This window comes from Moschus berezovskii, chromosome 11, assembly GCF_049115385.1.
Source record: "Moschus berezovskii isolate FMDL1 chromosome 11, NW_MosBer_1.0, whole genome shotgun sequence".
Classification (NCBI taxonomy): domain Eukaryota; kingdom Metazoa; phylum Chordata; class Mammalia; order Artiodactyla; family Moschidae; genus Moschus; species Moschus berezovskii.
Genome location: NC_142470.1, coordinates 43,707,812 through 43,844,446, shown reverse-complemented (window position 1 = coordinate 43,844,446; position 136,635 = coordinate 43,707,812). Strand labels below are relative to the sequence as shown.

Here is a 136,635-nt window from a genome sequence, read left to right as displayed (position 1 = left end):
CTTGCTGTATGACCCCAGGCATGATAATATCTCTGTGCCTCAGTCTATTCGTCTTTAAAATGGGGATAATAATCCTGCCAGTGGCATAGGCTTGTGAAGAGTAGAGGAGCTGATACATGTAAGAGGCTCAAAAGAGTGCCTGGCCCAGGAAAGTTCCTCTGTCATGCTGGCTCTCAGATCAGACACACTGGCAGGATAGCTTCCCAACCAGCCTGTGGCCCTTTGCCTCAGGCCCAATAAGTGGCATTTCCTTGTGTGGCTTGGAAAGACAGAAAGGATGATCTAGTTCAACTCGTGGGCCTTTCTGCAGATCTGTGCCTGTGTGGTATAAGAGCATGCCCATTTTGAACATTTGTCCTAGAAATATTTGGATAATTACCTGAAAGAAACCAGGCTTTATAAATGATTGTCAGAATGCATGTGAATGTCCCTTATTCATAACAGAAGCCCACATCTAGAAAACTCAGGCTTTCCTTCCTTCAACTATTATCCTCCCAAGTTGCAACTCTGAATTCAGACAGTTGCTTCCATCAGGGTCCTGCCTTCTACACAGGAAGTTGCTCTCCTGGCCTAAGCTCAACCCCTTTTCCCCATGTTCAGGGGACATAAAGGCAGGCTTCTGGTCTACCTCCCAATTGTAGGGCCCTGACTGTGGCTCAGATCATGAACTCCTTATTGCCAAATTCAGACTGAAATTGAAGAAAGTAGGGAAAACCACTAGACCATTCAGGTATGACCTAAATCAAATCCTTTATGATTATACAGTGGAAGTGAGAAATATATTTAAGGGACTAGATCTGATAGAGTGCCTGATGAACCCTGGACGGAGGTTCACGACATTGTACAGGAGACAGGGACCAAGACCATCCCCATGGAAAAGAAATGCAAAAAAGCAAAATGGCTGTCTGAGGAGGCCTTACAAATAGCTGTGAAAAGAAGAGAAGTGAAAAGCAAAGGAGAAAAGGAAAGATATAAGCATCTGAATGCAGAGTTCCAACGAATAGCAAAGAGAGATAAGAAAGCCTCAGTGATCAATGCAAAGAAATAGAGGAAAACAACAGAATAGGAAAAACAAGAGACCTCTTCAAGAAAATTAGAGATTCCAAGGGAACATTTCATGCAAAGATGGGCTCGATAAACGACAGAAATGGTATGGACCTAACAAGCAGAAGATATTAAGAAGAGGTGGCAAGAATACACAGAAGAACTGTACAAAAAAGATCTTCACGACCAAGATAGTCACGATAACATGATCACTGACCTAGAGCCAGACATCTTGGAATGTGAAGTCAAGTGGGCCTTAGAAAGCATCACTACGAACAAAGCTAGTGGAAGTGATGGAATTCCAGTTGAGCTATTTCAAATCTTGAAAGATGATGCTGTGAAAGTGCTGCACTCAATATGCCAGCAAATTTGGAAAACTCAGCAGTGGCCACAGGACTGGAAAAGGTCAGTCTTCATTCCAATCCCAAAGAAAGGCAATGCCAAAGAACACTCAAACTACTGCACAATTGCACTCATCTCACACGCTAGTAAAGTCATCCTCAAAATTCTCCAAGCCAGGCTTCAGCAATATGTGAACCGTGAACTCCCAGATGTTCAAGCAGGTTTTAGAAAAGGCAGAGGCACCAGAGATCAAATTGCCAACATCCGCTGGATCATGGAAAAAGCAAGAGAATTCCAGAAAAACATCTATTTCTGCTTCATTGACTATGCCAAAGCCTTTGCCTGTATGGATCACAATAAACTGTGGAACATTCTGAAGGAGATGGGAATCCCAGACCACCTGACCTGCCTCTTGAGAAACCTGTATGCAGGTCAGGAAGCAACAGTCAGAACTGTACATGGAACAACAGACTGGTTCCAAATAGAAAAAGGAGTACGTCAAGGCTGTATCTTGTCACCTTGCTTATTTAACTTCTATGCAGAGTACATCATGAGGAACGCTTGGCTGGAAGAAGCACAAGCTGGAATCAAGATTGCGGGAGAAATATCAATAACCTCAGATATGCAGATGACACCACCCTTATGGCAGAAAGTAAAGAGGAACTCAAAAGCCTCTTGATGAAAGTGAAAGAGGAGAGTGAAAAGGTTGACTTGAAGCTCAACATTCAGAAAACAAAGATCATGGCATCTGGTCCCATCACTTCATGGGAAATAGATGGAAAAACAGTGGAAACAGTGTCAGACTTTACTTTTTTGGGCTCCAAAAGCACTGCAGATGCTGATTGCAGCCATGAAATTAAAAGACGCTTACTCCTTGGAAGGAAAGTTATGACCAACCTTGATAGTGTATTAAAAAGCAGAGACGTTACTTTGCCAACAAAGGTCCATCTAGTCAAGGCTATGGTTTTTCCAGTGGTCATATATGGATGTGAGTTGGACTGTGAAGAAAGCTGAGCGCCAAAGAATTGATGCTTTTGAACTGTGGTGTTGGAGAAGACTCTTGAGAGTCCCTTGTACTGCAAGGAGATCCAACCAGTCCTTTCTAAAGGAGATCAATCCTGGGTGTTCATTGGAAGGACTGATGCTGAAGCTGAAACTCCAATACTTTGGCCATCTCATGCGAAGAGTTGACTCACTGGAAAAGACTCTGATGCTGGGAAAGGTTGCGGGCAGGAGGAGAAGGGGACGACAGAGAATGAGATGGCTGGATGGCATCACCGACTCGATGGACATGAGTTTGAGTGAACACTGGGGGTTGGTGATGGACAGGTAGGCCTGGCGTGCTGTGATTCACGGGGTCGCGGAGAATTGGACACGACTGAGTGACTGAACTGAACTGAACTGAACTGGGCCCCCTTCTTGAGGCTAAGTGAATGAGAATGAGGGAGCGTATAACAAGAGGGAAATCTTGAGTCATTTGGAAGAAAACTTTCCCATCTCAAGGGAAGAAAGAGCACTGTGATCACCACTGTTTTCCATCTTTTCAAAGAGTTGGAACTGAGTATCCTAAATTTTCTCTTATCAGAGTCTCAAACCTACATTATTTTCTACAAACAATATACAGAAGAGTGTTGAGCTAGATTTTTAGCAGATTTAGGATTATTTGGAGTGACACACAAGACTGAGATGATAGTTTGGGGATTCTTAGTGTGGTCTTCCGGAGAAGGCAATGGCAAGCCACTCCAGTACTCTTGCCTAGAAGATCCCATGGATGGAGGAGCCTGGTAGGCTGCAGTCCATGGGGTCGCTAAGGGTCGGACACGACTGAGCCACTTCACTTTCACTTTTCACTTTCACACATTGGAGAAGGAAATGGCAACCCACTCCAGTGTTTGGAGGAGCCTGGTGGGCTTCCGTCTATGGGGTCATTCAGAGTCGGACACGACTGAAGTGGCTTAGCAGCAGCAGCAGTGTGGTCTTCATGACTGTCCCCTAGCTCTGCCTTTAGGGGAAAAAAAAATCATGCATTAAGCTCAGACATGATCCATCTTTGTTAAAAAAAAAAAAAAAAAAACAGTTTCAGCTAATGTCCTGAGGTCAATGAAGACTCAGTGTCTCTTCATTTAGAAAAAAAAAAAAAATAGAATTAAAAAAATTTTTTTTAATAATCCACACACCATAAAATTCACTTCTTTAAAGATTCAGTAGTTTTTAATACATTCAGAGAGTTGTGCAGCCATCACCACCATCGGAGAAAGCAATGGCAAGCCACTCCAGTACTCTTGCCTAGAAAATCCCATGGATGGAGGAGCCTGGTAGGCTGCAGTCCATGGGGTCTCTACGAGTCAGACATGACTGAGCGACTTCACTTTCATTTTTCACCTTCACACATTGGAGAAGGAAATGGCAACCCACTCCAGTGTTCTTGCCTAGAGAACCCCAGGGACGGTGGAGCCTGGCGGGCTGCTGTCTATGGGGTCACACAGTCGGACACGACTGAAGTGACTTAGCAGTAGCAGCAGCACCACAATCTGATTCCAGAAGATTTTCATCAGCTCAAAAAGAAACCCAGAATCTCTGACAACCACTAATTTATTTTCTATCTCTATGGATTTGCCTATTCTGGATATTTTGTATTTGTAGATACAGATATTTTCTTTTATAGACACATCCCAGATAAAAAGAACTGATGTTTAAAATCACTAGGACTTCCCTGGTGGTCCAGTAATTAAGTCTCCACACTTCCGACGCAGGGGGTGTGGGTTTGATCCCTAGCCCATAAACCAAGATCTTACATGCTGATGGGCATGGCAAAAAAAAAAAAATTACCTTTGGAAAAAAAAGTGTAATCATTGCCCACCTTCCCCCGTACACCCACAGGACAGCCTATAAGATATTTTCTCTCCTTTTTTTTTTTTTAACATTGATTTATTTATCTGGCTGCTTTGTTGGTCTTAGTTGTGGCGTGCAGGCTCAGTTACTCTGCAGTATGTGGGATCTTGGCTCCCCAATCAGGGATTGAACCCACATACCCTGCACTGCAAGTCATATTCTTAACCACTGGACTACCAGGGACGTCCCATGTAAGATCTTCTTTATCATCAGATACAGATCCAGTCATTTTAGCCTATTGGGGAAAGAAAAAGACGGGATTGAATTTCTAGGTTAAGAGTGGATAACCAGAACACTTAACTAATTTGAAGAACTTTCCCCACACAGGTGTAGCTGATGAAGGTTTAGGTATCTAGACCACATGCTAAGTTATAGTGTGGCCTGGATCCAGGCAACTGAGTCTGCTAACATTCTGTTCTCTGCACTGTGCGGTTCCATGCCTGATACAGTGCACATTGTGTTCTGTGTAAGCGATGTTCCCTGGAGTTGTGTATTGTGCAGCCTGACCTCAGAAGGTGGAAGAATTTATGCTTTTGAACTATGGAGCTGGTGAAGACTGTCCCTTGGACAGCAAAGAGATCCAACCAGTCAATTCTAAAGGAAATCAATGCTGAATATTCATTGGAAGGACTGATGGTGAAGCTGAAGATCCAATACTTTGGCCACCTGATGCAAAGAGCCGACTCATTGGAAAAGACCCTGTTGCTGGGGAAGATTGAAGGCAGGAGGAGAAGGGGATGACAGAGGATGAGATGGTTGGATGGCAAAACTGACTCAATGAACATGAGTTTGAGCAAACTCCAGGAGATAGTGAAGGACAAGAAAGCCTGGCATGCTGCAGTCCATGGGGTGGCAAAGAGTTGGACACAATTGAGCAACTGAACAATAACAAATAAAAAGTATGTTGAAAATGTCTGCCCTGTATATTTTGGAGATTAATCCTTTGTCAGTTGCTTCATTTGCTATTATTTTCTCCCATTCTGCAGGCTGTCTTTTCACCTTGCTTAGAGTTTCCTTTGCTGTGCAGAAGCTTTTGATTTTAATTAGGTCCCATTTGTTTATTTTTGCTTTTATTTCCAGTATTCTGAGAGGTGGGTCTTGGAGGATCCGGCTGTGATTTATGTCAGAGAGTGTTTTGCCTAAGTTCTCCTCTAGGAGTTTTATAGTATCTGGTCTTACATTTAGCTCTCTAATCCATTTTGAGTTTATTTTGGTGTATGGTGTTAGGAAGTGTTCTAGTTTTATTCTTTTACAAGTGGCGGACCAGTTTTCCCAGCACCACTTGTTAAAGAGACTGTCTTTTGTCCATTTTATATTCTTGCCTCCTTTGTCGAAGATAAGGTGTCCATAGGTGTATGGGTTTATCTCTGGGCTTTCTATTTTGTTCCATTGATCTGTATTTCTGTCTTTATGCCAGTACCATACTGTCTTGATGACTGTGGCTTTGTAGTAGAGCCTGAAGTCTGGCAGGTTAATTCCTCCAATTCCATTTTTATTCTTCAAGATTGCTTTGGCTATTCGATGTTTTTTGTATTTCCACACAAATTGTGAGATTATTTGTTCTAGTTCTGTGAAAAATATCGTTGGTAGCTTGATAGGGATTGCATTGAATGTATAAATTACTTTGGGTAGTGTACTCATTTTCACAATATTTATTCTTCCAATCCACAAACACGGTGTATTTCTCCATCTATTAGTGTCCTCTTTGATTACTTTCACTAGTGTTTTATAGTTTTCTTTGTACAAGTCTTTTGTTTCCTTAGGTAGATATATTCCTAAGTATTTAATTCTTTTCGTTGCAACAGTGAATGGTATAGTTTCCTTAATTTCTCTTTCTATTTTCTCATTATTAGTGTATAGGAATGCAAGGGATTTCTGTGTGTTGATTTTATATCCTGCAACTTTACTGTATTCATTGATTAGCTCTAGTAGTTTTCTGGTAGAGTCTTTAGGGTTTTCTGTGTAGAGGATCATGTCATCAGCGAACAGTGAAAGTTTTACTTCTTCTTTTCCAATTTGTATTCCTTTTATGCCTTTTTCTACTCTGATTGCTGTAGCCAAAACTTCCAGAACTATGTTGAATAGTAGTGGTGAGAGTGGGCACCCTTGTCTTGTTCCTGACTTTAGGGGAAATGCTTTCCGTTTTTCACCATTGAGGATAATGTTTGCTGTGGGTTTGTCATATATAGCTTTTATTATGTTGAGATATGTCCCTTCTATTCCCACTTTCTGGAGAGTTTTTATCATAAATGGATGTTGTATTTTGTCAAAGGATTAATCTCCAAAATATGCAAGCAGCTCCTGCAGCTCAATTCCAGAAAACTAAGTGACCCAATCAAAAAATGGGCCAAAGAACTAAACAGACATTTCTCCAAAGAAGACATAAAGATGGCTAACAAACACATGAAAAAATGCTCAACATCCCTCATAATCAGAGAAATGCAAATCAAAACCACAATGAGATACCATTTCACACCAGTCAGAACGGCTGCTATCCAAAAGTCTACATGCAATAAATGCTGGAGAGGGTGTGGAGAAAAGGGAACCCTCTTACACTGTTGGTGGGAATGCAAACTAGTACAGCCACTATGGAGAACAGTGTGGAGATTCCTCAAAAAACTGGAAATAGAACTGCCATATGATCCAGCAATTGCACTCCTGGGCATACACACCGAGGAAACCAGAATTGAAAGAGACACATGTACTCCAATGTTCATTGCAGCACTGTTTATAATAGCCAGGACATGGAAGCAACCTAGATGTCCATCTGCAGATGAATGGATAAGAAAGCTTTGGTACATATACACAATGGAGTATTTTTCAGCCATCAAAAAGAATGCATTTGAATCAGTTTTAATGAGGTGGATGAAATTGGAGCCAATTATACAGAGTGAAGTAAGCCAGAAAGAAGAACATCAATACAGTATACTAACGCATATATATGGAATTTAGAAAGATGATAACCTGAACCCTGTATACGAGACTGCAAAAGAGACATAGGCATATAGAACAGTCTTTGGGACTCTGTGGAAGAGGGTGAAGGTGGGATGATTGGGGAGAACGGCATTGTAGCATGTATATTATCAAAAGTGACCAGTCCAGGTTCGATGCATGATATAGGATGCTTGGGGCTGGTGCACGGGAATGACATGGAGGGAGGATATGGGGAAGAGGGAGGTGGGAGGGGGGGTTCAAGAAAGAGAACACATGTACACCCGGGGCGGATTCATGTCAATGTATGGCAAAACCAACCAATATATTAATGTAAGGTAATTTGCCTCCAATAAAATAAATTAAAAAAAAAGAAAATGTCTGCCCTGTAAAAAAATTTTTTTTTTCTTTTTAATAAGTGGTGACACAACTGAGCGACTGAACTGAACTGACCTGAACGAGTCTCAGAGGCAATGAGGTTGAGGTTAAGAGGAACCTCCTTAATTAACTTCCTTGATCAGGTCGGCTTTCCTGTTGGTGTGTCTTTCACAGGGTCTGTTGCCAGGCACTTTGTGGCATCAATGTCCCCTTTATCTCTCTAGGCCACAGAGCACCCTGGGCTGCCTTTTTGGGTTGCTCCCGGACCCCCTTCACCTCCAGCTGTGTCCATTAAGAGAAGCAATCTGACAACAAACAGATCTTGTGAGTGGTGATCTGCTCCATTCAGTCCTTCCAGAAACAAGAGCAACAATGGCCAGGACTGAAAGCATCCAGACACTAAAAAGTGCAGTGCTCTGTGTGGCATTATTCCATTTATATCAACAAAAGTGACCAGGGTTACAAGTCAGTTGAGTAGCCATGATCAGGTGGAGAGAGGGGCAATGATTGGAAGGGAACTAGAGGGGCCTCCAGAAATGCTGGCTGTATTCTGCTTCTTGATCTGAATGGGTGTTACTTTGTGACAGTGCATTAAGTTGACCGAATATGTTTTATACATTTTCCATTAGTCAGGAATACTTTATTAAGAAAAATAACAGGGTTGGTGGCATGACATGGCAGGAGATCCAGCTCTCTGTAGGTTCCCAGTCTCTCTGGGTGACCATGTCTTTTCTGAGGTGTCCTGTGGCCTATGGGAAATGCTCTCAGCTAATTGCATCCTGACCATCTAGAGCAGCAGGTCAGCCAACTGTGGCCCCCAGGTCAAAGCCAGCCTGCTTCTTGCTTTTGTATGGCCTCGGGCACTGCTCCAACAGACAAAGAGCAGCCAAGGAAACTAAGCATCGGTGGCCCCGTCCACCCAGGTCAGGGCCAGCTCACCCATTAGTCTCAGTACACACAGGGCCTAGGGTCCACAGTACATTTAGGAGCCCACAAAAATATTTTATTTTGAAAGCAGGAGGAAAGCATATAGTTCAGCCTGAATTCCATTTGTCTTTATAAGACCACAGTTACAAGATGTAATCTTGAATATGTGTCTCTGATTCAGGGGCCCATGTGGTGGAAAGTCATACATGGCCCTGTCCCTGTTCCCCACTCCACTCCCAGCACCAGCTTCTCTGGCTGGAGGCTACATCTTATCCCTGCCCAGGGCCTACACTGTCACCATCTATATGCTGGGGACTTTGCTGTTGGCAAATGCTGGGGATCAGGGAGCAGAAGCCCAGTCCACATGTTGACAATGTGGCAAATGTGGCCAGCGGCCCAAGTTGAGATGACTGGACTTATACTCCAGGCTCTAGGTGACACTGGCAGCCAACCCTCCACCTACTGTCTATCAGGCCCCTCCCCAGACAGGCCAATGGCTGTCTGTCCTGAAAATATCTCTAAGCTGATGGCACCTGGGCATCAAGATGTCCACTCCTGGGAATGGTCCATCCCAGGCAAAGAGGAGGTAGGATGGGGCAGGAGTTTTCTGTTATATTAATAGAAGAACCCACACGATATCCTCAATTTGGCCTTGTCCCAGAAAATCTAGATAACTTACCAGCTGGGCCTTTATGGAAAAAGGTTGCCAACCCCTGCTGTAAAGAAAATATGTCTCATCTCTCCTGATCCATTTGCCACTGGTATGGTTTGCTGGAAACTGCAAAGCTAAGTAAACTAGGCTGTGATGTTCAGCCCATGAAAGATAGCGCAGCCATCCCAACCCTAGGACAATGGCCTGAGGTTTGTGGGTTGACTGGCTGGCAGTTTATCAGTGGCAAGGGAAACTAAGGCACATACCTCAGGGAGACTCTGTGGTGACCCCTAGAGATCCTGGCCTGCGAGTGTTCATTCCCTCGTGGAGATGGGAACTACAACACCAAGTAGACCTCATCTGTGTAAGAGTCTTTGAACTGGAAGCTGGCCTCCAGTCACAGATGCTACTTACTAGAAAAATCTATGCTGTTACTTCATCTTAAATCCTCAGACACCCCAGAGAGAGAAGTAAAGCCACATTCATGAGAATAAATGAGGCAAAGTAGAAAGTCCTACCCAGTGGTTCTCATTAGAATCACCTGAGCATAAAAATGCTTAAGCCCCACCCTAGAGAGGCTAATTCAATGGGTCTAGGTTTGGACCTGGATTACTTACATTTTTTAAGTCCCAGGTGAGCCAAGAATGTGAGCCAAGGATGAGAACTGCTGTGCTAGTGATTTGTTGTTGTTTAGTTGCCGAGTCGTGGCCAACTCTTTTGCAACACCATGGGCTGCAGTCGGCTAGGCTCCTCTGTCCATGGGATTTCCCAGGCAAGAATTCTGGAGTGGGTTGCCATTTTCTTCTTCAAGGGATTTTCCCGCAAACCCGAGTCTCCTGCACTGGCAGGGGGATTCTTTACCACTGAGCCACCAGGGAAGCACAGCGATTTGTAAGAAATATATATCTGGTCATTCAGGTGGCCAAAATATACTTCTTATACACAGTTGGTCTTCATCCACAGTTCCTAGCCCACAACTCCCATGTGCTTGGAATTCCCTGAGTGCTAGGAATAGCAGCAGCATCTTTGGTCATAATATTTGGTCTCTTGTGGCCAGTTCCTGAAATTGCTTCAGAGCCATAAAGGGGAAGTGAGTGTCCTGTTGTTCCTAAGCAGTCCCTTTCCACTGCAACTTGGTTTATGTTAATGAGGTGACTTTTGAAAGCACTTAAGGATGGGAGCTGGTGTCCAGTGGAACCGACCACATGACTAGAAGTTGACACTTTCAATCCTACCCCCTGATTTGGGGTAAGGGAGAGGAGCTGGAGGTTGAATGGATCACCAGTGGCCAATGATTTAAACAACCATGTCTATGTAATTAAGCCTCTTTAAATACCAAAAGGACAGGGTTCAGAGAGTTCTGGATTGGGAAGCACATGGAGGTCTCGGGGGAGAAGGGCACACTCCAGGCACAAATCTCCTCACCACTTCCTACAGTATCTTGCCCTATGCATCTCTTCTGTCTGGCTATTCTTGAATTATATCCTGTTATAATAAACCTGTAATCTAGTAAGTATTTTCTGTGAGCCTTAGCAAATTAATCAAAACCAAGGAGGGGAAAATGGGAAACCCTGATTTATAGCCCATCAGTCAGAAGCACACATGATAACCTGGACTTGTGATTGGCATCTGAAGTGGGGGGCAGTCTTGTGGGACCGAGGTCTTAACCTATAGACTCTGATGTTCCCTCCTGGGGAACACTGTCCAAATTGAGTTGAATTTTAGGACACCCAGAGGGTGTTGAAGAACTGATTAGCAGTGCAAGAAAACCAACTCCATCCCACCCACGCATTGGGATCTGGTGATAGTCAGAGCTAGCCACTTTTCTTTCTTAGCACAAGTGCCTTCTCAGTGTCTGCTGCTGCTGCGTCGCTTCAGTCGTGTCCGACTCTGTGCGACCCCATAGACGGAAGCCCACCAGGCTCCCCCGTCCCTGGGATTCTCCAGGCAAGAACACTGGAGTGGGCTGCCATTTCCTTCTCCAATGCATGAAAGTGAAAAGTGAAAGTGAAGTCGCTCAGTTGTGTCCGACTAGTAGCAACCCCATGGACTGCAGCCCACCAGGCTCCTCTGTCCATGGGATTTTCTAGGCAAGAGTACTGGAGTGGGGTGCCATTGCCTTCTCCGTTCTCAGTGTCTAGCCAGTGCTATTGACATGAAACATCTCTAGGCAGCTTTCAGTCCCTATATTCAATTTTCCTGCTGCGTCTCTTTATGAACATAGAAGTATACTACATTTAGCATTGTTCTATGCAAAGCTGATTAATGCCATTCATATGAGGAATTACACTATTATAGAATAGGGTTAGCATAGATATTTCCTAACAATACCCATTAGCAAGTAGATGAAGTATTAACACCCTCAGCTGAGAGCTCTCATGGCATCTGTAAGCCCTGATCAACAAGCACTTGTGCTTTGTTTTCTCATCCTGAGTCACAAAAGTCAATGCATTCACTTCTCGGTGGTGTTCATGTTCTCATGGTAAAAGCTGTCAAAAAAACATCCAAGTGACAGCACTGGAGGTGCCACAAAAGTGCCGAGGAAGAGTATCAGCTGGCTTTCAAAATGAACTCCTTCAAGACACTGGATGATGAAACAGGGCAGAACAGGCAGTCTGATAGGGAGTGCTAGAGCCCCCTCTGACTGGTAAGCATCAGAGCATGAGATCAAAACTGAGAACAATAACTAGAAGAAAGGGCAGCATCAGATCCATCACAACTGCAGGGGTTTCGAGAGTGCCGTCACAACACACCGCCATGAGCCCAGTCTTAATAAGAGCTTTGATTAGAGTAACCTATTGATAAGAGTTCCAAGTTACACACAACAGAATCCATTCTAGATCCGAAAAGCATTGATTACAGGGTATTAGTAAAAGCAGCACTTCTGAGAACGATAGGGGAAACAGATTGCTAAAAGCCAGTAGGCAGGAGCAATGTGGCTAAGAGTTCTGAGTTCTAGAAGAACTGTTCTAACAGAAGTTCTGTTGCTGGCACTGCCCACCACCCCACACCTGGGACACAAGGAACCAGGCAGCGGAACCCCGTCCCCAGCTACTGCATCCGACTTCCCAATACAGCGCTACCCTGTATTCCTCACTTGCACCTTCCCAGGCACACTCGCTAAGTTTCACACAAGTGCCTCTGCTGGGCAGACCTTGGAAGAAGTCTGAAAAGTGGTTTCTGTTTTTTCAGGCTTTACACCTGACGGAGTTAGAATGAGCTTCAAGGGGCCAATGGGCAGGCTCCGCTACAGCTCCCACTTACGGGACACATCCCCCTACTCCAGACAAGGCCTGGATTCCCCTAAATGCCTGCATTATGATACATGTAGATTTTCGCAAATGAACAAATACTTCAAACAGTCTTGCAGTTCTGTTCCCTACTGGCTGATGGATCAGTTTCTGTGGTGTCACCATCTCTGTTCAGCAATACCTGTTTTACGTCTACTCGAAATTGTACTTCCCCTTGCTCTTTTTTTCTCTCAAAGGAGTACAAAATAGAGGCACGAGACTTATTTGTGATAAGAGACATGGTTCTCATAAATTTAATAAAAATGAAACAAAAGCTAAAAACTACTGCTACTGCTGCTGCTGCTAAGTCGCTTCAGTCGTGTCCGACTCTGTGCGACCCCATAGACGGCAGCCCACCAGGCTCCTCCATCCCTGGGATTCTCCAGGCAAGAACACTGGATTGGGTTGCCATTTCCTTCTCTAAACTACTAGCAGTCCCCAAAGATGTCAACCTATAGCCTCAGTAAGGCCCTTACTGGGACAAAAGATCAGCTGCCTAATCGCACATAAAGAACTCATTTAAATCGCTGAAACTATATTACTGAAGAATAAGTCTGATGAACAAAGAGCCCTTGGCAATTTTACTGTCTTGTTTACCTTTCTGGGAATGAAAACCATCTTGTCATGCGGAAGGCTGTTTTTTAACTTTTGCACATTATCACTTGTTGCATTTTCCAGACCCCATGCATATAGGAAATGCGTGTGTAACTCAGTAGTCAGAGAGAAATAAGCAAGAGAATAGGTGTGCGGCGAAGAGGGAGGAGCCATTCGCAGAGCCTGTGCACGCGGCCCCGCCCAGCACGGCCCACACTTTGGTCCAACCGCTGCCAGCCCAGCCGCTGCGGAGGTATCCACACTGCACCCGGGAAGACGAGGAGCTTCGGCTCTCAATCCTTAGTCCTTTTTCTCCGACTCTTGCTAGTCCTGGGCCCTTGGCTGGCCTAGAGTGAGGTGAAGACGCCATGGAAGATCAGGCAGCCGCTGAAGGGCAGGCCCCCTCCGCAGCACAGTGAGGATGGGGTTGGGGGGTGAGGTCGGGTGTGAGAGGAGTGAGGCTGGTCACCCTGTGTGGTGTCTACTGTGTCCCGGGAGCCGTGGGCTACGCAGAGCTCGACCTCTGTGCTCAATGGGCTCCCTTCCTTGTCGGCTACAACGCAATCTCCTTTCCTGATAGCGAGCCTTCTCACACTTACACACCTACCTCCCCGTATCATTTCCTTGTGAAGAACAGCATAGACGCTCACATTGTTAAGGAATCCGCCAGCGTGTCCCACGAGACAGCCTTTTGTGAACAGCAAGCTACTCGTCCTATCGCTGAATTCACTTTTTAAAAAAAGAAATAGGAACTTCTCCAAAAAAACAAAAGCTATTTTAAATGGGGGCCCATCCAGAAAAACATCTATTTCTGCTTCATTGACTATGCCAAAGCCTTTGACTGTGTGGATCACAATAAACTGTGGAAAATTCTGAAAGAGATGGGAATACCAGACCACCTGATCTGCCTCTTGAGAAACCTGTACGCAGGTCAGGAAGCAACAGTTAGAACTGGACATGGAACAACAGACTGGTTCCAAATAGGAAAAGGAGTACATCAAAGTTGTATATTGTCACCTTGCTTATTTAACTTATATACAGAGTACATCATGAGGAATGCTGTGCTGGAAGAAGCACAAGCTGGAATCAAGATTGCTGGGAGAAATATAAACAACCTCAGATATGCAGATGACACCACCCTTATGGCAGAAAGTGAAGAGGAACTAAAAAGCCTCTTGATGAAAGTGAAAGAGGAGAGTGAAAATGTTGGCTTGAAGCTCAACATTCAGAAAACAAAGATCATGGCATCTGGTCCCATCGCTTCATGGGAAGTAGATGGGGAAACAGTGGAAACAGTGTCAGATTTTATTTTTGGGGGCTCCAAAATCACTGCAGATGCTGATTGCAGCCATGAAATTAAAAGACGCTTACTCCTTGGAAGGAAAGTTATGACCAACCTAGATAGTATATTAAAAAGCAGAGACATTACTTTGCCAACCAAGGTCCGTCTAGTCAAGGCTATGGTTTTCCCAGTGGTCATGTATGGATGTGAGAATTGGACTGTGAAGAAAGCTGAGCGCCGAAGAATTGATGCTTTTGAACTGTGGTGTTGGAGAAGACTCTTGAGAGTCCCTTGGACTGCAAGGAGATCCAACCAGTCCATTCTAAAGGAGCTCAGTCCTGGGTGTTCATTGGAGGGACTGATATTAAAGCTGAAACTCCAATGCTTTGGCCACCTCATGTGACGAGTTGACTCACTGGGAAATACTCTGATGCTGGGAGGGATTGGGGGCGGGAGGAGAAGGGGACGACCGAGAATGAGATGGCTGGATGGCATCACCGACTCTATGGACATGAGTTTGAGTGAACTCTGGGAGTTGGTGATGGACAGGGAGGCCTGGCATGCTGTGATTCATGGGGTCACAAAGAGTCGGTCACGACTGAACGACTGAACTGACTGAACTGAACTGATGGAGTCATGACTGGAACTCGGGGGCCACCGTGTGGTTAAGTGTCAAAAAGTGAGGTCCAGAGTTTTTTTTTTCTTTCCCCTCACATGTTTGTCCAATTAATCTTTTCATACAAAAAACAGGAACACCAGAACAAAATTTGCCAAAGTTCTGTTCAGAATGTTCAGTTTGCCTTCCACACTGGAATATTTAAGCCAAAGTATATGCCTGAACCACTATCACCAGCATCACCTGAGAATGTATTAAAAATGTAGGTTTTTAGACCCACCCTAGATCTACTGATTCTGGAACGCTAAGCTTTGGGACAACCATCTGAGTTTTAACAAGCTCCCCAGGTGATTCTGTTACCAGGTAATGTCTGAGAGCCACCAGTTTAGACCAGGTAGGTAGAAGAACCGGAGAAGGCAATGGCAAGCCACTCCAGTACTATTGCCTAGAAAATCCCATGGATGGAGGAGCCTGGTAGGCTGTAGTCCATGGGTCGCTAAGGGTCGGACATGACTGAGCGACTTCACTTTCACTTTTCACTTTCACACATTGGAGAAGGAAATGGCAACCCACTCCAGTGTTCTTGCCTGGAGAATCCTAGGGACAGGGGAGCCTGGTGGGCTTCCATCTGTGGGGTCGCACAGAGTCGGACACGACTGAAGTGACTTAGCAGCAGCAGCAGCAGGTAGAAGAACATATCCTTTGGCTGGGCTAGCATCACAGCTACCTGTTTTATTGTTTGCAATTATTGTAGAATTCACTAATTCAATCATTCAGAAACTGTTGTATTTCATTCATTTAACACAGATTTATTGCATATAAAGAGCAGCAAGAAAGTTCATGTGATTGAAGCAGAGCAACCAAAGGAAAGAATGAAAGGAATGAGCTCAGAGAGGCAGGCAGAGGCTGGCTGTGTAAACAGTAGACCATAAGGAGATGCAGTGTGTCATAGGAGCCACTGGAGAATACAGAGCTGGGAACAGATATGTTAAGATTGTCTTCTTATCAACAGTAACTCCAGCTACAGATAAAGAACTGACAGTGGTTGAAGGAGGGGACAGATAAGGAGCTAAAACAAAGCTCAGGAAAGGGAGAATGGTGACTTGGACTGGGGTGTGGTGGTGGAGATGTTGGCTCTGGATGGATTTTACAGGTAGTGTCAACAGGATTTACAGATGAATTGGATATGAGATGAGACCAAGGAACATCTAGGATTACCGCAAAGTTTTGTGCCTGAACAAAACTGTATTTAGTGAGAAATAATTAAGTGCCTACTCTTACTCCTTGGAAGGAAAGTTATGACCAACCTAGATAGCATATTAAAAAGAAGAGACATTACTTTGCCAACAAAGGTCCGTCTAGTCAAGGCTATGGTTTTTCCAGTGGTCATGTATGGATGTGAGAGTTGGATTGTGAAGAAAGCTGACCGCCGAAGAATTGATGCTTTTGAACTGTGGTGCTGGAGAAGACTCTTGAGAGTCCCTTGTACTGCAAGGAGATCCAACCAGTCCATTCTAAAGGAGATCGATCCTGGGTGTTCATTGGAAGGACTGATGCTGAAGCTGAAACTCCAATACTTTGGCCATCTCATGCGAAGAGTTGACTCACTGGAAAAGACTCTGATGCTGGGAAGGATTGGGGTCAGGAGGAGAAGGGGACGACAGAGAATGAGATGGCTGGATGGCATCACCGACTTGATGGACATGAGTTTGAGTGAACTCCAGGAGTTGGTGATGGACAGGGAGGCCTGGCATGCTGTGATTCATGGGATCGCAAAGAGTCGGACGTGACTGAGCGACTGAACTGAACTGAAAGATATACTTTGTCTTCAAGTTAGAAAGATCAAATGTTTTAGTAAAAAAGACCAATTAAATGAAGATTATGGGTTGTTTCTCCTTCCACACACTTTACCTAATTCTTTGTTTGAATCAAAATATTTTGTCATCTTTTATAAAAATGTGTTTTAATTTCAGCAAATAGCCTGGAATTTCAGGTAATACTTTTGTACACTGATGTTTACAATGAAAGTAGGGATCCTACTTGGGTAATCAAGGGCTATTCTTCATATTAGAAGTAGAACTCCTTTATCAATTTGCTACTTTTGTTCTTCCTGCTGTACATTAGCAACAATTATGTGTGCCTGCAAACATACATATTGATATAGAGTCATCAGTTCAGTTCAGTCACTCAGTCATGTCCAACTCTTTGTGACCCCATGAACCGCAGCACGCCAGGCCTCCCTGTCCATCACCCACTCCTGGAGTCCACTCAAATCCATGTCCATTGAGTCAGTGATGCCATCCAACCATCTCATCCTCTGTCATCCCCTTATCCTCCTGCCCTCAGTCTTTCCCAGCATCAGGGTCTTTTACAATTAGTCAGCTCTTCGTATCAGGGGGCCAAAGTATTGGAGTTTCAACTTCAACATCAGTCCTTTCAATGAACACCCAGGACTGATCTCCTTTAGGATGGACTGGTTGGATCTCCTTGCAGTACAAGGGACTCTCAAGAGTCTTCTCCAATACCACAATTCAAAAGCATCAATTCTTTGGCGCTCAGCTTTCTTTATAGTCCAATTCTCGCATCCATACATGAGTACTGGAAAAACCATAGCCTTGACTAGATGAACCTTTGTTGGCAAAGAAATGTCTCTGCTTTTTAATATACTATCTAGGTTGGTCATAATTTTCCTTCCAAGGAGTAAGCGTCTTTTAATTTCATGGCTGCAATCAGCATCTGCAGTGCTTTTGGAGCCCAAAAAAGTAAAGTCTGACACTGTTTCCACTGTTTCTCCATCTATTTCCCATGAAGTGATGGGACCGGATGCCATGATCTTAGTTTTCTGAATGTTGAGCTTTAAGCCAACTTTTTCACTCTCCTCTTTCACTTTCATCAAGAGGCTCTTTAGTTCTTCACTTTCTGCCATAAGGGTGGTGTCACCTGCATATCTGAGGTTATTGATATTTCTCCCGGCAATCTTGATTCCAGCTTGTGCTTCTTCCAGCCAAGCATTTCTCATGATGTACTCTGCATATAAGTTAAATAAGCAGGGATACAACCTTGACGTACTTCTTTTCCTATTTGGAACCAGTCTGTTGTTCCATGTCCAGTTCTAACTGTTGCTTCCTGACCTGCATACGGGTTTCTCAAGAGGCAGATCAGGTGGTCTGGTATGCCCATCTCTTTCAAATTTTCCATAGTTTATTGTGATCCACACAGTCAAAGGCTTTGGCATAGTCAATGAAGCAGAAACAGATGTTTTTCTGGAACTCTTTTCCTTTTTTCACGATCCAGCAGATGTTGGCAATTTGATCTCTGGTTCCTCTGCCTCTTCTAAAACCAGCTTGAACATCTGAAAATTCACAGTACATGTATTGCTGAAGCCCGGATAAGAGAATTTTGAGCATGACTTTACTAGAGTGTGAAATGAGTGCAATTGTGTGGTCATTTTAGCATTCTTTGGCATTGCCTTTCTTTGGGACTGAAATGAAAACTGACCTTTTCCAGTCCTGTGGCCACTGCTGAGTTTTCCAAATTTGCTGGCATATTCAGTGCAGCACTTTCACAGCATCATCTTTTAGGATCTGAAATAGCTCAACTGGAATTCCATCACCTCCACTAGCTTTGTTCATAGTGGTGCTTCCTAAGGCCTACTTGACTTCACATTCCAAGATGTCTGGCTCTAGGTAAGTGATCACAACATCGTGGTTATCTGGATCATGAAGATCTTTTTTGCGTAGTTCTTCTGTGTATTCTTGCCACCACTTCTTAACATCTTCTGCCTCTGTTAGGTCCATACCATTTTCTGTCCTTTATCGTGCCCATCTTTGCATGAAATGTTCCCTTGGTATCTCTAATTTTCTTGAAACTATCTCTAGTCTTTCCCATTCTATTGTTTTCCTCTATTTCTTTGCATTGATCGCTGAGGAAGGCTTTCTTATCTCTCCTTGCTATTCTTTGGAACACTGAATTCAGATGCTTATATCTTTCCTTTTCTCCTTTGCTTTTTGCTTCCCTTCTTTTCACAGCTATTTGTAAAGCCTCCTCAGACAGCCATTTTGCTTTTTTGCATTTCTTTTTCTTGGGGATGGTCTTGATTCCTGTCTCCTGTACAATGTCACGAACCTCCATCCATAGTTCATCAGGCACTCTATCAGATCTAGTCCCTTAAACCTATTTCTCGCTTCCACTGTATAGTCATATTTGATTTACCCCCCATATAATTCAGCAGCCAGACTCCTGGCAACCTCAACCATTTGGAACTCAGGTATGAATTCCCAAACTGCACTCAGCAGCTTAAGTGATGTGTCTACAGTTAAAGTTAATGATTTAATAAGCTTAATTATTTGATTCCTTCTGGCAACCTTCTATTTGTCCCAGGCTTAATCCAATTCAGTAAATGGTTATTGGGTGCTTACTGCGAACAGGGCACTCTATTAGGCTGCGTGCGATGAGGAGCACAAAAGGTTTAGGGGACAGACTACAATTCCAAGGTTGGGGCATGAGGAGCAGACATGCTGACTGCAGCAAGAAAGAGGAGATGGGAAGAGCAACATCTCGAAAAGAATCAGAATCTCAGGGCTTTTGAATTAACACTAATAACAGCAGATAATTAAATGGCCCCCTAGGCTAGATTACAGCCAGCTAAATGCCTGAGGTTTCCTAATAATGGCTCTTTGAGGCATAAATTTTTTTTTAAGTTGTTAGTAAATAATTTCCTAAGACAGGGACTGATATAGGGCATTTAAAAAAATTTAATCAAAATGATTAGCATTTAACATAAAAGGGTCATTTTTTAGTTGTCTGAATGATTGATTCATTCTATCTCATTTTCATAAGAATTAATAGAATGTTATTACAAATGTGCCTGGAAAGTTCTTTTAAGGAACAATTTGAAAACTGAAATCTTGACTCGCCAAGTACATGGCTAGTCTTTGGATCTTTTCACATGGATGGGCTACAGGCTAGCCAGAGGTGTAGGTCTGGAAATAGAGAGGGTAATTGCTGATTTTTGGTTGTTGTAGTCACCTTGTATTCTTTCCTTTGAAACCTTTTCATTATGGGAAATTTTAAATACACACAGAAGTAACAGAATAGCATAAGGAACCTTTATGTACTCATCACCCACTGACCAATCCCATTTCATCTGTACTCACCAGTATCCCCCCTCCTGCATTGTGTGTGCATGCTGTTGCTTCAGTCCTGTCCAACTCTGTGCAACCCCTTGGACTGTAGCCCACCAGGCTCCTCTGTCCATGGGCTTTTCCAGGCAAGAATACCGGAGTGGGTTGCCATGCCTTCCTCTGGGGGATCTTCCTGACCCAGGGATAGAACCCGCATTGGGAGGGTTGCATTGGCAGGCAAGTTCTTTACCATGAGCGCCACCTGGGAAACCCCACTCCTGCATTATTTTGAAGCAAACCCCAGACATCACATTATATCAGTTCAGTTCAGTTGCTCAGTTGTGTCCAGCTCTTTGCAACCCCATGGACTGCAGCACGCCAGGCTTCCCTGTCCATCACCAACTCCCAGAGTTTACTCAAAATTATGTCCATTGAGTCGGTGATGCCATTCAACCATCTCACCCTCTGTTGTCCACTTCTCTTGCCTTCAATCTTTCCCAGCATCAGGGTCTTTTCAAATGAGTCAGCTCTGTGCATCAGGTAGCCAAAGTATTGGAGTTTCAGCTTCAGTATCAGTCCTTCTAATGAACACCCAGGACTGATCTCCTTTAGGATGGACTGATCTCCTTTAGGATGGACTGATAGGATCTCCATGCAGTCCAAGGAACTCTCAAGGGTCTTCTCCAACACCACAGTTCAAAAGCATCAATTCTTCAGGGCTCAGCTTTCTTTATAGTCCAACTCTCACATCCATACATGACTACTGGAAAAATCATAGCTCTGACTAGACGGACCTTTGTTGGCAGAGTAATGTCTCTGCTTTTTAATATGCTCTCTAGGTTGGTCATAACTTTTCTTTCAAGGGACAAGTGTCTTTTAATTTCATGGCTGCAGTCACCATCTGCAATGATTTTGGAGCCCAAAAACAGTGTCACTGTTTCCACTGTTTCCCCATCTATTTGCCATGAAGTGATGGGACCGGATGCCATGATCTTAGTTTTCTGAATGTTGAGTTTTAAGCCAGCTTTTTCACTCTCCTCTTTCACTTTCATCAAGAGGCTCTTTAGTTCTTCTTCTCTTTCTGCCATAAGTGTGGTGTCATATGCGTATCCGAGGTTATTGATATTTCTCCCGGCAATCTTGATTCCAGCTTGTGCTTCATCCAGTCCAGCATTTCTCATGATGTACTCTGCATATATGTTAAATAAGCAGGGTGACAGTATACAGCCTTGACGTACTCCTTTCCCTATTTGGAACCAGTCTGTTGTTCCATGTCCAGTTCTAACTGTTGCTTCTTGACCTGCATACAGATTTCTCAGGAGGCAGGTCAGGTGGTCTGGTATGCCCATCTCTTTCAGAATTTTCCACAGTTTTTTGATCCACACAGTCAAAGGCTTGGGCATAGTCAATAAAGCAGAATTAGAGGTTTTTCTGGAACTCTCTTGCTTTTTTGATGATCCAGTAGATGTTGGCAATTTGATCTCTGGTTCCTCTGCCTTGAAGTTCACAGTTCACAGATTGTTGAAGCCTGGCTTGGAGAATTTTGAGCATTACTTTGCTAGCGTGTGAGATGATTACAATTGTGTGGTCATTTTAGCATTCTTTGGCATCGCATTTCTTTGGAATTGGAATGAAAACTGACCTTTTCCAGTCCTGTGGCCATGCTGAGTTTTCCAAATTTGCTGGCATATTCAGTGCAGCACTTTCACAGCATCATCTTTTAGGATCTGAAATAGCTCAACTGGAATTCCATCACCTCCACTAGCTTTGTTCGTAGTGGTGCTTCCTAAGGCCTACTTGACTTCACATTCCAGGATGTCTGGCTCTAGGTGAGTGATCACAACATTGTGGTTATCTGGGTCATGAAGATCTTTTTTGCATAGTTCTTCTGTGTATTCTTGCCACCTCTTCTTAACATCTTCTGCTTCTGTTAGGTCCATACCATTTTCTGTCCTTTATCGTGCCCATCTTTGCATGAAATGTTCCCTTGGTATCTCTAATTTTCTTAAAGCTATCTCTAGTCTCCCATTCTATTGTTTTCCTCTGTTTCTTTGCATTGATCTCTGAGGAAGGTTTTCTTATCTTTCCTTGTTATTCTTTGGATCTCTGCATTCAAATGGGTATATCTTTCCTTTTCTCCTTTGCCTTTCACTTCTCTTGTTTTTACAGCTATTTGTAAGGCCTCCTCAGACAAACATTTTGCCTTTTTGCATTTCTTTTTTCTTGGGGATGGTCTTGATCCCTGTCTCCTGTACAGTGTCATGAACCTCTGTCCATAGTTCTTCGGGCACTCTGTGTATCATATCTAATCCCTTGAATCTATTTGTTACTTCCACTGTATAATCATAAGGGGTTTGATTTATGTCATACCTGAATGGTCTTGTGGTTTTCCCTACTTTCTTCAATTTAAGTCTGAATTTGACAATAAGGAGTTCATGATCTGAGCCACAGTCAGCTCCCAGTCTTGTTTTTGCTGTTTGTATAGAGCTTTTCCATCTTTGGCTGCAAAGAATATAATCAGTCTGATTTCTGTATTGACCATCTGGTGATGTCCATGTGTAGAGTCTTCTCTTGTGTTGTTGAAAGAGGATGTTTGCTATGACCAGTGCGTTCTCTTGGCAAAACTCTATTAGCCTTTGCCTTGCTTCATTCTGTACTCCAAGGCCAAATTTGCCTGTTATTCTATGTATTTCTTGACTCCCTACTTTTGCATTCCAGTCCCCTATAATGAAAAGAATATCTTTTCGGGGTGTTAGTTCTAGAACGTCTTGTAGGTCTTCATAGAACTGTTCAATTTCAGTATCTTCAGCATTACTGGTCAGGGCATAGACTTGGATTACTGTGATATTGAATGGTTTGCCTTGGAAACGAACAGAGATCGTTCTGTCGTTTTTGAGAGTGCATCCAAGTACTGCGTTTCAGACTCTTTTGTTGACCATGACGGCTACTCCATTTCTTCTAAGGGATTCCTGCCCACAGTAGTAGATATAATGGTCATCTGAGTTAAATTCACCCATTCCAGTCCATCTTAGTTCACTGATTCCTAAAATGTCAATGTTTAATCTTGACATTGCCTGTTTGACCACTTCCAATTTGCCTTGATTCATGGACCTAACATTTCAGGTTCCTGTGTAATACTGCTCTTTACGGTATCGGACTTTACTTCCATCACCAGTCACATCCACAACTGGGTGTTGTTTTTGCTTTGGCTCTGTCTCTTCAGTCTTTCTGGAGTTATTTCTCCACTGATCTCCAGTAGCATATTGGGGCAACTATCAACCTGGGGAGTTCAATTTTCAGTGTCCTATCTTTTTGCCTTTTCATTTTGTTCATGGGATTCTCAAGGCAAGAATACTGAAGTAGTTTGCCATTCCCTTCTCCAGTGGACTGTGTTTTGTCAGAGCTCTCCACCACGACCTGTCCATCTTGGGTGGCCCTACATGGCATGGCTCATAGTTTCACTGTTAGACAAGGCTGTGGTCCATGTGATCTGGTTGGTTAGTTTTCTGTAATTGTGGTTTTCAGTCTGTCTGCCCTCTGGTGGAGAAGAATAAGAGGCTTATGGAACCTTCCTGATGGGAGAGACTGACTGAGGGGGATCCTGAGTCTTGTTCTGAAGGGCGGGGCCATTCTCAGTAAATCTTTAATCCAATTTTCTGTTGATGGGCGGGATGTTCCCTCCCTGTTATTTACCTGAGGCCAAACTATGGTGGAGGTAATGAATATAATGGACCTTCAAAAGGTCCCATGCAGGCACTGCTGAATTCAGTGCCCCCAGCCCTGCAGCAGGCCATCACCAACCCATGCCTCCACCAGAGACTCCTGGACACTCACGAGCAAGTCTGGGTCAGTCTCTTGTGGGATCACTGCTCCTTTCTCCTGGGTCCTGGTGCAGACAAGGTTTTATTTGTGCCCTCCAAGAGTTGATTTCCCAGTCCTGTGTAAGTTCTGATGGCTCCATGGTGGGGTTAATGGCGACCTCCTCCATGAGGGCTTATGCCATACCCAGGTGTACTGCACCCAGAGCCCTGCCCCTGCAGCAGTCCACTGCTGACCCATACCTCCGCAGGAGACACTCAAACACAGTTCTGTCCCAGAGCCAAGGATTGAGAGACAAGTAATACCTTGCCCCTTTTCTTTATTCACCATCTTCAGAAACCAAACTCTTCCCAAGTAGTGGCCTGGGGGTTCCTGCAGACCTGTTTCCCGGTTACTTCCCAGTGGAGACAAAGGCTGAACTGAAGACTAGGAGCTCTGGAAGCAGACTGACCGGCCAAAGCCCGGTTTTCCCTCACTGCTGTGTGACGCTGAGCAGGATTATCATCTCACCCAGGAGAGCAGCACTTCCAAATGGCAGGCCGCCAGCAGGTCCAGAGCCTCACTTCTCACAGTGTTCATCCTCGGATGGACACATTCCCTGCCGTAAATGTTTCAGTATCTATTTCTAACAGGTAAGAACTCTTTTAAAAAATCCCCCCATTTCCATTATTATATCTTAAAATTTTTTTTAAAAATATTTCTCTGACTTCTAATCAGAGTTTAATTTTCCAGTCACTTCATAAAATTATAACTTTTATTTATTCATTTATTTATTTGGCCACTTGGCATGCAAGATCTTTGTTCCCCATCAAGGCATCAAACCTGTGCCCCCTACAGTGGAAGCACAGAGTGAATCCTAACCAATGAGCCACGAGGGAATCCCCAAACTACAACGTTTCAGAGGCTTATTTGATTTAGGATCTATCTCGGGTCTACACGGATACTGATTGATCCGTCCACAAGTGCCCCATCCCCCTCACCTCTGCCCCGTATAATACTTTTTCACCGAAATAAATGTGTTGAATACAACAGGGATTTTGGCCTGGAGAGTTTCCCACAGTCTGGATTTTGCCGGTTACAGCCCTATGGTGGCATAATAGATCATATTTCTCTTGCCTCACCTTTGAACTTCTTATAAATTGTTTGTTGGACCTATAGGTGTATTCAGATTCAGGTTCAATGTTTTTGCAAGATAACTTCCTAAATACTGTAGTAGCAGGAGGTTCTTCATGTCTGGCAGTGTCTCTTTGTTATGACAAGGGGTGTTGACACTCAATGCCTAGATCCTTTAATGTATAAGGGCTTATCAAATGGTGATAGTCTAATCCCCCTGTTCCTTACACAGCACTGAAACACCTTGCATTTACTATCTGGTTACCCAGTGGTACAGTTCAGAAAAATGAGATAAATACTTGATACCTTCTCTTTATTTACTGGTTTTCAAAACACAAAGTTGACTTCTGAGCATCCTCTAATCAGGAACAATAAACATTTTAGTAACATTGTTAACCTGTCACTAAATATAATATATTTTAATCCATTGCAGTTTTTATCTTTTTTGCCAGAGGGAAGCTTCTCAAGTTGGCTCTTGGGTCCTTTGGGGATGGCCCAAGTCCATCTTTGAAAAAAAACCTCCTTACTCCCTGGAGAATTCCATGGACAGCGGAGCCTGGTGGGCTACAGTCCATGGGGTTGCAAAGAGTCGGATATGACTAAGGAACTAACACTTTCACTTTACTCCCTGGTATGATAAGCCAGAATACACAGAAGAACTGTACAAAAAAAGATCTTCACGAACAAGATAGTCACGATAACGTGATCACTGACCTAGAGCCAGACATCTTGGAATGTAAAGTCAAGTGGGCCTTAGAAAGCATCACTACGAACAAAGCTAGTGGAGGTGATGGAATTCCAGTTGAGCTATTTCAAATCCTGAAAGATGATGCTGTGAAAGTGCTGCACTCAATATGCCAGCAAATTTGGAAAACTCAGCAGTGCCCACAGGACTGGAAAAGGTCAGTCTTCATTAAATCCCAAAGAAAGGCAATGCCAAAGAATGCTCAAACTACCACACAATTGTAATCATCTCACACGCTAGTAAAGTCATGCTCAAAATTCTCCAAGCCAGGCTTCAGCAATATGTGAACCGTGAACTCCCAGATGTTCAAGCAGGTTTTAGAAAAGGCAGAGGCACCAGAGATCAAATTGCCAACATCCGCTGGATCATGGAGAAAGCAAGAGAGTTCCAGAAAACCATCTATTTCTGCTTCATTGACTATGCCAAAGCCTTTGACTGTGTGGATCACAATAAACTGTGGAACATTCTGAAAGAGATGGGAATCCCAGACCACCTGACCTGCCTCTTGAGAAACCTGTATGCAGGTCAGGAAGCAACAGTCAGAACTGTACATGGAACAACAGACTGGTTCCAAATAGGAAAAGGAGTATGTCAAGGCTGTATCTTGTCACCTTGCTTATTTAACTTCTGTGCAGAGTACATCATGAGGAACGCTTGGCTGGAAGAAGCACAAGCTGGAATCAAGATTGCGGGAGAAATATCAATAACCTCAGATATGCAGATGACACTACCCTTATGGCAGAAAGTGAAGAGAAACTCAAAAGCCTCTTGATGAAAGTGAAAGAGGAGAGTGAAAAGGTTGGCTTGAAGCTCAACATTCAGAAAACAAAGATCATTGCACCTGGTCCCATCACTTCATGGGAAATAGATGGAAAAACAGTGGAAACAATGTCAGACTTTATTTTTTTGGGCTCCAAAATCACTGCAGATGCTGATTGCAGCCATGAAATTAAAAGACGCTTGCTCCTTGGAAGGAAAGTTATGACCAACCTAGATAGCTTATTAAAAAGCAGAGACATTACTTTGCCAACCAAGGTCCATCTAGTCAAGGCTATGGTTTTTCCCGTGGTCATGTATGGATGTGAGAGCTGGACTGTGAAGAAAGCTGAGCGCCGAAGAATTGATGCTTTTGAACTGTGGTGTTGGAGAAGACTCTTGAGAGTCCCTTGGACTGCAAGGAGATCCAACCAGTCCATTCTAAAGGAGATCAATCCCGGGTGTTCATTGGAAGGACTGATGCTAAAGCTGAAACTGCAATACTTTGGCCACCTCATGCGACGAGTTGACTCACTGGAACAGACTCTGATGCTGGGAAAGGTTGGGGGCGGGAGGAGAAGGGGACGACAAAGAATGAGATGGCTGGATGGCATCACCGACTCTGTGGACATGAATTTGAGTGAACTCTGGGAGTTGGTGATGGACAGGGAGGCCTGGCGTGCTGTGATTCATGGGGTCGTGGAGAGTTGGACACGACTGAGCGACTGAACTGAACTGATGATAAGCCCTTCCAGGCCCATCTTATATTTCCCAGAGCCAACGATTTCTCCCAGGACTACTGGTTCCTTTCAGTAGGAAATGGTATTTTGAGATGTATTAATCATGCTTCAATTTTATGATATTTTGACATCTTGGGGAGCCTTAGTGACTGGGAGAAGACTGCCTCTCCCAGGGCTAGCTAATTCCAAAAATAACAGACAACTCCCCTGCAAGTGTACCTTTCACATGCAAAGCAAGCAACCCTAAGTCCAAAGCCCCAGCCACCTCCTTTATCTAATTGTCACACACCAGACCAGTATTTCCCCTGCCCAAAATCAACCCAGGGCCAGGGCCAGAGAGCTAGAGACCATCTTAGAACCCAGAGACCACCAACATTGTTCAAACTATTCAGTCCTAAGCTGTTTATCCTTCTCTGCCTTGCCTTTCCCACAGAAAACACTACAAAGACTCTGAACCATGCTCTCTCCTCACTCCTCGTGCCTTCTGACAAAACCTGGTGTTTCCGCACGTGGCCCAGCATGGTGTGGCATGCCCTGCTCTTGGAAAATGTGAGTAATAAATTCTTCTAATGGCATTACCTCTCTAAGTCATCACTCAGTCACCTCCATAAATTAATATCCTATGGGTATGTTTTAACACAAGGCCGCAATCTGGAGGCTAGGAATGCTCATTACTGGTACAGGGTTGGTCATTATTTCTAGGTCTTTTCCATGGACAGAGCTAAGAAACACATTCTGAATTCATCCCAACAGTTCCTGTTCAAAATCAGGACCTTAGGGATGTTACCCTTCTGTCTTATACCCATATGCTCTTTCTCCCACACTGGGAAATCTGTCTCCCATTTACACTGGGAGTGACGGAATTCCAATTTCCCATATTATGTTGGTTTATTATACTACAGCAAATGTACAGCAATCTCAAAATAACACTTCTGCTAGCAAAAATATGATGATACAGCTTAATATTTATTTATTTTCGGCTACACTAGGTCTTTGATACTGCACGCAGGTTTTCTCTAGTTGTGGCAAGTAGGGGCTGCTGTCTAGCTGCAGTGCATGGGCTTCTCATTGCGGTGACTTGTTGCATAGCATGGGCTTAGTCACTGTGGTGCACGGGCTCAGTTGCTCCATAGCATGTGGAATCTTCCCAGACCAGGGATCAAATCCATGTCCCCTGCATCGGCAGGTGAATTCTCCACCACTGGACTACCAGGAAAGTCCACACAGCTTAATAATTTTATTTTTGCCATTCTTTTTTGTCCTCAGAGTATATCCAATCAGGAATGTACCCTTAAATTACTGTTTTTCAGTCATTTAGAAGAGTTCCTTCTCTGGGGAGTTATCCAGGTTGCGTTATCTATCCCCACAATTGATTTGTTTTACTTCATTCTTTATTTTATGGTTGACTTTACAATTTTGGATTCTTTGGGATTGCAAAGAATCGGACACAACTGAGCAACTAAAACACACACACACACACACACACTTCATAATTACACATATTATTCACATGGCTCCAAAGTCAAATCTACATATGAAGTTATGTTCAGAGAAGTCCGACTTCTCTCTTTCTCCTCCCAGAGGACCCTGTTCCCTCTGTCCCATAGGTGCATGCATGCTCAGTCACTCAGTCATGTCTGACTCTTTGAGACCTCATGGACAGGAGCCCACTAGGCTCCTTTGTCCATGGGATTTTCCAGGCAAGAATACTGGACTGGGTTACATGCCCTCCTCCATGGGATCTTCCTGACCCAGGGATCAAACCCGTACCTCCTGCATCAGCAGACAGATTCTTTACTGCTAAGCCACTAGGAAGCCCCATCCCCATAGGTAACCATTTTTAAATTTTATTGGTTATTTTTCCATCACTTGACTTTTAAATATAAGTGTGTGTGTGTGTATGTGTAATCTACATTTATGTATTCAATATTTTATACATTTTTTATGGTTGTACACCTTTCTCTACCTTGCTTTTTTCTCACTTTACCATAAATGCTGGAGACCACACCACAGCAGCATTTAGACATATTCTTTATTTCTTTCAGGTGGATAGCTGCCAACTGTAATTGAGTATTTGGTTTACCATGTGCCAGGTACTGTGCTGAGTGGCTTACACAGATTATCCCATTTAATCCTCAGAACAACCCAGTGAGGTTGGCACTATTACAGTTGCCATTTACAAATGAGAAATTAAAGGTTAAGAGATTGGTCATTCAGCTGAAAAGCAGTGAATAATTTTTTAGGATAGAAACCGGAAATGGGTAAACTTTAGGCCAATATTATCCATGTATTTCTTTCTCTCTTGTGCTCAGTCGCTCAGTCATGTTTGACTCTTTTCGACCCCATGGCCTATAGTCCGCCAGGCTGCTCTGTCCATGGGGATTCTCCAGGCAAGAATACTAGAGTGGATTGCCATACTCTCCTCCAGGGGTTCTTTCTAATCCAGGGATCGAACCCAGGTCTCCAGCATCGCAGGCAGATTCTTTACTGTCTGAGCCACCAGGGAAGCCCATCTTTCTCTCTAGTTATACATAAAGATAGAGAGACCATTTATACAGTGAATTTATAGACATCAGTGCTCCAAAATACTCAGAGGTCCTGAATGACTTGTAAACAAGGATTCATGAAGAAGTTTCCATGGATTCAGATGGCCTATCAGGCAGGCACAAAATTTAGATAGACATAGATCCATAAAGTAACTTAAAATCATTTTAAAATCTTTTCTGGCATGTGAAAAAAAGTGACCACTCTATTGTGTGGATTGATGATATATATAAATGAGGTAACTTGGAATCAATGAGAAAGTAGACAAAAGTCATCGTGGAATTGTCAGATCTTCAGACACAGAATGCGAGGTGTGTCTACGGACATGCTCCACCTTGTTCTCCACTGCGCTGTTGTTGTTCTTTGTTTTCTCACAGGAGAGTCTCTGCCATCAGCTGTAGCTGGCCCCCACCCAGGGCAGGTGGGCCAACTGCAGAGAAAGGGTGCAGCGAATGGCTGGTGAGGCTGAGAAGATACCGCCAAATGGTATATGTCCCAGGCCTTGTAATGCTTTGTCTCCTCGTTATTTGTACGGTTATTCCCACCTTAAAAGATTGTTGGGAAATTTAGGCAGGCCCTCATACACTCGCTTCTGTATACCTTCCCCCATCTCAGTGTAGCTAGTGGATCAGGGAGGGCACTTAACCCAAAGGAAGCCAAATACTCTTGTTAGAATTTGCAGTTAGGACCTGAGATGTGTTGAGGCCTCTGCTGGATACTCCAGATTCCCACCTCCATCAGCGCGACTCTGTTCAGGCCAGCCACTGAGGAGTTCCTCTGCTTTCCTCTTTCACCTCATACCCACCCATTAGTAAGTCACTCCTGCTGATTTACCTCTAAACTAGATCTCAGATTCACTTGGTTCCTCCACCCCACTGTTGGCACCTATCTCTCTGCCATCTCCCACCTGGACAGTTGCAGCAGGTTCCAGATTCGTGTCCCCTTTTTCTTGCGTGATCTTCAGATGTGAATTGGAGTAAGGCTCACTTCTGCTTAAAGTCCTTCAGTGGCTCCTCTCTGCACCCAGAACGGAATCCACACCCTTAACCAGGAACCCTCGCCACCTCTCCTGCCTCATCCCTGCGGCTGTGCCCTTTGCCCACCTCACTCCAGCCACGGGCCTCATATAGGTTCCCCATGCACCTGGCGCTTACCCACTCACAAGCCTGTGCCCATCTGGATGCCTGGAGCTCATGTTCTCCCTGCCCTTGTTGGCTCTTCATCTCTCTAGCCTCACCTAATGTCACCTCCTCCGAGGAGCTTTCCCTGACCACACATTCTGAAGTAGGCCATCAGCATTTTTCTTCTCTCAACACCCCATTTGTCTTTTTTCTGGCAATTAGCATAATGTTTAGTTATTTTTTATTTGTGTATTTAATTGTCTCCCTGGCTCACTGGTAAAGAATCTGCCTGCCGATGCAGGAGACTTGGGTTTGATGCCTGGATCAGGAAGATCCCCTGGAAAAGAAAGTGTTAACCCACTCCACTGTTCTTGCCTAGGAAATCCCATGGACCAGGGAGCCAGGCAGGCTACAGTCCACAGGGTCTCAAAAAGTCAGACACAACTTCACAACACCACTTTTGAAAGGGATAATGGGATTTAAAACTAAAGTTGTTGTTTGGATTATAACTCATAAATCCATCTTTTTTCAATTTACAGTTGGATTAATAATGCTGATAACAGTTTACTTCCTATTAATAAGGCATTTTCTTTTCTCCAGATAATAGAGGTTTACTGTCCATCAACACTTTACAGGGAAGATCTGTGCCTTCAGTCAGATTTTCCCTTTTCAAATGGGTCAGTGTTCTCATTTTTTTGGTTTTGTTTTTGTTTATTTGTTTTGTTTTAAAGAAATGAAGGGTAGGGAAGAGCTTTGGTAGAAAGCTCCAGGAAATAGCTTGAGTTCTGTTAAATGTTCTCTGTTTCCTAAGTGCATTTTCAGAAACAAAAAGTAATTCAAGCCCTCAGGGAACTGAGTTTTGCAGCTGACTCTGCACCTGGTCAGACAGATCAGTCACCATCCTGGAAGGAAAACTTCCCTTGATTAGGTCAAGGCCTAAACCCCTACAGTGGTACACCTGTATCCTCCCACCAAGCTGAATCCCCCACTATACAAGTCAGGATGCTTCTAAAAGGCAGAGTCCAGTACAGGGAAGATCCTCCATAGATGTTTGGCAGATCAATACTACACTCCCACCCCATTAGTAGGGGCTTCCCTGGTGGCTCAGTGGTAAAGAATCCACTTTTAATGCAGGAGATGTGAGTTCGAGCCCTGGGTTGGGAAGATCCCCTGGAGAAGGAAATGGCAACCCACTCCAGTATTCTTGCCTGGAAAATCCCATGAACAGAGGAGTGTGGCGGGGTACGGTCCATGGGGTCGCAAAAGAGTCCCATACTACTGACAGACTTCACTCACTCGGGAAGGTTTTTGCACTGAACAGACTCCACCTTGTGACCATACTTGAGAACTGCACCACTGCCCAAGGGCAGCAGAATCATCACCCCTTCTTTTGTAGTTCTCATACCTCTTGATGTTGTTTAGTCGCTGAGTCCTGTCTGACTCTTTTGTGACTCCATGGACTGTAGCCGTGAAGATCCTCTGTCCATGGGATTTCCCAGGCAAGAAAACTGGAGGTGGGTTGCCATTTCCTTGTCTAGAGTATCTTTCCCACTCAGGGATTGAACCCACATCTCCTGCATTGCAGGCAAATTCTTTACTGATGAGTCATCAGGGAAGCCCTCACAAAGTTCTAGGTCTCTTTAAAAAGTACACCAAGATAGGGACTTCTCTGGTGGTCCAGTGGTTAAGATTCTGTGTGTGCTTCCACTGCAGGGGACTCGGGCTTGATCTCTGGTCAGGGAACTAAGATCCTATATTCTGCACAGCTCCTCCCCCGACCAAAAGTTCACCCAGTCGACTGCATGGAATCTCATGCAGACATCTTAAACACAATTTCTCTCAAACCACGTGTAGTCTTTATTCTCCAAGTCTCTACATCTTCTTCTATCTATATAATTGGTTTTCTTTAATTTCCTCAAAGCCACAGTAGGACAGGTGCTTTAAAAACACTTTCACATTTAATCCTTTCAGTAGTCCGGGAGACTGATGTATATTACTATGACCATTTCACAAGTGAGGAAATCTAGATATGTGGGCTCAGAGTTTCAGTAACTTGCCCAAGACCACACAGCTAATTAGGGATGTGGTGAGGGGTGGGATTTGAACTATGTCAATTAAATACATAACCCAGACTTTCCAGCAAACCTCACTGCCCCCTGATTAATAGGACTTTCATCTACCCACGTTTTGAAATTGGAAAATAGTAAGATGCTCTTGGTCACTCTATCTCTCCTTCACAGATAGGCAGAGAAGGTTCACTGATATCACCTTCTAAATGACACTAGAATTTGTCCCTTCCTTGTTCCCCACTGCCATAATCTTACTTTGGCCCTTCCTCACATCTCATGTAAAATACTGCAATAGCCTCCTAACATGTTTCCATTCCCTGCTCCTCCATCCCACCCCACTGAGGAAAGGTTCTAGTTGTTTTTTTTTTTTTTAATTTGGCTGCCCTGCGTCTTAGTTATGGCATGTGAACTCTTAGTTGCAACATTTGGAATCTAGTTTCCTGACCAGGAATTGAACCCGCACTGCTGTGGCTCAGATGATAAAGAATCTGCCTGCAATGCAGGAGACCCAGGTTCAGGAAGATCCCCTGGAGAAGGGAATGTCTACCCACTCCAGTATTCTTGGCTGGAGAATTCCATGGACAGAGGAGCCTGGCAGGCTATAGCCCGTGGGGTTGCAAAAGAGTCGGACTCGACTGGGCAACTATACACTAACCCCTGCGCTGGGAACGTGCAGTTTTAGCCACCGGACTGCCAGGGAAGTCCCGGTCCTAGTTTTAAACTCTAAATCTGAAAAGTCACAGACCATCCAGAGGACATTTAAGCCATATATACCAAGAGCCTTAAAAATAACTGTACCCTTTCAATCAGTAATTCTTCTACTTCTGTGAATCTACCTTTCACAAAGAATCCCATAGGTGGAGAAAGCTTAAGTGCACAAAGATGATCAGGGCAGTATTACTGATGTAGTACATTCATCCCCTCCAAGTTTTTAAAAACTCCATTATGGAATAAATTATCTATATATCAAGTTACTTTCAACTCCCAACAATAAGAAAATCTGTCTCATGCCATCTTCGGGAGGTCCTTGGAAGACTGTGGTTATAAGTCCTCCCTGGTCACTGCCAAGGCCCCCAGTCTCCATTTACCTGGTTCCCTCAGGTCTGTTGTTTGTTAAGTCTCTCACTGTGTCCAACTCTTTGTGACCCCATGGACTACAGCCTGCCAGGCTTCCCTGTCCTTCACTATCTCCCAGAGTTTGCTCAAACTCATGTCCATTGAGTCGGTGATGCCATCCAACCGTCTCAACCTCTGTCACCCCCTTCTCCTCCTGCTCTCAATCTTTCCCAGCATCAGGATCTTTTCCAGTGAGTTGGCTCTTCTCATCAGGTGGCCAAAGTACTGGAGCTTCAGCATCAGTCCTTCCAAGGAATATTCAGGACTGATTTCCTTTAGGATTGACTGGTTTTATCTCCTTGCAATCCAAAGGACTCTCAAGAGTCTTCTCCAGCACCACAGTTCAAAAGCATCAGTTCTTCGGCGCTCAGCGTTCTTTATGGTGTAACTATCACATCTGTACATGACTACTGGAAAAACCATAGCTTTGACAATCCGGACCTTTGTCAGCAAAGTGATGTCTCTGTTTTTTAATATGTATAGGTTTGTCATAGCTTTTCTTTCAAGGAGCGTCTTTTAATTTCACAGTCACTGTCCTCAGTGACTTTCGAGCCCAAGAAAATAAAGTCTGTCACTGTTTCCACTGTTTCCCCATCTATTTCCCATGAAGTGATGGGACTGGATGCCGTGATCTTAATTTTTTGAATGTTGAGTTTTAAGCCAGCTTTTTCACTCTCCTAGATTGCTGGGAGAAATATCAATAATCTCAGATATGCAGATGACACTACCCTTATGGCAGAAAGTGAAGAGGAACTCAAAAGCCTCTTGATGAAAGTGAAAGAGGAGAGTGAAAAGGTTGGCTTGAAGCTCAACATTCAGAAAACAAAGATCATGGCATCTGGTCCCATCACTTCATGGGAAATAGATGGGGAAACAGTGGAAACAGTGTCAGACTTTATTTTTTTGGGCTCCAGAATCACTGCAGATGCTGATTGCAGCCATGAAATTAAAAGACGCTTACTCCTTGGAAGGAAAGTTATGACCAACCTTGATAGTATATTAAAAAGCAGAGACATTACTTTGCCAACCAAGGTCCGTCTAGTCAAGGCAATGGTTTTTCCCGTGGTCATGTATGGATGTGAGAGTTGGACTGTGAAGAAAGCTGATCGCCGAAGAATCGATGCTTTTGAACTGTGGTGTTGGAGAAGACTCTTGAGAGTCCCTTATACTGCAAGGAGATCCAACCAGTCCATTCTAAAGGAGATCAATCCTGGATGTTCATTGGAGGGACTGATGCTAAAGCTGAAACTGCAATACTCTGGCCACCTCATGCGACGAGTTGACTCACTGGAAAAGACTCTGATGCTGGGAAAGGTTGGGGGCGGGAGGAGAAGGGGACGATGGAGAATGAGATGGCTGGATGGCATCACCGACTCTGTGGACATGAGTTTGAGTGTACTCTGGGAGTTGGTGATGGACAGGGAGGCCTGGCGTGCTGTGATTCATGGGGTCGCAGAGAGTCGGACACGACTGAGCGACTGAACTGAACTGAACTTTCACCCTCATCAAGAGGCTCTTTAGTTCTTCGGGTCTAACAGCCACTAGCTTCCATGTCACTCTCAGGGCATGTGGAAGTTTGGTGAGGTTGGGGACACCTCACTGTTCCCTCTGAGGTCTGGCCAGCCCCTGGCAGGAGCGGGTGGGGAGTTGTCAAGGAGGAGAGCATAGGTTCTGGCTGTCGCAGGAGCCTGGACCTGTCCCCTGGCCAGAGGACATCTTTTATTTTGGAGAAAATCACAAGTGCCTCTGCTCAGGTTTCCCTCAGAGCCATTTCCTGTCTCTTTCCCCCACTGTACACTAAATCACCTCAGTGGGGTAGACTTTGAAAACAAAGCCAGGAAGGGAATGTTTTTCAGCTTCTTCTTTCATGTCACCACAGACCTCCCCTGAGGAAAGTAAACACAGGCCTGCTACCTGCTTGAGGAAGGGGAAGAGGGGGAAATGGTTGAAAAAATAGATATATTACAGCAATAACCCTCTGCTTTTCCAGTCTCTTCCATGCCTGTGGAAATCTCTTTCCTGTCTGTAGCTTTTGTTATTTCACATTTGTTGATCTAAAACAAATAGACTGGGACTTCCTTGGCAGTCCAGTATAGTGCTTAGGACTTTGCCTTCCAATGCAGGGGGTATGTATTCAACCCCTGGTGGGGGAACTAAGATCCCACATGCCTCCTGGCCATAAAACCAAAACATAAAAAGGAGACAATATTGTAACAAATTAAATAAAGATTTTTCAAAACAGTCCATATCAGAAAAAATATTCTTAAAAACTAGACTGTCAGATATTTCTCCAGTAAAGATAGGTTTATTTGGGATCAGCTGAAATTTGCAAGGCGGGGGTCTTCAACTCTGCCGTACAAGTTCCCCACAGTAAGGGAAGGAGGCTGCTTTTTTAGAGGGGCAACGGCACGGGAGAGTGCCGTAGTAAAACAGAGTTCTTGACTTTTCCTTGCCAGGAGAGAAGAGGTGTCTATTCTTCTTTCTGTTGGGCTCTGCTCTGGTTGCAGGGCATGAGTGAGCCCCCATTCTGGTCTCTAAACTTTATTTACTTGAGGTTTCTGCTTAATAATCTTAACATATCTATACCTCATTTTCACCTCCAGCTCTGACTTCTGAACTTCAGCTCTATACGTCTCCAACGTTACAGCACCACTGGACATCTCACTTTCACTTTATGTCCAAAGTTAACCATTACCCCCAAGTCAGCTTTCTCTGTGCATGTCTTCTTTCAGTGAGATGGAGTATACAGGCCAAGTGAAGTTCCTTCCTTGACGCTACACCCTCCTAGAAGCCTCAAGATGCCTGCTGGCACCCCCAGTTTAGCAGCTTTTTTGTAGAAGTTGTTCTATCTGGTACCACTTCAGAGGCTAATGAATGGACTGTTACCGCCAAATAAAAATTGTCACTCGCTCTCTGGTTCTACAAGAATGAAGTCATTGGCCACTGCAGTCTCTGACTTTCAGCACATCCTTCAAGTTCGGGGTGGACGTTAGGAATGAGGCACTCTGTGCTCTGGGAAAAACTGGCAGGACAGGCCTTCAGTTAGATATTTTCAGAAGGAGTTTTCATGAGCCCAATTTCTGACATCTCATCCCTAGAAAAGCACTAAAATCGTTACCAGAGGCATCTGTCCCTCATGACTGAAGCAACCTTCTGCCAAAATGTGTGCTTAAGTACAAGTGACCCCTTCCCTAAGCTCACATATGTCCTGACTTCCTTCTCTACCTCTTTAGATCAGTGCCTCGGAGCTCTCTGAGAGGCTGTTTCCCGGGCTATTGTCTCATTTTGCCCTAAATAAAACTGAACTCACAGTTCTCACATTGTGCAGGCTTCCCCAGTGGCTCAGTGGCAAAGAATCTGCCTGAGATGTAGGAGATATGGGTTCCATTCCTGGGTCAGGAAGATCCCCTGGAAAGGGAATGGCAACCCACTCCAGTATGCTTGCCTGGGAAATCCCATGGACAGAGGAGCCTAGTGGGCTGTAGTCCGTGGGGTTCAAAGAGTCAGACACAACTGAGCATGCACACAAGCAAGCATATATCAGTTTAAAAAATGAGGAGTATAGACTCTATTCGTATCTCCCTTCTTGCTGTATTTACAAATGTTAAGTTTTCAGTGATTTTTAAGCGATTTTCATCCTCTTTCTCATCATTATTGCATTTAAAGTATATCAGTGATAGTTAACTCCAAAATTTAGTCTACGTATTACACTGAGATAGGATACTGATGAAGATTTAGAAGATGAATGTGTTACCAACCTGGATTCTAATCAATAGACCCTGATAAGAGGACAGAGGAGGAATTTAGGCAAGGCTTTATTGAGACTAGTGCTGTACCATGTGGGAGTAAAAACAAGTAAGAAGTTCCCTTGCTCACTCCCCAAAGGGGGTGAGCTGGTTCCTTAGGTGGGGTGAGGGGAGGGGTGGATCTCTGGGGGCCAGAAGGGGTTTGAGTGGTCTGCCCACCCCCTTTGTGGTGCTATCTGCAGGCATCAGGCATGGCACCCTGTTTTTGCTCCCCAAACCTCAGAAGTGGCAGTTGGGATTTGGCCTTTTTGTATCTTTTTTTTCATAGTTTGCACCAGGCCACCTGCTCACACATGCAGTTATTTTTAGTCTCTTATAGTTTCTTTGTATTTTGTTGCTTGAGGAGATGTCCAGGTGCAAGCACTGCAGTAAAGGGTCCCAGGTCCCAGCCTGTCTCAAATGGACCATCACCTGCATACTTGGCCCTAGGTCCAGATACAGTGACTGCTGAGACTTCTAACTGTTCTCCTTTGGAGCAGGCCTGAGGACATTTTTGTTGCTGTAGGAGACATGGTTGCATTGTGCAGCCTCAGAGATGGGACTATAGTAGAGGTCCTTTTGGCCACCAGGACCTGAATATCCTTCTGATTTGCAGTGAGCCCCCCTACTCTGAGTCTTAGATTGAGGTTGGGCCCCTCTCCCACACTAGAAGCCAACTGATCCAGTGCAAACCACGACAGAAACCAGAACTCTCCTTGCCTAATGATAGTTAGAACACAGGAATATGACCTACAGTTAGACAAGTCAATCAGTTCAGTTCAGTTCAGTTCAGTCGCTCAGTCGTGTCCGACTCTGCGACCCCATGAACCACAGCACGCCAGGCCTCCCTGTCCATCACCAACTCCTGGAGTTCACTCAAACTCATGTCCATCGAGTCGGTGATGCCATCCAGCCACCTCATTCTCTGTCGTCCCCGACTCCTCCTACCCCCAATCCCTCCTAGCATCAGACTCTTTTCCAGTGAGTCAACTCGTCACATGAGGTGGCCAAAGTATTGGAGTTTCAGACAAGTCAATAGTTCTCCCCAAAACTTGAATCTTGAATGAATACCTAACATCACAGAAGAGTTGGAAACTAATTCATGGTGGCACTGAAAGTGCAGACATATATCCTAAACAGAGCTGCTGGAGCAGTGTGGCTCGGGCTGAGTATCTTGCTCTCCAATCTTCCTGGATTTTTACCATTTCCAGACCTGGTCTCCCAGCTTTTCTGACATAAGCAATATAACCATATACATTTCTAGATTTATTTTGCTTAAGCTTAGAGGCACCATAGGTAAGAAACTCTGTCTCGCAGCCTCATTCTTTAAAACCTCAGACAGGGATTCAGGCCATCTCAGGTGGGGTCACACCTTTGTGGAGAAGAGGAAGGAGATTATAGTTGGCCTGCCCTGGGCTCCATGCCTTCTTGTTCTCTATCCTTCCTGCCTTGGGAGGCAAGAAATGTGATGCCCCTAAAGACTCATCTGATCCAAAGAATTTCAGACAGTTCCTCAAAGGAAAGATCAGTTCTCAGGCAAAAGCAAAAGATGCTCACAACACATAATTACAGAAAGTCATAGCTAAAAGGTGGCGCAGTGGTAAAGAATCCAGCTGCCAATGCAGGAGATACAGGAGACATGGGTTCGATCCCTGGATGGGGAAGATCCTCTGGAGAAGGAAACGGCAACCCACTCCAGGATGCTTGCCTGAAAAATCCGAGGACCCTGGCAGGCTACAGTCCATGGGGTTACAAAGAGTCGGACACAACTGAGTGACTGAGCATGGATGTGAACATCGCTAAAAGGAACCTCAGGAGTCATCCGTCCTATGCCCTCTTACAGACAAGGAAACCAAACAGAGTTGAAAATTATAAAGGCTAGGCACAAGGTACACACAGTGCTGCAGAGTCGAAGAGGGCACATCTGGTTGAGGAGATCAAGGTGGGATTTGATCTGGGACCTGACATAAAACAGGGGGACTGGGCTGGTGTTTTGCTAACTTCAGAATTACTTTTCCACTCATAGTCTGCTTATTTCAAATTCCACCTCCCATGACTTCCTTGGCTTTTTGAGAGCTTACTCATTTGCCCTTGATTTTGTTTTCAAATTCCCTTCACTTGTATTTGGTACCCTGATTCTATCCTCGACTTGGTTACCTGTTTGGACTTGGTTCATTCTCTGTCCAGCTGGTTGTCTTGGCTAGGAAAGCCCCAAGTCTCAACCAGTGGGACTGGATGACAGCCCCAGAGGTCTTCTCTGTATTCAGGGGAGACCAAGGGCCACAAACAAAAACATCTTCCAGTGTCAGGCAGGTAATAATGTGTGAAGTGGCTGGCTGTTACTTAGTACAGAAGTGGTGCTTATGGAACTTAAATTTCTTATCTAAAAAGCAAATAAAATCAATGTGTTGCCCAAGTAAAACCAAGAAACCATGTGGGCTAGTTTCTTCTCTGTCAAAGTTTATGACTCTTGGATTAGACAGAACCCCCAGCTATCATTGCAGGTTGTGGAAAACCCAACAAGTTTTTATCTGGTAACCTGTCTGAGGCCAAAGAGCTTAATGGTAAAGAATGTGTGCTCTGGAATTCAAGTTGCCCACAGCAGGGGTTCAGACATTTACAGATCTGTTTGATGAACTGGTGAGACATTCAAGGTAAGCCAGATTGCTCAAGTGCTGCTGGGTAAACTTGTCAGAACGCAGGACGGGTCTGACAGAGATTACCAGGTGATCCCTTCCCCATTCCAGGCCGGTGGTAGTTCTTTGACACCCCAGGATTCGCTCAGCAGTACAAGCTGTGCAATTAAGTTCCCAGGCCTCATGCTAGCTGGAGGAGAGGAGTGGTGTAAGAGGATGTGCATCGTGGCCTCCCACGAGCTGGATCCCACTTCCCCTCAAATTCCATCACCGATTTCCCATCGGAACGGGCTGCTGGGAGAGCCGCTAGGCAGCTCCTGGTTCATTTGTTCACAAGCCTCCCATCCTTTCCGAGCCTGCCTAAAGTTCCACCTAAAGCTGTCCCCAACCACCAGGCCGGAGGGACCTCGCCCTCCTCCAGCGCTCGAGCGCTGTGGCACCTGTTCAGGCCTCGGTCACACGCCTAATTGTTTAGATGCGAATGTAAACAGACGCACGAAGTCTGGGTCCGCCTCTCTGGCAGTGGCGCGCCAGGAACACTGCCAGGCGCTTTGCCCAAAATGAATGCAAATGAACGGGTGCAGGACTTGGGCTGCGGCCTATTAGCTAAAACAGGGAGCCCGAGGGCACCCACCCTTCCTCGCGGCCGGGGACTATGCACCCTCTCACTACCCCTTTCATCCAGAACACTAGGACGTGAGCCGCCAGCGCGGAAGGCGAGGAAGGACAGCCGACCGAAGTAGCGCCGGCCTCCCATTGGCCAAGGCGGTACCAGGGGTGGGCTGTTCTTGCAGGAGCGGGCCGTGCATTGGTCGAGCCTCCGGCCTGAGGGCTGGAATTGGTCGCGCCTCTGCAGAGGCGCCCTCCGCGCGGAGGCGGGGCGGAGGAGGGCGTGGCCGGCGCTCGGCCCCGCCCCGGGCGTTCAGGACTCGGGCGGGCGGGCCGCGGGGTCCACCTGGGAGTCCGGCTTCGCAGCTGCACACGCGCCTGGTGACGCCGCCGGCTCGTTCGGGGAGTCCGAAGGGCTCCGGACGCGGTAGGTAGCGACCGGCTGGTGCACAGGCGCGGAGCCCGGGGGGCTGCGGCCCGGCCCCCTCGCCCTGCGGGGGCGGGCCGCAGGGCCTGCGTCCCCTTGCCCTAAGGGCGCCGAGGCTTCAAGGGGCCGGGGGCGCCTCGTGCCTGAGCCTCCTCGTTACAGGCGGAGCGGCGGGTGAGGGGAGCTGCCGGGAGTAGGGGCGCGGAGGCGGGAGGCCGTCGTTGGAAAAGCCTGAGCGCGGCGAAATCGGGCCGCGGGAGCGAGCGTGTCCGGGCATCCTCCCGTCCGAGCAGCTGCGCCGCGTTGCTTCCCCGGCCTCAGAGGACTCTTTCTCCTTCGCGGCCTCGCCTCGGGCGTGTCTTGTTTATTACCCTGCGCGCTCGCCTTGCCCAGGTGCTCCGGGAGTTAGGGGCTCGAGCTGCTCCTGGATCCGGGCTGCCTTCGAGACCCTGTCTCACCCGCTCAGGGTCATTCCGGCTGTTAAGATGGAGACGAACGATGCCTTCTGGTCGCTTTGAATGCGGCAGCCCCCGCTGCCGAGGAGAAAATGCGGTTCGTCTCACGTGTTTTGCCTGGAAAGGCCACTCTTCCCAACTGTCATCACTAGAATGGTTCTCAGCCCAGGGGCACAAGTCCAAAACCTGTTTCAGGCCCTTTATAATTATTGGGTTGGGTTCGATGTATTGTTTTTAATAAAAATGAACGGAAATCAGCCAGTGCCACAGCAGATTTGGACCTCACTGGGAGTTTACTGGAGGGGGGTGGGGAGGGCGGACACGAAGATAGATGACATTCATAAATACTCTTCTGTTCCTAGACCTAGGATGTGAAGGTTGTTAAAATACATGATACAGTGTTTTGGGTCAAGAAGTCAGCGGTACCAGGCTTGATTAAAAGAGGTGGAAGTAACAACAAAATTCTGTAAAGCAATTATCCTTCAATAAAAAAAAGGAAAAGGAAAAAAAGAGGTAGAGGTCATCTCTTCTCATTCTTGTTCCTTCCACCACCTGCGTCAATCAGTTCTGGGTCTCCTCCTACAGAAAAGGGCAAATAACTCAGGTTTCACCTCTTCTGGAAAGCTTATTACAGTTATTTCCCTACCTCTCAACTAATAATCACTTTGGTCTGCCTTCTGTAGCTTCTGTTCTTATACATCACACTGTATTGTGGTTTCCCCAGCCCCTAGGACGGTGCTTGGAACACAGAAGACACTCAGTGGTTGAAGGAAGCCAAAAGAAAGCAAAAAATCAGTAGTGTAGCCAAAAGTCGACAAAATAAAAACTTTAATTCCATTACCATGTTGGGCCAGTTATTCGTACAGGTGAGGAAAGCATTTGAGCTGTGGCTCTCAAGTCAAATCCCATGACTTTAGCTCAACCATGTTACTAACTTTGGATAAGTTAGGTAACTTCCTCATGCCTCAGTTTCCTCAGTAAAATGGAAGTGACAATAGTACCTACTTCATGATTTTTGAGGATTAAATAAAACATTGACATAAAGTGTTTGGCATAGTTCCCTGGCACAAGGGAAATGTTCCTTAGCTGTTAACACTTGTTAGGATAAAAATAAATGTAATTGAGCAGATTCAGTAACACTAAACATCTGTATAGTATTTAACCCTCAGGTTCTGTCTGCCTTTTGGTCCTTATCTGTTCCTTGATTTTAAAAACATTTCTTAAGCCAGTCCAGATTTTTCCCCTCACTGCAAAAGTGTTCCATGGAAGATTACCTGTTTATGTATTTAAAGTACCATCACCCACTGGAGATTGATGGAGTGCCAAATAACAATTTGGCCAAGTATTGCAGTAATATTTGATGCCCTCTTCATGTGGTCTGTTACTGAAAATGGTCATGTAAAAGCAGAGGAGAGGGAGGTTGATGTGGCTGACAAAAAAGTTGGTTCAGATGGAAGTGGACTTGAGATGGTGTCTCTCCTTTTAACTTAAATCTGTTTTCATGAAAAAACTGTCTCCTGTCTTTAAAGCTGTTCACAAACATTGTGAACAGTGGAAGAAGTCTTCTAGTAGCTCTGAATCTATTTGCTAGACCTTGAGGTGGCAGATGCACCCCTTAGGGGGAGGTTGCCTCACTTCCAGGTTTTCCTGTACCACTTTCTGGTCACAGGAAACAGGCTAAGTTGTCTATTTCCTGCCAGCTGTAGGTCCCCTTGGCATGTCAGTTTCTCTTAAATTACTCAGAGTCTCCAAAACAGACCCTGTCTCTTCTCACTTGTAACTATCACAGGAGAATTCCAGTCTCTGATTGTGCTTTTAGTGTAGCTACATGAATCTGGAATCCTTTCTAGGAAATACTGTTCTTTCTGAAGATGCCCTTCCAGTTGTGACATCCTGTCATTAACCATTAAGAAACCTGCCACAAGGTGTGAGCTTTTCCTAGTGTCCTGTTGGAAAGACCTTAAGGACTGCTGCTGCTGCGGCTAAGTCGCTTCAGTCGTGTCCGACTCTACGCGACCCCATAGACAGCAGCCCACCAGGCTCCTCTGTCCATGGGATTTTCCAGGCAAGAGTACTGGAGTGGGGTGCCATTGCCTTCTCCGGAACTTAAGGACAGGGACCATAAATTTCTTTCTTTTGTCTACCTTGCATAAGGTGGGCGCTTGATGAATGGTTGGAAAGCCATTGTATTTCCCTTTCAGGATGCTGAAACAGGCTTACTAACTTGGTGGTTCTGAAACATTACTGTGCCTACCAACCACCTGGAGAGCTTGCTAAGATGTAGATCCTGATTCCAGAGCTCTGGGGTGGTGCCTGAGAATCTGCATTCCCAGCAAGCTCGGAGGTGATGCAGATGCTGCTTTGCCGTGGACAACACTTTAAGTAGAAAGATACTAACATAAGGATCTACATTTGATTTTTAGATGTACTGGTAAACAGGCTTTGTTTTCTTCTGGCATTTGATGAAGTGTTGGATTTAGAGCTTTTTTTAAAAAAAAAATTCTGTTTTTAACACTTCCTCTATTTTGTTTCGAAAATTGTTTGAGTAATCTTTCCAAAATCATTTCAGTGTAATAAGATTTTTAATAAGTGATTGAGACAGATCAGGTGAAAAAGAAATACCAAAGTTGAATGCCTCTCTGGCCTCTGCATTTTACTTGCGTGAGACTATTGATTTGGTTCTGAGCTTCCAAACAGCAAGAGCAAAGAGGAGAATTTTTTTTAAATCAGTTTTGTCAGTGCCTATATAAAGAGTAAACTGGCTATTAAGTGAAATCGCAGTGTCTTGTTACAGAGACCTGAGAATTCTTCTCCAAAGAGAAATGTTGTTAATGGCATCTCCAGAATATCAGTAGGTTTCTTATCAGTCTTCACATTGTGTGGCCCGACGGACTTACAGAGAACTGTCAGTGGCCTGTGGAACTGCAGCCATGTGGTCCAGGGCCAGCCTCTTTAGACAGTAGGAATGATTTGTGTTATGGAGCAGATGGTTTTGTGACCTTGCTCTTTGGTGGGAACAGAGTAGTGTTAGTTACTCGTTGATATCCAATTCTTTGCAAACCCAGGCTGTATCCGCCAGGCTCCTCTCTCCATGGGATTCTCCTGGTAAGAGTACTGTACTGGGTTGCAATTCCCTTCTCCAGAGAATCTTCCCGACCCCGGGATCGAACCCAGGTCTCTGGCGTTGCAGGCAGATTCTTTACCATTTGAGCTACAGGGAAGACCTAGGTGGGAACAGAGAGTCCACTTAATGGACACATTCAATCCCCATCATCCTCATACTTTGAGCTTCGTTGGATGGCAATAATCTACTGCCAAGGAGGCCAGAGAGCTTGGGGTGGGGGGAGGGGTGGCTGGAAGCTCAGTTAAGATCTTTGTAGATGCGGCAGTGCATCTCCTTAAAGGCCATCTAAAGACCTCTTGTGACAAGTTAAAAGATTGGCCTTGCTGTGAGGTTCTCTGTGGCCCCAATCACAGGGAACACAGTTTTGGTTGATTTTTTAAAAAACTTCTTTATTAAGCTGGTTGCATAAAAGATATTATACATTCTCATCTTAACAGTTCTTGTCATGAACAAAAGCAGCAAAAATATTGCAGTAGTAAGATGTGCTTCACATACAATCACATGGTAATAGGAGCTCAGGCCCCGAAGTGGCTGCAGGGCTTGCGCAGCCAGGGAAGGAGCAGGTGGAAGGGGGGTGGCTTTGAGCCATGGGCCACCCAGTCTCAAACCTCCGGCACAGCGTTCCTGGCAGCCACCCAACTCTGAGGCCGGCCTGGGCCTCTTGTGACTGCCCCTTTTGTTGGCCTCCCCACATACATCTTCACCTGCTTTCATACTGTCTCCCATGCCTGGACTGGCTTCTGCCTTTGAGCCCCTTTCTGCCATCCATCTAGTCCCCCAGAAGCCTTCCAGCAAAACTGACAGTGCTGGGTCCACCCCACCGCCCCCCTTTCTCCCTTGTGTGAAGATTCATGTTCCTAGAGAAAGGGCAGCACGGAGAGCCTCTTTGTCTTCTTCTCCGGCCTGATTCTGCCACCGCGTGTGCATGGAATTCATTGACTGCTTATACCTATGGCCTCCTACTTAAACAGCTCGAAGCTTAAGGGCTTTAGCCCCTGAGCTGGCAGGGCTGGCTCAGGCAGCACCTGGCCTCCGTGGCTGTTACAGGTGCTCTCTGCGCACACAGGTGCAGAGATGGGTCCCGGGCAGAACCTGGCTTCCTGGGGCAGAGTTACTGTAAATCAGATGGTTTGTGAGCTTGTGATTTAGGAAATCCTGATCAGAGGAGGATTGTCCCCTCAGTTGAGCATTTGTACATTTGAATGGTTTAGTTAAGAGAAGAACATAGCCAGCCCCCCTCAACCTCCTCTCCTTTCCACCCACATATGGACTTCCAGGTTCTCTGTTCTCCATCCTGGACAGGAGTGAGTGGGAGGAAGTCCTGGCAGCTGTGACAGGCCTGCACAAGGAGTGTGCGGCCAGTACTAGGAAGGGTCAGATGTCCAGACTTAACCAGTTAGTGTGACCCCATACATGATGTATGAGCATATCTTTACTGTAGGCCAAGAGTAAGCCAAGCCTCCGTCATTCCTAATTTCATCTGGTAGGTCTTACGGTCTCTGCTGGTCTTGGAAACTGACAGAATTTTAATACCAAACTCCAAGTGGTCCCTCTCCCGGAGTTTGCCCAAACTCATGTCCGTTAGGTTGGTTGATGCTATCTAACCATCTCATCCTCTGCCACCTGCTTCTCCTTTTGCCTTCAATCTTTCCCGGCATCAGAGTCTTCCAAAGAGTCAGCTCCTCGCATCAGGTGGCCAAAATATTGGAGCTTCAGCATCAGTCCTTCCAATGAATATTCAGGGTTGATTTCCTTTCAGTTCAGTTCAGTTCAGTCGCTCAGTCATGTCCGACTCTCCGCGACCCCATGAATCACAGCACGCCAGGCCTCCCTGTCCATCACCAACTCCCGGAGTACACTCAAACTCATGTCCACAGAGTCGGTGATGCCATCCAGCCATCTCATTCTTGGTCGTCCCCTTCTCCCGCCCCCAACCTTTCCCAGCATCAGAGTCTTTTCCAGTGAGTCAACTCGTCGCATGAGGTGGCCAAAGTATTGCAGTTTCAGCTTTAGCATCAGTCCCTCCAATGAACATCCAGGATTGATCTCCTTTAGAATGGACTGGTTGGATCTCCTTGCAGTATAAGGGACTCTCAAGAGTCTTCTCCAACACCACAGTTCAAAAGCATCGATTCTTCGGCGATCAGCCTTCTTCACAGTCCAACTCTCACATCCATACATGACCACGGGAAAAACCATTGCCTTGACTAGACGGACCTTGGTTGGCAAAGTAATGTCTCTGCTTTTTAACATACTATCCAGGTTGGCCATAACTTTCCTTCCAAGGAGCAAGCGTCTTTTAATTTCATGGCTGCAATCAGCATCTGCAGTGCTTTTGGAGCCCAAAAAAACAAAGTCTGACACTGTTTCCACTGTTTTTCCATCTATTTCCCATGAAATGATGGGACCAGATGCCATGATCTTTGTTTTCTGAATGTTGAGCTTCAAACCAACCTTTTCACTCTCCTCTTTCACTTTCATCAAGAGGCTTTTGAGTTCCTCTTCACTTTCTGCCATAAGGGTAGTGTCATCTGCATATCTAAGGTTATTGATATTTCTCCCAGCAATCTTGATTCCAGCTTGTGCTTCTTCCAGCCCAGCATTCCTCATGATGTACTCTGCATATAAGTTAAATAAGCAAGGTGACAGTATACAACCTTGACGTACACCTTTTCCTATTTGGAACCAATCTGTTGTTCCATGTCCAGTTTTAACTGTTGCTTCCTGACCTGCATACAGGTTTCTCAAGAGGCAGGTCAGGTGGTCTGGGATTGCCATCTCTTTCCTTTAGGATGACTGATTTGATCTCCCTGCAGTCCACGGGACTCTCAAGAGTCTTCTTCAACACCACAGTTCGAAAGCATCAATTCTTTGGTGTTTAGCCTTCTTTATGGTCTGACATCCATACATGACTCCTGGAAACCATTAGCTTTGATTATACGGAGCTTTGTCGGCAGAGTGATGTCTCTGGTGTTTAATATGCTGTCAAGGTTTGTCTTAGCTTTCCTTCCAAGGAGCAAGCATCTTTTAATGACCGCAGTCAATGTCTGCAGTGATTTGGGAGCCCAAGGAAATATAGTCTGTCACTGCTTCTACTTTTTCCCCTTCTATTTGCCATGAAGTGATGGGACTGGATGCCATGATCTTAGTTTTTTGAATGTTGAGTTTTAAACCAGCTTTTTCACGCTCCTTTTTGACTTTCATCAAGAGGCTCTTTATTTCTCTTCACTTTCTGCCATTATAGTGGTATCATCTACATATCTGAAGTTATTGATGTTTCTCCTGGCAATCTTGATTCCAGTTTGTGATTTATCCAGCCTGGCATTTCACATGATGTACTCTGCATATAAGTTAAATAAACAGGGTAACAATCTACAGTCTTGTCATACTCCTTTCCCAATTTTGAACTGGTCTATTGTTCCATGTCTGCTTGTAACTGTTGTTTCTTTAAAGAATTTTACACAGTTTGTTGTGATCCACACAGTCAAAGGCTTTTTTGTAGTCAGTGAAGTGGAAGTAGATGTTTTTCTGGAATTCCTTTACTCCCTCCATGATCTGCTGAATGTTGGCGATTCGCTCTCTCATCCTGCAGTTCAAGTGGCTTGTCTCTTGACTTGACCAAGCACAGGGTTAAACTGGTGTGTGCTGATCTTTCTCAGATGGGAGGCTTGAATTCATTGTTTCATTGTCTGTGTTCAGAGCCCTCCAGTCACTCAGTCCAATTTCTTGTCACTTTCATGACTGGGGCCTCTGCCCACCTAGGAGCTGCTGACCTCCAAAAACACTGTAAAGTGTGTGATCAGAGATCAGGGACGACCCACGAAGAGCAGCAGATTGTTTAATGCTGCTGACAGCATAGGCCATTTTCATCTGAGCAGTCCATTTGGTGTTCTGGAAAGGAGGAAGCTTGTCTCACTGGAAGGATTCAAGCAGAATCCCCTTCTCCATCCTCACCCTCAGCGGGGTGAGAAGAAACAATGATGTGTAAAATCTAGAATCTGTGTGGACATGAGAGCTGGACTGTTGTGCAGTGTTAAGATGCCCACCTGACAATTGCCCTCAAAGTTGAGCCCTTTATCCATTTGCTTGGCTGATGATGGATGTCTTCAGCAGTCGTTCCTGCAAGGAGTTTTCCCTATCCCAGTTGATTTCTCCCTTTCTTTGTTTTCTGTAATACTTATGTACAATTTGGATTGAACACTCTTGGTGGACTTTTTTCGTTTCACATGAATCTGTTTTAATTCTCATTTAAAAAAAAAAAAAAGCTCGTGTGCCACAGGGAAAATACACTTGATTTGTTAGGCAGATTAATAAGTGAGATTATGAACAGACTGTGTATCCAGACTGAGAAAATAACCACCTATAATCTGTCTTTTCAGAAGTACCATTTCCATGAAAATCACTGAATTTCAGACCTTCTCTCCTGGCTGCTGAAGGACTTCTGGCAACACTGTTCACTTAGTTCAGGTTTGTATCTATACTTGAAAGTTACCTAGCGGTATCTCCAGAGGAGCTTTTAGTTCTGGCCCACGACTCATCCCCAGGATGAAGAGGTACCTTCTTTCTGAATAGTGAAATCCAGACAAGACAGATCAAAAATACATTGTTAAACAAAGATAGAGGTCATTTCTTTGTACCCCTCTATTGCCCCAGCATCATCTTATTCCAATCCCCTGTCATTAAGACCACATGCTTTAGTGAAGGGGGACCAGGAGAGTAAATATGGATTAGCCACCCATCATGGCCTGACTCTGGCCATTGAAATAATTTCTGGAAATGGAGCAAGAAACTGGGGCCTCTGATTAGGTTCAGCCTTTACCCTTATTTTTCCAGCTGATGGGCTCAGCTTGTTCCTATAATTGTGAAAATAGTTTGCTTGTCATCATCTTCATGTGCCGTTTCTTAAATAGCCACTAGGTGAGGATGTGGCTCCTTGAAGGTCTTTCTTGTGGGACTTGGTCCCTTACCAGTCTCTCTAACCCTCTTCTGCTTTGTGTGTCTGTTTTGTACCTTGTTCCCCAGTTGGTTCGTAAAGAGCTTGGGTTCTGGAGTCACTCAGGCCTGGATTTGACTCTCTGAAAGGTTTCCCTGCTCTGTGAAATTAGGATAAGAGGACCCACCTCCTGTGGGAAACTGGCGTGCTCTCAGGCCACAGGTGGGAGTGTACCAGATCCCCGAAGTACCCGTGTGAGTCCCCTTCACCTCAGCAGTTTCCTCTGACTCTTGATACTGTGGGTGTGCTAGTACGTGTGCAGTGGGAGGGTGTGTGTGTGTGCGCATGCATGCTTGTTCATCACAGCATTAGTAGCAAAAGGTTGGAAATCACATAAATATCCACCAGTAGGTGGAATAAGCTAGCGTGCATCCTTACAGTGGAGTACAGTGCTGGGTGGTGGCAGAAAACAGAAGGCGCTGACTGTGCATTGCTAAGGAAAGATCTCCAAAGTATCTCATTTAAAAAAAGAAAGCAAAAATTCGTGTCCTGTAAAGTTAATGAGTTTCGTGTTAAAGGGGGCAGAGGGGGAAGATGAAATACATATTTTGTTTGTCTACATATACATCAAGAGATGAGAAACACACAGCATTAATTAGATTTACCTGTTTTTTTGTGGGAGTATCTAGTGGTAAATATTTTTGCTTGATTTATATGAAAAATTGGCTACTTTGTCTTCCTCTGTTGGAGTCATTTGTTCCTTGTAAGGTGCCTTGTTTCACTAATTCTGTCTCCTCGCAGCCCCCCCACCCCGCCCCATGACACTCGGTGGCCTGCCCCATGCACTGTGCACAGGCGCTGTCCACATGCCCTGTGTCCTCTGGGGTAGAGGAGGGAGACCTGCATATGCAGTGTATTCTGTGTCTGAACCATATGTAACCGGTTCAAGGCAGTCATTCTTCTGATGAGTCGCTGTGCACACGATGGTCATGGGAAGGTGCTAAGAGTGCCCTGACCTCCGTTCTGCTCTTGGCTCGCTGCTGACTGGAGCCTCGCGGGTCAGCCAGAATACTCTTGTTTTCGGGTGCACTGTCCCCACCAGTGGTGTTTCCAGTGTGAGGACCGAGCAGGATGAGCCCCCTCCATGGCTGCCTCCACCTGCTCAGGCTTCCCGGCTGCCCCAGCACCTCCTGTTGCCATCAGTGCCTTCTTGTCTCTGAGGAAACGAGGCTGTTTCTGGCCAGGTTTTAGCTTTGAGCTTGGCAGTGCATTCGAGGCAGCTGCCCAAATCCTGGGCGCTTGCACTCCCTTGCCTCCCTGTTCAGTCCTCCCGGAATTCTTCTCCTGCCCGCTTTCATCCCAGCCTCATCCAGCCCTGGCTCCCAGCAGAGCCCTTGCCTGTGCACTCAAGCTCAGGGTCCCCCTCTGTTGTCCCTGAAGCTCCTGTTGGAATGGCACTGTTCTCAGATCCAACTCCCAGATCGTTCCTTCCCTCACCCCAAGGACTCACCCTGGTTCTCCCCTCCCTGCTGCCTGCCCTGTGTACTTCTCTGTTGTTGTCACTTGTGAGTGTGCCGTGGGACCACTGCCATTGTCATCCACCCGGATTTCCACAGCTTCCCTCAGTTACCCATTAATTGGAACCCAGGTCAGTGGGAGGACAGTTGGTGCTGTAGCTCTGGCCATCCTTGGAATGAGAAGTGCCCACCTGCTCCACAGCCCAGGGTGTGGCTTCCCGACTGCCTCTCCTTGGCTGGCAGAGCAGGCACTGTGGGAGCCGTGAGCTCAGCCACAGCCTGAAGTAGAGCAGTCGGAGCCAGCTTGCCTGCTGCTGGGCTGTGGTGACAGCAACTGCTGCAGCGCTGGCACAGGGAGGGCCCCAGTCAGGCCCCTTGCCCCGTGGGGCTGGGCCAAAGGGACAGGTGACTGTGTGTGTTCAGTCAGCAAGTTGTGTCCGACTCTTTGCAACCGCATGAACTGCAGCACACCAGAGCTCCCTGCCCCTCACCATCTCTTGGAGTTGGCCCAAGTTCATGTCCGTTGAATTAGTGAAGCCATCCGACCATCTCATCCTCTGTCACCCTCTTCTTCTGCCTTCAATCTTTCCCAGCATCAGGGTCTTTTCCAGTGAGTCAGCTGTTCACATCAGCTGGCCAAGTATTGGAGCCTCAGCATCAGTCCTTCCTTGAATATTCAGGGTTGATTTATTTTAGGATTAACTGGTTTGATCTCCTTGCTCTCCAAGGGACTCTTAAGAGTCTTCTCCAGCACCACAGTTCAAAAGCATCAATTCTTAAGCGCTCTGCCTTCTTTATGGTCCAGCTCTCACATCCATACATGACTGCTGGAAAGACTGTAGCCTTGACTATGTGGACCTTCGTCAGCAAAGGGATGTCTCTGCCTTTTTACACACTGTCTAGGCTTGTCGTAGCTTTCCTGCCAAAAAGCAATTGTCTTCTAATTTCATGGCTACAGTCACCACCTGCACCGATTTTAGAGCCCAAGAAGAGAAAATCTGTCACTGCTTCCACATTTTCCCCTTCTATTTGCCATGAAGTGATGGGACCGAATGCCACGCTCTTAGGTTTTTTTTAATATTATGGCTCAGACAGCAAGGGTGACTTTAGGCAGGACCAAACCGTGACTCAGGCTTCCCAGTACTGGTGGTGAAGAACCCACCTGCCATTGTAGGTAGACATAATAGACGTGGGTTCGATTTCTGGGTTGGGAAGATCTCCTGGAGGAGGGGATGGCAACCCACCTCAGTATTCTTGCATGGAGAATCCCAAGGACAAGAGGAGCCTGGTGGACTATGGTATATGGGGTTGAAAAGAGTCAGACACGACTGAAGTGACTTAGCACGCAGCACAAAACTTGACTCTGGTTTGGACTTGCGTTGACACTCCTGGGCATCTGTTGAGTCTCGGTGCATCTCAGGGTGCAGGTGTTTACAGCTGGCCTTGCCCTTGCTGGGGGCAGGTATGGGATGGGCTCCAGCCACATAACAGCAGAGGACAAGATGACAGCTCCTGCATCCCCTTTGGAAGGATCTGGAGCTGAGGAAAAGCCAGACCTCTGTTTTCTTTGAGGAAGTAGCCATCATTTGTTCTTTTGGCCAAAAAAAATTTGTCTTAATCATTAAGAAATAAAAGGTTTCCTGGTCATAGAAGCAGGAAGTTTAACTTTTTCTTTCCCTTTCCCCCCTTGTAGGGAGCTGAAGCTTCAGCAGAACCCTGACCCAGGGACATCTCAATGGCCCTGGGAGAAGAAAAGGCAGAGGGGGAGGCATCCTCAGACATGAAGGCCCCTTCCTGTGGGATTTGGAGCCGCAGGGAGCAGGAGCTGAGCCCTGCAGGGCCTGTGCTCGGGGAGCAGCCACCACGCCTGGAAGCTGAGGGAGGACCAGCCTCCCCTGTTGGGGGCACTGAGGGGCTCCCCAGCCCTGCCTGCTATGGTGGGGTTGGCCCTGGCCCCTCCAGAGCCTGCCAGCCACCAGCCAGCGGGGCCAGCAGGGAGCCAGCAGCTGGTGGGTCTAAGCCCGCATTCAGTTGCATGCCTTCTCCTGCTGGCCTGGAGACTGGTGATCTGCCCTCTGCGGGAAGCCAGGTAGGCACCAGGGTAGTGGGGCTGTCCTTTGAGAGTCCACTCCAGCACTGTCTCACCATCTTACAACTTCCCCAGCGCCCGTATGAGGCGGGGAGGTAGGGGAGCTTAGGTAGCTTGGATGTGCTGATTTCTGTTCTGCAGGTTTACGTGGACAGGTGGGCCCAGCAAGTAGCTCTGTCCACAGCATCTCCTCTTCCTCAGGAGTGTGACTGGTGATCTTTCGAGGATTGGGGATGCTGTGACCAAGACATCCTGCCCAAAAGGCAGGTAGGGGCGCTGCGGTGGGGGAGCCATGTCCTGTGTTTGCCCTGGTGATGTGGAGGCTTTCCAGGGCCCCTGGGGAGACGTGGGGAAGAAAGGTACAGGGCCGTGGGCTCTTGGGGGCTGTATCCCACTGGGCCCTTGGGGACCTGGCAGCACTGTCTCTGGGCAAAGAGGATTTCAGGGGCCTCCCTGACTACAGGCAGCCTCGCCTAGTGGGTGTCATGTGGAGCAGGGAGTCCTGCCTGTCTGTGACCTTGGGCGAACCACCCATCTTGCAGGCCCTCAGGACAGTTGGGAAGGTTACCTGATTGACCTGTCCCTCCCAACTCTGACAGCTTGTGGTGGTCTGCCTGCCAAGACCTTTCATGGTGACGGCTTTGATCTGTGCCATGTCATCGTGGCACTGGCTGCCACCTGCTGCTGCCCGGAGCCCTGTGACATGAGGAAGTTCTAAGCATGACTGCCTGGGAGAAGACAGAGGCCAGGCCCACCTGCCAGGGAGCCGGGGCACTGCGAGGCTCAGGGCACTTGCGTCAGACTCAGTGAGGTGGGCGGCAAGTGAGCGAACACAGAGATGGGCTGTTTGTCAGTCTGGTGCTTGTTGCAGCGCTGCTGTTTGTTGAGCTCTCACTGTTCACCCTGGAGCTCATTTAATCCGCATAGCCTGAGGGAGGCGGTCCTGTCACCACCCCGACTTTGCAGGTGAGGGAATTGCAGCTCGGAAGTGAGAGAAATGAGTCTGGGAGCTGGCCCCAGGGCTGTCTGGTCCCAAAGCCCACACCCTAACCTCTGTGCCATCCTGCCTCCCTTGGGGGTGGGCTCTTCATTGAGCTGATTAAAAGTCTGAGTGAGGAGGTTCGGGTGAATGAATCATTTTGCCACTGTTGAGTCACCGCTGGGTGTGAGCTGAGCCGGGTGGGGCCTGGTGGGCCGCCTGACTGCCAGGTTCGGATGTGTGTCCTGTCAGCAACAGAATTACTGAGTCCTGCTTGCCCAGGGCGTGCTTCTCAGAGGTTAGGCAGTGTGTTCCAGCTTCAGCACGACAGAGCTATTTGAGTTCTGCTCGCTCACGAAGGAGGCATCTGTGCAGGAAGAACCGGGGAAGGACGGCGGAAGGGGTTGGGGGGGATCAGCTCCGGGAGGACTGTCTGCTCCCCTTCGTCTCCATCTCCAGCCGCACCCTCGCTGTGTCTGACTCTCGCACCAGGTAGCAGGCTCTTCTTTTCAAGAACTTTCCTCCGGGTCATCTGGGTCCCCAAAACCACCCCAGAGTTGTCCCCGAGGAGAGAAGTCTGGCCCGCCTGTTTGACCTTTTCCTTCCCTCCTGTCACTGTAGATGGAGGAGACCAGGTTTCCTGCCCCGGAGGAGCTACCTCGGACTCGCACCATTCCCAGAGCTGCTGCTCTTTGCTCGGGACACTATGCTGACACCGAAGATGACCCATCCCCTGTGGAGTTGCCACAGGTGCCAGACCTCTGCCCACAGTCTCCCATCTCGGGCTTCCCGTGCCCGTCGAGGTGGAGGTCAGCTGTGAGCCCAGGGACACCTGTGCCACCGTCTTCCAGTTGCAGTGTGTCCGCCTCCTCCCCAGGCAGCAGTCTCCAGGGTCACCAAGAAAAGGCGGAGCCTCGGAGTGGCTGCCTCACCAAGGTCTCCTCCTCCCTGGAGACGGCCGGCCCGCCATCAGCCCCCTCAGTGGCAGGCCCTGCGCCTCAGCTTCAGTGGTTGCCCCAGCCTGTGTCTTCAGCGGGTGATGCCCCTGGGCTGGGCAGGAGACACCTCTCCTTCCAGGCCGAGTACTGGGCCTGTGTGCTGCCTGATTCCCTGCCTCCCTCCCCAGACCGCCGCTCCCCACTCTGGAACCCAAACAAAGAGTACGAAGACCTGCTGGACTACACCTATCCCCTCAGGCCTGGGCCCCGGCTCCCGAAGCAGCTCGATAGCCATGTGCTGGCTGAGCCTGTCCTGCAGGACTCGGGCATAGACCTGGATAGTTTCTCTATCTCCCCGGCAAGCACCCTCAAGTCACCCACTAACGCCTCCCACAGTTGCCCACCAGCCAAGGCTGCCACCCTGCCGTTCTCTGGACCCAGAGAGCCAAGCCTTAAGCGGGGGCCCTCTGGAGTACCCCAGAAGCAGGGTGATGTGGGGTTAGCATCTTGCAGCCCCTTTGCCTCTACCCCTAGAGCCCCAGGCAGTAGGGCCACTCCTTGGGTGAGCAGAGAGCCAGCCCGGAGGAATCTGAGGGACTGGCCACCTGTGAGCAGGCACCTTGAGCTGGGCTCTCCACACCTGAGGACACGGGACAGAGGGTGGCCCTCAGCCGGGATGGAGAGGGAGAAGGGGGCCGGCTGGGGCTTCGGGCGCCTCACCTGCACGGAGTCTGGATGGAAACCCCAAGAGGAGATGGAAAGTGATGACGAGTATCTGGCCCTACCCGCTCGGCTGACACAGGTTTCTAGCTTGGTTTCGTATCTGGGCTCCATTCCCACCTTGGTGCCTCTGTCCACGGATGCTGCTGCAGGGCAGAGCTCCCTGGACGTTTCGGACAGTGATGGGCCAGGTTCCCTCCCATCAGACTCCAGCCAAAGCCAGCTTCCCTCCAGGGCTACCCCCAGAGGGTCCTGGAGCGCTGAGGACCAGAAGCATTGTTTGCTACGCTCCTTCGTCCATGCAAGGCGCTCTGCCAGGGAGGGCAGTCTGGTGAGCGGCCAGGCCCTGGGGGTCTCCTCTGGACCAGTGAGAACCCGCGCCTCCTGGTCGGCAATGTTGGATCCAGAAGCTGAAGGGCAGCCTCCCAGGAAGGGCGGAGAGCATGGAAGAGAGTCACTCGTGCAGTGCGTGCAGGTGAGCTCGGTGTTTCAGCGCTGTTGCCTTTCTTCTTCTGCCTGTCCACTAACCTCTAGTGAAGTTTGGTAACATTGAGCACTTAGGCATCAGGCACTGTACTGCACTTTCTGTCCAATCCTGATGATCGCTGGCGTTCTCTTATCACCACTGGAGGAAAAGGCAGCGAGATGTTAGGTAACCTGCACCTTCACGGTCATGAGAGTAGAGCCTGTGCTGCTAACCACTCCCCAGGCTGCTTGACCTTGAGGATCAAGAGGCCCTCTGCACAGGAGGGACCTGTGCTCAGATGCCTGCAGGAAGTCCAGGCTCAGTGTTTTCTTGGCCACAAGACTTCCCAGAGCTTTAATTTGATAAAATGCTGTAACTGCAGATTTGAGAGCGTCAGGTACACTATTGCCTAGACTTGCTAGACTCTTGTGGACCATCTGAGAATATCAGGAGGTAGGTGGAGCTAATACTGCATGGAATAGGGTTGTCAGCATCAGATAGTTGTGAGTTTTAGCTCCATCTCTTTAGTTTGCTTGTTGGTAGGATGTGGAGCTCTGCCTCTTTGGTTGTTGTGTGGGTTAAATGAAATAATTCATGTCACGGACCTTGCACAGTCCCCCACGTAAGGATGTTGAGGCACGCTGCTGTCCACAAGTTGGGAGAGCCCAGGGCCTGCCTCCCGCCTGGGTGCCCAGATGATGTGTCCACACGGCAGCAGGGCAGCCAGCCGAGGGCTGTGTCCCCAGGAGCGACATCATAGAAGTTTTCTAGCTATCAGGGAGGGCTTTAACCTTCCCCGTGGTGTCATGTGGACTTTATTTGTACTGTGGAGCAGGTGGTACAGCTGTTAGCTTGTGGAAGACTGAAACCGTGGGGTACAGGCCTGGGCTCACAGCCCCCTGGTGAGTGGCTGGCAGGAGTCTGGGGCCCGGCTCCCAGGCAGGTAGGAGCAGCACAGGGACAAGCAGCTTTAGTTCAGTTTTCAGGTGTAGGATCAGGTCGGTCTTGGTCACGGTCCCATTTTCTGTGTCCACATCTTCCCGAGGAGCACTTCCATAGTACAGTGCTGACTGGGGAACTGATCTCTGTCGGGCAGGTCCCTTCTGGAGGACCCTCTCGTGCCCTCCTCCGTCCCTGCACACAGGGCTGGCCCCTCACAGACTGAGGGACACAGCGAAGGTGAGCCCTCCACGTTGCCCTGGCAGAGGTCTGGAGTCGCGGGGTGGGGACAGACCGGGAGCAGAGGAGACAACGCCTTGGTGGGGAATGCTCTGGAAAGGTGCAGCCTGGGATCCCCCAGATATTTTTAGCCTGTGAAAATGTAGCCTGTGGTTCCATGGGTGACACACGATTTATTTATCTACACAGACATTTTGTTGTCAGCTGGAAGAGCTGATCCACTGGCTGTATAACGTTGCAGACACTACTGACCACCTCGCTGCACCCAGATCCAGCCTTACAGGCCTCAAGTCTTCTCTGCAGCTTTACCGGGTAATAAGTGGTCCTGGTTTCTGACTGTTCACTCAGTAGAGTGGTGGTAAATTACTTGATTAGAAAGTAAACGTTCAAATGACTGATACACAGTATGTCATGATTCATTGACTTTTACATGAAATCTAATTGGAGATCTTACTGGAAATCTAATTCTTTTCAAATCCTTAATGCTGAAAAACTAACATGTATGAGTTACTTCCCAGACCAAGTAGAGCTTGAAGAAAGTGCATTTTATTTATCTTCAATCCAGAATACTTCAGGATTATTTGCAATGTGATTTTCCAAATGTCTCAGGCTTCCCTGGTAGCTCAGTTGGTAAAGAATCTGCCTGCAATGCAGGAGACTCCGGTTCGATTCCTGGGTCAGGGAGATTCCTTGGAGAAGGGCTAGGCTACCCACTCCAGTTTTCTTGGACTTCCCTTGTGGCTCAGGTGGTAAAGAATCTGTCTGCAACGTGGGAGACCTGAGTTTGATCCCTGGGTTTGGAAGATCCCCTGGAGAAGGGAAAGGCTACCCACTCCAGTATTCTGGCCTGGAGAATTCCATGGACTACAGTCCATGGGGTCACAAAGAGTCGGACACAACTGAGTGACTTGCACTTTCCAAATTCTCAGGGATTGATAGGCAGAGATCTGCACTGTTAGGAAATCACAAAACTATTGAAATTAAGTAAAATTGGTTTTTCAGTTCTGGCCACATTCCGAGTGTTTGGTCATCACATTTGTCTGGTGGCTACCATATTGAATAGGGCATTTAGAACATTTCCATCATCACAGAAAACTCTGTTCAACAGCCCTGACAAGTATTTTAAGGATTTGAGCTTAATTGCACTGACTCCAGAATACACACAAGGCATTTTGATGGTATTTAAACCAAAATATGATCCAGTTTACTTCTCAAGGTATTTGGAGGGGGCGGGGTAGGGGTTACCTCTTTTTAGATTTTGTTGTTTTAACAATCTCTTTGTGGATCCTGGTTAACTTAACTTTGTAATGGGTGTATTTTGTGACATTTTGTGCTGTTCTGGCATAATTATCAGTAGGCCCCCTTCATTCTCAGAAGTGTTCAGAATTGGATGATAAAGTATCAGTCGATGCTGATATTCACATCAACTGAACCACCTGCTGACTTATAGCATGTCTGTCTGGTTGACCAAATCTTTCTATCAACTCTTCCAAAGGAGCGGAGGTAGTGTTTGTGGCCTGAACTTGTGGTTTAGTCCAGTTTTCTGGGACTGTTCTTTGAATAGACGAATGTGTGATTTACTTGTGACCAAGCCAAGGCCACACCAGCCAACTCAGAGCTCCTTCCACACCCAGGCAAGAGGGGGGACCCTTTGTTTTCCAACTTGGAGCGAAGTAAAATTTAGGGGCAAGACCTTGCCTGGGTGGGCCGGCTGCCCTGCCCTCGTGGGAATGCTGCTTCCTGCTGAGTGGAGAGTGGTTGCCAGAGTTCCTTTCCCAGAGCACGCTTGGGAGAGGAGAGGAAGGCTGAGCATGAGGGCCCTCCATGCAGAGCCGTGCAGGGCCCGCCCCTAGGAGGCCCAGGGCAGCACCAGTGTGGAGAGAGGACACTGCTTGGAGTTTGGACCTTCTGGGGTGGCCTTTCCAGAGGGCCCCCGCCCCACTCCCCTCAGAGCAGCTGTCTTATTGCAACTCTGTTCCCTCCATTTAACCTCCTTCTGTCCCCTGTGTGTCTCCGCTTCCAGGCCGGTCACATGCACCTGTCTGGCTTTGTGGGTAGAGCTGAGACCTAAGCTGGGAGTTACTGCAGGTTAGCAAAGCCTAGCCCGCTTGTGTCACCCACACAACTGTGTCACCAAGTGGGACCTCACTGTCAGCACTGCTCCACACAGAATGGTGCTTGGCTCATGCCCACATGTGAGCTACCTCGAGCCTACTTAGATACCAGATACAAGCACGAGTACGCTGGTGCACACATTCTTCACTTGTGATCCTGTCTTGCGTATTTTGTCTTAACACAGTGGGTTTGTGGCAGCATATAAACTGCTGAGTACTAAAGAAGAAAATAATAAATACAGGTAACTAGGTCAAACGAAAACAAGACAGGAATATAGTAAATCCAAAAGTGAAACTGCAGCTTCAGAATGTGAACTGCACCCTGTGCTGAAGGTGGTCATGGATTTGACTTTACATGTTAGCAACTGGGCTTCCCTGGTGGCTCAGAGGTTAAAGCGTCTGCCTCCCATGCGGGAGACCCGGGTTCGATCCCTGGGTCAGGAAGATCCCCTAGAGAAGGAAATGGTAACCCACTCCAGTATTCTTGCCTGGAGAATCCCACGGACAGAGAAGCCTGGTAGGCTACAGTCCACGGGGTCGCAAAGAGTCGGACACGACTGAGCGACTGAACGGAATGAATGGGTAGCAACTGAAGGAAAAACCAGAAACAGCTACAAGGTGTGGTACTGCAAGGGGAAAAGGAATCAACCACTCAGGAGACTCACAGCTTCCCTGACGCCGTTCCACGGCCTCAGGTCCACAGAGAGCGGAACGGAGAGAGGCCACAGGACGGAGGGAGGCCGCGGGGCAGGCTGCAGCTGCCTGTAGTCACATTGAAGGCACCTCTGATGGCTCTGCGGGTCCACTAGAATGGAAGACAGTCTCAACAGGCCCGTGAGCTTAAAGGGGACCCTGTGAGGTTTAGCGCACACAGGAATCCCTGCCTCCAGGCTGTTCAGGAGCCAGGTTCTGCCAGGGAAAAGAAAACTGCTTTTGTCAAATTGTAAACAGAAAAAAAACGATTGACTCTGGGTTTGCCTTGGGCTCAGAGAAGATGAAGCTAACTACTGCACTGTTTACTTGGGAAATTCTGAAGACTGGGGTGGGTTAAAGGGGATTCCAACTACCAAACAAAAGATCCTTTTTAATGACTTTTATGAAATGGTAGTAATGAAGCTTTTTCTGTTTTTTATTTCTGTTATGCTCTAAGCAATTTAAGAAAGATATAGATGAACACCAGTCCCTGACGGAGAGTGTCTTACAGAAAGGGGAGATCCTGCTTCAGAGCCTGCTGGATAATACCCCAGGTGAGATGCTTGGGTTTTGAATTTAGCCGGTGTTTAATCTCTCTCAGTGCAAGTCTGGGACCCACTCTGTCACCAGGAGGAGCCAGAAGTACAAGAATCTCTTATGTCCACACCCATTGCCTTCAACTCCCACAGTTGACTGCCAGCTTCTCGCATCTTCATGGCCGCACAAACACGTGCTGAGGCAGTCACAGCCCTGTGGGTGTGAGAAGTCAGGCATTGAGCCTTCAAGAAAGATGCATTTTTTTTTTTTTAATATGTATTTGGCTGTGCTCGGTCTTAGCAGCATGCAGGAGCTTTAGCTGCAGCGGGACCTTGCTGCTGCATTTGGGATCTAGTCCCCTGTCCAGGAAATCAAACCAAGGCCCCTGTATTGAGAGCACGGTCCCAGCCACTGGACCACCAGGAAGTCCCAAGAACAGTGCTCTATAAGCTTCTGCCTTTCCTTGGTGGGAGTGCTGGCTTTAGTCCAGCTCCCCTTAGCTTAGGGGAGCCAAGGACACAGTGGGGAGCCTGCAGGGCTCCCTTCCGTTTGCCCTGCTGGCTGGGGGAGGATTTGTTCCAGGACCTGAGAGCAGTCAGTCTGTTCTATGGGAAGAGACTGAAGGAAGAAGTGAACTGATGAGAAGGGACAGGTGGACGGTGGTACACAGACTAAGCTTGAGTCGCTTTTGCAGGATGGATTCCCAGATTAGGAAGGTGTGAAAATCAGACTTGGAGAGTGCATCTCAGGCTGCAGGTGTTTACAGTTGGCCTTGCCCTTGCTGGGGGCAGGTATGATAGGATGAATATGACAGGAGAATGCAAAGGTAAAGCAAGGAATTGATGGACCCCTCAAAGCAGTCCCTATTTTTCTGTAAGACTGAGCAAGCAAGTGCTGAAAAAGCCCATGTATATTTTGCCTCAGTTTTGGAATGAAGTGGGATTTACACTGGAAGCAAAACAGTGTAAACAAAAGTGGGCAGGATCCACTCTCTTGAGAAGGGAAGAGGTGGCGCCTTTCTGACCAGCAGTGGTGGGTGGGTGTGTGGTAGGGAGGTGGCGCAAAGTGTCCCAGCCTGAGCACCGCTGACACTCTGAGCCATGTGATACTTTGTCATGAGGACAGCTGTCCTGATGTTGCACCATGTTTATCAGCATCCCCGGCCTCTGCCCATTAAACGCCAGTAGTAAACCTCCTCGGTTTTGACAACCCCGAACATCTCCAGACACTGCCAGATGTCCCCTGGGAAGAAAAAACCACCAGGGCTGAAAACTGAGTGTGGGCAGAGGGCTTTTGCTGGGGGAGCCACTGAAGGGTTTTCAGCAGGGCATGACTTACCCGTTGTCAGTCATGTGAGCCCACGGCAATCCCTTGCCCTTGGGACACCTTTGCTTTGGCTCATCCAATGTGCTCTTGCATTAAGAGTTTTTTTAATTTTTATTGGGGCAGAAATTTGGTATGCCAAGCTCCTTTGCCACTTGTTATACCAGCATTATCTTGAGTACTATGTGCCAGACACCATGCCAAAGGAGTTGACTTTTTTTTCATTTAATCACAGCCCCGTGAGGTGGATAGTTAATACTCTCACTTCACAGAGCTGTGAATCTGCATGGGGCCACACAGGGTGTGGCAGCCTGACTCCAGCCCTTAATACCCCACTCAGGCTCCTGCACCTCCACACACACACAGTAGCATAAAGAACTCAGTACCAGGAAATTTCCTGGAGGCCACATGTAACAGTGGGCTTCTTACAAGCTATAGGTTGTTCTTGGACCTTCATTTAAAAATCGACTCAGTAATACTTCTCAGTACTTAATCGGTAATGATGTCCCACTTTGCTCTTCTCTCCAAAGCAGTCTGGAGGTATTTTACTGCCTAAATAAGAGACTTTTTTTTTTTTTTTAGGGAATTCTCTGGTGGTCCAGAGGGGAAGAGCTGGTGCTCTCACTACTGTAGGCCCAGGTTCAGTCTCTGATTGGGGAACTAAGATCCCACAAGTTGTGCATGGCCAAAAAATAAAAAAGATGCTTTGGGGTGTTTTGTGGTTTTCAGATCTGTATCCAGGCTCATTTAGATGGACACCATGCCCCTCCCAAGTCTCTGCTTGGACTAATCAGAAACTTGGCTGTTTTGTGACAATCACAGGTTCCCCTAGACAGCCACAGGGTCTGCAGCTAGGCGCACAACTCTTCCCTCCAGATCATGCTGTCAGAGTCACTGGAGCCCAAGCATGGACACCCCAGTCCCCACAAACTTCTTCAGAGCCCGCTTTCATCCTCAGCCACACGCACAACCTGAGGGACAGGTCAAATTAATTCCTTCAAAATGTGTTCATCTCGGCCTCCAGCTAAAGGGTTTTCCTTTGGTTATCTGGCAGGTCTTCACTACATTCTGACCCGGTTACCTTGGTGCATGAAGTAACAGTCCTGCCTTAACACCCTAACTGCTCATTATCCTAGATCAGATGACTAGAACCTATTGACATCGAGCTGAACCAGGCCCCTGTATGCATTCAGTGAAAACATCGAAGTCTCAACTGGGAAAGAGAATTTCATCACTGTTCCAGCTTTCCTTGTTTGGCCCCAACCAAATGTTCTAACATTTTAAAATAAAGTTCAAAAAATAAAGGCCCCCTGAGTTCACTGACCCCACACAGGACTGTTCACATGACTGGTGAACTTCAGGAGAGAACCTGACCTGCTCACCCTTACAGGTGAGCTGTGCCGTGCCCTGGCTGTGTTCCTCGGCCTGCCCTGCTGGCTGCTCTAAGTTGTCAGGTCGGCACTTTGCCCTGATGATGCTGCTCCGCTGTGGCTTCCCTAGGGGCTAACCTCCACAGCCTGTTCCTCCTTCCGCCCATCATCGGCATCCTCTGCAGATAACACAGCTTCCCCTTTCCCTTCCTCTGCTCACAGATGTTGCAGCTGTGGCAGGAAATTAGGGAGAGGGTGAACACAACTGATAAAAGGCGCAGGAAGCAAAAGCAGCCTTTGTGTTTAACAAAGGAAGTTAAGTTTTTAAAAGAAGAAAGAAAAAAAAAAACAGGCCTGCTGTGTGTAATGCACTCTGAACCTGGCCCCTCCCTTCCTCAAATACTTGGCCTATATGGGTTGGGGTCTTAGCCTGCTTTCAGGTAATTTTCTTTTGAAGTCTATTCATTTAGGACCCACCAAAAAGGGTTCACAAGCAATCCCATGTTACGCTACCGCATCACCCATGTATGTGCTAAATGACAGTCCCACGGCCAACAGAAGCTGATCGGACCCGGTAGCAGGACCCGGAGTCCTCATGGTGGCATGTTTTCATTTCAGACTTCAGCCCCACAGGATCTGGGTGTGAGCCAGGGTCTTATCTCTAAAAGTCAGTTAATACCAGTCATCAGACAACCATGTCTGTGCATTTTTGTGAATTGTGTAACTCCACAGAGTGGAGCCACTGAAATAATTCAGCATCAATCACAAATTAACAACATAGATTCCACAGTACAGTTCAGTCCAGGGGAGTATTTTTTTTAAGTGGACATTGTGAAACTGTTGCCATGTTCCTGTTTTCTGCTACACCCTGGTATATTCCTTGACGGTACACTTTTGTTGTCTCTTTGGCCTTACTGCTTTAAAACTCATTTGTCAGTGTTAAAGGATGTCCTGGGCAGGATCTCTAGGCAGCCCAGTGCGCTGGAGAGCCACGCAGATCACCTGTACGACACCATCTTGGCCTCCCTAGACACACTGGCTGGTTGCACCCTCACCCCCGACAGCACGCCAACGGCACACAGGAGCACCGGTGTGAAGGGTATTAGCCTGGTAAGTAGAGCAACCCCAGAGGAGAAAATTTGTCCTCCGACCCCAGTGCCTGATTCTGGAACAGAGTTCCTGCTCTAATAGCTGGCTGTTTCTTAAAAGCTTCTTGAACTAAAAAAGCTACTGAAACAAATGAGAGGCTGGAAGAAGCCCCTGGAACTGAAAAAGAGATGCTGCCATTGCCAGGAAGTGGGGCAGGGGGCCCTTTCTGTGATGATGAAAGCGACACGTTCCATTGCTCACTCTCAGCCCTGTGCCTGCCGAGGACTAGCCCTGTGCTTCCATCTTAAATGGCTATGTCACCCCTCCCACCCATGGAAACAACTGTAGAATTTACCTGTACCGACTTTGTTTGTCTCTGCACACATGCTTCTCTGGTACAGGCTGCCTCTATCCTATAGGCTCTTCCCACCCAGCTCATGTGGTGCTCCATCTGTAAGCAACTCTTGACAGTGCCAGAATTACAACTCCCCACACCTTTTCCTGAAAATGCTCTCTGTAAGCGTCACACATCACTCCCCTCCAGAAAAGGGCTAGGGGATGGATAGGTGGGAGCACCAGGCCTTGGAGATGTCACAGATAGGAACAGAAGCTGAGAGCAAAGAGGGACTGCTCCCCACTGTGGGGCTACCACTGCCCAACACCATGATGCCACAACTGGAGCACGCTGCTTCTGAAATTTCTACCGCTGAAATCTGGCGTTTAACTCAGGTTTCCTGGGTGAGAATTCACTGTAGATAAAAGAAGGTAAGGGATAAATCCAGGTATGTCAGGAGCAGGGAGTCCCTGTATTTGCATTAAGTAAATCTTAGGTGGTAGTCATTTTAATTCTAAAATGAATGCAGATGACTGCCGTGTCACTTCTTCCTCTGCAGTATTCTGCCTGTAACAGATGCTTTTCTTTCTCTTTAGGCATCTTCTCTGGAAGAGATGTAATAGTCTGTCAGTCAAAATGTGGCTATTGGGAAACTTTCAGATGTCCTTGTGAGAGCCATTTAATATTGAAACCAAGGGGGAAATGTGACTCTAATGTACTAGCTTTAAAATGCCTTTCTCTCCCCTGAAAGTAAGGGCTGTTGAGTTACTGTTTTTATTTAAAATGAGTCCGTTCCAGTTAAGGTTTTCCTTTGGTGCTTCTCTACAAAAAGCATGTAGCTTTGCAGTTGTTGATAAAATAATGCGAACAAGGCTTACAGGATTTCCTCTCCCTCTGTCCAGTTAAAAAGAGGAGACAGAACTCCTAAACTAGTCCGTGTACTGAGATCATTTAAAGAAGGCTGGTATGAGAAAGAAGGTATTCAGTACTTGGTATTCTCAGGCATACAAGAGGATCCCCAAGAGACAAAAAGTGACTAGGCTTATAAATCGCTCTTTAAAGACTGTAGAAGACACTCAAATTCTCCAAATTAATAAAGTTTTGAACAAATAGAACCTCTGCAAATTATTTTGGGCTGTTAAGATACCTTTTATCATCTTAAGTGCTCAGGGCTCTATCTGCCTGCCTAACATTTTAAAGGAGAATGTGATAGGGGCTTAAGAAGCTGCCATTGAGCTTCAGCCCACTAACAATCTGCCTTCAGGGTACCTCCAGGAGGAGGCATCCTCCATTCCTCCCTGCGAAGAGTCACACAGCCTGGTTAAATAGCTATAGAAGCTAAGGCTGTTCATGGTGAGGGAAAAAGGGAATTCTTTGCTGCTTTGGGAGTTGACATGTAAGTACCTTGTTGGGGGGTGGGGGGGGGGGACCAAGGAGCAACATTTAAAGCCAGCTCTGTAGCTTTTTAAAGTAAAATGATTGGCCATTGCTGGTAACCACACACTCTGCAAAAACAAAGAAGTGCTTTAAAAATGTTTTATTGGGCTGTGAATGTACATGGAAGGAGGAAAGCACTTTCCCTGTGTACTTGTATTCCAGTAGGCTACGACCTGAGGAAAGGGTTCTCCACACTTAAATATGTGATAAACACTTCAAGAGAGTCAACATCCTTTCTCAAACCCTAGGTTCTCACTTGAGGGAGGGTGCTTAAGAAAGGAAGATACTTTGATTTATAAAGAAATGGACAAATCACCTGAACCCAGAGCAGGTAACATTAGAACAGTTACTCTCATAAAGCAGTCTTCTGCTTTATGATATCCCCTCACAATAAAATACTAAATAGAAAATTACCCTCTTTAAGAGAAGTTTAGAACTTTAACTTTGGGGGCTGAGCCACTTAACACCATCTCATCCACCTCTGTGAACTAAAATCTTCAAGCTGTTAATAAGTTTTAAAGATTTTAATTCTAAAGGGAAACTATAAAATTCAGTAGCAGTTATATACAATGGAGTATTTCAAGTGCCTCTGCCATTCTAATGTTTATCAAAATGCTTAAAGGCATAATTTTGATTCTGCTGTCTCAGTTTTAATCTTGGTTCTGTACATAGATTTAAAAAGACAAAACACCTTCCTAGCAGATTATTACATATGTAAAATAGTCTCAAAGGCCTTAATTGGTTAAGAAGGCATATCTAATAGCCTCTGTTCTTAAATTGATCTATAAATTGGTACATGCCTTTCCAATGAGTGTGTTACAAGATAAACCCTTGGGAGTTAAACCCATTTACTAACATTTTGCTAGGCATGAAAATGCCTTAACTAGTTAGCAAAAAAATTGTTTCTATAGGACTGTCATCTTCACAGTGACCAATGATACTTTACAATAGTTGAATGCTGAAAGTGCCATTCAATCTAATAATTAGCTTCAGCTGACAGAGATTTTCACGGAATATTTTATTTCAGAGTACCCTATTTTGTAAGAAACTTTTACCAAGCGATGATCTAAAGATATTTTTTTGTTCATTTCCTTTGCCTACTCTGGACCTACTCATGAGTATCACTGAAGAGGATCAGCACAGCTATTAATGGTATCGTCGGCAGTGCTGTAGGTTTAAGACCTCCCTTAAAACTCAAGCAGAAATTGTTTCTGACTAGGCAGATGCTGCCAGCAGCATTTCACGAGCAAACACGGCCAGGTTCGATTCTAGTAGCCTAGCTGCCCAGTGCTCTGTGGTACACATTAGCCTTAAAGACAGCAGTGGCTCACAGTGACACGAAAATCCCAAGTTTACCTGTAGTATAATTTCCTAGTAGTCCCCTTAAAGTAGTAGAACTTAAGTCCACAGGAAAGTGGCAGTACTGGGAGCTAGATTGGCAGTTTCAAACCCTGGGTTCTTATTGCAGCTCCATGGCTTAAGCTCATCTGCAAATAGTAGACAATGTCAGTACAGTGCTATTTTGAAGCTTAAATGGGAACACAAAGAAGGGCAGATGTAAAATATGCTGCAGGGACAACATATATGCTAAAGAAAATTTTGGTTCAAAGTCAAAAAAAGTCATTGCTTAGACCAGAATGGCTATCATTTTGCAAGGATTTCCAGAGACTGACTGCTTAGGTTTAGAACATGTGAGCTAGTTCATAGTAACCACTTACAAAATACGGCAAGCAATAATTCCCTTTACTGAGTGAATGGATTATTAAAAGCCCATAATAATGTAGCTTGAAATACTTGCACTTGAAAATGGGGGTAGGAATGGGAGTATTTTCCCCAAAAACTGCATTTATTAAGCGAGTAGTGAAGCATGCTGAAACATCTTGTACCAGTCTTGACTACCACAAGGAAAAGAAAACTAGAATTTTCAAAAATACGTAAATATGCTTACACCTCAAATTCACATAATTTTTTTGTTAACTCACCAAGAAAAAGCTGACAGTTTGAACAACTTGCTGTATAAAACGAAAGTGCATTACATTGTCTGAAATTTGTATCATCTACTTTAAAATGTTTCTAAATTATTTGTTTGTACTGTATTGATAAGGCAAAAAAAAACCTTTTGAAGCATAAAAAAAATTTCACCCAAGTAACTACTGGTAGCTTGAGGAGTTTTTCAGTTGCCTTATGTGAAGATGAATAGACCCAACAAGCACATCTATAATACAAAGTAAACTGTGATTTTATTGTGAAATTCTCATAGATGGAAAATTAAATTGAATATTTATTCTGTCCATTTCATTTTACAATAATCTTACCACTTATTTTTGTACCATGTATTTCAATTGCCTGTTTAGTGAAAATAAAGAAACCTATAATTTTTGGCTTGTTTTTAGTTTAAATTTTATCACTGAATTAAAGACCCCACCATAAAATGTGTAGCCAACAGCCACATCCCACGCCCCTAAAATAAAAATATTTTGGTTACTGTTTCAACCTGAAGGAAACAATCTTTGACTTCTATCACCTTAAAATGCCAGAGTTAGCAAAAGACTTTGTTCCCCCACAATAAAAACAAACCCTAGGATCTTTAAGGTCCTAGTTAACAAAATTTTCACATGTGCAAAATTCAACTGAAATAAATATTTCTCTCATTTATTACTCCCACCCAGCATTCATGTTTTCAGCTAATTTTAAGGGACATATTTTCTAAAATGAGGGCAAATAGTAAATTTCCTGCTTCCTACTTCAATGCTTTAACTCACCTCCAACCTAAGGTATACAATTGTGGAGGATAAAACAGCTGACATCTGACTCCAAACATGGAAGAAACAATATTAGCACACATGTTAGTCTGCCAATGAAGGAAAGGTGGTGGTTTCCACCTCTACCACAGAAGAATCAAATGTTGATCAATGAAGCCATTTCAAATGGTTCTAGAGAAGGATCAGAGATAATAGGCTAGGCAGCATACATTCTAAAACGTATTTTCATACAATTTAATCTCCCTGAACCACTAAGCTTGGTTAAATCCCTGTGTAGCACAGAAGCCTCCCTAGGTCATTTACTGGGTATATTATCTGGAAAGCATATTGGATGCTGCTCTAAGATAGGTCTACAATGCCCTGGTTGCACACACAAATGGCTGTTTTGAGTATAATGCAAGGCTCTATTTCCCTTTAGCCATAAGAATTAAAACAATACTTATCACCATACAGTTTGATATTACTTCCAATAAGTACAATATTTATTAAACATATCTTCAGTTGTTTTGTTACATAGTGTGCAACAAAGTACAATATTCTGCAGCCACAAATTATATGCAGAGTATGAAGAAACTATTAATCAGATAGTGTAATCTTTCCGTTTATAACTCTACAAGGAAGAACTAGCAAATCAGATCTTACATATAACATCTCACTAAACTTTATGCATGGAAAGTGACAGACACTGGTTGTGCTGTTTGATACAAAATGGCTGAACTTCATCTTCAGAAGACTAAACCTGACATCTAAACATGCCAATATAAACATCAAAACAAAATATATTCTAACCAACCACGGGAAACAGTCTGGTATCAGGAAAGCAACAAGGATTACACACATTATTTTATAAACCAGCACACAAAGGTTTAAAACAGTTCTGAAAATGAAGTTAGCTGTCTTGAGTCAAGGGAATAAAAAAAAAGTCAGTATTGACCATTTACAATCTCTGACCTTTGTGGAGACGGTAAGAATCTGTTGTAGTGCAGCTACATACAGTACAATTCAGGCAATTTTGTTTTTTTCACTTGGGTTCAGATTGCAAATTCATTGCTGTGAGAAAAGGACGGAGGCAAATTTTAGCAGCAACCTCCACCTGACTGCTTGACCGGAGTGCTCTGAATTTTAACATTGGACTTCTCGGCACCACCAGCTGTTGCTCCAGGACCCATTCGCTTTTTAATCTCAGCAGCCATCGTCATGAAAGACTGTTCTACATTCGTTGCATTCTTAGCACTGGTTTCCAAAAATGGAATTCCAAGGGAATCAGCAAATTCCTAAGAGAATATGTAAGGCAAAATTAACTGAAAAATCTTTTTCACCATCTGAAATAAGGAATGATGAATGACTAAGTTTACTGAACTCAGATAAGACAATGCACAAATTATCATTGTCAAAGTTTTTAGTGCATGTATTTCAAAAGTTAAGGTGGGGACTTCCCTGGCAGTCCAGTGGTGAAGACTCCGTGCTTCCAATATATGGGGGCATAGGTTCAATCCTTGATTGGGAAACTAACGATAAAACCTAAGGTGGTTGCAGCCATTGTGTGACTTCATACCCATATATAATTCAAATTCAGCACCTTCCAATTCAGTCTGAAAGTCAAGCTTTAAACATACCTTTGCTGTTGTGTAGTCTACTACTTTCTTTGTGGTCAGATCACATTTGTTCCCTACCAACAACTTGTTGACATTTTCACTGGCATAACGATCTATTTCCTGCAGCCACTGTTTAACATTATTGAAGGACTCCTAAAAAGACAATTTAAAGAGTGATAATATAGTTCTGAACATAACTATTCTAATGAAGCAAGTGATAAACAGAAGTGTCTCTCCTGACCTAAGAAGAGCTAGTGAGACAAGACAGCTTTAAAAAAGAACTCTTAATGCTGGGAAAGAAGTGAACTGACATTTCGATACATATATGAATAAGAATACAGAATTTGAAAGCTTGAGGATGACAATGCCTTATTTGAGAGGGAAATACAGCTCAGAATTAAACTACAGCTCAGGCAAATCCCACTGTTTTGGAATATGCTATTTATATGCACGACAAAACCTAGTTTTTGAAATGTGTCAAAATTCTGGCTTATATGAATAAGATAGCCTAACTGTTAACTACTAGAGATGTCAAATGTTATTAAATAAATGGGTCCAACGTAAAGATACTTGTTTTCCACAGTCATATTTAAGGGAGGAAAATTTCCATTTTAAATATTACAAGGAAATGACTTGCGATTTATAAACTAGCAATGATTTCTTCATGTTTTATCACCCAGTATTCCTAATGGTGCTGAATCTAAAGTCTATAATTCTAGTTATCTTCTAATTAGCTCTGATTTCATATTTGACTGGAGATTGAACATTTGCTGCAGGAATTATACATTGTAATTTTCATGAACATTTGCTACAAGAATTATATATTGTAATTTTCAAAGTTCATCTTTCACTCCTTGGCAGGCAAAAGGACGACCCTGAAATTTTCTAACTTTCTGATCAAAAGAACAATTACTGCCTTTGAACCATTCTTACACTATTCTTCACATCCCCCTACCGTCTTTCAACAAGCTTATCTTTAGATTTTCACTGTCCTCTTAAAATGTTCCTCATAGCTCATCCCTATTTCTGAACCACACACTCCACAGGCAGAGAACCCTAATCTTTACTTTTGGCAATTCCAACAGGTCTAATTACCAGGTAAATTTCTGTTAACACCTATCACCAAGGACACAATATGAGCCAAACAATCCCAGTTCCCCAGTAACCCTTGAAAAAGTTATTTAATTGATAATAAATATAATTTGGGTCCCTTGAAAGCAAATGTAAATCCAATTACTAAATTTTCTGTTTACTAAAGGAAAATAGGAAATTTTGGTTGACCAGTTTATTAGGTATTCAAATGATGTAGGGGAGAAAACATAACACCATACCTGTTCTTAAAAGATAACTGATTTAAGATAAATGTTTTTGTATCATTCACTTCATTTGGGGTGGACAAAGTCTGCTATACAAATAATATTCATTGCTTGTATGCAAAGTAAAAATAGTGTCATTTACATTTAATCAAATAATAACTTACTACAATGTTAGTGTAACACAATTTTCTCCTGGAACTTACCTGATCTGTCACATCATACACAACTATGATGCCATGGGCTCCTCTGTAATAACTGGAGGTGATTGTTCGAAATCTTTCTTGGCCCGCTGTGTCCCACTATCATAAAACAATCAAGAAATCCAAACAATTCCATTAAAACAAGAGTTGGGGAAAAGGAGGCAAGGAGGGAGAACAGTTTAGTTTACATAGTTGTGGATTACCAGGATTTGCTATGGGAACATTAACTCTGCTCACACTACTAAATCACAAAGAAACTGCAAATATCTGAAGGTTCAAAAAAGAAGGCAGTGTCTAATTTAGCTTGTAGTTAATGCTACCAATATTGTAATTATAAGCCAATCAGCAACTATGTCATACTTTTCATTCATACACTCAATAGCCTTTAGCACTTTGCCAAGCTTATGCTATGAATGCAAAGATGGGCTGACTTGACCAGCAAATCTACTGGTCTAGTGCCCCTGTTAACACATTACAACTCTCATCAAACATAAGACAAAATCTCTTGCTAGCACATTTTATCATCATGGAAAACAATGAAAGGACCTAATTCAGGTAACTACCAGTCAAGACAGCACTTTAGCCATCTCAGGAACAATTATTTTAATCCCAGGGAAAACAATGTAAGGAAGATGATTCCAAATACTTTTATAAAATTCATTTTAAGAGCAATTAAAATGCTCTGGCTCCAACACTGAAAACAAATACACTGCCACATTAAAGTTTGGAGTTAAAACTATTAAAAAACATCAGGTAAACTCATTTTAAAAACCATGATTTCAACAAGGGCAATGAAAATTTTGTTTCAATTGCTCCTAAATAATGACCTTTCCTTTTTTAAAAAAATTGTTTTTTTAGAAAAGCTACCTACCCCACTAACGGGCTTCCCAGCTGGCACTAGTGGCAAAGAGATATGAGACGCAGGTTAGATCCCTTAGTTGTGTCCCCTGGAGGAGGAAATGTCAACCCACTCCAGTATTCTTGCCTGAGAATCCCATGGACAAAGAAGCCTGGCAGGCTCTAGTCCATAGGGTCACAAAGAGTCAGACAAGATGGAAGCAACTTAGCACACACCCCACTAAAACTAATACTTGATTGATGGGGAAATAACCAAACGGTTACTTAATGGTTAACCATTAAAAAAACAAAAAATAGACTTGTAGCCTAATACAAGTGGAGATTATGATGAAACAGCCTTTCACGGGAAGAAGTTGTAAAGTTCTGGAATATATACGTGAACTCAACATTGCTTCCCCACTAGTGTCCTAAATGACAAAAAAAACAAACAAACAAACAAAAAAAAAGTTCAGGAGCACTGAGTGAAATCACTTCCTTTTCTAAGCCCCAGCCAACAGAGCTGTTAAAAATGAGCTGCAATTTTGGGGAAATTTAAATACAGACTAAATATTAGATAACATTAAGGCATTAGTATCACTGCTATATTTAAAATGGATAACCAATAAGGACCTACTATATAGCATATGGTAACTCTGCTCAGTGTTATGTGGCAGCCTGGATGGGAGGGGAGTCTGGGGGAGAATGGATACATATATATATGGCTGACTCCTTTTGCCATCCACTTGAAACTACCACAACATTGTTAATTGGCTATATCCCAAAACAAAACGTTAAAAAAAATTTTTTTTTAAGGCATTACTGTCAGTTTTGTTAGAAGTGGTAACGGTGGTTACACAGTAAAATAGATGCCTAATTAGTATTTTTGTAGTAAAATATTATGTCAATAACCACTTTAACATACTCCAAGGGGGAAAAATAATAATGAAGTAATAAAGTAATATGTTAACAATTGTTCATCTAAAACAAGCAAAAGCTACCTTTTTCATCCAAAGTACTAGCCTATTAGTCAGAAGACCATCAGTAAGGAGTCTCAAGTCTTTCAGGATACCCTTGGAGAAGCAGGATCTCTGGAGTAAAGTCAATTTGACTTCAAAACATTAAATTTAGGTTCCTGGTTATTACAGTTTCTTCACCCATAAATTCCAGATATCACTGCTTTATAAAACTGCTAAGTTTAAATGAAATAATATGTATAAAATGTCTACCACAATACCTCATTATAGTAGCTACTCAATAAAATGTTAGTTCCCTTCTCTTCTCCACCACTAACCCCTTTCACAAGGATAGGACAAGAACAAGAAGAAACTATTTCTGAATACATGTTAAAGAATTGTAGCTAAGCAACGGCATCCAAAGGGTAAAATTTCTGCTATCTTCTTGACACTCTGAAAACTCTCCTGACTCTACATCCTAACAGTACCTTCCCTCTGTAACTGATCACCCTTTATGTACATAATCCTCATTACCCCTCATAATCACAAGGTAAACTGATTTTCCCTGCTGTGGCTCTCCCACTGAAATGGGATCTCCTATGGGGCTATGTTTCATCTATCCCTGCAACCTTGAATCTATCTGAATGCCAATGTAATGTGAGCATTTCCATAAAGCTTTGTGAATGAATCAAGTCACAGAAAGAGGCCTTTCATGGGACTGGACTCCGTCCATACATGCCCTGCAGTGCGGAATGTTTTGTAATCACCAACTGTGATAAAGACTCTGATGGCACACTTGAACAGGGAGAGCAGAAAAAAATAATTAAAATACAGATAAACCCAATCATCTTTTTTAAAGACCTGGAAAACATGAAAGGGTAATTCAAGCCAGGCAAGGTGAAATGTAGCAGGGTTAAAAGTAAAATCTTGCATTTAGATTTTTAATGCCCTAGTCACAAAATATAAGATTTAAACAAAAAACAAACCAAAACCTTAAGACCCAAACTAGTAGGTAAAATAGTTATTGAGATAGAAAATGTAGTAAACTCAGGCTTTCTTTCTATGTCCTTGTATGGGCCAATGATGAGAAAAATGGCAAGAGTCCCTAAAGTCTGAGAGGAAACAAAAAAATTCAGAGACCAAATCCATAGAGAATTTACCCCATGTAGTCCACACTGGTTAGATACTATCTTGTATTTGATTTTAGGAATAATATTTTAATAAGTGGCACTTATACAGGAGTAACCCAAATTGTAAAAGGTTCTGAAAATATGCTTCCAGAAAGGAATGACAGGTTGTGATAAGATCAATCTAAATGGCAGGCTCCCAACAGAAATTAATTTTGATTAGGCAGCTGCAAAGGGTTTTTACACAAATTAACATATATACATACACAGAACTATAGAGTTGGTTCTCACAACTACCTAAACTATAGATTTGGTTCTCACAAAAACCTATTAGTAAGTCAAATATCATCACACTCATTTTAGAGGTAAGAAACTGAGTCTCAGGAAAAAGGCTGAAGTTAAGTTAAACCCATGACTCTCCAACTAATAAACAGCAGAATGAACACAACAAATCCAAGTTTTCTGACTCCAAATTCAGAACTCCTTCCAGTTTAGGGTGTTATCAATTCCATAAAAAGAGCAGTCACTTGTTTTGTATGTTACCTCATACTAAGAGCCAATTCTAAAAGATACCCAAGATTTTTTTTTAAAGACCAAAGGTATGTCCATCCTGTAGTACCAAGATTAAGTTTCTACTGCTGCTGCTGCTAAGTCACTTCAGTCGTGTCCGATTCTGTGTGACCCCAAAGACGGAAGCCCACCAGGCTCCCCTGTCCCTGGGATTCTCCAGGCAAGAACACTGGAGTGGGTTGCCATTTCCTTCTCCAATGTGTGAAAGTGGAAAGTGAAAAGTGAAAGTGAAGTTGCTCAGTCGTGTCCAACCCTTAGCGACCCCACGGACTGCAGCCTACCAGGCTCCTCCATCCATGGGATTTTCTAGGCAAGAGTACTGGAGTGGCTTGCCATTGCCTTCTCTGCTACAACTGCCTATTTTTAACTCAGGGTTGGGCTTTTAAGGATGGGTAAGGGAGTGAGGATGGCACAGAACACAACATACTGAAAACAGAGAGCTATGGGTCACTTGGTTCTGCTAGTTATGGTAGGCAAGTCATTAAATCTCTCAGCATCCATTTTCTGAGCTGTAAAATATGTAAGAAAAGCTGAATTCCCTTCCAATAAAATTCTACATTTCTACAGTTGGAACATACTATCTAATACACAACTAAAACAAATATGAAGAACCTCTCCTAGGTTTTTCCTGGATCCAGAGTATTCAGCACAATAAAAGACATGAAAACTGCTCAATATACTTCTTCTATAAGACGAAGTAAACAAACATCAACTTAGACCCCTTAGACCTCACTGATAAAAGTGCAAGAAAAAGAGCTAGGACCAGGTTTGACTTAAAACATGCATTTCTCAACTCTATGAACAGAAAATTCAATGAAGAAGGTAATCTTAAATCACTTTCAATCTACATAATTCTTACTGTACCATTCTGTCACAGATGAATGATTCCTAAGATACTTTCATTTTAACATATTACGAATAATAAATACATTCTAAATTTACCAAAATAATTTCCAAAAAATTTCTAGTCCAAAAATTACTTACTATTTGAAGTTTGATTGTTTTCCCATCTAACTCTATAGTTCTTATTTTGAAATCCACACCAATTGTGCTGATGTAGCTTTCTGTATATGTATCATCCTAAAGGGAAAAAAGTTAACAATTAAAATGAATGTTCAATAGAGTAAGTAAGAAATACGTTAACTTTTATCTAGAAAGCTGATAAGGTTTGTAAGACATAACAACCTGAGAACAGCCACTCCATTCTGCTCTAGCACTCATTCACATTCTGAAGACAAAGTGCTATTTAAAAACGGTTTAAGAGTTTTTTTCCAATAGCTATTCTTTAGTTTTCCAATCATCTCTTGGCAAATTCTTTACATGGATCATACTGAGGTTTTATATTTTGAATGATTATGAATGATTTTTCTAATTTGCTAATCAGCAGAATTCTTGCTCCTTCACCCCCACTGGTTATTCAGTTTATTCAACACAAACCTATGATCATGTCCCTCTCCTGAAATTCTTTTAGAAGTCAATTTTATTTCTTAGTTATGACTTTTAAAATTGAGATATAATTCATATAAATTCACTCCAAAATATACATCTCAGTGGTTTTTAGTATATTCAGAAGGCTGTGCAACCATCATAACTATTTTAATTCCAAAACATTTTCCTCACTCCAAAAGAAATCCCTATACCCAGCAGCAGTCAGATTTCTTCCTCTCCCCGAAGACTCTGGAAACTACTAATCTACTTTATGTTTCCACAGATCTGTCTGTTTTGGACACCTCACATGAATGGAAGCATACAATGTGACCTTTTGTGTTTGGCTTCTTTCACTCAGCATAAACTTTTCAAGGTTCAGCCTTTTTTTTTTTAATCTATATATTCCGTTCCGTTCCGTCGCTGAGTCATGTCCGACTCTTTGCCACCCCGTGGACTGGAGCCTACCAGGCTTCTCCATCCATGGGATTCTCCAGGCAAGAATACCGGAGTGGGTTATATCTCTCTATATATATATAGATTTATTTATTTTTGGCTGTGCTGGGTCTGGCTTTTCTCTAGTTGTGGTGAGTGGAGGCTATTCTCGAGTTGAAGTGCATGGGGGTATTCTCTTTGCAGCGGCTTCCCTTGTTGTGGAGCACAGGTTCAGTACTTGTGGCGCATGGGCTTGGTTGCTCCACAGCATGTGGGATCTTCCTGGACCAGGGATCAAACCTGTCTCTCCTGCACTGGCAGGCAGATTCTTTACCGCTGAGCCACCAGGGAAGCCCCAGCCATCTTACAGCATGAATCAGTACTTCATTCTTTTTATGGCTGAAAAATAGTACACTGTATGGATATCATCTTACATTTTGTTTATCAGTTCATGGACATTTGGGTGGTGTCTACATTTTAGCTATTATCAATAGTGCTGCTATGGACATTTGTGTGTAAGTTTTTGTGGAACAATGTTTAACCCAAGGCTAAACTTTTAAAATTACACCTGTTTTTTCCCTATTACAATTATTTTACTCATAATGAAAACAAAATTCAGTTTTTTTCTGTAAATGGAGAGATCACACTTTCACCACGTAACCCCACTGCACAATCATCAGGCATAAGAACCACCCAGAAAGTATTCTGCTAACAAAGATGGATTTAGGCTCAATCAAGCCTAAATCTGTTAAGAGTAGCACTGTTAAAAAGAACTTTCTTTGATGACAGAAAGGTTCTATAGGCTGTGACTGTCAATACAGTAGCCAGTAGCTCCATGTGGCTAGTGAGAACAAGGAACTGAATTTTTTATTCCATTCAATTTTATTTAAATTTAAATAATCACAAGGGACTAGTAACTACCATAATGATAGATAAAGCACTGCTCTGAGGCTTACTTCCAATTACAGAAACAGGAGGGACAAGTTTAAAGACACCACAGAGAAGCAAACTGACAAACCTAAAATGTTGGACAATTTATAGGACAACTGCCCCAGTTTCTGCAAAAAGAAAGTGACATGAAAAATACATAAATAAAAAAGGAGAAGATGGGAAGAGGGAAGTTGGAAAAACTCTAAAAGACTAAGCAGCAAAACAACGAAATAAAAGTATGAACATGGGTTTTTTTCAAAAATTTAAGTATGGTTGCTTTACAATGTTGTGTTAATTTCTGCTATAGAGCAAAGTGATTCAGTTATACATACACAGACGTTTTTTCATATTCTTTTCCATTATGGCTTATCACAGGAAACTCAATATAGTTCCCTGTGCTATACAGTAGGACCTTGTTTTTCCATTCTATATATAAAAGTTTGCATTTGCTAACCCCAAACTCCCACTCCTATCCCTCTCCATCCCCCGCTCCCCACCGTTGGCAACCACAAGTCTGTTCTCTATGTCGATAAGTCTGTGTGAACCATGTTTTGAATTGTGATTCAAACTAACACCACACTTCTTAAGACAACCAGGGAAATTTATTTTGTAAGTCAACAGATGTTTTTTATATGATAAAGTATGTGTGTTAGTTACTTAGTCGTGTCTGACTCTGCAACGCCAAGGACTGTAGCCTGCCAGACTCCTCTGTCCTTGGGATTCTCCAGGCAAGAATACTGGAGTGGGTTGCCATTTCCTTCTTCAGGGGATCTTCTCAACCTAAGGATCGAACCCAGATCCCCTGCATTGCAGGCAGATTCTTCACCATCAGGGAAACCCTATATTAAATAATGTAAGGGGAAATGACACATTTTGGATTTCTATTTGCAGCACTGCAACAAAAAGGAGAGAAAGGACTACATGAAACGAGTGTGGGCAAGTCTTGATAATGCTGAATCAGACGTGTACATGATACTGAGACAAAGATGGCTAAAGACAACTGCAAAATGTGATCAGAGTTCCAAGTGGCTAGAGATAGCTATGTTGACTTATCCTCCACATACATTCACATTTCGGCATAAACAGAATCACTGGGTAAAAGGATATTTTTGAAGCATTGAATGCAATTTGACAAAATACTCATCATTATTAGATATTCATTTTTTTAATTTAAATTGTCAAGTAAGTATCATGTACTACAGAAAATGGATAGAGAACAACATTCAGCACTAGAACATGCCAGGTGCTCTGTTAGAAAAACTCATAAATGCTGTTATTAATAGAATTCTTATATACCCCTAAATGACCCTTACTTGTATGCCTCTGAGCCACTGCACTTGCCATTTCAACTGTCCAAATTCTCAGTATCTCTTTCTCCCCACTCCCAAGCTTTATCCCTCTAACTCCCCAGCCCGTGGGCGAGTTGGCAATTTTTATCCATTTTTCAAATTTGAGCTCAGGCAACAGTGATTGTCCAAACATTCCCCAATTCCTTGGCCAGTAGTTAAGAGATTCTTCCCTCTGTACTCTCAAAGCTTATTATACATTTCTTAATCATACTTTTTACAGCTTGAATCTATTTTAGGGATCTGAGAATCAGTATTTTTAAAATGCTTCCTGGCTGATTCTGTGTAGGTCATACTGAAAACCTGTGACTTAGGTCAGTAGGAATCTGGAAGGATTTTCTTTAAAGCACAAATACCTCAGGCTACAGCCATTTTCCTCAAGAAATGCTAGCTTCTTCCCACCTATCCAGATTACTGATTTAATACTAGGAAAATTTTAATACTTGTCACTTTAATAAATACTAAGTATTATCTAATTTTGACAGTAAAGAATCAGCCTGTAATGCAGGAGACCTGGGCTCGATCCCTGGTCAGATTCCCTGGAGAAGGGAATGGCAATCCACTCCAGTATTCTGGCCTGGAGAATTCCATGGACAGAGGAGCCTGGTGGGCTACAGTCCATGGGGTCACAGAGAGTTGGACACAGCTGAGCAACTAAACAAAAAAAAAATTTTAAGTCCTTTAATTATAAATAAAACTGAACATTTTTTCATACTTACTGGCAATTTGTATTTCTCCTTTTGTAAACTGCCCACTCATGCATTCATTCTTATCTCTATTAGGACAAATATCCTTTCCTTATTAGTGTATAAATGTGCTTTATATATTGAAACTATCACCTCTTCCTCCATATACTTTTTGCTAGGACCTTTTGTCTTCTAACATTATGTGTCAACATTAATTTTAATGCAATCAAATTTAACAGTCCTTTCTTTCCTGATTTTTTTCCTGTTAGAAAATACTTTCACATATGATTAAAGAGCCACTTAGGTTTTATTCTGGGACTTACACGGTCTCATTTTCAAACTATTATATATAATGGATATACATGAGACTCATTAATATCTCATCAGAAAAGTAATATTAAGTATTTGAGATGCTGTCAAGCTTGCAGTGGTGGATTTTAAATTTTTAAAAATTCTAATTTTCCCTTGAAAAGCTTGAAGTTATTATAGGCAACAAATGCTATCAGATATTTTCCTTGAAGTGACAATGTCTGTTCATCTGATAAAATGTATACCCAATACTAGATAAATATAGCCTGTTAGGTGTTCTTTCAAGTTAAAAAAAAAAAGTTCAATGAAAAAAGCAGCTAGTTTAGCTCATAATGGAAACAACTATACAAACGCTTTTCTCTCCCTTGAGACAACCAACACATTCCAGTCTTCAGTAAAACTGTTTTATGTGTACTCATTTTTTCACACAGAATATTTAAAAAGGAAACACTCAACAAGGATCAAGATCTTTAAAAATTAATCATTTTTAGAAGCAACCTAAGTGTCCATCAACAGATGAATGGATAAAGGAGATGGATACATACATATATACATACCATGGAATACTAGTCGGGCATAAAAAATGAAAATTTTACATTTGCAACAACATGGATGGACTTGAGAGGGTATTATGATAGCTAAGTCAGACCGAGAAAGACAAATACTATATGGTATCACTTATATGTGGATTCTAAAAAAAAAAAACCAACAAGCTAATGACTATAACAAAAAATGAAAGACTCACAGATTCGAGAACAAACTAGTGGTTATTGGCGGGGAGAGGGAAAGGAGGAGGAGCAAGATAGGGGTAAGGGATTAAGATGTACAAACTACTATGTATAATACAGAAAGTTACAAGGATATATTGTACAACACAGGGAATATAGCCAACATCCTATAATAAGTGGAATATAACCTTTAAAAATTGTGAATCACTATACTGTACATCAGCTACACCTCAATTTTTAAAAGTATGAAAAAAATTAATCATTTTTACTGTTTCATCAAAGACACACTTAAGTGATAATGGTTTTTTTTTTCCTCCCCTGTGAGCAAACAGAGGTAAACACCATGACTATGAGCATATCTGGGGCTTAGCATTACTTCAACATGGGACTAATAAGGCACTTGCAGTTTACCTACCATTGCTTTTGCACCACCAGGGCAAAGATCAACAGAGCAAAAAGAGGCAAACGTCTTTTGTCTTAGTACAATTACTAGGTAATTATTTATTCAGTAAATACCAATGATTTAGTGGTATTAGGAAGCAGTTTTTTATCTCATGGACTCCAGGAGGGTCTTGATAATCCCCACTGGTTCACATCTTAAGAAGCAATGATCAAGATAGTGAGAAGGAAAACATGTTAAATTTGAAGGCAGTTCATAAACACTACGAACAAGACCATGCATTTTATTTATTAAGCTGAAAGTTATTATTAAGTTATTTATCAGTTTGTAAATTTAAGCCACTGTCAAATGACAACAACGCCACTGTCAAAAAAATAAAGTCTGTACCAGGCCCTGCTTTTTCTTTTTATTTTACTAAAGTTTTAATTGAAGATTTGTCTTCCATCAAGTCACTTTCAACACAAACCTACCATTTTTTCCCTTACTCATTATTTATGTTGGAATGAAACAGTTCGACCTCCAAGGAGAATATCAGACACTTTGACTTTATAACTACAGTATTCCTGCATTTCTTTTAGGAACAACAGTATTTCCTCTATTTAGAGTCTAGATATCACTGGGAATGTGTATTTGGAGACTTCACATATAAAATTCTGGAAGAATATCCTGAATAAAACAAAACTGTTTTATCTTTTGTCTACCCAGAAAATATACACAGCATTAATTCCTTTAAAATCATTTTGATTTCAACTTACTGCAAACCTAAGAAGAAGGCAAGACTTTCCAACCCCAGAGTCGCCAATCAGAAGTAACTTGAATAAATAATCACTGCAAAGAGAAAAAGAAAATCATATTAATAAAAAGCATATTGTATTATAAGTTCTACAACAACAAAAATCTAGCCAAGAATAATAGCTCACTGAGGAAGACTACAGCTTCTGAAAAGCCCACGGACACCCTAACAGAAGCCCAAACTTCAAGAAACAGCAGTTTGGGGCCCTTTTGATGAATCACTGAACATGACAGAATTATGTATAAACAAGATAGACAATGCCACCCATATCTCTAACATCACTGAACTTCCACATCCAAGCAACGAATAAAAGGAAACATAAGTGATACGCATTCTTGGAGAGTCCAATAGTCTTTCCCTAGAAAAATCCCACTCTTCTGCAATATTAGAATACAGGGAGTTAAAGTTTCATTTGTTTTTGCCAGTGAAACAAATCTCTCCTTCAACTTCAAATCTCAAATCATTATTTCATAGCAATCCTCCAACAAAGGGCTTTTATGATCCTTTCCTAGCATCACCTGGAATTCTCCCCTTTTAAACTGGAAATGCAATAAAATCAAGGGGGCTGTTTGTGTAAATGCACAACTTTACCAACATTCTAAGCTTGTATTAAAGCATACTTCAGAAAACACTGGGAAAAAAAAAACCACAACACTGAAAGCTAGGCTATGTTTATGCACACTTACCATCACTGAGACTATCTCAAAAATTATCTCCAGGGAGCCTTTCATAAATCTCAAGACAACAGTCAGCCCACGGTCTCCAAAGGTACCACTCATAGATTCTATTCTTCCCAACTCTGACCAGTTCTATAAGTTCTTTTAAAGCAATTTCAAAATGACAAAAAATCCAGAATTTACAGACTTTTTTTCAGAAGACATACAGGATTCTTAAATTTCTCCCCTGTGATTTAGTTTTTATAAAATGCTATCCACTTAAAATGAAACCCAAATATCACTTGCAAATAAAATGTAGATTACAAGTGTATTTACGTGTAAGCAAGATGTTTAGACGTGATTATCTCTGGGATTATTAATCAACTGTTTACCGAGATTTATAACACCAGGGGGGCTTTCCTAGTAAAGAATCTACCTGCAATGAAGAAGACCTGCACTGGGTTAGGAAGATCCCCTGGAGAAGGGAATGGCAACCCACTCCACTAGTCTTGCCTGGAGAATTTCACTGACAGAGGAACCTGGTGGGCTACAGTCCATGGGATCGAAATAGTGGGACATGGCTGAGAGACTAACACTTTCACCGAGGTTTATACAGTGATAAGTATTAAAACATAGCATTATGGGACTTCTCTGGTGGTCCACTATTTAAGAATCCACCTTGCAATGGGGGGACATGGGTTTGATCCCTGGTTGGGGAACTAAAATCCCACATGCTACAGAGCAACGAAGCCAGAGTGCCACAACTACCAAAGTACACATCATAACTAGAGACTGTGGGCCACAAGGAATGGTCCCACAGGCCGCCAACTGAGACCCAATGCAGCCAACTAAATTTAAAAAATATTAAAAAACAAACAAAAAACACATAGTTCTCTGGTTTACCAAGTTACTGTAGTACACTTATTGTCCTTAATTATACCAAAAAGGAAAAAATAAAATTTTAAATCCTGCCCTAGTAAATGGCAAAAAAAGGTCACAGAAGGAAATAAGCTTTTAAAATAAGTGATTAAGAAGAGCTGATTGAAGCAGAGGATGAACTTAATAACTAACACCCTTTCCCATTTGAGAGCCTAAAGAATAAAAAGGGATAGTAGGGATAGGCAATTATAAAAATTTACCCTTAACAAATTATTGACACCTAATACCAAACAACTTCTATTAGTACATTTGCTGACTGGCTTCAGTATTATTGATACCTTTCTCTTTAATTAGACCAAATGAATTCTTCAGAATGATGAACACTGAACATTAGCAACAAGTTATCTTACAAGTTTACATTTCAGTTAGCAAGAAAAATCACAGCACCAATACTACTACAGTTACTTTTTTTTAACAGAAATCATGACACAACAAATGCCCTGAATTTACCAACTTTCCTGAGCACAGTGCCAGGTATCCAGTAAACACTCAATAAACATGCCCTGAATCAGTGGTGCTGGTTAAGGACAGCAACGGGCTACAGATGTTGCCTGTCACTAATTACCATAAAGATCAATTTCTCTCTTCCAGAATAACTGTAAAGCTGGAGAAAAACATGAATGCTTCCTAACTATGTTAGGAAGAAATTAGTAGTCAATTTTTTTAAACTACCTTTTTCAATGATCACATCCTTTTTAAATTTCACAAACAGCATTATTTTGAAACATCATTTATGTGTTTCTGATAACTTAAAGCCCAGAGCCATTATAAATAATATAATGCTCTGCATGAGTCTTGCTAAAGAAGCCTATTTTGTTCTCTCCCAAACCATCAGCTTCACTAACGTGACAAGAGACATGGAAAAGAACGGCAAACAAAATCAACCAACAAATTTCTTGCCTTATTGAATTCACATACCACAAGACTACAATCAGCAGGACGTTACCTGCATTGGAACGTTTTAAATTACCTACTGCTGTAGTAGCTTATTTCTAAACTATTAATATACAGGATGTAGTAATACAGGATAATTCAGATTTGAGATCACTTAAAGCTATTTCTGTAACTATAATTTACAAAACTGAACAAGTAATAATGTTGATAGGAAATATGCAAATCTAAACTTAGAAAGCTCAAGATCAGTTGGTACAGAGCCAAGAATAATTTAGCAAAATGTATCTTTCTTTTATTTTCAAGAATTTGGATTAAGTTTTCAGTCTGCAATACCATTTTGACTTATGTGAAAAACTGAATTCTATCAGTTGAGAAATTTTTGTACAAGTAAAGAAATCTTTACAGATTACAGTACTATAATCGCCACTCTCTTAAAATAGATTGTTTCAGTGATTTCTATCCACTGTTTTCAATCAAAACTTCCCCTAGTCTTTTTCATGTCTAATTTACAATGACAATAATACTTCATACCTTCTCCCCATAGTAGTCTGGAGTCTGTTTTTCTTCACTCTGATGTTTAACGTATCTGTTTGTGTAATGATAAACTGACTTGCTCATCCAAAATATAACACTGTGCCTTTAACAAAGTACTGTGTCAAGAGTTCAGAGAACATTTTAATTTTGTGTTTTTAATCAGGTCTCTCCCATTGTGAGTAACAGCTAAGGAATAGTCATTCTTGAGTAACATTTTGGTCAAAATGCCAGAGAAAAAAAAATCTACAGGAACATGGCATGTTAAAAGGACAGACAGCAAACCTCAAAGGCCAAGGCAACAATTTGAGCCACAAAGTAAACAATCATGTACTTATGATTATACAGTGGAAGTGAGAAATAGATTTAAGGGACGAGATCTGATAGACTGCCTGATGAACTCTGGACGGAGGTTCGTGACATTGTACAGAAGACAGGGACCAAGACCATCCCCATGGAAAAGAAATGCAAAAAAGCAAAATGGCTGTCTGAGGAGGCCTTACAAATAGCTGTGAAAAGAAGAGAAGTGAAAAGCAAAGGAGAAAAGGAAAGATATAAGCATCTGAATGCAGAGTTCCAAAGAATAGCAAGGAGAGATAAGAAAGCCTTCCTCAGCGATCAATGCAAAGAAATAGAGGAAAACAACAGAATGGGAAAAACAAGAGATCTCTTCAAGAAAATCAAGAGATATCAAGGGAACATTTCATGCAAAGATGGGCTCGATAAAGGACAGAAATTGTATGGACCTAACAGAAGCAGAAGATATTAAGAAGAGGTGGCAAGAATACACAGAAGAACTTGACAAAAAAGATCTTCACGACCAAGATAATCATGATAACGTGATCACTGACCTAGAGCCAGACATCTTGGAATGTGAAGTCAAGTGGGCCTTAGAGAGCATCACTACGAACAAAGCTAATGGAGGTGATGGAATTCCAGTTGAGCTATTTCAAATCTTGAAAGATGATGCTGTGAAAGTGCTGCACTCAATATGCCAGCAAATTTGGAAAACTCAGCAATGGCCAAAGGACTGGAAAAGGTCAGTCTTCATTCCAATCCCAAAGAAAGGCAATGCCAAAAAATGCTCAAACTACCGCACAATTGCACTCATCTCACACGCTTACTAGTAAAGTCATGCTCAAAATTCTTCAAGCCAGGCTTCAGCAATATGTGAACCATGAACTCCCAGATGTTCAAGCAGGTTTTAGAAAAGGCAGAGGAACCAGAGATCAAATTGCCAACATCCGCTGGATCATGGAGAAAGCAAGAGAGTTTCAGAAAAACATCTATTTCTGCTTCATTGACTATGCCAAAGCCTTTGACTGTGTGGATCACAATAAACTGTGGAACATTCTGAAAGAGATGGGAATCCCAGACCACCTGACCTGCCTCTTGAGAAACCTGTATGCAGGTCAGGAAGCAACAGTCAGAACTGTACATAGAACAACAGACTGGTTCCAAATAGGAAAAGGAGTACATCAAGGTTGTATATTGTCACCTTGCTTATTTAACTTATATGCAGAGTACATCATGAGGAACACTGGGCTGGAAGAAGCACAAGCTGGAATCAAGATTGCTGGGACAGATATCAATAAACTCAGATATGCAGATGATACCATCCTTATAGCAGAAAGTGAAGAGGAACTCAAAAGCCTCTTGATGAAAGTGAAAGAGGAGAGTGAAAAGGTTGGCTTGAAGCTCAACATTCAGAAAACAAAGATCATGGCATCTGGTCCCACCACTTCATGGGAAATAGACGGGAAAACAGTGGAAACAGTGTCAGACTTTATTTTGGGGGGCTCCAAAATCACTGCGGATGCTGATTGCAGCCAGGAAATTAAAAGACGCTTACTCCTTGGAAGGAAAGTTATGACCAACCTAGATAGCATATTAAAAAGCAGAGACATTACTTTGCCAACCAAGGTCCGTCTAGTCAAGGCTATGGTTTTTCCAGTGGTCACATATGGATGTGAGAGTTGGACTGTGAAGAAAGCTGATCGCCGAAGAATTGATGCTTTTGAACTGTGGTGCTGGAGAAGACTCTTGAGAGTCCCCTGTACTGCAAGGAGATCCAACCAGTCCATTCTAAGGGAGATCAATCCTGGGTGTTCATTGGAAGGACTGATGCTAAAGCTGAAACTCCAACACTTTGGCCACCTCATGTGACAAGTTGACTCACTGGAAAAGACTCTGATGCTGGGAAGGATTGGGGGCGGGAGAAGGGGACGACAGAGAATGAGATGGCTGGACGGCATCACCGACTCTATGGACATGAGTTTGAATGAACTCCGGGAGTTGGTGATGGACAGGGAGGCCTGGCGTGCTGTGATTCATGGGGTCGCAAAGAGTCGGACACGACTGAGCGACTGAACTGAACTGGATTATAACCCAAAGCATGAAATAAATATCCATGAATCCATAAGGGTACAATGATTAACTAAATAGGAGAGAAGAGACCACTCTTCCTTACAGGAGGATTCCAAATAATACATGTAGAAGGAACAAGAGAAGGAGAAAATCACTAGTAGATTCACTGCTGCAGACAAGGTCCACTGATGAATGCTAAAATTAGTGGGTGAGACTTCAAGGAGAATTAAAATATCTGCATGACCTCAAAATATGCCCTCCACCTCAAATATTTATTACTGCAGTGGTTTTAACATATGCCCACAAATTCTTTGAACACTCCTCCCTCCAGGAGATGGAGCTTCTTTAGTTCCCTTCCCCTGAGGGTGGGTTGGTTCTTGATGACTGGTTTCTAACATTGTGTGAAAAGGGAAAAATAGTTATTTTACAATGGAGAAACCTGACAGATGCCACCTTTACAAAGTGATCAAGGTGAACATCACCAGCAATGTCACATTGTTATCAGGGACCTTCTGATATGAGGTAATGAGTAGAGTGCTTCACCTCTATGGTATCTCTCCCCAAATCTAATGTAGAGTAAACATCAGACAGATGCAAATTGAGGGAAATTTACAAAATACCTAAGCTCTTCAAAACTGCCAAGATAATGAAAAACTCAGATTGAAGGAGGCTGATATAATAATTAAATACAACATGGTCTCTTGGATTAGGTTCTGGAACAGAAAATGTTATTAGTGGAAAAACTGAAAAACTGAAATAAAAGTCTATAGTTTAGTTCAGTTTACCCATGTTAATTCCTTAATTTTGATAAATGTACCATGGTATATAAGATGCTAACATTAGGGGAAGTTGGACAAAGAGCATACAGGAATTCTCTGTACTACTTAAATCAATAATCATAAATCATGGTGGAATCTGTAAAATAAAAACTTTGCTTTTGAGGCACAAGTATTTTTTCAGAAAATTACTGCAAAGTGGACATAATTCAGTGAGAAAGTAAGACAGTTAAGACTGACAAAGATTAAGACTGGATGGAAGCGGGGCAGATTCAGCTTTTTAACAATTGGATGGTAGGATGCCAAAGACAAGAGCAAGTGAAAAATTATTTTTGTTATCAGTTTCTCCTTAAGTCAACTCATGGTCTACTTTATCAATACTGCTGCTGCTGCTAAGTCACTTCAGTCATGTCCGACTCTGTGTGACCCCATAGACGGAAGCCCACCAGGCTCCCTCTTCCCTGGGATTCTCCAGGCAACTGGAATGGGTTGCCATTTCCTTCTCCAATGTGTGAAAGTGAAAAGTGAAAGTAAAGTCGCTCAGTCGTGTCTGACCCTTAGCGACCCCACAGACTGCAGCCTATCAGGCTCCTCCATCCACGGGATTTTCTACAGACCCTTTATTTCCATTATTTATGATCTGAACGTAATCTTAATACCCAAGCCATTTTTGCATGTAAGCATTAATATTTTCCATACCTTAAAAAAAAAAAATCACTACTGTGCGAGCATGAAAACAGTATTTTTTAAAAGTTACTTAAAACCTATTTCTATTCAAAATTCTATTTAGATAAAATGTTTTCCTTTTTATGAAGTTACCAAACTGCATACATAAAAAAGGAAGTAGGAGATGAATCTGCTTGTTGCTCAATCTAAAATACTACTCAGAATTCTATATCATCAAGAGACTATTACATGACATACTATTATGTAAAAAGATTATAGAACATCTTTGTCCAGTATAACCCATTATTGTTAAAAAAAAACCAATTTGTACACACGTAAAAGATTTGGGCCAAGAAGTGGACACTTCTAAACTGTATGATTATACTTGTCTTTTCTTTATATTTTTAAAAATGTCTGCAATCACCCTGTTATTACTTTTCTAACCAGAAAAAAAAATGCTATTTGAGAAGAGGAAAAAATTTTAATCAATGGCTTATTCAGTGACTGAACAACCTAATGAGTTCTTTCAGCATATCTGCCCTAACACAAATGACATCTAAGTAGGCAGAGTAGGTCAAGGCTGGAAGCAAGTAGTACTGGCACGCTCCCAATATAAACAACAAAGATATGAATCAACTTTTCGGATTATATAAAAATAAAACATTTTTTAATCTTCTTTTATGAAATAAAATTTGGATTATCACACACAGTTCACCTGTCAATGAAAATGTTACAAAAGAAAGTTGACTGATATTAACACAACTTTCAACATACACTTTGGAAACACACCAAGGAAGACCAGACAAAAGTAAACAGTGGAGAATTATATAATTATTTTTATCCAAACAGTACCCCCCAAAACTCAAATTTCACAATGTCAGCTAGAAGTATACCTTAGAAAAGACCAGCTATTTTAAAAAGTTAAACAGAACCTGTAATTTGTTCTCTTTCACCTAGAACAAGTTCACCTGCATGACATGAAACATGTAGTTTTATCTTTTTATAAAATCGTACTTGAAAACAGCCTAAAACTAAGCTCATGTAACAAATTTAAAACAAAAGTCATGATTATGAGATTATGATATAGTGGGCCCAACAAATTTTAATTCATTTTTAAACTACACACTAGCCTATTAGTGTTTGGGGTTTTAAATGATTAATAAAACTTTGGAGCTGCAATAATTGTGCATGACATCAACTCTTCTTTACTCTAAGTATGCTCCACAGAACACAATTCAAAATTGATCATTAGGCTAGAGAAAAGAGGTAAGAACTTTTTCATATGCTTCAATTGTATTGTTTGAATTTTATAGAGCACATATTATTTTCCTGATTAAATTAATAAAAAACTAAATAAACCTTCAGTAATGGGAGAAGGAAACAGTAACCCACTCCAGTATTCTTGCCTGGAGAATCCCATGGACGGAGAAGCCTGGTAGCCTACAGTCCACGGGGTCGCATAGAGTCGGACACGACTGAGCGACGGAACCGAACCGAACCGAATGGCCAAAAGCAACCTGTTAGTCAAAATAAACAAGAATCTGAGAGGGCAACAGTCTTTCCTTCATATTTAAGAAAATAGCCAAGCAATTAAAAAAAAAAAAAACCTCTCCCTACAATTGACCACTAAAATCATAATTAAACAAAATATATTTAGAGACAATAGATTAGTTTTCGAGGTTCCATTTTAGGCTCTGTTTAAAAGTGTTCCAAAAAGCCAAAGCTGGACTTCTGGAACTGAGAGAAACTTTGGGTGATTGGGAGTGGTCAGCCATACAAGAGGACAAGAGAGTCAATGGTCTGAAAACGTATTTAACAGCAAACATTTGCTGAAAAACACACCAAGTGTCCACTACCTCCTTACCTTTCAAAGCCTGTATGGGTTTCAGAGCTGGAAAGACCTGTATTTGAATTCAGGCTCCATCAAATACTAGCTACAAAACCTTAAGGCAAGGTACTCACCTATCACTATGAGGCTCTATTTCTTCATCTGTAAAAAGATTCCCAATCAGAGGGCTTCCCAGGTGGCTCAGTCATAAAGAATCCACCTGCCAATGCAGGAGACACTAAAGATGAGGGTTTGATCCCTGGGTTGGGAAGATCCCCTGGAGCAGGAAATAGCAATCTACTCCAGCCTGGAGGGCTACAGTATACGCGGTCACAAAGAGTCGGACACCACTGAGCACACACGCACACACCTGAACCACCTGATTAGGCTCTGGTCAAGATTATAAATACTGCCTCTATTTAGCAGTGTCTGGTACATTACAGGAACACAGTAAGTGGCAATTATTATTGTCCCTTCCTCCCTCCAATCCAAGATGTAACCTGATGAAATTCAAGAGCTACAGACAAAAACGTTGAAGCTGTTTATCCAAAGTTTCTGTACGGATGATGTGTGACAGATTATCACAGAAGTTTACCAGTTTATAATATAAAGTGAAAATGCAAAAATTACCAGCTAACAGTTATAAGTACAATGATCACAACTAGCAACACATACAACAGCAAATAAGCCTGCTTCTCCAGTAAAAGAAGGGCATTTTGCTTTACCTGCTTTTCTCACAGAAAAGGCTTGCATGACTTTAAGGCACCAAGTAGTCAAGAATAGTCACGAGGAAAAAAAAAAGTCACAAGGGTAGAAAAACTGAAAATGGATACAATAATTAACTTCAAGTCTAGAGAAGCTCTAAAGATCAACCGAACACAAGATGTGAAGAAAGTCAAAGGCCTATTAACAATACGTACCTCACAAACCCGTAATTTTAAATTTTTTTATTGAAGGATAACTGGTTTACAGAATTTTGTTGTTTTCTGTCAAACCTCAACATGAATCAGCTATAGAAGGGAGGGGGTATATGTATACTTCCTTAACATTTTTAAGACTTCTCCAATCAAGAATTTTAGACTAACTGACCACAAAAATGCTAGTTTCCTAATTAACTGGCTTAATTTCAAATTCCTAGAAGTTAACCACACACAGTAAACTGGAAACAGCGTACTTGGACTGTAAAATCACAGGCCCTTGAGTTAAAATTCCAATTCTACTGCTTACTCTGAATGCCTTGGGCAAGCCATTTAAGTCTTCTCTGCCTCCGACTCCTGTAAAATTAGGACCCTATTTCTTCATTGGATTAAGGGAAATAATGGACATACATAAAATTTCTGACTAGAGGTAGGAACTCAAGTTGTTTCCCATTGATCTTAAGTCTAGCATCAGGGCTTCTGGAGAGTCCTCCTCAGTGCTCTGTTCTTCTCCACCTAAATCTGTCAGTAATTGAAATCCTAGGCCCCTTCTCCAATTTTTTTGCACTATTATGCCATCCTATTCTTTATGAAAAATCACAAAATTTGTGCTAATACTGTTAAATTGATTATACTTGCTTAAGTTTGAGTCATCTTAACTAACTGGTAAGCACCTGGGAGCAAACTCTATGTTGTATAATTAAAAAATAAAAACCCGTCAACTCCTAGCATAGTCTGATGACAAAAGGCTGGCTGTTTTATCAGCTTTTTATCCAAGGAAATTAGATTTGTGTGTGTGTGTGCATGTGTATGCTCACTGAAAGATTAAATATCTGTACTGAAAAAATTTTTCAAATAGACATGTCAGTGATCCATGTTTGATGATTAAATGTGTTAGAAAAACTTTAACAAGCTCAAAAGGCATAAATGGACTGTATGAAGTAAGCGGTAGTCTGAACTTAAACCTATGGTTTTCAATTCGAAATGCTGGCTTGGTTTCCACCCCCCCCCCCCATTTCTCACCAATTCCCTCAATGATATATTTTATACTCTCAGATGATAATACAGTCAGTATATAAGTCCTACTTTATACATAAAACCTATCAGAATGAATCAAGCCATCTATGAACTAGCACACAGAACCTGAATAAATATAAAGTGTAACTGACTGCTTAAATTAACTTAGAACATTTGTTTTAGTAGAGAGTAAGCTCAGCTCGAAACTGCATGGTAAATTTTGGAGTTCTGACTTCATTAGCTTTAGTAAGTGATGAACCCGATTGCTCTTTATGAGGACAAATGCCAGCCACCAACCTATAAATTAAGCACTAAATAATAATTTGACAAAGTTACTTAAACTATCCTTTTATAAACTTAACTATTTTTATAAATCTCATATAATTCAATTAAGAATATATTACATATTACTCTGATATAGGCATTTACCCTAATTTCATCCATATGAATTTTACGGCAAAACTAAGATCATGGCATCTGGTCCCATCACTTCATGGATGGGGAAACAGTGGAAACGGTATCAGACTTTATTTCTTTGGGCTCCAAAATCACTGCAGATGGTGACTGCAGCCATGAAATTAAAAGATGCTTACTCCTTGGAAGGAAAGTTATGAACAACCTAGATAGCATATTAAAAAGCAGAGACATTACTTTGCCAACAAAGGTCCGTCTAGTCAAGGCTATGGTTTTTCCAGTGGTCATGTATGGATGTGAGAGTTGGACTGTGAAGAAGGCTGAGCGCTGAAGAATTGATGCTTTTGAATTGTGATGTTTTGGAGAAGACTCTTGAGAGTCCCTTGGACTACAAGGAGATCCAACCAGTCCATTCTAAAGGAGCTCAGTCCTGGGTGTTCACTGGAAGGACTGATGCTAAAGCTGAAACGCCAAAACTTTGGCCACCTCATGCAAAGAGTTGACTCACTGGAAAAGACTCTGATGCTGGGAGGGATTGGAGGTGGGAGGAGAAGGGGACGACAGAGAATGAGATGGCTGGATGGCATCACCAACTCGATGCACGTGAGTCTGAGTGAACTCCGGGAGTTGGTGATGGACAGGGAGGCCTGGCGTGCTGTGATTCATGGGGTCGCAAAGAGTCAGACACGACTGAGCGACTGAACTGAACTGAAAGATACTGCAGAGATGACGCTGTTTATGTGAACACTAATGCTGTTTGAACTTAGTGTGTTTTTGTTTCAAGAATCTTGGAAACACTTCATGTATCAATAACTTCATGAGAAACAAACAGGTAAACATTTTAATAAAAGGAGAAGAAAAGAAAAGCACAGAGTAGGTCATCAAAATAAGCCATACCCAAACAAATCTCATATTTTGAAATTAGTTCAAGATCCCTGATTTAAAATAAAATCTGTCCCCCTTGGGTTCTACATTTCAAAAGAATGGTAGTGAAAATTCTCTTTTCTGTTTTCAATCTTCTACATCAGGCATTTATAACTTGAGGTTCATGAATACGCTTAGGGAATGTGAACAGCTTGCAACTTTATGCAGAATGCTATGAGTACGTATATACATAGGCAACAGACCCACAGTGTTTATCAAATATTCCCAAGGGTACATGACCATAAATGGGTTAAGAATAACTGCCCTAAATGGGCAGAGCCTCAAATACAAGTAGTAATTCCATTTAAGTACTATTGCTGCTGCTGCTGCTAAGTCGCTTCAGTCGTGTCTGACTCTGTGTGACCCCATGGACGGCCTCCTACCAGGCTCCCCCGTCCCTGGGTTTCTCCAGGCAAGAACACTGGAGTGGGTTGCCATTTCCTTCTCTAATGCATGAAAGTGAAAGTGAAGTCACTCAGTCGTGTCTGACTCTTAGCGACCCCATGGACTGCAGCCTACCAGGCTCCTCCGTCCATGGGATTCTCCAGGCAAGAGTACTGGAGTGGGTTGCCATCGCCTTCTCCAAAGTACTATTGTTATTCAAAGAAAATACAGTCAGACAAGTTAAATTCATCACTGTCCTGGAAAACTTCAATTATATAATTCACTCAATCTCATTTGTAAAGCTCACTAGTCTGAGGTACAGAGTGCATAAAATGCCCTATGTGAAGACCCTAGCCAAGAAGCTGGCACAGAGAGTAAGTACTTGTCAATCAGTAGCTATTATTATTAAAAATAACGTTTCCAAAGAGTGGTTCTTATGAGCAAAATTAATACTACCTGTCAAAATCTATAAACATGGAACAGAGCAAACTTAACCGGAACCTATCAGCATCCTTGGATTTAATAAAGTGGTCTGACCAACTGACCCATCAGTCACAAAAGTACCAAGGAAAATTTCATTTCCTACTTCTCCTTTGTACCCTATTTCTTCACATATTTAAGTAAGTAAACAAACCAAACATTTATTCTCTGACTCCCTAAAGCCTCAGGATTATTTTCCCTTTAAGTATCATTACACCATTACCCTTTTATAATTTGAAACATCACAGGGTGGGTCCAAGGAAAAGCCAAGTCCTCGGTTTTCTCCCCTGAATTCTATTCCTGATATCAAAGAAGCAATCTCTCCTCAGCCCCACCTTCTACAAGAAAACAGTGGAAAAGTCTGACTGTTCTGCTTTCCCAGAGCAGGGTGGGGAGGTCGTCATTTTGCCTAACTCTTACTAAAACTTCAAAATGCAGTTCAGACGAACAGTGGTAAAAAGCAGGAAAGTCAACACATCTAAGATATCTCAGGCACTGGCATCCTACACCCATTTTTAGTTTCTCATCTTTTTATTTTGCAAATTTAAAAAAATCTAAGAATCTTAAAAAAAGTATTTAACTCCATTTTCATACATTAGGAAAGAGACAAGAGTAGGTAACAGCAAAAGGAAGCTCTTAACTATCAAAAATGAAACTATTACAAGTGGTAAAACCATCATATACGTAGTCAGAAGTTGCCAAGGAGAGCAAAAAACACATACACAGCCAAAGGACTGCTGATAGGATATGAATATAACAAGAGGTTAAGCACTTGTTACATCACTTAGACAAATCACTTACTGCTTCTAGAACAAAAATTGAAATACTAAAGAAATAAAATTACTCACAAAGCAAAATTCTCTTTAAAAGTCAACTAAACAGTTGGCAAGAGAACACCTGATTCTAAAGCTCTTCTATCTTAAAAAAAAAACAAAAACAGCAAACTTTGAATATATAAGACACTGTCAACATCCTATATTTTAACCTACTGGTGATGAAAAGGAGAAGAAATTTTAAATGTAAAATTTCAGTTTCTTTACATGATCCTTCAAGATCATCCACTCACACCAAACTCTTAAGATGCATTTTGTAGAAAGTCTACATAGCGACTGGCAACTTACACTATGCAGAGAAATTACATACACTGATTTTCTACAGACATTAAATAGTCATATTCTGGACAGTGAGAATACATCTTTAAACTTCTTTGAATTTCCCAAATCACTACTAACACCATCAAAAAGTCATCAGAGCAACCAACAAAAATAAAACCTATTTTTAGTTAGTTTCTGCTTCTTTTCTAATAAAAAAATTCTAACTAAAAATTACGTAGAAGGCAGTAATGATGTATTTATCAATGAAATTACACTGTTAGCCAGATAATAGAACTGATTAACTTGCTTTTACTTGCAAATCCTTAAATTAAAAGACAGACATTCAAAGCATAGCACTGGCCAAAAAAAAAAAAAAAAGTCAAATGTTCTTTGAATCTACCATGACAGAAAACAAAGTTTACGAGACTGATTAAAACATATGCCATAATTATGTTAAAATGTAAAAAAAAGGTTTAAAATATTTTTTTTCTTTTACAAATTTTTCTGCAATGAACCAGTTGATCCAGGGACTATCCTGGTGGCACATTGGATAAGAATCCACCTGCCAATGCAGGAGACACAGTTTCCATTCCTGCTCCAGGAAGGTTCCACATACGGTGGAGCAACTGAGCCCTCTGAACTGAAGCCTGCACGCTCTAGAGCCCATGAGCCACAACGAATGAGTTCCTGTGCCACAACTCTACAACAAGAGAAGCCACCACAGTGAGAAGCAAGGGCACCCAAAGTAGAGTAGCCGCCACTCGCTGCAACTAGAGAAAGCCCTAGAGAAAGACTAAGAGCAGCCAGAAATATATAAATAAAGAAGTATATACATGTTAAAAAAAAATGTGATCTTAAAAAAAAAAAACAACTAGCCAATTCAAAGACACAACTACATAAGGTCTTCTGACTGGAGTTAACTGGTTGAGATAGGTACACATATTTCTTAACATACTCCTTATAGATGAAGCAGCCAAAATGATTTTGACACTAAAAAAAAAAAAAAAAAATCCAACAGAAGCTAGTGGATTAGGAAAAATGCTTCTGGTATGAGAATAATGTTAAGTATTTCTTAACCAGTGCGCTGAAATAATCACTGCCTGCTTCACCTCCGAGCTCAGGAAAATTAAAATCTTTCTTCAAATCTCCAGAAAAAAAAAAAAAAAGAGCTTTGATGCTTTCCATCTACTTTTTCCACTGGTCAGACTTCACCCTGGTTGCATTTTGGTTTTGTTTGTAGTATTTGAAGTTCAAATGAGTCAGTCATTACCCTTAATTTCTGCTAATAAAGATAACCCAGGACCATTTCTCCCAAATCAGCCAGATAACATGGAAAGCAGTCAAAGAAAAAGCTTCAAATTTAATCACTGATGGACATATTTCTTATTCTCCTCACTTCCAAACCAAAAACTTACAACTTAAAGATTATAAAATAAAAGCATTTAGTAATAAAGCTACCAATGGTTAATCGTGTCAACCTACACAAATCTAAAATCTTGTTCATTCTGAGAGAACCAAACTTTTGTCAAGAACACATTTTCATTACCAAATTCAGCAGCACCCATACAGCAGATTTTAAAAGTTTCTATAAGGAGTAAGAAGAACATGACAAACCAAAACAAGTAACACCTGGGGTGCACCTGTAAATATTCCCTTATATACTACTGTTTCAAATTAGCATATAAAGTGTACACTATAATACATGTGTATTATATAATGCACTATATTGTACCTGGCATATAATAAGTGGTCATAAATGTTAGCCATTAGGGTAACACTGTGGAATCATAAAAGGCACTCATCCATTAAAAGTTTTAACTTAATAAAAGAAAAAACACCTTTGATTTTAAAGTTTAGAACATGGTTTTAAAGCAAATGGGCTTGTGTCTGGGTGATTAAACTCTAAGAATTTCTTTCTTTTCTCTAGTTCCCAATTTTTCTCTAATTACTTTAATGATGCTAATAAACTTGATTAAAGACAAGAAGAAATTGCTGAAGTCAGATTCTAAAAATCTGCTTGCTGGTTGCCCTTGTGACCTTTCATAATAAAATACCACCTCTTCTCACCTTAAGTACTTTTCACTAGTGCTTTTCCAAAGGTTTTCCCAAACTACTAGGTCATTTTACTTAAGAGACAGCCTAGAATATAAATACAGAAGCCCAGGTACTGGAACATTCCATGCCATAAAAATATAAAAATGATTTCTGGGATTGATTCTGTTGAGCTCATTAATCTAGAATCCTCAAAATAAAGGATGGTTTGACACTCTACTTAAGAATTACTATCCCTGTCATTTATTAACCATTCTTCTTTCCTCCTGAACAATCATTCTCACTCCCTCTGCTTCTCCAAATCAATGCTAATAATTCCCTTACTGGTTTATTCTCTATAAGGTCTTCCTGAACTGTACCAGCCAACCACAACCCCAGCCCCACAACTTCTTTTAAAATCTTGTGGCTCCAATCCACGTCACACATCTGGAACTTGCTGTATCTACTGGTATTTAACATATATAATATCTATTTTTTGTATTCCATTATAAATTCCTTGAGGATAAGGATTATATTCCTAAATTTTACCATGATTGGAAAGCCTTATACAATGATGTACTCTGCTCTTACAGCTTACCAAATTCTTTCACACATACATATCCCCGATAGGAATAAACACTGTTGTCCTATTTTACAAAAGGAGAAATAAATTCAGAGTCTATACATGTAGCAAATTTAAGAAACTCCCTGAACAGAAGACAAACCTCTATAAAATGGAAAATCCATGTACTTGACTGTTGCCAGGACAATTTCTAAATTAGAGACCTCAAGTTCAACTCTGTCCAACTATGCAAAACCAACTCTGTCCTTGGAGCCCTTGATAAAAAACTGCCAGGATAGCAAATAGGACACTATTAGGACACTATCTTCAACTTCTTAAAGTATATAAATTTTTAATAAAGTACTATGGCTTCTGTTTAGAACAAAAAGGGACATTTCGGCGTCAAACCACAGTATTACAAAACTTGAAGTCAGAATGCATTTTGCAAGAGCCATGTGACACACACATGACAGTCAGCTAAACTCATGGGTGGACATTTTAGGGGAAATATTTAGCAGTAATTAACCAAAACAGCAAATAAACTCAACATTTAGGTCAAAGACTGATCTCTGCTTTAAAAAATTCCCCATCTCCCCCCAAATCCTTCTGACACCAAGGAGAAATACCAATTAAATCTCCTTCACTTATTCACTAATTTCAAAATGCAAACTGTAAAAGGATGTTTTCAAGGGCCATTAAGGAGAACCCAACAAAGTCTAAGGAAAGAAACACCGGTTCCCAGGAAAGGTGACAGGTGTGTCACATCTGCTGTGGTGACTTCTTGAGGAAGCAAGAAAAAGAAATGCATTAACTTTTCATGACACGTCACGGAACCTCATTCCCTATCTGCAAGCGTTCAACTAGGTAATTCAAAACCTACAGATCTATCAAAGGGCCCATTCGTTTTTCTTGCAACTTTACAGGAAAGTCTTGTTTTTATTTGGTAATATCACAAAGATGTCCTTAGGTTTAGTGCTAGTGTTTTGTTTTGTTTTTCCCTTGACCTACACAAGGCAAAAGGACTTCGGTGTCCTCTAAAAAAAAAAATTCTCACGAATGCCCAGTTTTTTCAGGAAGGCAATGGGCCCGCTGAGTTCGTAAAGAACTCCAGGAAATACTAAAAAACAGAACTAAAATTTTAAAATCGCTTCTCACCATCTACTCATTCCCCTTAATCCCATGCAGCCCTGAAAAGTATCCATATTACCTGCAACCTGGAAAGGAGGGTGGAAGAGAGAGCCAACAAGCTCAAGATTTACAAGTAAAGCTGGTTTCCACCCAGACGGTTCTGACAGCTCCGCAGAGCGCGGGCGCAGGGTCTGACAATGCCCTCTAAGAGAGTTCTCACCTCATCCCCACCCCTTAAAAAACTGGCCCTCCTCGAAAAGTCACTGCCTCCAAGAGAAGCTACCCCTTCCCACAGCCCCACCGCCGACTCCCAGGCGCCCCAACCCTCTTCCCGGACTGCCCCTACACACCGGCCCGGCACTCAGGCCAGGACCACAACCAAACCGGGTCCAGGCCCAGGCGGCTCACCCCTCTGGCCCGACCCCTCCCCTGGACCGCCCCTCCTCCGTCAGACAATGGGGCCCGACTCCCAGCCGCCAACCTCTCCTGCCCCATCACCCTTACCTCGCCGAGGCCGAGGCCCCTTCCTCCGCCCTCCTCGCCCCCTCTAAGCCTTCCCAAGGTGGCCCACGGACCCAGCCGACCGGTGCTCTCCTGCACTCACTATTCGGGATTCATGCTGGACATGTCACTGCAGCTGCCGCCGCCGCCACCGCCGCCCTTGCTGCTGCAGCCGCCGCCCTGACTCTCCGCGCCACGGGTAGTCGAAGGAGAGGAATGAGATAGGCTGTTCCGGGAGAGCAAACGTCTTTACCCCACTCCGTCCCCTTAGAACACAATCAGCAGCCGCCACCACTCAGCTATCGCTTCCACCCAAAATGGCCGCCGGCGAACCAGGAAATAGGAAAGCCTTAGACCGAGGGGCCTTTACACAGCCCAAAGGGCGGCCGCACCGCGTGGCATGCCGGGAAAGAGAGTTGCGAGCGCGGCTGCGGGCGCTGGGGAACCACGGTGCAGCTCCAAGACCTGGACTCAGCTTCCCGCCAAGCCCCGCGCTTCTGGCGCACGCGTACTTGAGGGGTTGTCGCTCGCCCCATTCCCCCCTCTCTCAACCCCCCCCCCGCTCCGCCCCTCCCTGCTCCCCTCCCCGCTGACTCGCTGGCTAGGACTTCGCTCGGACTCCCCCTAGCGGATTGGCTAAGGCCGAGCGGCCCTGGTGATGTCATCAGTGAGACGTGGCAGCCGGGCGAGTCAGCGCCCCACGGGGGAGGGGGAGGGGAGGGACAGAGGGCGGTGCCGGCAGCTGGCGGAAGGAGGGGGTGGGGATCCCGGGACCCTGCGGGCTGGGGAGAGAGGGGTCGGAGCCCGAGGGACCGCAGCCCGAGGGACCGCCTGAGAGCCTAGGCGGAGGGAGGGGGACTAGGGGGTCTCGGCTCCTGTGTGCCTTTTGCTGGTCTGACCTGCTTCAGGCTTGAGCTTCCCCGCTGGTCCCAGGATGTCCGCTCTAAAGATGGAAGACTCGAGGGGCCTCTGCGGAAAACTTTGGGTCTCTGGAAAACACGAAGCCTTTCTTTTCCGTTCTCTTCCTCACTCAGCCAACGCCACTGGGTCTGGTCATCGACCGGTGTTGGCGTGACCATTTTATTTTTTGATTTCTGACTATTCCCTTTCCAGCCCTGTTCTGATCACCTCAGCCTGGATATTGCAGCAGTCTCCGAGTGGACTAGCCTCTGCCTCTACTCTGCCCCAAGCCATTTGCACTCACATCCAGATTTATCTTCCTGAAACATTTCCATCTCTAACCCCACACCTTTCAGTGCCTCCGCATTGCGTGGACAGGACACAACCCTGAGCCAAACAAAAATTAGTAATCTTCCTGCCCTGGTTCCAGCCTTCGGGTTGAAATGTACTTATTTTTAGTTGCTATTTAATTCTGAGCCATTCTACAAAATTGGAAAGTAATAAGCGATAGTGCAGATCATTACTGTATAATGCCTGGAAACTCCAGAAGTAACATGAACACATTTTTTAAAAACCATATTAACAGCTCTTTCTACAGCTCAGGAATTTACATCTCCACTGAACTTTAACATTTTATCTTGAGTTAATTACAAAGGGCATGGTATAATACACTGGTCAAAGTTTATCTTCCAACTTGTTCTTAGAACCAAGAAAATTATCTCCAAAGACTAATTACAAGATCACTTTAAATTCCCATAACATCAAAATATGGAAGGAAAGCAGTTGTTGTTTCTACCTATTTACCCACTGTACCCCTTTAGCACACAAATACAACGCATGTGCTTTAGTTGACCACCTCATCAAACCATAGGCAAGAATTCCTCATTATCATGTTGGCTTCTGAAATGAATGTGATCAACACATCAGTAAAATACCCTGAATGAATCAATGATAGTCATCAAAAAGTGTATTTTATCCTGGATTCTCATCTCTTCCTGCTTATTGTGATTGCACAGAAGAAAACCTCTGAAGAATTCATCTTGAGCCAAAGATTAAAAAATTTAACCTGTTCCTGTCCTTGAAGGTATACCCATAATATTGTTGTTATTTAGTCTCTAAATCATGTCTGGCTCTTTGTGACCCTGTGGAACCCACCAAACTCCTCTGTCCATGGGATTTCACAGGCTAGAATACTGGAGTGGGTTGCTGATTTCTATTCCAGGCGATCTTCCAGACCCAGGGATCAAACCCACATCTGATTCTTTACCACTGAGCCACCTGGCTATACTTTCTTTAATTATTTATTTCCCTTCCCAACAAATAACTAATAACTTTTAACCTAAGTGAGAGAGTAGTTGTGAGAATTAAACAAAACATTATAAATCATATAGTACAGTGACTTTGAGGATACTTCAGTTCACTTCAGTTCAGTCGCTCAGTCGTGTCCGACTCTCCGCAAACCCATGAATCACAGCACGCCAGGCCTCCCTGTCCATCACCAACTCCCGGAGTTCACTCAGACTCATGTCCACAGAGTCGGTGATGCCATCCAGCCATCTCATTCTCTGTCATCCCCTTCTCCTCCCGCCCCCAACATTTCCTAGCATCAGAGTCTTTTCCAGTGAGTCAACTCGTCGCATGAGGTGGCCAAAGTATTGCAGTTTCAGCTTTAGCATCAGTCCTTCCAATGAACACCCAGGATTGATCTCCTTTAGAATGGACTGGTTGGATCTCCTTGCAGTCCAAGGGACTCTCAAGAGTCTTCTCCAACACCAAAGTTCAAAAGCATCAATTCTTCGGCGATCAGCTTTCTTCACAGTCCAACTCTCACATCCATACATGACCATGGGAAAAACCATAGCCTTGACTAGACGGACCTTGGTTGGCAAAGTAATGTCTCTGCTTTTTAATATACTATCAAGGTTGGTCATAACTTTCCTTCCACGGAGTAAGCGTCTTTTAATTTCATGGCTGCAATCAGCATCTGCAGTGATTTTGGAGGCCAAAAAAATAAAGTCTGACACTGTTTCCACTGTTTCCCCATCTATTTCCCATGAAGTGATGGGACCAGATGCCATGATCTTTGTTTTCTGAATGTTGAGCTTCAAGCCAACCTTTTCATAAATAGTAACTACCCTTTCTCCCTGAAAGTTTTAAATGTACCTGCTGTTTACCAAAGACAGAATGCTTTATATCCTAGTTGTGATGTGTTAGTAGAATGCAAGGAGCTTAGAGGCAGTGGTGCAAAATGTTTCCCACACCATGGTGGTGGTTTACTTGCTAAGTCGAGTCCAACTCTTGCAACCCCATGGACTATAGCCTGCCAGGCTCCTCTGTCCATGGGATTCTCCAGGCAAGAATACTGGAGTGGGTTGCCATTTCCTCTTCCAGGGGATCTTCCCAAACCAGGAATCAAACCTGGATCTCCTTCATTGTAGGCAGGTTCTTTACCAACTGAGCTACAAGGGAAACCCATACTACACCTTGTATGTCATTTCCATTGACTTCCTTCCCCAAAAAGTGTCAGTTTTGCTGACTCAAACCTTAATATATTTTATTTTAATAGTTGATTGGTTTATTTTTGGCTGCATCGGATCTTATCCCTGCACGCAGGCTTCTCTAGGTGTGACACGTAGGCTCCAGAGCGTGTGCACTCAGTAGTTACAGCCCTGGGCTTAGTTACCACTGTGGCACATGGGCTCTTAGTTCCCTGACTGGCTGTTGAACCCAAGTCCTCTGCATTGCAAGGCTGATTCTTAGCCACTGGACCACCAGGGGAGTCCCAATATATTTTATATGAGGTGTTTAAGAGTAGCTACTTTTATAGTTCAGATTAATAACTCAATAATTCATTAATCTAGCATGAGCCCTGTTGGTTGCCCTATTGTTAACTCTCCTAGGGCTGTATGTCCATTTGCTATTTGGCTCGTTCTTTTCTTTCTTCCTTTTTTTAAACCTTCCTTCCCTTTTTCTTTTATTAAATATTTATGACCTGCCATGTAATAAATATGCTTGGAACCATAAGAAATACAAAAGTGAATGATTACAGTTCTCTGTCTGTGAGATAACCTATTGAGAGAAAGATGTGTATACAAACAAGGCTTGGAGTGGAAAATGCAAAAATAAATTTAAATGATACAATGTGTATAGGGACAGAAATCAGATCAGTGACTGCCAGGAACTGGGAATGGGAAGAGGGAATTGTTCACAAGGAGACCCAAGGGAACTTTGGGGTTTGATGGAAAGACTATTGCTTCATTGTGGTGATGGTTAGTTACTCAACTATATATGCCTTATCAAAACTCATAGAACTATACACCTAAAAGGGGTAAATTTGATAGTGTATAAATTATACCCGGATTACGAACCTGACCTTCAAAAATGATATGGGATGGAAGTACAGAGGAGGGAAATAATTTCAACTCAAACAACTGGGAATGCTTTCATGAAGGAGGTGATATTTGAATCAAGTCTTGGAAAAGAATAAAATTTTAATCATTGGCAGAGATGGGGGAGAGGGGGGCCATTTATACCAGAATGACAAAAGAAAGTGAGCACAAGCCTAGAAATGTGAAGACGCCCATGTGTTTAGGGAAGGGTAGTCACAGGTTCCATGAGAGATGAAGTGGGCGATATTTAGATTAAAGTGAGATGGTAGGGAGCTCCAAATACCTGCTAAAGTGTTTCAACCTTCTTCACTAGACAGTGGAGAATCAAGAAAGTTTCCAAGAAGGAAAATAAAGAGACTACCTCAGTATTCTAAAGGGAGCACTCTGGAGTTCTATGGAGACTGGAGGTAGGGAGATTAGTTAAAAGGTAGATTCATTTAGGCAAGAGATGTTGTGTTCTTTACAACAGAAACAGACTCAGACATAGAGAACAGACTTGTGGTTGCCAACCGGGGTGGGGAGTAGGGGGAGGACGGATTTGGGGATTTGGGATTAGCAGATGCAAACTATTATATATAGAATAGTCCTACTATATAGCACAGGGAACTATATCCTGTAACAAACCACCATGGAAAAGAATATGAAAGATATATATATCTGAATCATTGTATATCTGAATTCTGCTATACAGCAGAAATTAACAGCATTGTAAATCAACTATATTTCAATAAAATAAATTTTTAAAAGAGAGAGATGGTATGTTCTATAAAACAGAAGGGAGGGGCAATTCCAGAGAGGAGAAGATAGAACCTGAAGGTGTGAAGGGACGTGAGGGGCTTCAGGTGGTCCAGAGATATCCAGTTTAACAGACAACTTGGGAACAAGGTCCCAGCCAAGTCAGAGAACAGGGGAAGAGGGGCTTGGAGTGGTGTAGAGAAGGAGGAAGACGGGCAGTGCTATGTGATTTGAGGTCAGAGTTAAAGTTGCCCTGGTGTGGAAGTACTAGAACTACCAGGAATTGTCCCCCTTCTGAAAAGCGCACACACACACACAGCAGATGGTAAAGAATCTGCCAGCAATGCAGGAGATATGGGTTTGAGCCCTGGATCAGGAAGATTCCCTGGAGAAGGGACTGGCTACCCATTCCAGTATCCTTGTCTGATGGGCAGCAGACCACCAGTGACTATGATCTTTTTGGTGTAAGTTTGGCTTTGGAAAGTGCTCTGAAGCTTTTTTTTCAGTCTAACCACTTAGTTGGTCATCACTGGCTGTTGTGGAAAATCCACTTTTCATTGCATGTCACAATCCAATCAAGAAATGGTTCGTTGTTATTGTGTAGAATAAAAGAAGATGACACTTCAAAATGATTTTTTTTCTTAATTTGTGGTCAGTTCATGAGGCATCTATCTAATGAGTTTTTTCACCTTTCCAATTTGCTTCAAATGCCAAATGGCCGCAGAATGGTCGAACCTGAGTTCTTCAGCAACTTCTCCTGTAGTTGTAAGAGGATCAACTTTAGTGATTACTCTCAATTGGTTGTTGTCACCTTCCGATGGCCAGCTACTTTGCTTCTCATCTTCAAGAATCTTGTCACCTTTGCAAAACTTCTTGAACCACCACTGCACTGAATGTTCATTAGCAGTTCCTGGGCCAAATGCGTTGTTGATGTTGCAAGTTATCTCCACTGCTTTACAACCCATTTTGAACTCGAATAAAAAAAATCACTCATATTTGTTTTTTGTCTAGCATTTCCACAGTGTAAAAAAATATATACAATAAGCAGAAAGTAATACACAACATTAGCAAAAATCATAAAGTGAAAAATGCATGTTAAAATGATGTAACCACATTTATTTAAGAATGTATCCCAATATCAAATAACTAATTTCAACAATGCAAAAATCACAATTACTTTTGCACCAACCTAATAACTTCCTATTCTCGTATTGGAATTCTACATATTCCTAGGACCCAACTATAACCACACCCCTTCCTGGCAGCCTTTCCTGTCCATATCAACCTAAAGGGGGTTAACCTTTGCCCTCTTGTTTACCTCAGCTCCTTTGTTTAGTGCTTTCATAATGCCTTGTACAAAGCTGTCCAATTCAGAAGCCATGATCCACATATGGTTATTTAAAATAATTAAAAGTAAGTTGGAACTTCCTTGTTGATCGAGTATCTAAGACTCTGTGCTCCCAATGCAGGAGGACCAGGTTCAATCTCTGCTCGGGGAACTAAATCCCACATGCCACAACTACAGATCCTGTACACACCAACAAAGATCAAGGATCATGCCACTAAGACGCAGCACAGCCAAATAAATAAATAAATATACTTTTTAAAAAAGTAAATTAGGACTTCCCTGGTGGCACTGTGCTGTATTGTGCTTAGTCGCTTAGTCGTGCCCAACCCCATGGACTATAGCCTGCCAGGACCCTCTGTCCATGGGGATTTTCCAGGCAAGAATACTGCAGTGGGTTGCCAAGCCCTTCTCCAGGGGATCTTCCCAACCCAGGGATTGAACCTAGATCTCCCGCATTGCAGGCAGATTCTTTACCATCTTAGCCACACAGGGAAGCCCAAGAACACTGGAGTGGGTAGCCTATCCCTTTTCCAGGGGAACTTCCCAGCCTAGGAATCAAACCAGGGTCTCCTGTCTGGAAGGCAGATTCTTTTCCAGCCAAGCTACCCAGGTGGCACAGTGGATGAGAATTTGCTGCCAATACAGGGGACATGGGTTCAATCCCTGATCCAGGAAGATTCCATGTGCCACAGAACAGCTAAGCCTGTTCGTCACAACTACTGAGCCCATGCTGTAGAGCCCATGAGCAGCAACTCCTGAGTCCTCTCGCCTAGAGTCCGTGCTTGGCAAGAGAATTCACTGCAATGAGAAGCACCTTCTCACTGCAACTAGAGAAAGCCTGCACACAGCAGTGAAGACCCAGTGCAACTAAAAATAAAATAATTTAATTTAATTTTAAAAGATTAAGTAAGTTAAAAATTCAGTTCAGTTGCCCTATCTACATTTCAGATGCTCAACAGCTGCATGTGACTAAGGTCTACTTTATTAGACAATGCACATTGTAGAACGTCTCCATCCTCATGGAAAGTTCTATTGCACAGCAATACATATCATTAGTTATAATATTTTATATATATGTTTTGTTTTTCCAGCTGGACTATGAGCTCCATGAGAGGAGGGACCACACCTTGTCAAACTCTGTATCCCTTTAAAGCATAGTACTTTATACCTAATAAATATCCAACATATTCATTGATTGGGTCCTCAGGAAAGCATTGCCTTATTAGTAAGTGCTGCTGCGGCTGTTTAGTTGCTCAGTTGTGTTTGACTCTTTGCAACCCCATGAACCGTAGCCCGCCAGGCTCCTCTGTCCATGGAACTTCCCAGACAAGAATACTGGAGCGGGTTGCTATTTTCTTTTCAAAGGGATCTTCCTGACCCAGGGATAGAACCCGTGTCTCCTGCTTGGCAGGCAGATTCTTTACCACTGAGCCATCAGGGAAGCCTTAAGAATCATCTAGGATTACTTAAATCTTTTTTGCTTTTTTCTTCAGCCAAAAATAAAGTTCAGTCCATCTTCCCAGAAAGAGGTACAATGCCTGAAGCATAACAGATAAGAAACTCCTATCTACCCAGGCATGGTCAGCAGGAAGAAAGGGCAAAGGAAGAGATTGGCTAGTGTACTATGGCTGCCATGGATATCAAACTCCAGGCCTTTGACCCTCTCAAAAGAACTCTCTCTGAATGCCTAGTTCCTTGACTTCTACCTCCTGTGAGGTTGTCTCCAATTTGCAATATTTCTGTGCTGCCAAGGCCACCACAGTGTTCAGCAATCAGTAGGGCAAGCCAGAGGTGTGCTGAATAAAATCAGATTGAAAGTTCCCTAAATAGTTCTCAGAACAATACTAGATACGCAAGGTGCAGGATGACAAAGGGCTCTCAGCTAGTCAACCTGGACCTCCAATAGAGCATACCTCCAACAGCCTGACCTTCCCCAGTTCTCAGGTACCGACCTGATCTCAATCAGGCCGGCTTCTGGAGAAAAGTGTTAGTGTTAGTCACTCATATCCAACTCTCTGGGACTCCATGGACTATAGTCCACCAGGCTCCTCTGTCCATGTAATTCTTCAGGCAAGAATACCAGAGTGGGTAGCCATTCCCTTCTTCAGGGAATCTTCCTGATCCAGGGATTGAACTGGGATCTCCTGCATTGCAGGCAGATTCTTCACCATCTGAGCCATCAGGGAAACCTCAATCTATCCCGGAAATCCATTAACAAATTAAGAGCTGAACTACACTAGATTATATTCAGTCTGGTATTTTGTTCTCTAATAGCTTCTATTGTTTTCTAATTGTTTTAAGCATAAAACTTGTACCCTTGAGAGCAGAGACCTCATTGCCTTCACTGTCACTTTTTTGAGGTGATTAAATGAAGGCAATATTTGCGAAAGTGCCTGCCATGGAGGAGACCTCAAACATGTCAATTCCCTCTGGAAGTTTCCCTCTGAAGCATCTAGCCTAGTGGTACACCTCCTTTCCCCATTCCTCTAAGTCATACCCACTCTAATGATGCAATTTAAAGTCCCCTTTCTCTCCAGGAAGTCTCTCTTGACCATCCAGTGGGAAATGATCTCTCTCTCCTCTGAGTTTCCACTACCAACAGCACTGAGCCCTTCACAATTCTGTTGGCCTGGGTATTTTGTTAGTTTCCCTTCCATGTATGCTTCTTGAGGATTGTAAAACTTCTTTGCATCTCCAGGGCTTAGCCTGTTACATATTTTCTAAAAATACCTAGTGTTTGACTTGTGTGTAAAATCAATAAATATATTTTAACAAATGGTCAATTATACTGAACACAGGTATTGCTCATCTTTCTCCATAAAAAAAATGTATTCAGGACAAAGGTGTTTAATATGTCCTTCAAAAAATATTCATATCTCTCAAAGCACTTTCCACTGTGCCTAAGATGTTTTAAAGTGAAAGTCGCTCAGTCATGTCCAACTCTTTGTGACTCCATGGACTACAGTCCATGGAATTCTCCAGGCCAGAATACTGGAGTGGGTAGCCTTTCGCTTCTCCAGGGATCTTCCCAACCTAGGGATCAAATCCAGGTCTCCCGCATTGCAGGTGGATTCTTTACCAGCTGAGCCACAAGGGAAGGCCAAGATGGTTTAATTTCTGAGTAAATGTACAGTGAGTGAAGTTTCTAGATCTATAGAAAAGCAAGTCATGGTCTTCTGTCACTTACTCTCTGATATGTATATGACAGTGTCGGGCTTTTATCAACTACAACACTGGTTGACAAATCTCAACGATGGCTCATCTTATGGAACATGTTCCAGAGCTGCTGCCATGGCTCCACCTATGGGCATAGCAGCATAACCTTCTGCACAGGATCAGTCAAGTTTCAGCTGATGCTCCTGTAGAGCAAAAAGTATCTTTTTAGGTTCACTAGCCAGTGCCCCATAAATTAGACATATAAGATTAACAAGAGAAAAAGAAACAGAAGTTTATTAACATGTTTATTGTACATACACATGGGTGTACTCAGAGATGGTAACTCAGAGTTGAGTAACTCACACAGCGTTAGCATTTTAACAGAAGAATAATAACCTTTTAGAGAAGTTTCAAAAGGAAGGGAAAGGACTTTGAGTTTCTACCAGTGGCAAATTGTGGAAAGGTATATATATCGGGGGTATATATATGCGGTAGGTGTATATATACGTATTATATATATATAATGCAAGAAAAGTGCTAATTAGCAATGTTTGTTATTTAGACTCCTCTGATGCCATGTCTGGGCTGATAAGGGTCTAGAATTGTCTCTGATGATTAACTTCTATCATTCCAGGTAGAGGGCAGAGAGTGATACAGCTTTACAAATTTATGTTCTGCTTTTAGGCAACTATGAGAGGGTAAAGAAGCTTTGTTTTTTTAATCTGCTTCTTTTATATTGCCTTCAGCTCAGAATAATCCTTATGCCAAGTGGCATATTTTGGGATGCCATATTCTGTTCCCAGTCATTCTTCAATTAGCCAAGCCACATGACATTCTTATGTGCAAGGAACTCATTTTTATAACTCACTTTTCAAACAATGGCACCCTGAGTGGACAACTTCTGTTTCCTCTAATGGCAATATTACATAAGTAGCTGAGCAAATAAAAATGATGATCTAGCAGATAAGCAGCTGTTAAGACACTATGAGGTCACCATCAGCCCTTTAGGCGAAGTCCTGTGTGATTGCATGATGGTGTCTGGAACTGGGTTAGAGAGGAAGGGTGAGAAAGTGGAGTTACCTTTTCTGGGTCACTTTGCCACAGGACTCTTAGCCAGGAAGTTTCATCAGGAAGAGCTGCCTTTGCCCTCTTGGCCTCTCATCTATTCTTTGATCCACTCATTTATTCAACAATTGCATGTTAAGCACCTATTTTTTAAATTTTTATTTTGTATTAGGGTATTATTATTGTTCAGTTGCTAAGTTATGTCCAACTCTTTGTGACTCCAAGGACTGCAGCATGCCAGGCCTCCCTGTGCCACACTATTACTCGGAGTTTGCCCAAGTTCATGTCTATTGAGTTGGTATTGCTATCCAACCATCTCATCCTCTGCCTCCCTCTTCTTTTGCCTTCAATCTTTCCCAGCATCAGAGTCTTAACCAATGACTCAGCTCACATCAGGTGGCCAAAGTATTGGAGTTTCAGCATCAGTCCTTCCAATGAATATTCAGGGTTGATTTCCTTTAGAATTGACTGGTTTGACCTCCTTGCTGTCCAAGGGACTCTAATGAATTTTCTCCATCAGCTATATTGGGGGTATAGCCAATTAATAAACAACATTGTGAGAGTTTCAGGTGAACGGCGAAGGGACTCAGCCGTACAAATACATGTATCCATCCTCCTCCCAACCCCATCCCATCCAGGCTGCCACATAACATTGAGCAGAGTTCCATGTGCTATATAGTAGGTCCTTGTTGGTTACCCATTTTAAATATAGCAGTGTGTACTTAAATATCTATTCTGCTCTGACACAGAGATAAACCAAAGAACAAAACTGACCAGGTCTATGCCCTTATAAAGAATGTAAATTCTTATGAGAGATCTATAAGTCAACGACCGTATTTCTTCAAAACTAAGGCATCATTGATCTCCATCATGGATTTAATAGCAGATTTTCAAGGGGAAAAAAAAGTGCTAAATATGTACATTGATTGGATGCTAGCATCAAAAATACCTCCCTGCAAATGTCACCAAGGCAACGAGTTGCTATGACAAAACTCAGTTTATTTCTTACTAAAGTAAAGAAGGACACTATCTAGACAGACTTTGTAGCATCTCAAAGAGGAGTAAGGGCAAATTGGGCTGTCTATTGAGCTTGATTTTATTTTTTTCTATTGAGCTTTAAAAGTCTGGTTCGAGGTGGGTCTTTCACTGAGGGGCGAGGGAAGTCATGGTTAGCACTGGATAAGGATCACGATAAAACAGTCTGGATTGGTAGATACAGAAATTGAGGCAATAGGACTTTCCTGGTGGTCCAGTGGTAAAGAGTCCACCTGCCAGTGCAGGGGACAGGGGTTCAATCCCTCATCTAGGACGATTCCATGTGCCGTGGAGCAACTAAGCCCTTGTACCACAACTACTGAACCCACACTCTGGTGCCTGAGAACCAAAATTACTGAGTCCAAGTACCTAGAGCCCATGCTCCACAACAAGAGAAGCGACAGAAACTGACACACCACAACTAGAGAGTAGCTTCTGCCCACTGCAACTAGAGAAAACCCATGTGAAGCAACAAAGACCCAGCAGAGCCAAAAATAACTAACCAAATAAAGAAATTTGAGGCAATGGACTCCAAGAGTCTTGGAGTATAAATTGTCATTTGAGGCTTTATTTCAAAGAGCTGATGATGGGTCTTTCAAGAAGGCCCTGAAATCAACAATAAAGTCATTTGTAACTTTTATCTTCTTGGTCAAAAGTTTCCTAGAATAGTAGAATTGTGTTGATGACAGCAGTGAAATAGTAAAGTCATGTTAATGCATAGAGTAAACTATGTAGATGGCCTTTTAAACATGAAAAATATGCATCTTCAGAGAAATAAAGTGGCTACACAAATAATTATTATATTTGTGTATTATATTTATATAATTATAATTGCAAAACATGCTGGACAAACATAGGGTGCTAGGGGAACATGTAATTGAGGCTCCTCACTTACTCTGCAGAGGTCAGAAAAAACATCTTTGAAGAACTTGTGTTTCAACTGATGCAAAATGATGAGTTTGGCTAGAGGAAGAAATGGAAAGGCAGGGGTGGGAGGCTAAGATAGTACGTGCAAAGGTCCAGTGGCAGGAAGGAACATGGTGTATTTAAGGACTTGTCGAGAGATCAGCAGGGCTGGAGCACATGGTTAAGAGGACATTGGCACATAGTAAGCTATATGCAGGTCAGGAAGCAACAGTTAGAACTGGACATGGAACAACAGACTGGTTCCAAATAGGAAAAGGAGTATGTCAAGGCTGTATATTGTCACTCTGATTATTTAACTTATATGCAGAGTACATCATGAGGAATGCTGGGCTGGATGAAGCACAAGCTGGAATCAAGATGGCTGGGAGAAATATCAATAACCTCAGATATACAGATGACACCACCCTTATGGCAGAAAGTTAAGAGGAACTAAAAAGCCTCTTGATGAAAGTGAAAGAGGAGAGTGAAAAAATTGGCTTGAAGCTCAATATTCAGAAAACTGAGATCATGGCATCTGGTCCCATCACTTCATGGGAAATAGATGGAGAAACAGTGGAAACAGTGTCAGACTTTATTTTGGGGGGCTCCAAAATCACTGCAGATGCTGATTGCAGCCATGAAATTAAAAGACGCTTACTCCGTGGAAGGAAAGTTATGACCAACCTAGATAGCATATTAAAAAGCAGAGACATTACTTTGCCAACCAAGGTCCGTCTAGTCAAGGCTATGGTTTTTCCCATGGTCATGTATGGATGTGAGAGTTGGACTGTGAAGAAAGCTGATTGCCGAAGAATTGATGCTTTTGAACTGTGGTGCTGGAGAAGACTCTTGAGAGTCCCTTGGACTGCAAGGAGATCCAACCAGTCCATTCTAAAGGAGATCAGTCCTGGATGTTCATTGGAAGGACTGATGCTAAAGCTGAAACTCCAATACTTTGGCCACCTCGTGTGACGAGTTGACTCACTGGAAAAGACTCTGATGCTGGGAGGGATTGGGGGCAGGAGGAGAAGGGGATGACAGAGAATGAGATGGCTGGATGGCATCACCAACTCTATGGACATGAGTTTGAGTGAACTCCGGGAGTTGTTGATAGGGAGGCCTAGCGTGCTGTGATTCATGGGGTCACAAAGAGTTGCACACAACTGAGCGACTAAACTGAACTGAACTGAACTGAACTACAGCTAACTGGCTGGAGGGTGGGGTCGGGAGGAGATTCCTGCTCACTGCTATACTTCAGAGTGATTTCTTTTTTCTTAAAGTAAAAACACTTTACGCCTTTAGATCCAAAGACAGCATCCCCAGAACCTCAATTTAACATTCTCAAAGCTTTAAAAGTGGTGATGAATGTGCCTTCATGCTAGCTTACTAGAACATCAGATTAAAATTGTTGCCCAACAATAGCAAAACCAGTTCTAGAACATCCTCCTACATGAACTCAAACTTGTGATCAAACAGGTTGTCTTGATACTGGTCTGGAGATCAGGCCATGCCCAGGAAGGCAGATAAATTTAAATTAAGGAAGAAGAGTAATTCCCAAGTGCTTGATTTGTAAATGAGCTAAACTCAACATTTCTTTTTATAAAAATCCAGGATTAAGACCTTTACAGTGGTTTTTGTTTTATATCCAATTATCCATTAATTCAGTATTGAAAACACTTTGATAATGTCTGCGAGATACCAGCTGCTCTGCTAGATCTTGAGTAAAACCCGCTTCCTGTTTTTAAAGATTCTAAGCAATTGAGGATGAGAACAATGGCAATGCTAAACTACATGGTCAAATGACATTCTCTATTCGGGGGCCTCTTTGTTCCAGTTCTCTATGTCTGTGTAACAGGCTACCTCCAAACAATTTATTATTATCTTTTGTGGTCTTGTGGGTTGACTGAGTTCAGATCAGCACTTCTTGCTTGGTATCTCTGAGTCAATTGCTGCTGTAGGTCAGCTGGGACCACAGTCATCTAAGGACTCAGCTAGGTTAGACAACTCAGATGACTCATTTACCTGGCTGGCAGTTGATGCTGAACTTTGGTCAGGAGCACAGCTGAGGCTGCCATCTGGAGTACCTACATGGGACTTCTCCATATGGTCTGGGCTTCTCACAAAATGAAGGCTGAGTTATGAAAGGAAGCAGCCCAGGAACAACGTTCCAAGAGACAGGAACAGAACATTGGGCCCGGAAAGGAAACTGGGTGAAACTTCCCCAGCGTTACTTCTGCCATGTTCTATTGGTCGGAGAAGTAACAGGGCTTTCCTAGATTCTAGGAGATGGAGAAACAGGTTCCATTTCTTTCTTCTGTTTGTTTTTTTAAAACTTGTTATTTTATATTGGAGTATAGCTGATGAACAATGTTGTGATAGTTTCAGGTGGACAGCAAAGGAACTCAGCCATATACATACATGTACCCATTCTCCTCCAAGCTCCCCTTCCATCTAGGCTGCCCCATAACATTGAACAGAGTTCCCTGTGCTATGCAGTAGGACCTTATTGGTTATCCATCTTAAATATAGCAGTGTGGACATCAGACTCCATCTCTTGCTGAGGAGGGACAGGGTCACACTGCACAAGAGCAAGATATCACTGCAGCAATCTTTGGAAAGTCAATCTACCATATTGGAATAGTGATGATATTCTGACAGAAGCTTGTGCCAAGCCTTATAAGAAGGAGGAGAGGGTGCAAAAGAATAACATGCATTGCTCTTGCCTCTGAGGTGGTTGTTGGCAATGCTAAACACTTGAGAGAATGAATTAAGATACTTTCAAAACCACATACCTGTCAGTACAGAGAAACACACAGGTAGCTCACAGTTCAAAACAGAAAAACTCTTCTCTTCTGAAAAGTAGAAACTCTTTGCAAAAATCCCAACCAGGAGCCTGATTTAGACTATTTAAAGGGGGAAAAAGTATAATCAGTTATACATCAGTTCCAAATTCCTGATCAATCTTCCAAAGTGAAAGTGAGTGTTAGTCGCTCAGTCCAACTCTTTGCAAGCCCATGGACTGTATCCCACTAGGCTCTTCTGTCCATGGGATTCTCCAGGCAAGAATACTGGAGTGGGTAGCCTTTCCCTTCTCCAGGGGATCAATCTTTAAGTCAAAACTAAAATACTGCTGGGACTCCCTGATGGCCCAAAGGTTAAGAATCCGAGCTTCCACTGCAGGAGCATGAGTTAAATCCCTGGTTGGGGAACTAAGATCCTGCATGCTGTACAGTGCAGCCAAAAAACTAATCAAACAAAAAAACCCACTGTAATATATCTATATATAAATGACAATCAATCATATTATGATGTAAAATGCTTAAAACATTTCTTCTTGGTCATCAATTAATATGAATGTTTATAAATAGTTGCTTGTGTTAAGAATTGTGAATAATTTAAGATTCTATCCTACTTACAAGTGAACAAGTTAGTCTGCCACAGTTTTGTGGAGGCTGATCAAAAACAAATCTCCTGGATTAGTGACAAAGGCCAGTTTATCACTCAGAGCAAGAGCAGTAGCCAGAGAACTAGCATTTTCTTACATCAGTTCTCTGACTCCAGTTCCTACAGGTGACATAGCAAGGGCCAGGTGATGCCTGAACATGCGGTGAGTTACATTCCAGGAGAGGAGCCTCGAGCTTTGGGAAACTCCATTTGGATAATGGACAGCAAGCAAACCCATTGCCCAAGCTTTGCCCCAGAGGAAGATACTGTCTTTATCATACTACACAGCAAACAAAACTTTTGTTCCTATCTCCAGCTTCCCAGGCTGAAAATACAGCATGGAATAAGAGCCTGTTGGTACCTTTGCTCATAAGACATAAAGAAATATGAGCAACCCATGGAGAATTATCTCCTTGCATTTTGTGAGCCATCAAATGCTATTTCCTAGATCAATCGCTGAATCGTGTTCCCCTTTTGTTGACATTTGGCATTTTCAAAATATCTCTATGGAATTCTGATGTTCTAGCACTTGCCTTAGAATGTGATAAGAGACTTTCCCTGCATATCACTTTATTATTCATTTTCAAAAGAGACATAGAATTGACAAGATACAATTTTTTTCAGTTACCAATACACTGAAAGCTGAGGCCATGAAAGGGGATGGTGACATCATCTAAACACCTACATCTAAACATCTAAACATTCCAGAGATCTAACTGCCAACATCCGCTGGATCATGGAGAAAGCAAGAGAGTTTCAGAAAAACATCTATTTCTGCTTCATTGACTATGCCAAAGCCTTTGACTGTGTGGATCACAATAAACTGTGGAACATTCTGAAAGAGATGGGAATCCCAGACCACCTGACCTGCCTCTTGAGAAACCTGATGGCAGGTCAGGAAGCAACAGTTAGAACTGGACATGGAACAACAGACTGGTTCTAAATAGGAAAAGGTGTACGTCAAGGTTGTATATTGTCACCTTGCTTATTTAACTTATATGCAGAGTACATCATGAGGAACGCTGGGCTGAAAGAAGCACAAACTGGAATCAAGATTGCTGGGAGAAATATCAATAACCTCAGATATGCAGATGACACTACCCTTATGGCAGAAAGTGAAGAGGAACTCAAAAGCCTCTTGATGAAAGTGAAAGAGGAGAGTGAAAAGGTTGGCTTGAAGCTCAACATTCAGAAAACAAAGATCATGGCATCTGGTCCCATCATTTCATGGGAAATAGATGGAAAAACAGTGGAAACAGTGTCAGACTTTATTTTTTTGGGCTCCAGAATCACTGCAGATGCTGATTGCAGCCATGAAATTAAAAGACGCTTGCTCCTTGGAAGGAAAGTTATGACCAACCTTGATAGTATATTAAAAAGCAGAGACATTACTTTGCCAACCAAGGTCCGTCTAGTCAAGGCAATGGTTTTTCCCGTGGTCATGTATGGATGTGAGAGTTGGACTGTGAAGAAAGCTGATCGCCGAAGAATCGATGCTTTTGAACTGTGGTGTTGGAGAAGACTCTTGAGAGTCCCTTGGACTGCAAGGAGATCCAACCAGTCCATTCTAAAGGAGATCAATCCTGGATGTTCATTGGAGGGACTGATGCTAAGGCTGAAACTGCAATACTTTGGCCACCTCATGCGATGAGTTGACTCACTGGAAAAGACTCTGATGCTGGGAAAGGTTGGGGGCGGGAGGAGAAGGGGACGACGGAGAATGAGATGGCTGGATGGCATCACCGACTCTGTGGACATGAGTTTGAGTGTACTCCGGGAGTTGGTGATGGACAGGGAGGCCTGGCGTGCTGTAATTCATGGGGTCGCGGAGAGTCGGACACGACTGAGCGACTGAACTGAACTGAAACATTCCTGAATTCACTCATTCATTTATTCAATAAATAATTACTGAGGCTATGAGGGTTTGGGAACTAGAAAAGATAATGTTCCCTGCTGTCATGGAGCTTATGTTCTAGTGGAAGAGGCAGATATCAAACAAATAATTACACAATTAATTGTTTATTAGAATTGTGGTAAGTGCTCTCAAAGAGAAAAAACTGATCTTGCCTGGGGAGCTGGAGAAGGTTCATCGTAGAGCAGCAGGTTAAAAGATGAGTGGTACTTAATTAGGCAATGAACACTGAGAGGAGTAAAGTGAGAGCTGAGGACAATCCCTGAAGATAAAACCTGAAAGAACACCATTATTTAAGGAAAAATAGAGGAAAAGAATGGAGAAGGGAATGGCAATCTACTCCAGTATTCTTGCCTGAAGATTCCCATGAATAGAGGAGCCTGGTGGGCTACAGTCCACAGGGTCGCAAAGAGTTGGACACAAGTGAAGGACTAAACAACCACCAGAGGAAGAGAAGCCCACAAAGAAGATTAAAAAGGAGGCGTTAAAGAGGTTGGAGGAAAATCTTAAAAAAACTGTCCAAAACTTTGGAAGTAAGGTGAAGAGGGTGACTGTGTGTTCTTTCTCTATTTTTAACATTTTTAATACCACCCCCACCCCAGCCATGCCAGGCAGCACGTGGGATCTTAGTTCCCCAATCATGGATCAAACCTGTATCCCATGAACTGGAAACTTGAAGTTGTAAACATGGGACCCCCAGGGAAGTCCTCACATGTTCTATCAATGTTATGGTGAAGCATTATTTGACAGATCCACCCAAGAATTATTCAATTTTTGAGAAGATTGTACTCCTATGTTTGGCTTTGCTCTTTATTATTAATTAAGGAATGCCTGAGACTTTGTTAAGTTACTTGCTAATATGTTGATTTATTTCTGGTAGAGATTTGAATAATTTCTTTCCAGTAGAAATGATACACTGGTAAACTGACTAAGGGAACAGGGATTGGCTTACAAAGTTCTTGAATATTTAACAATCAGCTGATATGACCCAGCTTCAGCACAACACCTAGCAATCTCAAAAGTTATGATTTATTACTTTGTAGGGCATTGACATTAACTAATTTTGTCTTTAACCTAGCAATGTTATTCTAATATTCTTTTTTTTAAAAAAAGGATTATATAAACTCTGCTTTCTTAAAATACTGCTTGTGCCAACTCTGCCACCTTACTAGTTTCCTCATTAATTAATGGATTCCTTTGTGATGTATTTTCATTTTAGATCTGTATAAGTCATGTTTTTAACCTTTTTTGAAAATTATATTTTTATCTTAAGAGTGTAGCTTCGTGGAAGCCAAGGTAATCGTTTATATTCACAAATAATGGTGTGTCACAATGGAAACCACTTCATACCCACTAGGATGGCTAGATGAAAAAGTCAGATAATAACAAGCATTGACAGGATGTCAAGAAATCAGAATTCTCATACAGTGTTGGTGGGAATGTAAAATGGTGTGACTGCTTTGGAAAACAGCGTGTCAGTTCTTCAAATGATTAAACATACAGTTACTATATGGTCCAAATGTTCTACTCCTAGATACATACCTGAGAGAAATGAAAACATATGCCCACACAAAAACTTGTACTGCACACAAATAGTTCAGTTCAGTCGCTCAGTCGTGTCAGACTCTTTGCGACCCCATGAACCGCAGCACGCCAGGCATTTAGAGCAGCGTTATTCATAATAGCTAAAAGGTGCACACAACCCAAATGCCCATCAATTCATGAATGGATAAACAAATGTGATATATCCATACAATGGAATATTATTCACTGATAAAAAGAAATGAAGTCCTAATACATTCTGTAACTTCGATGAATCTTGCAACCACCATGCTAAGCGAAGGAAGCCGATAACAAGAGTCCACATATTATGTGATTCCTTTCATATGAAAGTTCAGAACTGGGAAAAGTAAAAAGATAGAAAGTAGATTAATGATTGCCTAGGGATGGGGATCGGAGAAGGCAATGGCACCCCACTCCAGTACTCTTGCCTGGAAAATCCCATGGGCGGAGGAGCCTGGTGGGCTGTAGTCCACAAGGTCACTAAGAGTCGGACACGACTGAGTGACTTCACTTTCACTTTTCACTTTTATGCATTGGAGAAGGAAATGGCAACCCACTCCAGTGTTCTTGCCTGGAGAATCCCAGGGACAGGGGAGCCTGGTGGGCTGCCGTCTATGGGGTGGCACAGAGTCGGACACAACTGAAGCGACTTAGCAGCAGCAGCAGGGATGGGGGTGGAAGATTGAGAGAAAGGGGAGTGATAGCTGAACGGTATTAAGTTTCTTTGCCAGGTGATGAAAACCTGACTTTCATCATACATATTTGTATATATTTGTGAGTATACTAAAAATTCCCTGGAGGAGGGCATGGAAACCCACTCCAGTATTCTTGCCTGGAGAGTCCCTTGGACAGAGAAACCTAGTGGGCTACAGTCCACAGGGTCGCAAAGAGCTGGAGATGACTGAAGAGACTTAGCATGCACGCACATACTAAAAACCACTGAATCGTACACTTTAAATGGATGAATTATATCTCAAGTTTTTAAAAAAAGAGAAGAATAGTCTGGTTTATAGTGTTTAATGCTCAAAGGAATCAAACAGGAAACGAACAGTGAAGTGGGAGGTGCAGAGAGAAATGACTTTTTCAGGAAGTTGGCTGTGAAGGGGAAAGTCTATGATGGCGGAAATATTGAGGAAATATTTTTTTAAGATTGAAGAGGAGGGCTTCCCTTGTGGCTCAGGGTAAAGAAACCCTCCTGCCAGTGTGGAAGACATGGGGTTGATCCCTGATCCAGGAAGAGCCCACATGCCGCAGAACAACTGAGTCCATGCAACGCAACTATTGAGTCTTTGCTCTAGAGCTCAGAAGCTGCAACTACTAAGCCCACTCACTCTAGAGTCAGTGTTCTGCTACAAGAGAAGCCATCACAACGAGAAGCCCATGCACCTCAACTAGAGAGTAGCCCCTGCTTGCTGCAACTAAAGAAAAGTGTGTGCAGGAATGAAGACCCCCACATAGTAAAAAATAAATAAATAAAATTTGTATAAAAAAGATTGAAGAGGAGAAACTATGTTTAAAGATGTCAGCTGTGGGGGAATTGGAAAGGGGTTTATTGATAGAAGAGGTCCTGGAAATGGCAGGAGTAGGAAAATCCAGGCTACAGGTGAAGGGCACAGTCTTGGGGACACCTCTTTTGGTGGAGTGGTAGGGATGGAGAGAGGCAGGTAGATGTCTAGGTTGAGTCACAGGAAGGTGACAAAGTTCCATGATGGCTTCTAGGCTGCCATAAAGTAGATTGGACCATATACCCCCAAAATATTGCTCCCAAAGCACTGTTGATTCGTTGTTGATTCGTTTAGATTTCACTGACATTTTCATGGGGAGATGGAGCAAAACAACAAAAAGTTCCTATTAGACGTGTCTGTTCTCTCTCCCAAACCATTCCTACCTCACTGGTTATTCCTAATCTCCCTCCACAATCTGTCCCCTGCCCTGCTCTCCATCCCCTCTACTATCCCCATCAGTAAACACTCAGCATCTTCCACTAGTAAGACAAAACCCAAAACTTGTTAGATGGTCCTTGGGGTGGATCTTAAGCCAGCTTATCTCATCTTGGTTATACCTTTTGGAGACTAAAAGCTAAGAACTCTGTTCCTAAAAAAAGAGCTGCCTGCCAACATCTCTAGGGACATCACTGGACTCCCACAGTCCATCCTTGATCACCCTCCCTCCCAGATTCCCAGGGCTCCCTGCATTCCTGAAAGCTGGCCATTCACCTCTGCTTGACCATGTCTGGGAAATGGAGTCCTTAAGTAAATCTGTTCTCTGGAATGACAAATAACTCAAGATCCTTTCCATATACTTCCATCTTTTCCTATATTTGATAACTGTCATCATAACTCTTTGGGTTTTCTGATTTTTCTAAGTAGCCTTATTGTCTTCAGTTACTCTTTTTAAAAAAAAATATTTATTTATTTATTTGGCTGTGTCAGGTCTTAGTTGCAGCATGTGATCTTTCAACAACACATGGGATCTTTCATTGAGGCCCACGGACTCCTTAATTGTAGTGTGTGGGCTTAGTTGCTCCAAGGCAGGTAGGATTGTCGTTCTCCGATCAGGGATGGAACCCAGGTCCCCTGCATTGCAAGGGAGATTCTTAACCACTGGACCACCAGGGAAGTGTCTTCAGCTATTTCTTAACGTGATATTGTTTCACAATTTGCATCAGCCTCCACACTTTTCACTGGGGATAAGACCAGTTTTCAGAGGCTTTTTTAAAATGTGATACCTGCAGTGAGATTCTACTTCACACCCATCCGACTGGGAAATCAGATAGTACTAAGTGTGGCTATTGGGTAAATCAGTTGAAGGATATATCCATTTAATGGAATACTACACAGAAGTAAAAGTCAAGGAACCTGAGTTACGTGTATTGATACAGATAAATCTCTCAAATGTAATGTTGAGCAAAGTGGCAGAAGGATACATATGGTATGATTTCATTTATATTAAAATATAAATACATGGAAAGCATCTTTATATATGCAGTTTAATTTTTTATATAAATATAAAAATATGTGTGAATAACAAATACCAAATTGGCATAGTGAGGCCCTCTGGAAACAGGAGGGGGGTGCAATGAGAACTACATACAAGAGGTTTCAACTGTTGGCACAGTTTTACTTAAGTAGGGGATACATAGGTGTTTCTGGTATTGATTGTAATGTAAAAATAAACAAAAGTGAATCTAAGATCAGCAATGTGTATTGAAAGCCTCAAAATTGTTTATATTCTTTATCTGCTCATGCCTCTTATAAGAAATTTTCCTAGGGAAACAATAAAAATGTACACAAATATTTAAATGGACGGTTTTTGTGGCTCTATTTATAACAGGGAAAAAATTACAATCTAAAAGTTCAACTCTAATGGTTTAGTCCAAGATTATGTTCCATCCACGTGATAGATGGATACAATGTAGCCATTAAAATGTTTGTGTTAGTGGAGGATTTGGTGGCCTGGGAAAGTGCTGACCACTTATTATAGTTTTTTAAAGAAGGATGTCACAGGGACTTCCGTGGTGGGCCAGTGGATAAGACTGTGCCCCTAGTGGAGGGGGCCTGGGTTCGATTCCTGGTCAGGGAAGGAGATCCCACATGCTGCAGCTAAGACCCAATGCAGCCAAATAAGATAAATTAAAAATGGATGTCACAAAGTAATACATACTATATGATTTCAGTTTAAAAAAATGAAGATATATGGGCATGAGGAATGCATAAATTATGATATATTCCTACAATGTTATACAAAATAACAATTAAAAGAAATGAATTAGCCCTCATGTATCAGCTACACAGAGCTCAAAACTATAAAGCTGAGCAAAAAGTTTACAAAAATGATGTATAATATATGCTGCCACTTATAAAAGGATTAAAAGCATACAAAATGGTATCATATCTTGACTGTGGATAGGTACTGTTTATAAAACACTTAGAATAGTTCCTGGCACATAATAAGTACTTGCAGTGGGTTGTATTTTCCAAGATGGCCACAACAAGATTTCTCATCTTACATTGTGACATTTACACTCTTCCCATCAAGAAATGGGAGTGTCTATGTTTTCTCTTCTTGAATCTGGATAGGCAGAAATAATGCCATGAGCTTCCAAACACAGGTCAAAAGAAGTGATACAACTTCTACTTGGTCCTCTTGGAATCCAGCCACCATGCTGTGAAGAAGCCCAGGCTACTCGAAGAGGCATGTAGGTGTTCCAGCTGATGGCCTTAGATGAGGTCTTAGCCAACAGTCAGCATCAGCCACCAGATCTGTAAGTGAGAAAGTCTTCAAGATGACTCCAGTCCCAGCTGCCATCAGACTGCAACCTTATGAGAGAACTGCCTAGCGGAGTCCAGTCAACCCTCAGACCCGTGAGAGATAATAATACAATTATTGTTGTTACTTTACTCCAGTAAGTTTTGGGGTGACTTGTAATGCAGCAACAGATAACTACAAGGTGTCTATAGGTGCTTATTAAAATTAATAAAATAGAAAATTATAAAATCAGAGACAGAAAGTGTCTTTGCCTTTCTGATAACCTGCCAACTTGATGATAATAAATACATCTCGGAAGGAAAGGAAGAAGATTTAGACTGCAGAGAAATTACTGTTAGTCCTTTAAATACAAACAAAAAAATACCTTGAAGAAAGATATAATTATCATTTGTTAATTCTACGTTTTAAAGTTTTTATTTAAAAAATTATTCATTTGCCCCCTACCCCCCAATACACATATCAGTTCAGTTCAGTCCTGGGTGTTCATTGGAAGGACTGATGCTAAAGCTGAAACTGCAATACACATATACTCCTCCAAAAAAGTAGATACAGGTCTGCGAAAGGGTCTCTAAAGCTCTCAGTTTTGATCCGATGCTGTGTCACTAGTCAGAGGAGCCCTGGAGCCTTGAAAGACTTCTCAGGGTGGGAAAGGGCGTGTGAGCTGAAAGGATAACAAAGAGGCCAGGAGGACAGCTAAATCAGTGCAGCCTCCTTTACAATCCATGATGGAATGTGAGAGGGTGATCTCATCTCTCATTCCAGACTACCACACGTCTCAGCTAAGCTCACTCATCTCTGATACAAGAATGATAATAACATACAGCTCCTCCTGGAATTCGACGAAGGAATGTGGAGGCATCAGAGAGAGGAGATATTCCTCAACACCCCTTAAACATAGGGACCCAGCCAGCGTGTCACAGACACTTTTCAAAGGGCACCCTTTTGTATTGCATAAGATATGAAATGAAGTGGCTCCTACAGGGAAACAATTAAGGGGGCTAGAAAAGCAGAAGGAATGGAAACTCATTCTCCATCAAAGAGCTGGTCTTTGCAGGTGAAAATGTGCGTCTTCACATTTTCAAGTAGAGCAGCTCAAAAGAACAAAACAGGATTATTCTGCAGCCTAAGAAAAATAGACGAATTCGATCATCCTTGGAGAAGATAGCCCAGTTGCTGAAAGAATCCCTACAATGGGATTCTCAAACTGTCTTCACTGAAGAACCAGCTTTTTTTCATTTCCGATCCAACATATATTGACACCTTCGCCAAATGAAATGAAAATAAAGTACTAGAAAGAACAATCACACGCTTAGATTGCTGTGAACTTCCTAGATGTTTACTCTCAATTCCCGTGCTTATGTTGTCATGGATGGGTAACAATTAGCCAACTGGCCTTGGTCAGTGGATCCCACCTTGAACAGCACTGCCCTACAAGGTTCTGTCTTAGACAGCAAATCTCCCACTGTCCGTTTTCACAATAAATGTTGTTTAGTCGCTAAGTCCGGAGAAGGCAATGGCAAGCCACTCCAGTACTCTTGCCTAGAAAATCGCATGGACAGAGGAGCCTGGTGGGCTGCAGTCCATGGGGTCACTACTAGTCAGACACAACTGAGCAACTTCACTTTCACACATTGGAGAAGGAAATGGCAACCCACTCCAGTGTTCTTGCCTGGAGAATCCCAGGGACGGCGGAGCCTGGTCGGCTGCCGTCTATGGGGTCGCACAGAGTCGGACACGACTGAAGCGACTTAGCAGCAGCAGCAGCAGTCGCTAAGTCATGTCTGACTCTTTTGTGACCCGATGGACTGTAATCTGCCAGGTTCCTCTGTCCATGGGATTTTCCAGGCAAGAATACTGGAGTGGGTGGCCATTTCCTTCTCCAGGGGATCTTCCCAACCTGGGGATTGAAACCACATCTCCTGGATTTCCTGCATTGGCAGGTGGATTCTTTATCACTGAGCCACCGGGGAAGCCATTCACAACAAACAGGTCTCTTGTAAACAAAGTACAGAAATGAATTACTATAGAAAGGTGGGAATTCAACATTTATGTTTATTTTTCATTGCCACCTCGGAGGAAATTGGCTCATTTTTAGCAAATATATTTCAAATTGTTTTAGTGGAAGAAATTAGGAAAGGTTGGAATTTTGTAAAACTCTGTCTCAAGTCTTAAATATAGAATATGACTGTCCAGAATCTCAGGAGGCAAGCTACTTGTCCTACCTGGCAAATCCTATTAATTGATCCACCAATTAAGAGAGCTGGACAGACAAAGCACCCTGAGAGTTAATCCAGAGCGTGGATTTTCAAAATTGATGAGCATAAAATTTCACTGCTCTTGACACACCTCACACCTGCCTAACTCTGGACCAGGTGCACCTGTTTTCCAAGACAACCTCCAAGACAATACATCTAGTCAAGGTGGCAAGAAAAGGAGTGAGTTTCATTCAAGGACCTGCATTTGGGGCTTAATGAAGCATACAGGATTATTGTTTATAACACAGTCACCATATGCAATTTACAAAGTGATTAAATCTTGCCCCAGGAGGGTTCACATGGATCCATGCCATGATACCCCAATTACTTAGAAGATATTCTTTTCTGTCATAATTTGCTCTCTGGTGACCAAAAAAAGAAGGATTTGAGCTACTCTGAGTTCAAGGTCATAACACACCTTTGTTTTCTCCCAATTCAATGGTAGCAGAAACAAAGTCTCAGCTTAAAAAGTGAAAAAAAAAAAAAATGAAGATAACCTCCTCCTGAACCCCCAGATGTGGCCATGCAGATTTTGATCTTTGGGTTGTCATCCTTGGTAACTTAATATCCTTTCATTCCCTTAGACTTTACCTTTATATGACTGTTATTCTTTGAAGGTATTTTTAGTTACTGTACAGATCCTTCCCAGCCCTTTGAGGTGGGCAGTATTGTTAATATATCCACTTTCTGTGGCAATAGTAACAATATTTGGCTTAGGTGCCATGGGTCTAAATGAGGAATGAACCAATCAGAAGTGACACTGGCAGGGAACTCCCAGTGTAGCTGGAGCAGAGCCCAGGAGGAAAACCGGCCCAACCCATTTGTGAGAGCAGGAAATAGATGGTTAGGAAAACTATGCCTCTTGGTCACACAGTCAATATTTTCCACTTCACTTCCAAGCCAACCCTCCTCTTCTCTCCCATCACATTTCCTACCATTTTAAAATAATGTCAAAACTCCAGAATTAGCATAGAAGATGGTAGATAAGTTTCTTTCATGTCATATAAAAAAGAAAGGAAGAAAGGAAGGATGAAGGGGAAGAGAGAGAGAAACAGAAAGAAAAGGAAATATCAGAGCTCCATAGTCAGCATTCTTTATGAGAAGTGGAAATGTAACCTCATTGTGATCAACTGTTTTCAAACGTCAATTGTTCAGGTTGATCATAATTTTTCAATATGTTTTGTCTGTGTAGTGCTAGGTTTTTCAGCAGTGGTGCTATTGACATTTGACATTGTGAGCCATATAATTCTTTCTTGTGAGGGCCATCCTGTGCATTGTAGGATGTTTAGCACCATCCTGACTTCTACCTATGACATTAATAGCACCCCTGGAGTTGTGACAACTAAAACTGTCTTCAGACATTGCCAAACATCTCAAACAGTTCTCCAGTCGAGAACCACAAGCATAGTGTGCTTGTTCTAAATGTGTTTTCAAGCTCAATTTATTTTATGCCCAAAGATCAAAAGTTGCAGCCAAGAATACAGAAGAAAACATAGACTCTTTTTTTTTTCTTGTCTTTTTTTTTTAAATTGGAGGATACTTGCTTTAAATGTTGTGTTGGTTTCACAACATGAATCATTCCTAAATATACATGTATCTCCTTCCTCTTGTGCCTCCCTTTTACCCCTGCCCAAGATTCTTGCATTAAGAGAATTCTATACAAAATGGATAAACAACAAGGTCCCACTGTATAGCACAGGGAACTATATTCAATATGATGTGATAAACCATAATGGCAAAGAATGTGAAAAAGAATATATATATAAATCACTTTGCTATACAGCAGAAATTAACAAAACATTTTAAATCAACTATACATCAATAAAATAATTTTTTAAAAAGAGAACTGTATAAGTTGATCAAAAATTTCCCCCAGGATCTTCTCTGACTGGATTTTGAATGCAAATTGAATAATTAAATCAGACAGGTAGCCAAGAGTGGAAACCTATCTTTGAACTGTATATTTCATAGACCTAACTATTAATACATTCATCTACCTATTATGATGCATAGAATGCCATTTCTTGATAATTTTCTAACATTTTCAATAATTTCTTGTTTGTTTTAGATATAACTTTTTTCTTTCACTTTTTCTTAAGTAAAATAATGACATTATCTGAGGAATTTACACAAATTCTTTTTAATTATTTTATATAAAAGTAATTTTCAAAATACTTTGATAGGATTGAAAAGTGCTCAGTAAGAAATACACCTTTCAGCTTGCCCTATGCCTACACTCATAGCTGCATTACTCATAACAGCCAAGAGGTGGGATTAACTTAAATGCTCATTCAGTTGGGCAAAATGGATAAACAAAATGTGAAATATAAATACAGTGGAACATTGAAGTGAAGTGAAGTGAAGTCACTCAGTCGTGTCCAACTCTTTGCGACCCCATGGACTGTAGCCCACCAGGCTCCTCCATCCATGGGATTCTCCAGGCAAGAATATTGGAGTGGGTTGCCATTTCCTTCTCAGTGGAACATTATTCAGCCTTAAAAAGAAAAAAAAACTGACACAGCTATAGCACTGATGAACTTGAGGGCATTATGCTAAGTGAAATAAGCCCATCACAAGAGGACAAATATTGTACTATTCCACTTATATGATGTACCTGAAATAGTCAAATTCATAGGCACATAAAGTAGAATGGCAATTGCCAGTGGCTGGAGGAAGGAGGTATTGAGAGTTTTTACTTAATGGGCACAGGTTTCTCTCTGGGAGAATAAAAAAAGGTATGGAGCTAGATAGTGGGGATGGTTTGCACAACAATGCACCAAATGCCAACAAACAGCACACTGACAGTGAGAAAACTGATAAATTTTGTGATGTGCATTTGCCACAATGAAAAAATTAAATTGGAACATCAGCAATATAAAAAAACTAAAATATGTACATAAAAAATGTGCAACCGTAATACTGAATACCTCATTCACAGAAAGCACTTTTCTCTGGGGCAAAGTGTATGACATCACTGTGATATACAGGGACACACCCATTGTTCCTTGGAATTTGTTAAATGTGTTTCCAGACATTCTGCTGGACGGTCTTGTGGCCAATCCAGCTATTTCAGTTACCACTGAAATCCAATTACTGAGGCAAGTCAACCCCATAAGCTCATGTAGACATTTCAAAAGAAGGATCTGCCCTCCCTATGCTTTTTCCTCAGAGTGCCAATTAAGTCTCAAAAACTATTCAGATCATTAAGAGCTGAGAATGAATCTTGTTTCTCTCACCCACTGCTGCAAGAGGGAGCAGCATCCCTTTTCTTTTTTAAATTTATTTTTAAAAATTTGTTTATCTATATTTATATTTGGCTGCACCGGGTCTTCGTTGCTGCAGTAAGTGGGGGCTGTTCTCCAGTTGCGGTGTGTGGGCTTCTTGTGGTGGCTTCTCGTGTTGTGGAGCATAGGCTCTAGGGTGTGTGAGTTTCAGCAGCTGCAGCACGTAGGCTACAGATATCACAGTTCGTGGGCTCTAGAGCATGGGCTCAGTAGTTGTGTGCACAGGCTTAGCTGCCCTGTGACATGTGAAATCTTTCCAGACCAGGGATCGAGCTTGTGTTCCCTGTATTGGCAGGTGGATTCGTAACCACTGTACCACCAAGGAGATCTCTCACTTCTTTTTATTGCCCCAAACCCTATTATTAAATATCTGACACTGTGGAATTGATTTGTTCTGTTAATAATAGAAAAAAATTAGTGTCTATCTCTAGTAAAGTACATTGTGGACAAAATGATACCCTATTCTGGTTAATGAAACAAAGAGTTGGAAAAGAGAGTTGTCACATGTGGAATGAAGTACAATCACTATCCAAACATTTCTGTTTAAAACAGGACATTTATTGCCTGGCTCCTGTCAGCATAGACACCCTACTTCTATCACCAATCCTACATTGAGGTCGGTATCAGTTAGCATGTACACATTCCTATGCCAGAGTCTTTATTTTGGAACAGGATGTGGAGAGGAAGTCTGGGGACAGGGTGAGGCTGGAATTAAGGAATTGGAGAATGGAAGGAAATGGAAGGGCTTCCAGCATCCATCTAGTTTCTTTGACTGGTTTCGAGCTCACTAGTGAGAGAGGTTTAGAGGCAGAATTTGATGGAACTATTCAAGAGGGGCTTTGGGAGACCTGTCAATAACAGGGAAGGAATAGGTGGAGGCTCCTTCCTCCCTCTTCTGTTTGCTTCAGCACTGTTCTCGGGCTCTGAGAACCTGGAAATGTTGGGGAAACCCAGAGTCCACAGCTTAGGGGTGGAAATCAGAGGGTATCACCACGAGGCTAAGACAGCAGCAGTGGATAGGGGATCCAGATCTGGAGAAGATGGAGGAGGAGGTCATAACAGGCACTATTGAAACACTCTCTTTACTAACAGTAATGCTGGGTCACTAAGAAGTGAAAACATGTTTTATCCATGGAACTGAATTAGGCCTGAGGGCTTGAGTCAGGAATGACAAATAACAGCTAGCACAAAACTTATTAATTTCAGTTCTAGAGTTCCAGGGAAACATGATGAATACTTTTATCCATTAAAACAATAGTAATGTATTATAAAGGAATTTTTTAAGGCATAAACTCACAAGGAAAGGAAAAATGGAAGAAGAGACAACAGCATCAGAATTTTGGAAGCCAGAAAGCAGGGAGCAAGGGATTTAGCAGAACAGAGAAACCTAAAAACAATAAGAGAAGGTCTCCCAACTAACTGGCCCAGGTGGATCGACCACAGAGAATTTCAGTCTATAAGATCCATGTATGCACTATGAGCTTCAAATCAGATTTTCCATCTTCACACACACACAAATAAAAGTATTATAAGATTGGGATGAGACAAAACTGCCTATTTTCACCACTTCTATTCAATATTATAACTGAAAGTTCTAGCCAGAGTCATTAGGTAAGAAGAAGAAATATATGGCATTCAAATTAGAAAGGAAGAGATAAAATTATCTATTTGAAGACACATGACATATATATAGAAAATCCTAAAGAAATCATAAACACACACATGATTTACACACATACATACACACACAAAACCATTAGTGCTAAGAAATGAATACAGCAAAGCTATAAGATATAACATCAACACACAAAAATTAATCATATTTTCATACACACTAACAGTGAACAAGTTAACACTGAATTAAGAAAATAAATCCATTTCCAATTAAACTAGAAAGAATAAATACTTAGGAACAAATCTAACCAAGGGAATATAAGAATTATACACTGTAAATTTTTTAAATGCTGAAAGAAATTAAACAGCTAAATAAATAGTATGACATCTTATGATTATGATTTGGAAAACAATACTGTTAACATGATAGTACTACCCAAAGTGATCTACAGATTCAGTATCAAGATCTCAATAGCCTTTTCTGCAAAAAGAGAAAAGCTGACCCTAGAATTCAAATAGAATTGTGAGTGAATCTGAATAAGCAAAACAATCATGAAAAAGAAAACAAAAAGTTTGAGGACTCACACTCCCTGTTTCTAAAACTTTCTATAAAGCTACAATAATCAAGATGATGTAGTACTGACATATTAACAGACATATAGATCAACAGAATAGAATCAAAGTCCAGAACTACATCCAAACAGTTCAGTTCAGTTCAGTCTCTCAGTCGTGTCCAACTCTTTGCGACCCCATGAATCACAGCACGCCAGGCCTCCCTGTCCATCACCAACTCCCAGAGTTCACTCAAACTCATGTCCATCGAGTCAGTGATGCCATCCAGCCAACTCATTCTCTGTCGTCCCCATCTCCTCCCGCCCCCAATCCCTCCCAGCATCAGAGTCTTTTCCAGTGAGTCAACTTGTCGCATGAGGTGGCCAAAGTATTGCAGTTTCAGCTTTAGCATCAGTCCTTCCAATGAACACCCAGGATTGATCTCCCTTAGAATGGACTGGTTGGATCTCCTTGCAGTACAGGGGACTCTCAAGAGTCTTCTCCAGCACCACAGTTCAAAAGCATCGATTCTTCGGCGATCAGCTTTCTTCACAGTCCAACTCTCACATCCATACATGACCACTGGAAAAACCATAGCCTTGACTAGACGGACCTTGGTTGGCAAAGTAATGTCTCTGCTTTTTAATATACTATCTAGGTTGGTCATAACTTTCCTTCCAAGGAGTAAGCGTCTTTTAATTTCATGGCTGCAATCAGCATCCGCAGTGATTTTGGAGCCCAAAAAAAATAAAGTCCGACAGTTTCCACTGTTTCTCCATCTATTTTCCATGAAGTGATGGGACCAGATGCCATGATCTTTGTTTTCTGAATGTTGAGCTTCAAGCCAACCTTTTCACTCTCCTCTTTCACTTTCATCAAGAGGCTTTTGAGTTCCTCTTCACTTTCTGCCATAAGGGTAGTGTCATCTGCATATCTGAGGTTATTGATATTTCTCCCGGCAATCTTGATTCCAGCTTGTGCTTCCTCCAGCCCAGCATTCCTCATGATGTACTCTTCATAGAAGTTAAATAAACAGGGTGACAATATACAACCTTGACGTACTCCTTTTCCTATTTGGAACCAGTCTGTTGTTCCATGTCCAATTCTAACTGTTGCTTTCTGACCTGCATATAGGTTTCTCAAGAGGCAGGTCAGGTGGTCTGGGATTCCCATCTCTTTCAGAATTTTCCACAGTTTATTGTGATCCACACAGTCAAAGGCTTTGGCATAGTCAATGAAGCAGAAATAGATGGTTTTCTGGAACTCTCTTGCTTTCTCCATGATCCAGTGGATGTTGGCAATTTGATCTCTGGTGCCTCTGCTTTTTCTAAAACCTGCTTGAACATCTGGATGTTCACATATTGCTGAAGCCTGGCTTGGAGAATTTTGAGCATGACTTTACTAGCGTGTGAGATGAGTGCAATTGTGCGGTAGTTTGAGCATTCTTCGGCATTGCCTTTCTTTGGGATTGGAATGAAGACTGACCTTTTCCAGTCCTGTGGCCACTGCTGAATTTTCCAAATTTGCTGGCATATTGAGTGCAGCACTTTCACAGCATCATCTTTCAGGATTTGAAATAGCTCAACTGGAATTCCATCACCTCCATTAGCTTTGTTCATCGTGATGCTCTCTAAGGCCCACTTGACTTTACATTCCAAGATGTCTGGTTCCAGGTGAGTGATCACGCCATCGTGATTATCTTGGTCATGAAGATCTTTTTTGTACAGTTCTTCTATGTATTCTTGCCACCTCTTCTTAATATCTTCTGCTTCTGTTAGGTTCATACAATTTCTGTCCTTTATCGAGCCCATCTTTACATGAAATGTTCCGTTGCTAGCTCTAATTTTCTTGAAGAGATCTCTTGTTTTTCCTATTCTGTTGTTTTCCTCTATTTCTTTGCATTGATCGCTGAGGAAGGCTTTCTTATCTCTCCTTGCTATTCTTTGGATCTCTGCATTCAGATGCTTATATCTTTCCTTTTCTCCTTTGCTTTTCGCTTCTCTTCCTTTCACAGCTATTTGTAAGGCCTCCTCAGACAGCCATTTTGCTTTTTTGCATTTCTTTTCCATGGCGATGGTATTGGTCCCTGTCTCCTGTACAATGTCACGAACCTCCGTCCAGAGTTCATCAGGCACTCTATCTATCAGATCTAGTCCCTTAAATCTATTTCTTACTTCCACTGTATAATCATAAGGGATTTGATTTAGGTCATATCTGAATGGTCTAGTGGTTTTCCCTACTTTCTTCAATTTCAGTCTGAATTTGGCAATAAGGAGTTCATGATCTGAGCCACAGTCAGCTCCTGGTCTTGTCTTTGCTAACTGTATAGAGCTTCTCCATCTTTGGCTGCAAAGAATATAATCAATCTGATTTCGGTGTTGACCATCTGGCGATGTCCATGTGTAGAGTCTTCTCTTGTGTTGTTGGAAGAGGGTGTTTGCTATGACCAGTGCGTTCTCTTGGCAGAACTCTATTAGCCTTTGCTCTGCTTCATTTCGTGCTCCAAGGCCAAATTTGCCTGTTACTCCAGGTATTTCTTGACTTCCTACTTTTGCATTCCAGTCTCCTATAATGAAAAGGACATCTTTTTTGGGTGTTAGTTCCAAAAGGTCTTGTAGGTCTTCATAGAACCGTTCAACTTCGGCTTCTTCAGCATTACTGGTTGGAGCATAGACTTGGATTACTGTAATATTGAATGGTTTGCCTTGGAAACAAACAGAGAGACGCCAGCTCCAGCCGCACAGACGCGAGAGACGCCGGCTCCGGCGCAACTGACCACGCGCAGAAGTGGGGACGAGAGGAGATACCCTTTGTCCAAGGTAAGGTACAGCGGCTGTGCTTGGCTGGAGCAGCTGTGAAGAGATATTCCACGACCAAGATAAGAGAAACCCAAATAAGACGGGTAGGTACTGCGAGGGGGCATCAGAGGGCAGACACACTGAAATCATAATCACAGAAAACTAGTCGATCTGATCACATGGACCACAGCCTTGTCTAACTCAATGAAACTAAGCCATGCCGTATGGGGCCACCCATGACGGACAGGTCATGGTGGAGAGGTCTGACAGAATGTGGTCCACTGGAGAAGGGAATGGCAAACCACTTCAGTATACTTGCCTTGAGAACCCCATGAACAGTATCAAAAGGCAAAATGATAGGATACTGAATGAGGAATTCCCCAGGTTGGTAGGTGCCCAGTATGCTACTGGAGATCAGTGGAGAAATAACTCCAGAAAGAATGAAGGGATGGAATCAAAGCAAAACAAATACCCGGTTGTGGATGTGACTGGTGATAGTAGCAAGGTCCGATGCTGTAAAAAGCAATATTGTATAGGAACCTGGAATGTTAGGTCCATGAATCAAGGCAAATTGGAAGTGGTCAAACAGGAGATGGCAACAGTGAATGTAAACATTCTAGGAATCAGTGAACTAAAATGAACTGGAATGGGTGAATTTAACTCAGATGACCGTTATATCTACTACTGTGGGCAGGAATCACTTAGAAGAAATGAAGTAGCCATCATGGTCAACAAAAGAGTCCGAAATACATCCATACAGTTACAGTCAACTGAATCTCAACAAATGTGACTGCTTCTCAACAGTGGGGAAAAAAATAATCCCTTCAACAAACAGTGCTAGGGCAACTGGACATTCACACATAAAAGAAAAATGTTAGATCCGTTCCTCACATCAAATTTTAAAAAGTAACTCAAAATGCATCAAAGACTTAAATGTGACTGCTAAAAGTATAAAATTCTTAGACAAAAACAAGAAAATCTACACTACCATGGATTAGGGAATGGTTTCTTAGATATGACACCAAAAGCATTTTACAAAAT

The 136,635-nt window shown here is 42.9% G+C and overlaps 2 protein-coding genes and 1 pseudogene across 8 annotated transcripts; 1 reads left to right on the top strand and 2 right to left on the bottom strand.

Moving 5' to 3' along the window:
* Nucleotides 1-19,362: 19,362 nt before the first annotated feature.
* LOC148776128 (uncharacterized) lies at nucleotides 19,363-24,469 on the bottom strand (annotated as a pseudogene).
* A 16,948-nt stretch (nucleotides 24,470-41,417) lies between these two features.
* Nucleotides 41,418-70,166, top strand: CEP68 (centrosomal protein 68). Of its 7 annotated transcripts, none has more exons than XM_055401051.2 (8): nucleotides 41,418-41,551; nucleotides 49,510-49,597; nucleotides 53,274-53,669; nucleotides 55,270-56,781; nucleotides 58,141-58,263; nucleotides 61,216-61,312; nucleotides 64,926-65,098; nucleotides 66,008-70,166. In XM_055401051.2, the coding sequence occupies exons 3-8, from the start codon at nucleotides 53,316-53,318 to the stop codon at nucleotides 66,029-66,031; spliced, it is 2,283 nt and encodes a 760-aa protein (XP_055257026.2). In that variant the 5' UTR covers nucleotides 41,418-41,551; nucleotides 49,510-49,597; nucleotides 53,274-53,315; the 3' UTR covers nucleotides 66,032-70,166. The 7 variants fall into 7 exon arrangements, with proteins under 7 accessions (XP_055257026.2, XP_055257023.2, XP_055257025.2 ...); XM_055401048.2 differs by having other exon boundaries at nucleotides 65,198-70,166; XM_055401050.2 differs by lacking the exon at nucleotides 66,008-70,166 and having other exon boundaries at nucleotides 64,926-65,339.
* On the bottom strand, nucleotides 70,064-101,721 carry RAB1A (RAB1A, member RAS oncogene family). The gene is made up of 6 exons (XM_055401054.2): nucleotides 101,473-101,721; nucleotides 83,223-83,295; nucleotides 77,193-77,288; nucleotides 72,725-72,820; nucleotides 71,227-71,358; nucleotides 70,064-70,884 (listed from the first exon to the last, which is right to left on the bottom strand). The coding sequence occupies exons 1-6, from the start codon at nucleotides 101,493-101,495 to the stop codon at nucleotides 70,687-70,689; spliced, it is 618 nt and encodes a 205-aa protein (XP_055257029.1). The 5' UTR covers nucleotides 101,496-101,721; the 3' UTR covers nucleotides 70,064-70,686.
* Between the last annotated feature and the right edge of the window lie 34,914 nt (nucleotides 101,722-136,635).

Excerpts from the sequence above, each read along its gene's own strand:
- CEP68 (XM_055401047.2), top strand. The coding sequence starts at position 53,316 with ATGGCCCTGGGAGAAGAAAAGGCAGAGGGGGAGGCATCCTCAGACATG. Across the intron at positions 53,670-55,269 it reads TGCCCTCTGCGGGAAGCCAG|ATGGAGGAGACCAGGTTTCC; the intron begins GTAGGCACCAGG and ends CTGTCACTGTAG. Across the intron at positions 58,264-61,215 it reads CTTCTCTGCAGCTTTACCGG|CAATTTAAGAAAGATATAGA; the intron begins GTAATAAGTGGT and ends TTATGCTCTAAG.
- RAB1A (XM_055401054.2), bottom strand. The coding sequence starts at position 101,495 with ATGTCCAGCATGAATCCCGAATA. Across the intron at positions 71,359-72,724 it reads TGTATGATGTGACAGATCAG|GAGTCCTTCAATAATGTTAA; the intron begins GTAAGTTCCAGG and ends TTGTCTTTTTAG. Across the intron at positions 70,885-71,226 it reads TAGACTACACAACAGCAAAG|GAATTTGCTGATTCCCTTGG; the intron begins GTATGTTTAAAG and ends ATATTCTCTTAG.